The following is a 144,179-nucleotide window of genomic DNA, read 5'->3' on the forward strand; positions in this document are numbered from 1 at the left end:
AGGACTTTACACAAATCTGGGAGGGCAAAATATTATGTGTGAACATATTTACCAACAAATAATTTCTCTCAGTCTAAGGGTGCGCAGCACTTAGAACAGAGTGTCGAAAGGCAGCTCCTTCAGCTCGCCTTGAATCTATACGGTAGTGAGAGATAAAGGTGTTGTGGGAACTCCAAGAGGCGGCAGCGCAAATCTTGTCTAAAGGAATTAACTTCCTTTCAGCATACAATGTGGATACTGCCCTGGTCGAATGGGCAGATACAAATGACGGCGGTGACAGATTTTGTGATAGAAAGGTCAAATGGATAGTGTCCTTGATGCACCTACTCAAGGTAGGCTTGGAGGCTTTAAGCCCTCTGTTTTTCCCTGAGTAGGCTAGAAGGAGATTCTTAGATCTTCTGAAGTCCAGTGTTGTATGTAAATATATCTTTAGAACCCTTAGAATGTCCAAGGTAAGTAACTTTTCCTCCTCTGGAGACGTTGGAGCAGGGGAAAACTTCGGTAATGTTATCGTCTGGTTAAGATTTGCGAATGAAGGCACCTTCGGCAGAAAGGTTGGCAGGAACCTCAACAGGGTCTTGAACTGGTCCAGTATATCTCTGGCATCTCTAGAGCTTGAAGTTCCCCAATTCTTTTAGCCGAGGTAATGGCTAATAGAAAGGTGACCTTGAGAGATAGGAATCTCAAGTCTACCTCCTCTAATGGCTCAAAGGGGGAACACACAACCCTTTTAGCACTATTGCTAGATCCCACTCAGTGGTTGGTCTCAGGATGCTAGGTTTAAGTCTCTGAGCTCCTTTAAGGAACCTCCTGATTAGGTGGTCTTGAGAAATCGGCCTACCAATACATGCCGACAAAGCAGAGACGTGAGCTCTGAGCGTGGATGGGCTTAGACCCTTGTCTAGACCATCCTGAAGGAACTGTAGGATCGCAGAGAGAGGAGGATCTGAGGGAACTACCTCTCTCTCAGTACACCATAGAATGAAAATGTTATATATCCTGGAGTATTTCTTGTTTGTGGACTCCGCCCGGGAGTGCGAGATTGTTCTCAAGACCTCCGGAGATAACCCTCTAGCGTCTAGAAGGGACCTGTCAATCTCCAGGCTGTCAGACTGAGCCTCGTCAGATCTAGACAGGGACCTGTGTCCTGATACACTAGGTCCTGTATTAGGGGAAGTCTCCAATATGTGCCCTGGCTCATCTGCATGAGCTGGGTGAACCAAGACCTCTTTGGCCAGAATGGTATGATGGCTATCACTGAGGTCTGGTCTTGCTTGATCTTCATCAATACCCTTGGTATCATGGAAATTGGAGGGAACACATAAGCCAGCCTGAACCTCCAATTTATGGATAGAGCGTCTATCGCTACAGGGTTGTCCTCTTTGTAAAGGGAGCAGAACCTGTTCACCTTGGCGTTCAATCAAGTTGCTATCAGATCGATCTCTGGAGTACCCCAAAGCTGGACAATCCTGGAAAAAATGTTCTCGTTCAATGACCATTCCCCTGGAATGGGAAGGCCCCAACTTAGGCGATCTGCCACTACATTGAGGTCTCCTCTGATATGAACCACCATTAAGTGGGATAGGTTGGTCTCTGCTCAAGCGAGAATTAGTCCCACCTCCCTCAGGAGAGTCTGGGATCTCGTTCCTCTCTGTCTGCTTAGGTAAGCCACTACTGTTGTGTTGTCGGTCCGGACTCTCACCGCCTGACTGCGAATGAGAGGAGCAAAATGATTGAGGGCTAGTCTGACCGCTCTCAACTCCCTCAAATTGGAAGACAGGAGTCTCTCCTGAGGACTCCAGGTACCTTGTACTGGATAGTCCTCCAGATGGGCTCCCCAACCTAGAAGGGAGGCGTCTGTGGTCAACGTAATCCAACGCGGTTGGATCAAGGACCTCCCATCTGTTAGGTTCCTCCACCACCTGAGTCAAGAATGGGCTATTACAGACAGGGAGTGCATCCGGTCCAAGTCCTTTGGCTTGCGACTCCATACGGTTAACACTTCTACCTGAAGTGGGCGTAGATGCCATAAGGCCCACGGAACTGCCTCTGCAGATTCTGACATGTGGCCTAACATCCTCATGAGAACCCTGATAGACACCCATCTGGGTGGAAGTAGAAACTCAGCCGCTTTTACTACTCTGTCTTTCCTCTGTGGCGACAGGGGCAGGATCATCTGCTGTGAGTCGATCACAAACCCTAGGAATGTTCTCATGGTGGATGGGATCAACTGTGACTTGTCCCAGTTTATAAGCCAACCTAGAGTCTGCAGAGTGTGGAGAGCTTGCTGGAGGTGAGTCTGCAAGACGACTGCGGAGGCAGCTTTTAACAGCCAGTCGTCTAAATAGGGGACGACTTCTAACCCTAGAAGCCTTAAATGCGCGACAACAGGAGCTGCCACCTTTGTAAAGGTGTGCGGGGCAGAGGAGATGCCGAAGGGCAACACAGCAAATTGGTAGTGCTTCACTACACCGCCTATGGTCACCGCAACTCTGAGGTATTTTTTGTGCGCTGGATAGATGGGAACATGAAGTTAAGCATCCTTCAGATCTATCGTCACCATCATATCTCCTGGGTTCAGGATGTTTAGAATTTAACAAATGGTTTCCATCCGGAAACGCTTCTTTCTGATAAAATGGTTTAAATAGCGTAGGTCGATGGGCATACGCCAATCCTCTGATGGCTTTGGGACCAGAAATATGGGAGAATAAACTCCCCGACCTTGCTCGCGCGGAGGAAGTTTCTCCAATGTTCCCTTTTGTACGTACTGCCTTACCAATTCCTCCAGGACTAACTGCCTGGTGGGAGTCAAAACCGTCGTCATGATGAACCTCTCCTGAGGTAGAGAAATAAAGTCGATCTTGTTATGACTTCTAACACCCATGGGTCTGGAATTTTTTGATTGCAAAAAACTTGAAATAAACTTAAACGACCTCCAACTGGAGGAATTAACTGAGGGTTTGGGGCTGGAACAGCGGGTGGGGACGGGGAGCCGTCGGGCTGCTGAGAGCCATGGTTCAGCCCTGCGGTTTCCACAAATGCGGCCTCTACCTCTTTTATTTCCTTCAGGGCGCCTCTGGGTCCTGTCTCCCCTCTGGAACCTTGCTGGTCTACCTCTTCCTCGACCCCAAAAGGACTGTTGAGGAAGGGACTTCCTCTTTTTACCAGCGAGGTCCTCCATTAAGTGATCCAGCTCAGAACGGAATAGTCTACCCGGCTCATAGGGAAGGGAGCAGAGGTTGAATTTCGATGTGTTGTCTGCTGCCCATGGCTTCAGCCACAGGGGACGTCTACTGGCCGAAGAAAGTGCCATAGATTTAGCAGCTAACTTTAGCTGCTGCTAGGATGCATCAGCCAAAATATCTATCCCTAACAAATGGGTCTTGAACTGGTCCAGTATATCTCTGGCAACCCCAGAATCCTGCTCAGACTGAAATTTAAGTGTGCGGGCGCGGATGAAATTTGAAACTTCACTGCTGGCAATAGCCACAGAGGCAGAGGCGGCAGCAGCAGTGTAGTTACGTTTAAGCGAGAATTCAGCTCGTCTGTCTAGGGGGTCTTTTAAATTACTTCCATCGTCAGAGGAAACTAACGTTCTCCTAGAAAGCTTAGATATTGCCATATCCACTTTAGGAGGCGGAAACCAACCCTGCGAGTCTTCCTCCTGCAGGAGAAACATTAATTTAAATCTTTTTGTCAGGACGGGACATTTTTCCGGGTTTTTCAAAGAATCATCCACTTTGAAGGCCCTTGGCCCCCTAGAGGTGGATTGTGGAGCTTCCCCATGCTCAACATCCTGGTCCCTTGACCTGATGGAGCAAAGTAACCTCTGAGTTTTTCCGGTCGGGAAGAAAAATGGCGCGTCCTCATCTTCAGAGGAAGAATTATCTTCTAAGGAGACGACTTCTAACATGGGGACTGGCCCCGGAGAGGCCTCTCTAGGTCTCTTATTAGAAACCACGCCTTTTATCTGCGCGACGGAGGTGTCCATGAATTCTTTCATCCAGGAGAATATCTCCACCATAGTAGGTTCTGGATTCGCAGGTCTGGGTCGACAACCTGGACAGTGGTGGAACTCATATCCATCAGGTAAGGGGGTGCTACAGTTAGAACAAGCCAGATGTTTCTGCTTGTGCGTAGACTTCCCTAGGAATAATAATAATAATACAGTTAATATAGGTGCCATTCACCTCGCTTTAGGAAAAAATGACCTCCACCTTACCAAGAGAGGGCATAGAGGGATCTGGATTGGTCGACATGCTGGAGTAACAGAAGACACCACTCGATCCACAGGTCAGTTGCACACAAGACTGAGAGAAACTCTGACCTCTAGCACCTGGAGGTTTAAATAAGGTGGTAGGCCACACACCCCCACCGGCTCCGCCCCCCGCTCCCACCCCACCCTGCCCCAGCCCTCGGAGGTACTGATAACCTGTTTGATCTTCATCAAACTAAGGGTACCCCCATGTAATACCCTGTGCCGCTGAGGGTAAGAGCCCCAGTGGAGTCAGCCTTCTTGTCTTATTATTTTCGGAGCGCACGAACAGCGTCCGAGACCAGAAGTCCGGTATTACGAGAATGGCAGAGGGAGGCAGAGTACGCACGCTGCACTAGCCTGCGCCGCTGAGGGTGCCCGAAAGCGCAGGGTAAGGCTATAAGCATCGGAGGGGGAAGGGAAAAGGGGGAAGGGGAAAGAAAAGATATCTGAAGCGGAATCTCCTCATATCCTGGCCGGGATCCATCGTCTGCAACAGCAGGCAGTGGACCTGTAAAAACAAACAACAATGTAAAACACACTAATACACTCAACCCTACAAGGAGAGAACTCCTAAAGGGAGTTTAGCCTGTTCATTTCCAGTCCACAGGACAGAAAAAAAGCAACCCCGTCCAGGCAGGGGGCAGGTTATATAGGGGTGGCATCAATTAATTAATTAATGATCCTCCCAGATCTCCTCCTAACAGATCAGTAGACAAAAGGCATAAAATACAAAATGATCGTAACATTCCTGCCCGACCCGGGTTTCGCTGCAGGAATGTGACGATCATTTTGTATTTTATGCCTTTTGTCTACTGATCTGTTAGGAGGAGATCTGGGAGGATCGTATTCCTTGGCATTAAGGAGAGGGGTGGACACCCTTGCATCATCCACTTGTAACCGGAACACATAGTGTCCAGCAGCGCGGTTCCAAAACCTATTGATTTGACTTTGTCAGTGTGAAACCTTCCACACTATTCCGGGACCAGCAGCGCAAGTAATTGTCCGTGTTGGGACACAGGACTGACCTCTTTGTTATATCTGTATTTTACAATTAATTAATGATACTTGGCAGAGATTTTTGTTCAATAAAAATTCTGACTGTCCTGACCAGCTTCACAGGGGCAAATCCCCCACTTGTGCTGCTGGTTAGGATGAAAGGGAATCATATATGCTAAAAAAAGATACATCGGTGCACAGCAGGGCTCTAGAGTCAAACAGCAAAATATGGATTTTGCTCACCTGAATTGGCAGACATTGATTTTAGGTGCCATGTCGCATTTAAGATTCCCAAGGTCCCCAGAAATTAGAAACTCCAAGAAGTGACAACATTTTGTAAAAAGCACCCCGATACGAACATTTTAAGTGGTAGAAATGGTACATTTGTGGGGATTTTTTTTTTACTAGAAGACCCCAATTTTTTTTTCACATGGGGTTAAAGAAGAAAATGCACCCAGTATGTGTTCCCCATTTTCTCCCCATTCAGGAAACATCCCATGTGTGCTTGTAGCCTGCTGTATTGGCGCACAGCAGGCAAACATCTAAATATGGATTTTGCTGGCAGTCCTGAATTGGCAGGCATAGATTTTAGGTGCCATGTCGCATACATTTTTTTTACTGAGGTCCCCAGAAATTAAAAACCCCAAGAAGTGACCCCATTTTGGAAAGAGCACCCCTGTATGAACATTTTAAGTGGTGGAAAGGGCACTTTTGACCTAACAGTTGTCTCATAGAAAAGAATATGTAGTGGTTGTTGGAAAGTGGATATGCAAGCGAGGTGGACTAAATCAGAGCTATAAGGGCTCGTTCACATGAACGTTTTTTGCGCTCCGTATACGGCCCGTATTTGGCGTTCCTTATATGGTCCGTATACGGAACCATTTATTTCAATGGTTCCGCAAAAGATGCGGACAGCCCTCCGTGTGCTGTCCACATCCGTTGCTCTGTTCCATGGCACCGCAAAAAGGCACATTATGAGGCACGTTTTGCGGACAAGAATAGGCATTTATATAATGGGCCTCCTGTTCCGTTCCGCAAATTGCGGAAGGCACACGGGCGGTACGGTCGTGTGAACGAGCCCTAAAGTGGAAATATTACAGGAAGCATAAAGGATGAAATTAAATTAATACTCCATGGACGAGTGGTAGATTTTAAAACACTCCTGCATGCACAGGCCAGGTTTTGCAGTGGTAAATGGTGTCTTTCCTTATTACCATTTTGGAACACACCCTGCATTTATATTGCGTCCTTCCCTTCCTTGCTGTCTGGGGAACTTAACCTGGAAAATGTTGCCCTGGTACGACACGGGCACCATGACTTCCAGAAGTACTGGGACCCTCCCCGGCCTGGGTTTGAAAAATTACGGCCTCGATACCACCTCTTGGAACTGAAGAAAAGTTCCTGTGTGGCCTGCAGACTGAAATAGCACGTATGCATTGCACATTGCCATCTGTACAATGTGTACGGCCCGCTTTTTGTACCATGCTTTTGTTTTTCGTGTGGCACTGTAGGGCTTCAGAAGTTGATCTGAAAGATCCACCCCTCCTATGTGGCTGTTGTAGTCCAGGATACAAACTGGTTTGGGGGTAGTGGTTGTGGTCCCTCATACAGGAGCAGTGGAGCTGGCGTTAGTGTGAATGGTGGTCAGTACAAGGACATCCCTCTTGTCCTTGTACTTAACCACCAGCATGTTCTCATGAAGGAGAGCCCTACTTTCACCCATTCTCAGTGGTTGCCCTACCAGGGATCTAGGGAGGCCTCTCTGATTTTTGCGTACTGTGCCAAAAGCCACAGTACCTCTGGCAGTTAGAGACCTGAATAGGGGTATGCTGGTATAATAGTTATCCACATAGAGGTGGTAACCCTTATCCAGCAGTGGTTGCAATAAGTCCCACACAATCTTCCCACTAACTCCTAGGATGGGGGGCATTCTGGGTGTTCTATCCGGAAATCATTTCCTTTGTAAATACAGAACTTGTGGGTGTAACCGGGGCTACTCTCACAGAGTTTGTATATTTTTATGCCATACCTTGCCCGTTTGCTAGGCCGGTACTGGCGGAATCTAATCCTCCCTTCGAACAGTAATAGGGACTCATCTACACAGAAATTTTTATCTGGGTTGTATACCTCAGCAAACTTGGTGTTAAAGTGGTCAATGACAGGCCTTACTTTTAACAAATGGTCAAATGTTGGGTCGTTTTTGGGGTGGGCACTCTGAATTGTCATTGTAATATAGGAATTTCCTAATTGACTCAAATTGCTTCCGGGTCATGGTGTTACTGTAAAATGGAGTCTGGTAGAAAATGTCCGAACTCCAATATTGCAGCACAGCGTTGTTTTTTTTACAACGCCGGATATGCTGCACTAGTCCCCAAAACTGCATCTCTGCTGCACTTACTGGGGTCCAACCTAAGGGTCTAGTGTATGCCGATGTAGGGTTCTGAGCAATTAATTGTTGGGCGTATAAATTGGTTTGGGCCACATTATATTTACAAAGTCTTCAGAGAAGAAGTTAAAAAAAAAGATCAAGTTCAGTGAAGCCTGCACAGTCTATCTGTATTCCGGAGCTGCCCTCAAAATCCGGAATTTAGGGCAGATAAATGGTGGGGTCCATAAGGGGGTGAGGTCCATAAGGGTTCACTCTGGGGGGGCTGCCTCCACTGCTACCCTGGGGCGCCTTCTAGAGGGTCCCTCATCAGCGGATGATGATGAGGGTGTAGAGGAGTAGAGGAAAGTGGCATCCTCTTCTCCCTCACTGCCAGACTCAATATCGGAGCCAAGGATGGCGTATGCCTCTTCAGCTGAGTATACTTGTCGGGATAAATGGGACATTTTTATTTTATTGAGGTGTTACGTGTAAAATGTGGAAACTTTTATTTCATGAGAGGGGTGTGTATGTAGTGTTTTCACACGTGAAGGGGCTTGTAATAAATTTGAAATAAAATTTAGAAGAAAGAAAAATGGTAAAAAAAAGTATTTTCATCACAAAAAAAGTATTTTCTGCACAAATAAAACTTGCAGTGCAAACTAAGCAGACGCGATGAGTAATGGACACTACTGATCGGTGCTCAGTGGTTGCAAAATGCATATACGCAGATGGTGCATTCGTGCAAAAATCTAAACTGACACTAACTGAAATTTATATATATACAGTCGTGGGCAAAAGTTTTGAGAATGACCAATATTAGTTTTCACAAAGTTTGCTGCTAAACTGCTTTTAGATCTTTGTTTCAGTTGTTTCTGTGATGTAGTGAAATATAATTACACAAACTTCATACGTTTCAAAGGCTTTTATTGACAATTACATGACATTTATGCAAAGAGTCAGTATTTGCAGTGTTGGCCCTTCTTTTTCAGGACCTCTGCAATTCGACTGGGCATGCTCTCAATCAACTTCTGGGCCAATTCCTGACTGATAGCAACCCATTCTTTTATAATCACTTCTTGGAGTTTGTCAGAATTAGTGGGTTTTTGTTTGTCCACCCGCCTCTTGAGGATTGACCACAAGTTCTCAATGGGATTAAGATCTGGGGAGTTTCCAGGCCATGGACCCAAAATGTCAATGTTTTGGTCCCCGAGCCACTTAGTTATCACTTTTGCCTTATGGCACGGTGCTCCATCGTGCTGGAAAATGCATTGTTCTTCATCAAACTGTTGTTGGATTGTTGGAAGAAGTTGCTGTTGGAGGGTGTTTTGGTACCATTCTTTATTTATGGCTGTGTTTTGGGGCAAAATTGTGAGTGAGCCCACTCCCTTGGATGAGAAGCAACCCCACACATGAATGGTCTCCGGATGCTTTACTGTTGGCATGACACAGGATTGATGGTAGCAGTCACCCTTTCTTCTCTGAACAAGCCTTTTTCCTGATGCCCCAAACAATCGGAAAGAGGCTTCATCGGAGAATATGACTTTGCCCCAGTCCTCAGCAGTCCATTTACCATATTTTCTGCAGAAGATCAATCTGTCCCTGATGTTTTTTTTTTAGAGAAGTGGCTTCTTTGCTGCCCTTCTTGACACCAGGCCATCTTCCAAAAGTCTTCGCCTCACTGTGCATGCAGATGCGCTCACACCTGCCTGCTGCCATTCCTGAGCAAGCTCTGCACTGGTGGCACTCCGATCCCACAGCTGAATCATCTTTAGGAGACGATCCTGGCGCTTGCTGGACTTTCTTGGATGCCCTGAAGCCTTCTTAACAAAAATTGAACCTCTTTCCTTGAAGTTCTTGATGATCCTATAAATTGTTGATTGAGGTGCAATCTTAGTAGCCACAATATCCTTGCCTGTGAAGCCATTTTTATGCAACGCAATGATGGCTGCACGCGTTTCTTTGCAGGTCACCATGGTTAACAATAGAAGAACAATGATTTCAAGCATCACCCTCCTTTTAACAGGTCAAGTCTGCCATTTTAACCCAATCAGCCTGACATAATGATCTCCAGCCTTGTGCTCGTCAACATTCTCACCTGAGTTAACAAGATGATTACTGAAATGATTTCAGCAGGTCCTTTAATGACAGCAATGAAATGCAGTGGAAAGCTTTTTTGGGGATTAAGTTAATTTTCATGGCAAAGAAGGACAATGCAATTCATCGGATCACTCTTCAGAACATTCTGGAGTATATGCAAATTGCTATTATAAAAACTTGAGCAGCAACTTTTCCAATTTCCAATATTTATGTCATTCTCAAAACTTTTGGCCATGCGACTGTATATCTAACTACCACTACCTGCAGGTATTTTTTCGCAAAAAAAAGTTTTAAAAAATAAAATAAAAAAATGTGCAGATGTAAATGAGCACACTACTGATCGGTGCTCTGCAGCACGCAAGCACACAGATCATCAGTGCGTGCGTGCAAAAACTGTAGTATAAAGATTTACTATAGTGTTAAAAATGTGAACACTGGCTAAAAATTTACTTATATCTATATCTATATAGAACTCCATATATATTTATATAATGCCCTAACTACAATTTCTTCTTTTTGAACCAAAAAAAAGGAAAAATTTGAAAAAAATTTAATCAACACAGATGTGGAAAAAAAAGCACAAATGATAATCCCCAGGTGCTGATCAGGCAGGTATGCACTGAACAACACTTGGCGGTCACAGCTCGCACGCAGAAAAAGTGGTTCAGAGCTGAGATGCAAATTGCATTTGTAAAAAAAGGATAGGGCGGGGCTAAAGGAGGGGGGGCAGGAGGGGACAGGGATTGAGGTGATTTAGGGATATGGAACAGCAACAAAAAAAAAAATATCAATGCAGCAAATCCAGATATTCTTCTTCTGTCTTCTTCTTTGAGCAGGAAAGGGTTAAAAGCGCAGGTGTTGCACCACATGTCCCAGCAAGCCAACAGCAGCACAGAACCTCTCTGCATGCAGTCATCAGCTAGAATGGCTGCATGCAGGGAACTTCATCCCTTTTCTGTGCTACTATAGCGCTGCTATTAGCTGGAGTGTTATTCCAGCCAATGGTAGCGCTGGCAGGGGACCCCAAACAGCAGTGTCCCCTGCCTCACCTCGGAGGAGACCGGTGCTGACCAGTTCAGCAGCGGTCACCTCCCTCTGACCCCCACCCGACCTGCCCCGATGCTTCTTACAGCTTCCGCCGCTGCAATGTGCTGGTCTTCATTGACCGGCCAATCGCAGAGCTGCAGGGGGGCGGTGCAGCACCATGGTGCCCTTACCCGGCATGGCTGCCTGCCGGTAACAGCAGCCATGGTGCCCCGATCCCCCCCCCCCCCATCGTTCCCCAGAGCCCAGCGGACCTTGCGCCGTACATGTACGGCACGGGTCCTTAAGGGGTTAAACATTGAGTGATTCTTGCTATGATAAGTGAGATCACTTGCTCTATTGGGTTCATTATTTTTTTAATTTTGCCAATTTTCTCATAACATTTTGTTGCTGGGTGACTCCCTGAGGAAAAGGTGCACTCATGTTTGTAATTACAATTGCTTTCCCATCTGCATACTGACTCTTTGTAAGCTAAGCAAATTCCTTTTTGGGAATTTACAGACGAACAAAATTCGACCTCTGTGGTAACATAATGTTAATCCAGAGTCCGACGTCTTTTGCCCCCCAATTTAATTCCGGATATAACGCAAGTTTTTGACGGTAAGACTCGTCGGATTTATACCATGTGGTACCTCCGAAATTTTTGCAAGCTTCCAATATGCTATCTAAGGGTACTTTCACACTAGCGTTTCTCTTTTCAGGCATAGAGTTCCGTCACAGGGGCTCTATACCAGAAAGGAACTGATCAGTTTTATCCTAATGCATTCTGAGAGAGGAATCCGTTCAGGATGCATCAGGATGTCTTCAGTTCAGTCTTTTTGCCTTTTCAGGATGGAGATAATACTGCAGCATGCTGAGGTTTTATCTCCGTCCAAAATTTCGGAACACTTGCCGGAATGCCGCATCCGGCATTCATTTCCATTGAAATGTATTAAAAATACCGCATGCGCAGACCGGTAAAAAATGTGAAAAAATAATAATAAATAGAAACAGATTCGTTTGTCCTTATGACAGACGGATCCGCATCCGGATCCGTCTACAAATGCTGTCCGTTTGCATACAGATTGCTGGATCCGGGAAGCAGTTCAGGCAACGGAACTACTTGCCGGATCCCTCTGCCGCAAGTGTGAAAGTAGCCTAAATGATGAAGCAATTCACAACAATAGTCTGGATGTTTCTCACCTAGAAATGTTGAATATATGCAGAAGGTTTGCAACCAATTAAAGAAAGTTTTTTGTTCAATTATTTTCCCGCAATGCGCGGGCACGACCGTGGGGCAGCCGCATGCGGATCGCAGACCTATTCACTTGAATGGGGTCCGCGATCCGTCCGTTCTGCAAAAAGATAGAACAAGTTCTATCTTTTTGCGGAACGGAAGAACGGAACACCACAGCACTCCAGTGTTTCAGTTCTTCAGATTTCAAGGAAATGGGTCCACATCCGTGATGTGAAATGCACATGGCTGGTGACCTGCTACCTGTGTATTGTGGAACCGCCATATGCAACCCGCAGCCGGGGCACGGTGCCCTTACGTTTGTGTGAACAAGCCCTTATTGTCTGATTTTAACGTTTCCTATGCCGATGGGAGGAGAGAAAAAAAATCAATGAATTCTTTATTCCAAATTTTTTCTTTTATCTGGCAGAGGAGATATTTGGCAGGATATACCGTAATTTCTTTTACTGAAGTTTCTTTTATGCCGCTGCTCATTTCTAATAATGGGACAAAACATCTGTTTGGGTTGTTTTTGCTGAAGGATATGTCATAGAAGCGAAATATTCATTCTCTTTATGGCTATCAATATCCGATTGTCTGCCTGGGGAAGACCAGACAGGAATAGGATTTCTGATAAGATTTTCGTTGGACATTAATGAAAGGAATTCTTTAAATGAATGCGCCTTCCCAGCAGGCATCTGTAGTAAAAGAAGTGTCATTAATAAAAGTGTCAGTGCTCTGCAAATTGCAGTCTCTATGACCTGTGGGTGTAGTGAATAGAATCTCCCCTCCTGTGGATTGATGGCGGTCCTGTCACGGCTGGAAGCACGTGCTTTCCTGGCAGTTGAATTCCTGAAACTGTTCCTCGTGCTGGCTGATGCAGGGTCATTTTTGTATCCTGCGTTTTGCTGAATCCAGAGGACACAAGTTGCTCCTTTTTTCCTTCCTAGCTCTTTTTCATGGCAGGGAGAGAGCGGTGCACGCTGGGCTGAGACACAGTGATGATGTCATCCTCTGTGTCCGGCTCTGTGCTCCTGCCTAAGTCTGGTGCGCAGACCAGATTAGTTGATTGAAGAGCAGGCTCAGCACTGGATCGATCATCCTGAAGACATCTGCGGAGCCACTGTTCCCCTCTGTAAGTTTCTGCCTTTTTAATTAATTGTTTTAGCAAATCTTCCACTTTCTTTTAAGTGCAGGTTATGTTTCTTCCTCCAGGTTTCTTCACTGCCACTTACTTGAGTGCCCAGTAATGGTCTTTTCTCTTCTTTTATAGGTACCTTCACATGATCATCCGTTGCTGTCTCCTCCAATCAAGTTTCTCCAGTGGTGTCTTCTGCCAGTACCATCCCCCTCTGAATCCAGGTGAGTAATAAAAATAACTGCAATACTTGCGCATGTAAATAGTGGGTTCATGACACCATGTCCCCCCTATTTGCATCCACAAATATGGATTAGTCAGTCTGTCTGGAAAGCCGCAGCCAGCAGCCCACTGCACTATGACACAGGCTGGAGCCGGGAGGACTGGTAGAGGATGTTCTATCCAGACCACTCTGTCACCTCAGTGCAGACATCTGTAGGACCACCACTGCTGGATTGAAGGGTGGTCATAACCATGGAAACGAGCAGTGAATAATGTGATGGAAAAATGAATCCAACCAGCAAAGGAAGAAATATGTATAATAACGATACAATAGTAAGTGCCTTGTATTAACGTTTTCTACATAATAAATGCTACTTACTGAAGTGAGACAACCCCTTTAAGGCCTCTTTCAAACGACTATATGGCTTTTTCTGTGTTTTGCGGGCAGTTTTTTCCGGATTTGTGTTTCAGTTCAATTTTTCCATTCCGTTTTTCCATATGGCATATACAGTATACAGTAATTACATGTAAAAAATTGGGATGGGCATAACATTTTCAATAGATGGTTCCGCAAAAAACAGAACGGATACGGAAGACATACGGATGCATTTCTGTATGTGTTCTGTCTTTTTTGCAGACCCATTGACTTGAATGGAGCCACGGAACGTGATTTGCAGGCAATAGGGCATGTTCTATCTTTTAACGGAACGGAAATACAGAAATGGAATGCATAAAGAACACATTCCATTTTTTTTTTTTTTTTTTTGTGGAACCATTGAAATGAATAGAACCATTCGGTATACGGAACAGAAAAAAACCAGCCCGTAAACGGAAAAAAAAGGTCATGTAAAAGAGGCCTAATTGTTCAATGATGGCTATATAGCAATCAATGAACACAATAGGCAAAAAAATTAAAAAGTTTTTACAAATATTTAAAAAATAAAAGTTCAAATCACTCCCCTTTCCTTAAAATAAAAATACTTAACCAATAAAAAAAATAAAAAAATCTCATGGGCATCGCTGTCTGCGAAAATGCCCATACAATTAAAATTTAACAATATTAATGGCATATGGAAAATGGCATAATGGGAAAAAAAATAAAAACAGCCAATTTGCCATTTTTTTGTCACTTCAATTCGCCAATATTTTTTTTTATAAAAAGTGATCAAAAAGTCGGACACACACTTCAAATTGGTATCACTGAAAAGTGCAGCTCGCCCGTCAAAAATGAGCCCTCACACACCTCCGTACACATAACTACATAAAAGTTATAGGGGTCATAAAATGGTGATCATTATTTTTTTTCTCAAAGGTTTAAAAAAGAATTTCAGTATTAAAACGCAAGAAAAAATATACAAGTATGGTATAGTTGTAACTCTACTGACCTGGAGATTGAAGATAACGGGTAAATTTTACCGCATAGTGTATGGTATGATTAAAAAATAAATAAAACCTTTGTTAGAATTGTGTTTTTTTCCCCCCTATTCTACCCTATTTGGAATTTTTTGCCCGCTTCCCACTACATGGTATACACCTGTAAATGGTGCCATTAAAAAGTACAACTTGTCTAGTAAACAGTAAGCTCTTCTAAGGCTATGTGAACGGAAAAATAAAAAAGGACTATGGGAAGGTGGGGAGTGAAAAACGAAAACACAAAAATGGAAAATCTCAGGGTCCTCTAAGGGTTAAAGAGACTCATAACTGAACTACAGCTACACTTCAAAAGAAGGTTAATGTCCTTCTTTTGCACTTAGCTACAGTGCTGCCCATAATTATTCATACCCCTGGCAAATTTTGACTTAAAGTTACTTTTATTCAACCAGCAAGTCATTTTTCTGACGGGAAATGACATAGGTGTCTCCCAAAAGATAATAAGATGATATACAAGAGTCATTATTGTGGGAAAAAAACTTTTCTCAGCTTTTATTTACATTTAAAGGGAACCTGTCACCGAGATTTTGTGTATAGAGCTGAGGGCATGGGCTGATAGATGGCTGCTAGCAAATCCTCAATACCCAGTCCCCATAGCTCTGTGTGCTTTTATTGTGTAAGAAAACAGATTTGATACATATGCAAATTACCCTGAGAAGAGTCCTGTCCCTGACTCATCTCACGTACAGGACTCATCTCAGGTTAATTTGCATATGTATCAAATTGATTTTTTAAGCAATAAAAGCACACAGAGCTATGGGGACTGGGTATTGCGGATGTGCTAGCGGCCATCTAGCAAACCATGTCCTCAGCTCTATACACAAAATCCCGGTGACAGGTTCCCTTTAAGCAAAAAGTGTCCAGTTCAAAATTATGCATACCCTTCTCAATAATCAATAGAAAAGCCTTTATTGGCTATTACAGCAATAGAATGCCTCCTATAATTGCAGACCAGCTTTTTGCATGTCTCCACAGGTATTTTTGCCCATTCATCTTTAGCAATGAGCTCCGAATCTTTCAGGTTGGAGGGTCTTCTTGCCATCACCCTGATCTTTAGCTCCCTCCACAGATTCTCAATTGGATTCAAGTCTGGACTCTGGCTGGGCCACTCCAAAACGTTAATGTTGTTGTCTGCTAACCATTTCTTCACCACTTTTGCTGTGTTTTTTGGGTCATTGTCATGCTGAAATGTCCACTGGTGTCCAAGGCCAAGTTTCTCTGCAGACTGCCTGATGTTGCCGTTGAGAATCCTCATGTATTGCTCTTTTTTCACGGTGCAGTTTACCATGATTAGGTTCCCTGGTCCATTGGCTGAAAAACACCCCCAAAGCATTAGGTTCCCACCACCATGTTTGACAGTGGGGATGGTGTTCTTTGGGTGGAAGACTTCTCCTTTTATATGGCAAATGAAGGAAACATCATTGTGACCAAACAATAACATTTTTGTTTCATCTGACCATAACACAGAAGACCAGAAGTCTTCTTCTTTGTCCAGATAAGCTTTTGCAAAGGCCAAGCGAGCTTTTGTGTGCCTTATCTGGAGAAGTGGCGTCCTCCTTGGTCTGCATCCGTGGAACCCAGCAGTGTGCAGTGTCCGTTGGATTATCTGCCTTGAGACATTGCCACCAGCAGAGCCCAGATTCACCAGGATGGCCTTGGTGGTGATTCTTGGATTCTTTTTCACCTCTCTAACTATCCTCCTGGCCAGCACAGGTGTCACTTTTGGCTTCCGACCACGTCCAATGAGATTTTCCACTGTGCGGAGCATCTTGTATTTTTTAATAATACTTTGAACTGTAGTCACTGGAACTTGAAAACATTTAGAAATGGCCTTGTAGCCCTATCCTGACTTGTGAGCAGCCACAGTGTGCAGCCGCCGGTCCTCACTGAGCTCCTTTGTCTTAACCATGACAGTCCACAAGACAACTGCAGAGAGCTGCTGTTCCCAATTAATCAGGGTAATTAGGGTGCTTAGAACAGCTTGGACTATTTAGAATGGTATAGAACTTTTGATTTTCCCACAGACTGTGACAGTTTGTAAAGGGTATGAATAATTTAGTACTGGACACTTTTTGCTCAAATGTAAATAAAAGCTGAGAAATTGTTTTTTTCCACAATAATGCCTCTTGTACATCGACTTATCTTTTGGGAGACACCTATGTCATTTCCTGTCAAAAAAATAATTGCTGGTTGAATAAAAGTAACTTTAAAGGGACACTGACAGGGCCAATAAGCATATTGAGGTATATATATGGCAGTACAGGTCTTATAATGGGTATTACAATCATCTAAGTATCCCCCCTGTCCACCTTATACATACAGTAAACTTAAGTTTTATAACCTGCTCCAACGGTCTTCAATCTGCCCAAGGGGCGGCGTTTCACCTCTCTTGCGCCCAGCCAGCCTCCCCCAACTGCCGCTTTGAAGCGCCACCCAGCTCATAAATATTCAGTTTGCTGGGCGGCTTCTGCTGTCCCCGCTCTGAAGCTCTGCGCTGAACAGTGCCCGGAGCATGCGCCGGATCTTGTGAAGTCGGGGACAGTAAGCGCCGCCCAGCGAAGTGAATATTGATGAGCTGGGCGGCGCTTACTGTACCGGACTTCACAAGATCCGGCGCATGCGCTGGGCACTGTTAAGCGCAGCGCTTCAGAGCAGGGACCGCAGAAGCCGCCCAGCAAACTTAGATGATTGTAATACCCATTATAAGACCTGTACTGCCATATATATACCTCAATATGCTTATTGGCCCTGTCAGTGTCCCTTTAAGTCAAAATTTGCCAGGGGTATGAATAATTATGGGCAGCACTGTATAAACAAAGGATAAAGAACATAATACACAATGACTTGTATATCTACACTTCAACTGGAGTCCTGACTTCATCCAAAATTAAAGTACATACATCACCTATTGAGTTAACATCATCTGACAGCGACACATCAGCTGGGAAGCCCTTTCAGTGAAAGCACTCAAAGACTCGATCGGGCAAACGCCAATTAGTTCCCTACAGAGGCGTCCCCTCCCCGTCCCCTCCCCATCCCCTCCCCCGTAGGATGATCTTCTGGCTTCTTTCCTGAAGGGTTACAGCTTTATACAGATTAAACAAAAAGCTCAATTCCCTAGTGGAACATAGCCAGCGCATGCGCTCCATAATTGTCACTGTGTACGTGTTGTTCATCTGCTCTGACCCCAGACCTTGGCGGGGCCAGTTCCCAGGTCTGCAGTGAGTCAGAATCCCTAAACAACCTTGAGAAAATATGTAGACAAAGCCTTACTCCCTGCAACTGCATTCACAGGTCTTAAAATGGAATTCAAATGATCAGAAACTACATCTTTAACATTATAGAAAAAAAATCACCAGCCTATGTACGCTCCTATGGTCCCGACCACTAGAGAGACTGGCGCTTTCTCGTAGTGTGCAAGCACGTCCAGCACTGGAATGCAGGGTGGTCATAACCATGCAAACGAGCTGTGTATAATATGATGGGAAAAATTAATCCAGCCAGCAAAGAAAGCAATATGGGTAATCACAATACATTAGTAAGTGCCTTGTATTAACATTCCCCACATGATAATTTGATGAAAAGAGACAATCCCTTTAACTCCAAACTTCCTAGATGACAATATAGCAGGTATTTTTGTGGTGCTGTTATAGTGGAACCCATTAGTACTTATGTATTGTTGTCCTTTCCAGTATCACTGAGTCTTCTCTTCCATTGCAATGTGTTGTATAATTTAGGTCCTGTCTTGCTCTCCTGTCCGCTGGTACCCTGTAGTGTGCTGATGTTCTGTAGACATGTCCTTTGGCCACTGAATTGTTGCTGGCGGAATTTGGTGTGGATTCCTCACTAAACAGCAGCCGCATCGACACACGAGACTGATTTGTGGCCACAACATCCTTCTCTTGCTGTAGTCACAGCAGTAAACCAAGGCCACATGAACCACAGAGTGGCCCCCGACGAGAACTATAGGAGGCCGTTTCCATGCACCCAGAGGCTTTTTGGTGCAGAATCCGAACCTAATTCAGCCTGCAAAATGTGTGGACAGTGGACGGGGCCTAACAGTTCTGTCGGTTTTGTCTGTAGCTCTTAGCACTTATTATAATGGGGTGGGGGTGGTAAGGCAGCTGTTTCTGCTGTACTTAGCTCACCTAAGCTGTATATAGTACTGGCGAATTTCAATAAATATTATCGAAAAGTTAATTTGTTTTCGTTAATTCAATTCAAAAAGTGAAATTCATATATTCTAGATTCATTACACACAGAGTGATCTATTTCGAGTGTTTATTTCCTTTAATGTTGATGATTATGGCTTACAGCCAGGGTCTGTTTTAGACAAAATGTGGCCCTGGGCAAAATCAAAAGAGGGGGCCCACATCTTGTAATAATGTGCTAAAAACACAGTCCGATGTCCGACATCCCCGCCGATCAGCTGTTTGTTCACTGCTGCTGTCCCACATAGACATACAGCAGCAGAGCAGAAAGAGAAAAGGACACGTGCGCACAGCATTACTAGCGTAATGATTTCTCTTACATGTGAGGGAGGAGACCGTACACTGCATTGTAAAATGCAGCTGTTTAACTGTCCACCCATTTGCTTCTTCGGACGTTCAGCTGAACAGCATCACTGAAGCACGGGGCCCCCTTAGACAATGGACCCTGCATACAGCTAATGAAAACCCAAAATAGAATATTATATAAGACCAATTCAAAAAATGATTTTAATACAAAAATGTTGGCCTACTGAAAAGTATGTATAGTATATGTACTCAATACTTGGTCGGGACTTCTTTTGCATGAATTACTGCATCAATGGGGCGTGGCATGGAGGCAATCAGCCTGTGGCACTGCCGAGGTGTTATGGAACCCCAGATTGCTTTTAATTATGGCCTTCAGCTTGTCTGCATTGAAGGGTCTGGTGTCTCTCATCTTCCTCTTGACAATAACACAGTGGACCAACACCAGCAGATGACATGGTTCCACAAACCATTACTGACTGTGGAAACTTCATACTTGACCTCAAGCACCTTGAATTGTGTGCCTCTCCACTCTTCCTACAGACTCTGGAACCTTAATTTCCAAATGAAATGCAAAATTTACTTTAATCTGAAAACAGGACTTTTTCTCCTTAGTCCAGTTAAGACGCTTCTGACATTGTCTCTGGGTCGTGAGTGGCTTGACACAAGGAATGCGATAGCCCATGTCCTGGAAATGTCTGGGTGTGGTGGCTCTTGAAGCACTGACTCTGACCACAGTCCATTCCTTTACAATCTCCCACAAATTCTTGAATGGCCTTTTCTTGACAATCCTTTCAAGGCTGCAGTAATTCCTGCTGATTGTGCACCTTTTTCTACCACACTTTTTCACTTTCTATTAATCTGCTTGGATACGGCACTCTGTGAACAGCCAGCTTCTTTAGCAATTACCTCAATTGACTTGCCATCCTGGTGGAGGGTGTCTCTTGGATAAGGCTGCATTAACACCGTGGAACACCGTCCGTGTGATACCGGCCTGGATTTCTTCAGAGTGCACAGTGTCATTTGTTGCTATGACATTCACGCCGGTATTACACGGACCGCGTTCCACGGACGTGTGAATGCCGCCTAAGTCAGCAGTCTTCCCCATGATTGTGTAGCCTACTGAACCAGGCTGAGGGGCAATTTAAAGGCTTAGGAAACCTTTGCAGATGGCTTGTGTTGATTATCTGATTAGAGTGTGACACCATGATTCTACAATATTGAACTTTTTCACAATATTCAAATTTTCTGAGATAGTGACTTTTGGGTTTTCATTAGCTATAAGCTATAACCATCAACATTAAGAGAAATAAACACTTGAAATAGATCGCTCTGTGTGTAATGAATGTAATGAATTTTTCAACTGAATTATTTAAATAAATTAACTTTTCGATGATATTCTAATTTATTGAGATGCATCTGTATAGGTAACATATAGCACTTCATTGGCAGAGGGTTTATCATAAGGCTAGGTTCACATCTGCATCAGAGGCTGTTAGATTCTGCTGTCATAGAGCCTGTCATAGATACAGGACAGTGCAACATGCTGTGCCAGTAAAATGCCGGGTTTTCTATTGGAAACCTGACAATGCCATTACAGCTAACGCGGTCCATTGGGCGCTGTTCTTTGCAGTCATTTGATGGTTCCACCGCTTTTGTTATTTTAATTTTTCTGCTCCTGAAATGGTGCTCAACAACAGAAATTGAAATCCCAGCCTCAGGATGATGATCTGTAATTGTATGGTATTTATATGCTCCTGTATCAGTAGAGTTGTTTTTTTTTCCCAGCAATTTGTAACTTTGAAAAATTAAAACAAATAAAAAAATTATAGCAAAATTGTGTTTTTTTTTCTTAAAAAATTGGTCTTGAAAATAAATAATTCCTTTCTCCTTTGTTGCAACACTGTCTGTCTACCAAGTAAAGACAGCTGTTTGGATCTCTTGACTGCGGCCTTTTTTTGCAGTCAGGAGCTATACCAAGAGGCACGTGGAACAGGAGTAGTAACTACTCATACAATTAAAACTCCAGATGTAGAGTGTGGTGAGGTTTGGGTTGCTTGGTGCTATATACAGGGGCGTACACAGAAATCATTGGGCCCCATAGCAAGAATTTAGATTGGGCCCCCATGCCCGTTCCTAGTCCCTCCTACTATACGCCCGGGCTCCTCTTACTTCCCTCCCTAACTTCTCCCCTGCCCCACCTCATGCAGAAGTATTTTGTTCTACAAAATGGCAGTACTCATGCCGGATCCCAACAGACCCATTAGGCTACTTTCACACTTGCGGCAGGACGGATCCGACAGGCTGTTCACCATGTCGGATCCATCCTGTGGCTATTTCGCCGTGCCGCCTGACCGCCGCTCCATCCCCATTGACTATATGGTGCACGGCGAAAGTCGCCGGACTAAAAAGTCAGACATGCAGTACCTTTTAGTCCGGCGGCTTTCGCCGTGCACCGCCATGCTGCGCCAGAGCTCCGCCCCTGTTATAGTCAATGGGGACAGAGCGGCGGTCGCGCGAAATAGCCACAGGACGGATCCGACAGGGTGAACAGCCTGTTGGATCCGTCCTGCCGCAAGTGTGAAAGTCGCCTTATAGAGAATGGGATCTGATAGTTCCCGGCGGTGTTCAGCATATATTGACAAGAATCTGGGGCGTTACATGATGTAATACCACTAGAGATGAGCGAACCTCTGTTTTAAGTTCGGCGTCTAAAGTTCGGGTTTGGATTAGCGGAGAATCCCGATCTGGAACCGGATATGGATTCCGACTTCCGTTGTGGTCCGTGGTAGCGGAATCAATAATGGCCGATTATTGATTCCGCTACCACGGACCACAACGGAAGTCGGAATCCATATCCGGTTCCAGATCGGGATTCTCCGCTAATCCAAACCCGAACTTTAGACGCCGAACTTAAAACAGAAGTTCGCTCATCTCTAAATACCACCCAACTTTCCTGCTGTCCAGCATGGCACATGCGCAGAGACATGAGAAAAGTTTGAGGAAGTGAGTGCCCCCTTCCCCCATCCTCTGTGTCATGCAGGACAGCTGGGAGACAGTGACATTACTCGCTATCCTGCATGACACATGTGCAGAGACAGGAGTCTCTGGGAAAGCTGGGTGAACCCCTCCCCCCTGCCTTACCATGTTCTTATTATCTGCATTTATGCCTTGCAGGATAGCAGGAAATCTGAGGGACATTGCATGATGTAATAGCACCCAGCTTTTCTGCTGCCCTGCATGGCACATGTGGAGAGACATGAGAAAGTAACACAACTCCCACCTCCCCTCATATCTTCTCATGCCTCTGCACTTGTGCCATGCAGGACATCAGGAAAGCCGAGTCACATTACATAATAGCACCCAGCTTTCCTCCTGTTCTGAATGACATATGTGCAGAGGAATAGCCTGGGAAAGCTGAGTGACTCCCCCCTCATCTACAAGTGGTCACTTACTTCATTACTGGTGGGGTAGTGGCAATCCAGAGAGGAATCAGGCATAATGGAGCTAACAGGCGGGAGGCGGAGCTAGCTGACGGGAGGCGGGGCTAGGAGGCGGGGCTAGCAGACGGGAGACAGTTAGGAAGATAGAAGGGGCGGGGCCTCTCCTCCACTGCGGGCCCCTCTTCCTCACGGGCCCCATAGCAGCTGCGTGGTCTGCCTATATGGTAGGTACGCCACTGGCTATATACTTAACATTTCTATTGCAGCAAAGGCCAACTGGATCATTTCTGGAGGTGTTTGTCAGTACAATGCCTTGTCTCTGAGGACAGCTCTTTTTATAGTTTTGATATTCTAGTATCAAGACAGTCGATAGTTAGCAGACCACCCCCAATCCATCAAGTACATGTTACAGGGAGTCTGCCACATCATTTTCACCAATATAAGTAACAGCACTGCCCCACACAAGATGGCAAACACATTACAAACATACCTATCTGTACCTTGTGTCTTTATTACAGAATAAAACGTGCTTTTATTCTGCTGAAAAAATGGCTCCCAAATGCCTGGTTGGGTAAGCTTTGCTCTTCCATGTGCCCAAAGAAACTAGACTTTGAAGGGGGTGGTGGCTGTGAAGGCACCTGAAAGCGAAAGTAAATACAGGTTTAACTGCTTTCACTCCCAACTCTTTCTGACAGCTATATCTTCCGATGTAGTGGATATAATGCTGTAATTAACCCCTTCCTCTTCAGTATGGGTTGCTTTGGGCATTTGGAATGGAAAGACTGCCCACGCTGGACACATAGGCTAACTTTCACATTAGCGTTAATATTTTCTGGTATTGAGATTCGTCATAGGGTCTCAATACCGGAAAAAAATGCTTCAGTTTTGTCCCCATTCACTGTCAATGGGGACAAGATTGAACTGAACAGAACTGATCATACCGAAGAGCAAACCGCAGCATGCCGCCGTTTTCTCTGACACAATAAAAGATGGATCCATAGAAACATAGAATGGGTCTGCAGATAAGAACCATTTGGCCCATCTAGTGTGCCCAATATACTGAATACTATGAATAGCCCTTGGCCCTATCTTATATGAAGGATGGCCTTATGCCTATCCCATGCATGCTTAAACTCCTCCACTGTATTTGCAGCTACCACTTCTGCAGGAAGGCTATTCCATGCATCCACTGCTCTCTCAGTAAAGTAATACTTCCTGATATTACCTTTAAACCTTTGCCCCTCTAATTTAAAATGATGTCCTCTTGTAGCAGTTTTTCTTCTTTTAAATATTCTCTCCTCTTTTACCTTGTTGATTCCCTTTATGTTTTTAAAAGTTTCTATCATATCCCCTCTGTCTCGTCTTTCTTCCAAGCTATACATGTTAAGGTCCTTTATTCTTTCCTGGTAAGTTTTATCCTGCAATCAATGTACCAGTTTAGTAGCTCTTCTCTGAACTCTCTCCAAAGTATCGATATCCTTCTGGAGATATGGTCTCCAGTACTGCGCACAATACTCCAAATGAGGTCTCACTAGTGCTCTGTAGAGCGGCATGAGCACCTCCCTCTTTCTACTAGTAATTCCTCTCCCTATACACCCAAGCATTCTCCTAGCATTTCCTGCTGCTCTATGACATTGTCTGCCTACCTTTAAGTCTTCTGAAATAATGACCCCTAAATCCCTTTCCTCAGATACTGAGGTTAGGACTGTATCACTGAATTTATATTCTGCTCTTGGGTTTTTACGCCCCAGGTGCATTATCTTGCACTTATCAACATTACATTTTAGTTATAATAAATATATAACACGGCTCAACTGTTCAATTGAATGGTAGAGGTGCTGATCTGCTGGTTTGACTCACCTAGTCAAAGGAATAATGGAAATGATACAGAAGGTAGCAGGCACACTCGTATTTGGGATAAATAATGGTTTTATTTTAAATAACTAAAATTAGTTCAAATCTGGTATAGGATATGGTGTCTCTTGGAAGGGGAATGACGTGGAGTAAAAGAGGTGGTGGTGGTGGTGGGACCTCCGGACACTAGGTGTGTGTACCGGATAGGAAAAAGGTTGCGAGGTTTGTGAGTGGTACTAATATTAGGTGAGTACCTAATTAGGTCAAGTTCAAATGAGTCTGTATGGATTGTAAAAATATATTCAGAGAAAACATAAAAATTGGATGAAAATATAAAAAAATACAAAAGTAAGTGACTGCGTTCCGCGGCCCCGCTAAAAAAATATAACATGTCCTATTCTTGTCCACACTTTGCGGACAAGAATAGGCATTTATATTGACCGCCGCCCATTCCATTCAGCAAATTGCGGAAGGCACAGGGGCGGCTTCAGTTTTTTTGCGGATCTGCGGGTTGCGGACCACAAAAAACTGAACGGTTGTGTGCATGAGGCCTAATTCATTCAACAATATGGGAGTCCAAGCACAAAGACTGCAATTTATTGATAAGTCTTCTATGTGGGACAGTATCAAAAGCCTTGCTAAAGTCTAGATAAGCGATGTCTACTGCAACTCCGCCATCTATTATTTTAGTCACCCAATCAAAAAAATTAATAAGATTAGTTTGATATGAGCTCCCTGAAGTAAACCCATGCTTTTTTTCATCTTTCAATCCATGGGATTTTAGATGTTCCACAATCCTCTCCTTAAGTATTGTTCCCATTAATTTCCCCACTATTGATGTCAGGCTTACTGGCCTATAGTTGCCCGATTCCTCCCTACTACCTTTCTTGTGAATGGGCACAACATTTGCTAATATCCAATCTTTTATCCATCCTCCATTGACTTTTAATGGAGTTCATGACGGATCCGTCTTGGCTATGTTAAAGATAATACAACCGGATCCGTTAAACAGATGCAGATGGTTGTATTATCAGTAATGGAAGCATTTTTGCTGAACCCTGTTGGATCCAGCAAAACGCTAGTGTGACAGTAGCCTTAGGAGCCGTTATTAAGCAGAATAAAAGCACATTTTCTGCACTTGGACTAAAGACACTAGGTACACACAGGTATGTTTGAAATATTCTGTGGGGCAGTGCTGTTGGTTATATTGGTGAAAATCATGTGACAGGCTCCCTTTAACCTCCTAAGAGCTGTTTCACATGAGCGTATGCAGTGCATGTCATCCACTGCGTGAATGACAGCCAAACCCCGCACTGGACAGCAAAGACATGGAGCCTTACCATGAGTGATAATGCTCTGTGCCTCTCTGTGTTCTTTTTGCTACAAAATTACGGTGACAGCTTTATCTCACTGTGATTTTGTAGTAAAAAGATCACAGAGAGGCACAGATCATTATCAATCATGAATAATGCTCCATGTCTCTGCTTTCCGGAACGGGTCTTGGCTGTCATTCACGCAGTGGATGACACGTACGGCATCCACTCATGTGAAACAGCCTTAATAGTCATGTTAAAATTGGAAAAACCCTCCCAAAAATGTCACTTTTTTAAATTGTAGATTTGTAATGTGTGTCTGCAGTTAATCTTGTTGGCGCACAAATCAGGGCATTTTTTTATTTTATTTTAGCCTTAAAACCCAATACTATTTCCTCCCTTTGTGTTTTAGCAGTCATAACTTTTTAATTTTTTCTTCTAAATTTTTATTTTTTATTTTGCGGGATTAGTTGTAGGTTTTTTAGGAACCATTTTGGGGCATATATTGTGTATTAAATAACGTATTATTTTATTTGTAGGGGGAACGTTTGAAAAAGCAGCAATTTTTACATTATTTTGTGTCAATGATGATAGTGTCATATTTCTATATATATAATTTTATTTTATTTTTTTCTCTCTGCCTGCAGCCTGTCAGCTCTGCAGCTTCTCCATCATTCTTCTCCACACTGACAGGGAGGAGAGGCTGCTTTAGCTGCTCATATATCTGGTTTGGTGCCAGCTAGAGATGTGGGCCTTGTATTGTTTGAAAGCTGACATTCCAAGCTGTGGGATGCTGTGAATGCAGCTGAAAGTGAAAGTAAAAGCAGGTTTTGCCCGCAATTATTCCCGACTCGATTTCATACTTGGGGTTTCTTGCAGTTTCTGTCATTTTACCAGACAAAAAGAAAAGGATAAAATAGCGTAGCATGCCCTGCTTTTTTTGTCCATTTTACCAGACTGGAGACTCCACAGTAGTGGTGAATCTAGCTTTAGTGCATAATTATAGATGTACTAGCAGAAGGACCCGTCTTCGCACGGGTATATTTCATCTATTTCATTTTATGTTTCCCGTAAAAAGATATTGACAGTTTCCCCCATAACAGTGAACTCTAAAGTACCTGCCCCTTTAACAATGACCTTTCACAGTGCCCACCGCTTTAACATTGACCTCCACAGTGCCTGCCCCTTTAACAGCGACCACCCCTTTAATAGTGACTTCCACAGTGCCTGCCCTTTTAACAATGACTTCCACAGTGCCCGCCCCTTTAACAGTGATTTATATTTTTATTTTTTTAAACCGGACTCTCAAAAGGAACCCATTATGGTCAGTCGGTTCCATTTGGCTAAATTCGAGTGAGATATCTGCTGAATTCTACACTTCTGTTACTTTTCTTACCTTGCTCCTAAAAGTACTGAAAATCTCTAGTTTAACAAAAAGAACAAAGTACAGAAAATACTGACAAAAATATGTGTGAATGAGACCTTATGTCATATGGCAGTAGATTGAGAACATCAGAGCCCCAGGAGGACACCCCCCTAAAAGTGATAGAACGCATAAATGTCCTTCTCTTTTTGGCAATCACACTCATGGGCATATCCCTTAGGCCTCTTGCCACAAATGTGTGCGCCCTGTGGCTGTGCTGCGGGCCGCAATGCGCGAACACCCACCGCGAGGCAGCTGCAGCAGATCGCGGACCCATTCACTTTAATGGGTCCGCTATCTGGCCGTTCCACAAAAAGATAGGACATGTTCCATCTTTTTTCGGAACAGAAGTACAGCCCCAAACCGCACAGAAGCTCTCTGTAGTGCTTCCATAGGGTTCCGTTCTGCACCATTCCGCATCTCCGGATTTGCGGACCCATTGAAGTGTATGGGTCCGCATCCGTGATGCGGTCCGCAATACGGCCACGGAGTGCACACATTCGTATGCAATAAGCCTTAGGCTCTGTCCACATCTGCTATGGAGGCCTAGTTCATAGCCTCCATTGAAAATACTGCTGCATTATTTTCTGTTACAAAGATCGAAAACAACAGATGACATAATGCAGCGCTGGATCTGTGGCATGACGTACATGGGTAGCTCACAACAGACTCCATTGACTTATGGGGTCCGCTGTGTGCTACCCATGTCTGTCATACAACAGGTCCGGCCACGGCCGTCTTTAATTTTGATTGGATCCTGGGCAAAAATTTACTTGGGCCCCCTTGATCCTGCCTTCCCACACCCTAGCATGCAATCACACCCTCCACCACAACACACACACACACACAAAAATCCACACACCTGGTAGAGTAGTAAACTTCAATAATGATGAGTGGCCACTAGAGGTGTTCCTTGGCAGTAATGTAAATACTGCCTTTTATTCTGAAAAGGCAGTATTTACATTTAAAAAGCTTGCAGAGACATGCTATAGACACCAGAACTACTACGTTTAGCTGTTGTTTTTCTGGTGACTATAGTGTCCCTTTAATATAGAGAGAAAAAAAAGAATCAGCACAAAAGTAAAATGGCTATATCATTATTTTAAAAATTAAAGCACAACTTCTGACACAAATATATAGTATTTTTCAGATTACAATTTTTTTTACAATGTACAGATAGTACTGTACTACTAACCCCTACATACAGGCTAATACAGTGCCACATACCTCTTACATCCAGTGACGTCTCTTTGATGTAGATGTTCTTTTTCCTCATCTTCTTCTTTCAGACCTTCAGACCACCAGACCCCCATTTTTCAGCCTTTTTTTGTCTCTGCAGTTTAATAACCAAAATCTTAGTTCTCCCATCTTCTGGACAATTCATCCTACCACCCCCAATACTGTGCCGCTCTGCTCCCCAATACTATACTGCAGAAACAGATAAACCCCCTGATAATAGTAGTATCATGCAGATAGTGCCCTTCAATAATTATTGTCACACAGTGCCCTAAAATAACTGCCCCCAGCAAGTAGTGCCCCTGACACTAATAGTGTAAACATAACGTCCCCCAAAAATAATTGTGGTAAGCTGATACTATGCCAAGGTGCCCCCATAGTAATAGTGCTCCAAAAAGTCCCACCAATAGATATAATTCTCTGCTAGAGCACACATGGTAGTAATATTGCTCCTACAGTGCCCCCAACATGTCCCCACTGTGCCCCAGAAGTAATAATGCTCTCATAGTGTCCATACTAGTAATCATGTTCCCCATAGACCCCCCAGTAGTAATAATTCTCCTTAAAATGCCACCTTTTAATGCCCCAGTTGAGCTAATGTCCCCATAGTGCCCTCATAATGTGCCAATATAAAATACCCCTATATAGTGCCCCCAGTATATTCCCCCATAGTGCTCCTCTCACCCCTTCTTCCTGGTGCCCCCATAATGTATGTCATCGCAATTCATACAATTTCCTTCTTCTTTGTGTGGTGCCAAATCAATTAGAAGTACCGTATTTATCGGCGTATAACATGCACTTTTTCCCCCTGAAAATAGGGGGAAAATGATGTATGCGTGTTATACGCCGATATAATGTTAAGAAGCCATGTTTTTACATACCGGAGGTATAACATTAAGACGGCGCAGCGCCTGCCGCAGCTCCCTCCTCATGCGCCGCCTGTCCCAGCTCCCTCTGTCATGCGGCGCCTGCCCCAGCTCACTCTGTCATGCGCCGCCTGCCTGTTCATTCATAAAGTGAGATAAGCAGGCAGGCGGCGCATGAGGAGGGAGCTGGGGCAGGCGGCGCATGAGGAGGGAGCTGGGGCAGGCAGCGCATCAGGAGGGAGCTGAGACAGGCGGCGCATGACCGAGGGAGATGCCGGTCCGCGCCGTCTTAATGTTATACCTCCGGTACTACAGTAAGTACCGTACAGCGCGTCTTCAAGAGATCAGATTGAATGTTTAACAGTTGCGGGGCCCGGTGTATTAGAGTAGAGTCACTGCATCGGGCCCCGCCATGAGTGTCCCCGCCTCCTCTCTCCACACTGATCCATCTGATGGGGGATCTGTAGATGACACTTATGGGGATCTGTGGATGACATAAGTGTCATCCACAGAGCCCCATAAGTGTCATCCTTTTACATTATTTACCTTATAAGTGGTAATAATATTAATAAAAAAAAGTTCTGAGCTACCCTTTTTTTCCTGAAATTTCCCTCTTAAAATGAAGGTGCGTGTTATACGCCAATAAATACGGTATAAGTATGTGCATGCCATACAGCTTTCATAATGAGACCAGACACACTAGGTGGTTTCATGGGAAAGCACTTCCTCATCCCTTTGAGCAAGACCCTCGTTTATTTAAAAATAAATTCACATATATATGTAGCAGACATGACATCACAAAAGGCGTGTTCCTTAAGAAGAGACTATTGGCTCCTTAACCTGATAGGAGTGGTTTCAGCAACTTCAACTGAGTTCATAGGTATGTTTGAAAACTGTAATGTAATCCCCCCCCCCCCCCCCCCCCATTTACCTTAAACAAAAGAATGCACAAATGGCTCAAACATCTGGTTTGCGGCCATCTTGTGGACAAAAATGTGTACTACAGAATGTTCACACCACATACACATAGAGAAACAAAGTCCATCTCTCACAAATCCCTCCTTTTGCGGGAAATAGACCAAAGGTGCAAAGGCAAAGTGAGGTACTCTCCCAACGCCCTAAACAGCGAAGATCTGGACTTTCCTTATTGCTTCACCAGGTCCCCTCAATTCCCTTTTGGGTTTGCCTTCACCTTGTCCTATTTACCCTGCAACTATCAGCAAGGTTTTATTTACTTTAAGATGGAATAATCTTTGTCTTTGACAGGGGCACAGCACATATATATATAGTGTGGGCATAGATGTAGTAAAACATTTTAAAAACAATTTTCCTAAAATGGAGAACTATATAACAGCCTGTTAAAACCAAATGCTAAAAACATTGTAGTCGCTGAACCAGTTCCCAAAACATTATTATAGCCATGATATTATTAATTTCATAATTTTTCCCATCAGTTCATTTGATAAAGTCCATCAATTTCCTCAGATTCTTGGTGATCCTTCCATCAGGGGCACTGTTGTCTGGAATGTAGATGCAGCAGTTCCTGTAGACCCCTTCTTTTTTCTGCTGTCAAGGACCAGAGTCATCACTGAAAAGGAGCTCAGTTGTTCCACTATTCCCTTCACAGCATCACAGATATGATTCACAAATCTCTGTTGATGACAATAGAGATGTTAATCAAATCTACATTTTTTATTTATTTATTTATTTCACTACTAATCGTGGGAATTAATGACTCAAATCCTGCAACTATCTGACTTTTTGCTTTAAATTAGAAACTCTTCTACAGATTCCTATGGCATCCATGTATACATATGAGTCAAGGATGTAGGGAGTGACCTCCTTAGTCGTGACCGGACATTGTTTTTTCCTACTCATTTGATCTCACTCGGGAGGTGAGAATAGAACAAATGGCATTAGTACTTGATCAGGGTACATTGGCCACTTCATTCTACCTGCATCCCTGGTCGGAGTTTTAAATCTCCACACAATCACCAGATATGACCAGTAGGAACTATCAGAGTCACTACTTGTCTTCTTCAGCTGAATTAATTAAAAACAATATCCTGGGGGGAAAACACCAAAGGGCTTCCCTGTATAAATCCTGTCTCTAAGGCCAGTTTGTCATATTTTTAAATTGGCCAAATATTTAATGCCTACTATAGGTAAGGATGTAGGAGCCACAGATGCAACTGAACTTTGAGGTTTTTCCCTTACCAACATTCTAAATTTGCCTAGGGGATCTTTGTCACTTACACGTGCTCCTAACACATATACACTACGTGCAGAATTATTAGGCAAATGAGTATTTTGACCACATCATCCTCTTTATGCATGTTGTTTTACTCCAAGCTGTATAGGCTCGAAAGCCTACTACCAATTAAGCATATTAGGTGATGTGCATCTCTGTAATGAGAAGGGGTGTGGTCTAATGACATCAACACCCTATATCAGGTGTGCATAATTATTAGGCAACTTCCTTTCCTTTGGCAAAATGGGTCAAAAGAAGGACTTGACAGGCTCAGAAAAGTCAAAAATAGTGAGATATCTTGCAGAGGGATGCAGCACTCTTAAAATTGCAAAGCTTCTGAAGCGTGATCATCGAACAATCAAGCGTTTCATTCAAAATAGTCAACAGGGTCACAAGAAGCGTGTGGAAAAACCAAGGCGCAAAATAACTGCCCATGAACTGAGAAAAGTCAAGCGTGCAGCTGCCAAGATGCCACTTGCCACCAGTTTGGCCATATTTCAGAGCTGCAACATCACTGGAGTGCCCAAAAGCACAAGGTGTGCAATACTCAGAGACATGGCCAAGGTAAGAAAGGCTGAAAGACGACCACCACTGAACAAGACACACAAGCTGAAACGTCAAGACTGGGCCAAGAAATATCTCAAGACTGATTTTTCTAAGGTTTTATGGACTGATGAAATGAGAGTGAGTCTTGATGGGCCAGATGGCTGGATTGGTAAAGGGCAGAGAGCTCCAGTCCGACTCAGACGCCAGCAAGGTGGAGGTGGAGTACTGGTTTGGGCTGGTATCATCAAAGATGAGCTTGTGGGGCCTTTTTGGGTTGAGGATGGAGTCAAGCTCAACTCCCAGTCCTACTGCCAGTTTCTGGAAGACACCTTCTTCAAGCAGTGGTACAGGAAGAAGTCTGCAAGGCAAGAAAAACATGATTTTCATGCAGGACAATGCTCCATCACATGCGTCCAAGTACTCCACAACGTGGCTGGCAAGAAAGGGTATAAAAGAAGAAAATCTAATGACATGGCCTCCTTGTTCACCTGATCTGAACCCCATTGAGAACCTGTGGTCCATCATCAAATGTGAGATTTACAAGGAGGGAAAACAGTACACCTCTCTGAACAGTGTCTGGGAGGCTGTGGTTGCTGCTGCACGCAATGTTGATGGTGAACAGATCAAAACACGGACAGAATCCATGGATGGCAGGCTTTTGAGTGTCCTTGCAAAGAAAGGTGGCTATATTGGTCACTGATTTGTTTTTGTTTTGTTTTTGAATGTCAGAAATGTATATTTGTGAATGTTGAGATGTTATATTGGTTTCACTGGTAAAAATAAATAATTGAAATGGGTATATATTAGTTTTTTGTTAAGTTGCCTAATAATTATGTACAGTAATAGTCACCTGCACACACAGATATCCCCCTAAAATAGCTAAAACTAAAAACAAACTAAAAACTACTTCCAAAAATATTCAGCTTTGATATTAATGAGTTTTTTGGGTTCATTGAGAACATGGTTGTTGTTCAATAATAAAATTAATCCTCAAAAATACAACTTGCCTAATAATTCTGCACTCCCTGTATCACCGAATCCTGTTGGATAGGATTTCTAATGGACGCGAACAGAGGATTACACTCATGTTTACAACTGTTTGGTGGTGTTCCCTTCAGGAAAGTCATTCCTTTGCCATATTTCACCTTACTGACTCTAGAGGTAGTTTCCACGGGTTTATATTCCCAACACTTCAGACTAGTACTCCATTCTGTTAATCTCCCATATCCTCAGTTGGTGTGGTCATATCTAAACACAATTACCATAGACTGGGTCAGTTCCAGTCACACAGATGGACTTATCAGACCAAAACCAAGTGTTCTATCTGTCATCTGTCTTACAGTCAACTATAATGCAAAAGTCAACTTAGTTGTTCCTGACTCATCTTGATAATATAATACCGTTGGAATTTGATTTGACTGTGATTTCCCCCTTATACAATATGAAACAGACAATACGACATTAAACAAAACATTATGGCTCTTATAGTCCTGGCACTTGATTGCAATACGATCAGTTTCTCCTTCCAATTCGACAGCAGTGGCGGCGGTTATAAGGACTTGATGTAGATCTTCATACCGTAGCTCTAGGACTTTCCGCACGTCTCTCATTTCATCACTACCCAATATCCTGATTGTAAAGAATGAATTGCTTCTATACAGTCTGGATTCTAGGAAACAACTAAAATTTGGAAATACACATTAGACAATAATTTGTGCAACAGACAACATAATTTGAAAAACGACTATGCTGCATCTGGAACTATTGGAGAAATAGAGACCAAATCTAGGGGCATTCCCAAAGAGTACTTCAAAAGGACTTAGACCTATCTTCTGGTTAGATGTGTACCGGATGGAGGAAAAAACCCTAGGGGTAGGTTCTCTTACCTCAGTCAGTATCTTTTAGCTGTAGCTTTTGCTACAGGCCAAATCTCAGAATATCCTTAAAAGAGATCAATACAGACACAGACATATTCACACTGTTCCACCTTTGTTTTGAATGTAGTCAATCCCCAGTCTCTGAAATGGGTAAGATGAACTTGGCATATACCTTCCTGGAACTCCCATAGTTCTCCCATCATTATTATAGCATTCACCTTCAACTAATCTAGTGGCAGCATTGTTGAACCCAGGAGCAATTCACCACAGAACCCAATCACACCTTCTCTCTCCCCATTTGCCCATGTTCTAAATCCATCCTCTTTATGTAGAGTGCCCTCTAAAGGAAGAGTTTCTTACCAACGGTCCAGAGTCCAATCATCACTTCTACCTTTATCCTTTGATGTTTCCTTTCAGCCTCACACAGATTTCCACTTAGCATAGACTTCAGGTAATAGTTATCCTCTACCTTTTCAGGCAGCATCAGGGCATCAAACATCTTTCATACACTCAGCATTCATTATTGATGGGCTTACCCATGGATCAAACTAAATCTCTGCTTCACCAGATTAGACCATAATAATGAGTGATACCGAAGGCATACCTGGATTAACCCCTTCAGGACCTTGGACGAGTATACTCGTCCTGGAGCAACGGTACTTAGCACTCCAGGACGAGTATACTCGTCCTGGCATTAAACTGTCACCATGTCTGCAGACATGGTGACAGCGCTGAGTGCTGGCTGTTACACACAGCCAGGCACCCAGGCTCAATGTCGAGGGGGGTCCTGTGACCCCCCCATATCGGCGATTGCTGCAAACCGCAGGTCAAATCAGACCTGCGGTTTGCAGCGCTTTATGTAGTCAGGGACCGCAGGGATCAGAAACCTAAAAATGGCCAAAATCTAATTTTTTTAACCCCCCCCTGCACCCCTGAATTCATTTATGTTGCGGGGTGCAGGGGGGCGGTTTGTGGGCGGTGCGGCAGGCGAGATCGCGATCCCCCGCCCGCCTCCCGCTGAATTTTCATTGGTGGGTCAGTGGTATACCAGAGTGTCAGCACATTGCTGACACTCTGGTATAAACGACTGACATCGCTGCGATGTCAGCCGTTTAGCTGTTTCACCCTTTCCATTCTGCGGTCCGTACGGACCGCAGTATGGAAAGGGTTAAGTAAGGGAGCTCCCCCCTCTGCCATCGGGGGGCTGCTGTACCTTTGCAGCCCCCAGATGGATGGGGGTACAGAGGGAGGGAGCTCCCCTCCTTCCCCTTCCCCGTCTGCTCAGTTGTGGCAGACGGGGAAGGTTCCCATGGCAACAGGATGCCTTCTCAGGCGTCCTGCTGTCCATGGTGCTGAACAGATCTATGCTAAAAGCATAGATCTGTTCAGTGTAAGTAAAATACAGTACAGTACAATATATGTTGTACTGTACTGTATTATACAGACATCAGACCCACTGGATCTTCAAGAACCAAGTGGGTCTGGGTCCAAAAAATGTAAAAAAAAATATAATAAAAACACATTTATCACTGAATAAAAGTGTAAAAAATAAAATACACTACACATATTAGGTATCGCCGTGTCCGTAACGACCTGATCTATAAAACGGTCATGTTACTTTCTCCGCACAGTGAACGCTATAAAAATAAAAAAATAAAAACTATCAGGAAATAGAAATTTTGCCCACCTTACTTCCCAAAAAAGCTAATAAAAGTGATCAAAAGAGTCGCATGTACGCCAAAATAAAACCAATCAAACCGTCACCTCATCCCGCAAAAAATGAGCCCCTACATGAGACAATGGCCCAAAAAATAAAAAACTATGGGGACACTATAACATGATTTTTTTTTGTTTCAAAAATGATATTATTGTGTAAAACTTACATAAATAAAAAAAGTATACATATTAGGTATCGCCGCGTCACCTTACATAACAAAAAGTGTAATAGCAAGCGATCAAAAAGTCATATGCACCCCAAACAATCAAACTGTCATCTCATCCCACAAAAAAAATACCCTAGCCAAGATAATGGCCCAAAAACTGAAAAAACGATGGCTCTTAGACTATGGAAACACTAAAACATGATTTTTTTTTGTTTCAAAAATGAAATCATTGTGTAAAACTTACATAAAGAAAAAAAAGTATACATATTAGGTATCGCCGCATCGGTATCGACCGGCTCTATAAAAATATCGCATGACCTAACCCCTCAGGTGAACACCGTAAAAAAAATAAAAATAAAAACGGTGTAAAAAAAGCCATTTTTTGTCATCTTATGTCACAAAAAGTGTAATAGCAAGCGATCAAAAAGTCATATGCCCCCCAAATAAGTGCCAATAAAACCGTTATCTCATCCCACAAAAAATGAGACCCTACTTTAGATATTCGCCCAAAAACTGAAAAAACTATGGCTCTCAGACTATGGAGACACTAAAACATATTTTTTTGTTTCAAAAATGAAATCATTGTGTAAAACTTACATAAATAAAAAAATTGTATACATATTAGGTATCGCCGCGTCCGTGACAACCTGCTCTATAAAAATACCACATGATATAACCTGTCAGATGAATGTTGTAAATAACACAAAAAAAAGGTGCCAAAAAAGCTATTTCTTGTTACCTTGCCTCACAAAAAGTGTAATATAGAGCAACCAAAAATCATATGTACCCTAAACTAGTACCAACAAAACTTCCACCCTATCCCGTAGTTTCTAAAATGGGGTAAATTTTTTGGAGTTTTTACTCTAGGGGTGCATCAGGGGGGCTTCAAATGGGACATGGTGTCCAACAAAACTGTCTACCAAAATCTGCCTTCCAAAAACCGTATGGCATTCCTTTCCTTCTGCGCCCTGACGTGTGCCCGTACAGAGGTTTTCGAACACATATGGAGGTGTTTCTGTAAACTGACAGAATCGGGGCCATAAATAATGAGTTTTGTTTGGCTGTTAACCCTTGCTTTGTAACTGGAAAAAAAATAGTAAAATGGAAAATTTGCCCAAAAATTGAAATTCTGAAATTTCATCTCTATTTGCCAATAACTCTTGTGGAACACCTAAAGGGTTAACAACGTTTGTAAAATCAGTTTTGAATACATTGAGGGGTGTAGTTTCTTAGATGGAGTCATTTTTATGGAGTTTCTACTCTAGGGCTGCATCAGGGAGGCTTCAAATGGGACATGGTGTCCAAAAAAAACTGTCTAGCAAAATCTGTCTTTCCAAAACCGTATGGCATTCCTTTCCTTCTGTGTCCTACCGTGTGCCTGTACAGTGGTTTACGACCACATATGGGGCGTTTCTGTAAACTACAGAATCAGGGCCATAAGTAATGAGTTTTGTTTGGCTGTTAACCCTTGCTTTGTAACTGGAAAAAAATATTAAAATGGAAAATATGCCAAAAAAGTGAAATTTTGAAATTGTATCTGTATTTTCCATTAATTCTTGTGGAACACCTAAAGGGTCAAAAAAAGTTAGTAAAATCAGTTTTGAATACCTTGAGGGGTGTAGTTTCTAGAATGGTGTCATTTTTGGGTGGTTTCTATTATATAAGCCTCACAAAGTGACTTCAGACCGGAACTGGTCCCTAAAACTTGGGTTTTTGAAAAGTTCTGAACAATTTCAAGATTTGCTTCCAAACTTCTAAGACTTGTAACATCCCCAAAATATAAAATATCATTCCCAAAATGATGCAAACATGAAGTAGACATATGGGGAATGTAAAGTAATAAATATGTTTGGAGGTATTACTATGTATTATAGAAGTAGAGAAATTGAAACTTGGAAATTAGCAATTTTTTTTTACAAATTTTGGGTAAATTTGGTATTTTTTTTATAAATAAAAACTTTTTTTTTTACTTCATTTTACCAGTGTCATAAAGTACAATATGTGCCGAAAAAACAATCTCAGAATGGCCTGGATAAGTTAAAGCGTTTTAAAGTTATTACCACTTAAAGTGACACTGGTCAGATTTGAAAAAAATGGCCTGGTCATTAAGGTGAAAAGGTGAAAATGAGCCGGGTCCTTAAGGTGTTAATATTGATGTTAGCAGTCTTACCCTCAGCCATCTTACAAACCTCCGCGAGTGTCTTCCGCTCTGTCTCCTGCACTAACATTGCTGGAGGGAGATTAAGTAGGAACAGCATCTCCTGTCCGAGATGACCCATCTTCCAAGAATCTGAAATTATTTATCAGAAACTCAAAAATGTGGTTATTAATTGGAGACAGTAAATTTGAATTAGAATTTTTATTTACTACTCCCAGAAAGCACTTTTTTATTTTATTTAATTTTGCACACCCTTAAGACGGTAATTAATTGGTGAGAGGAGTAGGAAATGCATTACTATCTACTCCTAAACATATGATATTACCATTAGCCATGAGAGATCATGGAACATGTTTGCTATGAGGCAATGGAATTAGATCTTAAGGATTGTATCGATAATAGGGATCCAGAATTTGATTCTGGATTGTTAATTTCTTATGGGCGTTGCCCTTGAAAGGCTGAACATTTGTAGCTCGTCCCACGGGCGAGGAAGTGGGCAAGTACATACAAAGTCTTCCTTTCCCCCCTTTGTGGGGAGGACTGATAGGCAGCCATGCCCGCATTAGGCCTTTGTTTGATTTAACTTTAACTAAATGGAGAGACAAAATGAGTTTCTCTTAAGCCTAGCCAACACTAGACCTTTAACCACCTCCCGACCGCTGTACGCATATATGCGTCCGGGAGGTGGTTGCTTTATTCCTCCTGGACGCATATACGCGTCTTCTCGCGAGACGCGAGATTTCCTGTGAACGCGCGCACACAGGCGCGCGCGCTCACAGGAACGGAAGGTAAGCGAGTGGATCTCCAGCCTGCCAGCGGCGATCGCTCGCTGGCAGGCTGGAGATCCGAATTTTTTAACCCCTAACAGGTATATTAGACGCTGTTTTCATAACAGCGTCTAATATACCTCCTACCTGGTCCTCTGGTGGTCCCTTTTGTTAGGATCGACCACCAGAGGACTCAGGTAGGTCAGTACAGTCCCACCAAACACCACACTACACTACACTACACTACACCCTCCCCCCCCGTCACTTATTAACCCCTTATAAACCCCTGATCACCCCATATAAACTCCCTGATCACCCCCCTGTCATTGATCACCGCCCTGTCATTGATCACCCCCCTGTCAGGCTCCGTTCAGACGTCCGCATGATTTTTACGGATCCGATCCATGTATCCATGGATCCGTAAAAATCATGCGGACGTCTGAATGGAGCCTTACAGGGGGGTGATCAATGACAGGCGGGTGATCACCCATATACACTCCCTGATCACCCCCTGTCATTGATCACCCCCCTGTCATTGATCACCCCCCTGTAAGGCTCCATTCAGACGTCCGCATGATTTTTACGGATCCGATCCATGTATCCATGGATCCGTAAAAATCATGCGGACGTCTGAATGGCGCCTTACAGGGGGTTGATCAATGACAGGCGGGTGATCACCCATATACACTCCCTGATCACCCCCTGTCATTGATCACCGCCCTGTCAGGCTCCATTCAGACGTCCGCATGATTTTTACGGATCCGATCCATGTATCCATGGATCCGTAAAAATCATGCGGACGTCTGAATGGAGCCTTACGGGGGGGTGATCAATGACAGGCGGGTGATCACCCATATACACTCCCTGATCACCCCCTGTCATTGATCACCCCCCTGTCATTGATCACCCCCCTGTAAGGCTCCATTCAGACGTCCGCATGATTTTTACGGATCCGATCCATGTATCCATGTATCCGTAAATATCATGCGGACGTCTGAATGGAGCCTTACAGGGGGGGTGATCAGTGACAGGGGGGTGATCACCCTGATTACCCTGATCACCCCCTGTCATTGATAACCCCCCTGTAAGGCTCCATTCAGACGTCCGCATGCGTTCTGTGGATCCGATCCATGTATCCATGGATCCGTAAAAAAATCATGCGGATGTCTGAATGGAGCCTTACAGGGGGGGTGATCAGTGACAGGGGGGTGATCACCCTGATCACCCCCTGTCATTGATAACCCCCCTGTAAGGCTCCATTCAGACGTCCGCATGCGTTTTGTGGATCCGATCCATGTATCCATGGATCCGTAAAAAATCATGCGGACGTCTGAATGGAGCCTTACAGGGGGGGTGATCAGTGACAGGGGGGTGATCACCCTGATTACCCTGATCACCCCCTGTCATTGATAACCCCCCTGTAAGGCTCCATTCAGACGTCCGCATGCGTTCTGTGGATCCGATCCATGTATCCATGGATCCGTAAAGAATCATGCGGATGGCTGCTTGGAGCCTTACAGGGGGGGTGATCACCCTGATTACCCTGATCACCCCCTGTCATTGATAACCCCCCTGTAAGGCTCCATTCAGACGTCCGCATGCGTTCTGTGGATCCGATCCATGTATCCATGGATCCGTAAAAAATCATGCGGATGTCTGAATGGAGCCTTACAGGGGGGGTGATCAGTGACAGGGGGGTGATCACCCTGATTACCCTGATCACCCCCTGTCATTGATAACCCCCCTGTAAGGCTCCATTCAGACGTCCGCATGCGTTTTGTGGATCCGATCCATGTATCCATGGATCCGTAAAAAATCATTCGGATGTCTGAATGCAGCCTTACAGGGGGGGTGATCAGTGACAGGGGGGTGATCAGGGAGTCTATATGGGTGATCACACCCATGTCATTGATCACCCCCCTGTCATTGATCACTCCCCCCCGGTAAGGCTCCATTCAGCCATTTGTTTTGGCACAAGTTAGCGGACATTTTTTGTTTGTTTTTGTTTTTTCTTACAAAGTCTCATATTCCACTAACTTGTGTCAAAAAATAAAATCTCACATGGACGCACCATACCCCTCACGGAATCCAAATGCGTAAACATTTTTAGACATTTATATTCCAGACTTCTTCTCACGCTTTAGGGCCCCTAAAAAGCCAGGGCAGTATAAATACCCCACATGTGACCCCATTTCGGAAAGAAGACACCCCAAGGTATTCTGTGAGGGGCATATTGAGTCCATGAAAGATTGAAATTTTTGTCCTAAGTTAGCGGAAAGTGAGACTTTGTGAGAAAAAAAACAAAAAAAAATCAATATCCGCTAACTTATGCAAAAAAAAAAAAAATTCTAGGAACTCGCCATGCCCCTCATTGAATACCTTGGGGTGTCTTCTTTCCAAAGTGGGGTCACATGTGGGGTATTTATACTGCCCTGGCTTTTTAGGGGCCCGAAAGTGTGAGAAGAAGTCTGGGATCCAAATGTCTAAAAATGCCCTCCTAAAAGGAATTTGGGCCCCTTTGCGCATCTAGGCTGCAAAAAAGTGTCACACATGTGGTATCGCCGTACTCAGGAGAAGTTGGGGAATGTGTTTTGGGGTGTCATTTTACATATACCCATGCTGGGTGAGAGAAATATCTTGGTCAAATGCCAACTTTGTATAAAAAAATGGGAAAAGTTGTCTTTTGCCAAGATATTTCTCTCACCCAGCATGGGTATATGTAAAATGACCCCCCAAAACACATTGCCCAACTTCTCCTGAGTACGGCGATACCAGATGTGTCACACTTTTTTGCAGCCAAGGTGGGCAAAGGGGCACCTTTCGGATTTCGCAGGCCATTTTTTACACATTTTGATTTCAAGGTACTTCTTACACATTTGGGCCCCTAAATTGCCAGGGCAGTATAACTACGCCACAAGTGACCCCATTTTGGAAAGAAGACACCCCAAGGTATTCCGTGGGGGGCACGGCGAGTTCCTAGAATTTTTTATTTTTTGTCACAATTTAGCGGAAAATGATGATTTTTCTTTTTTTTTCTTTTTTCCTTACAAAGTCTCATATTCCACTAACTTGCGACAAAAAATAAAAAATTCTAGGAACTCGCCATGCCCCTCACGGAATACCTTGGGGTGTCTTCTTTCCAAAATGGGGTCACTTGTGGGGTAGTTATACTGCCCTGGCAATTTAGGGGCCCAAATGTGTGAGAAGAACTTTGCAATCAAAATGTGTAAAAAATGCCCTGCAAAATCCGAAAGGTGCACTTTGGAATATGTGCCCCTTTGCCCACCTTGGCAGCAAAAAAGTGTGACACATCTGGTATCGCCGTACTCAGGAGAAGTTGGGGAATGTGTTTTGGGGTGTCATTTTACATATACCCATGCTGGGTGAGAAAAATATCTTGGTCAAATGCCAACTTTGTATAAGAAAATGGGAAAAGTTGTCTTTTGCCAAGATATTTCTCTCACCCAGCATGGGTATATGTAAAATGACACCCCAAAACACATTCCCCAACTTCTCCTGAGTACGGCGATACCACATGTGTGACACTTTTTTGCTGCCAAGGTGGGCAAAGGGGCACATATTCCAAAGTGCACCTTTCGGATTTCACCGGTCATTTCTTACACATTTTGATTGCAAAGTTCTTCTCACACATTTGGGCCCCTAAATTGCCAGGGCAGTATAACTACCCCACAAGTGACCCCATTTTGGAAAGAAGACACCCCAAGGTATTCTGTGAGGGGCATGGTGAGTTCCTAGAATTTTTTATTTTTTGTCGCAAGTTAGTGGAATATGAGACTTTGTAAGAAAAAAAAATAAAAAAAAAATCATCATCATTTTCCGCTAACTTGTGACAAAAAATACCTTAGGGTGTCTACTTTCCGAAATGGGGTCATTTGTGGGGTTTTTCTACTGTTTGGGCATTGTAGAACCTCAGGAAACATGACAGGTGCTCAGAAAATCAGAGCCGTTTCAAAAAGCGGAAATTCACATTTTTGTACCATAGTTTGTAAATGCTATAACTTTTACCCAAACCATTTTTTTTTTGCCCAAACATTTTTTTTTTATCAAAGACATGTCGAACTATAAATTTAGAGAATTTTTTTTATATGGATGTCGTTTTTTTTGCAAAATTTCACAGCTGAAAGTGAAAAATTTCATTTTTTTGCAAAAAAATCGTTACATTTTGATTAATAACAAAAAAAGTAAAAATGTCAGCAACAATAAAATACCACCAAATGAAAGCTCCATTAGTGAGAAGAAAAGGAGGTAAAATTCATTTGGGTGGTAAGTTGCATGACCGAGCGATAAACGGTGAAAGGAGTGTAGTGCCGAAGTGTAAAAAGTGGCCTGGTCATGAAGGGGGTTTCACCTAGCGGGGCTGAAGTGGTTAAAGATGATAGTTAAGACCATCCACAAAGGCAGCACTTAGGATTTTCTCATGCATATATAAGGTAAGCTCAAAAATCTAAATCCACCCAGCTTTCCTGGAGTCTAGTGAAAACTTTCTCCACACTCTCTATGTCCTGCCCTGTTGTATATTCAGACAATGTGACTGACTGATGACCTAAATGCTTCCTCCCAGACTCAATGATCTTCACTATGCATTAAATCCCCAGCTCTACATTGGACTAAATTTTCCAAATCTCACCAATAATATGAGAAAACTCACCTTATTTTAACTAATTTTCTATAAAGCAGCATACATAAGTAATTTCTCTGAATTGGGAATTCTATTCATCATGGCAAAATTGATGTTACTACTGGGTGTGGTAGATGTCATACATCATACAATGATGCAGATATCCTTACACTTTCACTCATATCTGAATAAGGACTAAGAATGGGTGCAACCTTAGATTGATAGGATTGGACACTTACAATTGGCATCATGGGGCAATCACCACGGGCACATTTTAAACCCATGGAACATACAATTTGGAAAGGTTATTTGCAAACATCATTGGATCTAATCCAATGCTGGAGCCCTGTCTGGAAGATCTATAGATAACACATGTTAGTATTTTCACAGTCTGCAGATGTATTACCAATTACCCGCCCCCCCCCCCCCCCAACCCATATGGAGAGGGTTTGAATTCCTGAGGGGGGGTTCAGTGAGAGCACAGGAGGGGGATGTGAAGAAAAGAGCAAAATACAGATGGGAGGGGTTCTTTTTGAGAGCACATTTTTGAGAGAAAACAGGAAAAGTTCTTGTGGAACTACAAGTCACATAATTACTTTTGGAAGTTACAGCAGATGTGATGGGGAAGGGATTCCACATGTTTTTTTTTCTTTTGTTCCTCATAGGATTCAAAATCCTCCATCTTGTAATAAGAAATGCTCATCATTTCTTCAATTTCTCTCAATTTCTTTCATAGACAATTTCCACCATAACTCAGCTTGCACCAACCTATTATTATCCTTCAACCAACTTCTCTTTTCCTTCAATACACTTTCCACAACCTTTTATTTAATCTTCCAGTTTCAGGCATACCAATTGCATGCATGAACAATTTTAACTTAGTTACTGAAACTTTTCCTTCTCTTTCTCTCATCAACTGAGCTGCTGTTAACATCTCCTCACTTTGTTCTGCAACATTAGAATTTCCCATGATTGTGGTTACACAAATATCAAACGATCTTTAATTATTATCGAGCCTGCTAACTTAAGTGCAGTTCCACAAAGATCAAACAATATCTAATTACTATAAGTAATTGCTATCGAATGCGCTAACTTAAGCGCAGTTACACATAGATCAAACAATATATAATAGTATCGAGCCCACAATATCTCTTGGTGAAGACCCCTGGTCCATTCACCGGGATACAATAGCTTAATAACATCCAATCGCCTATGATAATTGGTGTTAACACTTTCCTCAAGACTCTTTTCAGAACTTGGCTGGGATTCAATTCTATGTCACAGGATATCCAACTCGGCTGTCTAACAACTTCTGCTGAGTTCCAACATGTCCTACCACACAAAGGAATATTTCAACACGTTCTTTCGTTCTAACGGACAGATCAGCTATAATTTGAACCCTTCTATCGCGATAACACCAATTCAACTCTTGAGAATCCACTTGGGCAAAAGACTCAGAGGAGGTTGCAAGAATTAAAGCTTCTTACCTTTGCTGCAGCTTGTGACCTCGTCTGATGGTTTTGCACAAGTCCTCTCCTGGCGTTTGAATCGGAAATCACGCAAGCTGTCTGACCAACCAGGAGACGCAATTTCCTTCTTCTTTGTGTGGTGCCAAATCAATTAGAAGTATAAGTATGTGCATGCCATACAGCTTTCATAATGAGACCAGACACACTAGGTGGTTTCATGGGAAAGCACTTCCTCATCCCCTTGAGCAAGACCCTCGTTTATTTAAAAATACATTCACATATATAGCAGACATGACATCACAAAAGGGGTGTTCCTTAAGAAGAGACTATTGGCTCCTTAACCTGATAGGTTCATAGGTATATTTGAAAACTGTAATGTAATCCCAGTTTTTCCCCCTCCCCTATTTACCTTAAACAAAAGAATGCACACATGGGTCAAACATCTGGTTTGCGGCCATCTTGTGGACAAAAATGTGTACTACAGAATGTTCACACCACATACACATAGAGAAACAAAGTCCATCTCTCACATGTGCCAGTATAAAATGCCCCATATATTGTGCCCTAGTAGATGCCCTCAGTGTATAAAATACCCCTTCTTAGTGCCCCTATAAATGAGCCCATAGTACTCCTCTCTCCCTTTCCCCATAATGCCCACAATAATGTGCCCCAGTATAAAATTCCCCTATACAGAACCCCCCATATAAATTACCCCTTCTTTGTGGCCTGAGTAGAAGCCCCCATAGTGTTCCTCTCCCTTCTTCCCCCATATAAAATATCCCTTCTTTGTGGCCTCAGTAGATGCCCCCAATAATGTGCCAGTAAGAAGTGCCCCATAGATGCCCCCATAGTGCCACCCAAAAATGTGCCAGTAAAAAGTGCCACCAATAATGTGCCAGTAAGAAGTGCCCCCATAGTTGCCCCCCAATAATGTGTCAGTAACAAGTGCCCCATAGATGCCCCCAATCATGTGCCAGTAACAAGTACCCCCATTGACGCACCCCAATCATGTGCCAGCAACAAGTACCCCCCATAGATGCCCCCCAATCATGTGCCAGTAACAAGTGCCCCATAGATGCCCCCAATCATGTGCCAGTAACAAGTGCCCCATAGATGCCCCCCATTCATGTGCTAGTAACAAGTACCCCCATAGATGCCCCCAATCCTGTGCCAGTAACAAGTTCCTCCTATAGATGCCCTGCCAATTATGTGCCAGTAACAAGTGCCCCATATATGCCCCCCAATCATGTGCCAGTAACAAGTACCCCCATAGATACCCCCCAATGATGTGCCAGTAACAAGTACCCTCATATATGCCCCCCAATCATGTGCCAGTAACAAGTACCCCCATAGATGCCCCCCAATCATGTGCCAGTAAGTAGTACCATATAAAAAAAAGAAACACTTATACTTACCTCCATCAGGCTGGCAGCGATGCAGGCCTCTTCCAGCCTGTGTCCCGTGCTGTACGGCTCATCGCGCCCCCTGCACCAGCCTCTGATAGGCTGCAGGCATCAGACTGTATCAGACTGCAGGAAGAAAATAATCATTAGAAACACACTGCTGGCTACTTTATAGTACTGCTTGACGTTTTAGGTGGTTTTTGCCGCTGACAGGTTCCCTTTAAGTATAGGGCAGCTCTCCTGACATGTCTGTTGTAGCATCTACTTGTATTCTCCATGTAATCATTCTAGCAATAACAATTTTGGAGTATCGATCCTTTTGTTGTGCCATTCCTGTGAGAAGCTATGAATAAATTGCCAGCAGTTTGCAATAAAGCTCAAACTGGGTGTTATCAGTTGGGGGGGTCCCTTCCACATAGTCTGACACTATCCAGTCAGTTCTGTCAGTGGCAGACTATGCAGGGACACACCTAACTAGTAACACCCAGCTGGACCCTCATTGCAGACTGCCGCCAGTTCTTTTTATAAACTACCAGGAGTAAAGGCGGTACCCCTAATGTCTTTTTGTGGCAGATTTTGATGCAGTTTATGAGTCAAATTCAGATATGGATGAAAGGGAGTCAGAAATATAAAGGAAGGACTTATACTCCTTTCTGCTGGATCCACTTCTGGCTTTGGCTCAAAAAAAGGTACAAAAATCTGTATGTGATACCACCCTAATAAAAGATTGGCACAAGATAAAAAGTAAAGTCCCCATACAGACTAGTGTATTGTAGGCTGGACCCTCCAAGAATGGCGTTTTCGACTGACAGTCTAATGTGTGTGGGGAGCCTCTGACTCTTTCCCAACAGATGATGTCAAGGAGAGAAGGGTTTGGCGTGGTGAGTATTTCTCCACAAATCTTCTGTTCTCCCAGGAGATAAGCTGTCACTGGTGGTGTCTGGCAGCGGCTTTCTCCCCTCTCCCATAGAATACACAAACACATTTGGCCGAGCCGTATATGTATGGGGGAGTCGGGAGATAGAGCTTTTGGCTGAACTTTGCCGCCTTTATGTGGAAAGATGCTCCAGAATTGTTATGACATAGGAGACGTCAGGAGAGGGGACAGGGCCTCATTAAGTGTGAATTCATCTAATGGGCGTCTTTGTCCTGTACTTGACTTTCCTCCTTAGTTCAGCCTGGTGAATGCTAACACAGGTATCACCATTGTTTCACAGATGTTCTTCACAGATGACAGTGGCTGATGTGTTTGATCTGCCTGGCGTTCATTTTCGCTAGGGACTAAAAGCCAACAAGTAGAGGAACAACTATTAAAAGGTATGTGCTCAAGACGTTCTACTAAGTATGTGAACATTAAAAAACAAATTCGACCATGGGTGTCCCTGCCGAAACAATGACCAATAAAGTATTGCGTCTACATATGGGGATTACCCAATACACATGTAACATGGAAGAGCTCACTAAATATTAAGCAAAAAACTGGAAAAATGGAGCTCATAAACAACCAATTTATGGAAAAATACTTTATTGTTACATAATAAATATTGTGTGTAATGCCATTAAAAAAGGAGAGTAGGGAACAGAGAAAAACACTATCCTGGCATACTACAGATTACTAAACACAAGTAAAGTGCATATACTGTAGTCAAAGATTCATCAATCAAATACATTGCATATAATAGATCATAAAGGTGAGCCCTCAGTAACAAATGGCATGAAAAGGACAGCAAGTGGCAGCTCCGCCAGAGATGCAGGAGTCCTCATGTAAAACGCCTTGTGGCTAGGGTATATACCATCCAAATCGCAGTTAGATATAGTCTGGTGTCATACAGACAGACTAAAAGTCTGAGCAACATACGGATGCAAAAGACTCCCCTAACAGTAGTGGGATCTGAGTCCCGGGATGGTGTTTTTCTCTGTTTCCTACTCTCCTTTTTTAATGGCATTCCACACAATATTTATTATGTAACAATACAGTATTTTTCCATAAATTGGTTGTTTATGAGCTCCAGTTTTTCCAGTTTTTTGCTTCATAAGTATGTTAACATAGGGCGTAATTTACTAACTGGTATATGCCTATTTTCTGGCGTATATCAGGTTATTTGTGCTGCGATCTGCAACTTTTCCCCGCTCACACCTGGTCTAAAATAGTGGATGGGGAACAGGGCGGGAACATTTATCATTTTCTTTGCCTGCTTTCTACGTAGAAAATGTTCTAAATCTACGCCAGCAAGGAAGCTGGCGTAGATGTATACCGCCGGTGGATGCGCAGCCACCACCAGCGCATTGGTTATTAAGACCGTGTCTAAAATACTGGTTTTAAATAAAAGACCCCCGAAAAGGTGTTAAAGGGATTGTATAATTAAAACACTGGCAACCGCTCCCCCCCAACTTATCTATTATACTGCCTTCCCTTTCAGCATAGCAGTTCCCGGAGGTCCCCACTGGACTGGGAGTGACGGAAACCAGTTCTTAATCATGAAATTTAAAATAATAGGAGACAGACATCACTCACTCACCAGTGAAATTTTGGAGCGGTGGCCATGCTAAAATTCCACTAGCAAATTCCGCTACTGTGAATGATTCCTAACATTTACTCCCACTCTTCAGTTCACTTTGCGATTCCATGTAAATCAATGGGGTCCTTCTGGCATTGGTGGACGCAGCTGTAAAGCGAGTGTAAACTTGCTTCAAGCCTGCTTTGTATCATTCACGTCATCCAGTACAGAACTATATCTATTCTTTTCCGGTATTGAAATCCGGTCTCAATACCGGAACAAAAACACATCAGTTTTGTCCTAATGCATTCTGAATGGAAAGCAATCTGTTCAGTATGCATCAGGATGTCTTCCGTTCCGTCCCTTGTACAGTAATTGACCGGGCAAAATACTGTAGCTTGCTGCAGTATTTTTTTCTGGCCAAAATCCCGGAACAATACCGCACTTGTCGCACTTAATTTCCATAGAGATGTATTAATGCCGGATCTGATAATAAGTGTTCCAGAAATTGCAGGATCGCCAGATACGGTTTTTCTGTATACGCCTGCGCCGGGATATAGGAAGAGCGGGTTTTGATTTTGATCTTTGAAAAAAAAAATTATACCGGATCCATTATTTCGGATGAGATGGATCCGGCTTTTTAACAGATCCAGAAAAAAAGGATATCAGTTTGCATCCTGTTTTCCGGATCCTGACGGATTCTAATAACACTAGTGTAAAAGTACCCTTATTCAAGCTTGGTAGAGGGAAGGCTTTACATACACAACTCCATTGTTGGAGTTGGATAAGCAACACTTTTATTGTTTTATTGCTTATTAGCAATGTATTTTGTAAGAGGAAGTGTATACAGTTCACATGGCACTTACATCCTGCTTTATTATACAGATGTATGATGAGAGACGGCCATCTGAAGATGATTCATCTGCTTCAGTACAAGGTACTGTCACTTGGAAAGGTTTAGATTCTGTTGGATTCATAGTACAGCTTGCTATTGTTCCATGCTGTACTTCCTAATCCTTTTAGTTTTCATGTGGCAATGAGGGACTCTGCGTTCCAGTGCCTGGGTCCTTGAGCATAAACCTTGAGTGGGTTATCGATAACATAGTTTCCTTTGAGACACACACAATATCCTTATAGACTGTATTTTGAATATAAAACAAAAATATTTCTTAATATATCCGCTTCAATTAGCTTTAGGCCTCCTGCACACGACAGTTTTTTTTCACGGTCCGCAAAAACGGGGTCCGTGGGTCCGTGATCCGTGACCGTTTTTTCGTCCGTGGGTCTTCCTTGATTTTTGGAGGATCCACGGACATGAAAAAAAAGTCGTTTTGGTGTCCGCCTGGCCGTGCGGAGCCAAACGGATCCATCCTGAATTACAATGCAAGTCAATGGGGACGGATCCGTTTGATGTTGACACAATATGGTGCCATTTCAAACGGATCCGTCCCCATTGACTTTCAATGTAAAGTCTGGAGTTCTTTTATACCATCGGATTGACGTTTTCTCCAATCCGATGGTATATTTTAACTTGAAGCGTCCCCATCACCATGGTAACGCCTCTATGTTAGAATATACTGTCGGATATGAGCTACTTTGTGAACCTCAGATCCGACAGTATATTCTAACACAGAGGCGTTCCCATGGTGATGGGGACGCTTCAGGTTAGAATACACTACAAACTTTGTCCAAGACTGCGCCCTGCTGCCTGGCAGCACCCGATCTCTTACAGGGGGATATGATAGCACAATTAACCCCTTCAGGTGCGGCACCTAAAGGGGTTAATTGTACTATCATATTCCCCTGTAAGAGATCAGGGCTGCCAGGCAGCAGGGGGGCCCCCCTTCCTCCCTCTAATGTTAGAAATCGTTGGTGGCACAGTATGGAGGAGCTCCCGGCCGTTCAGACATCGCAGCAGCAAACAGGTAAGTATGAATCTTATACTGTTGTACTATTGCTAAGTAACCATGGCAACCAGGGCTGCAGTAGCTTCCTGGTTGCCATGGTTACCGATCGGAGCCCCAGCGATTAAACTGGGACTCCGATCGGAACTCCGCTGCCACCAATGATGGGGGGGGGGGGGAATGGGAGGCCGCACACTGCCACCAATGTTGTTACTGCTATAGAGCTATAGAGGGAGGAAGGGGGGGCCGATGGTGTTGGCACACTGTGCCACCAACGATTTATTACAATAGAGGGAGGGAGGGGGGGCGATGGTGGGGGCACACTGTGCCACCAACGATTTATTACAATAGAGGGAGGGAGGGGGGGGGCGATGGTGGGTGCACACTGTGCCACCAACGATATTCAAACTGGGGAGGGGGGGGGTCTGCCCCCTGCTGCCTGGCAGCCCTGATCTCTTAAAGGGGAATATGATAGTACAATTAACCCCTTTAGGTGCCGCACCTGAAGGGGTTAATTGTGCTATCATATCCCCCTGTAAGAGATCGGGTGCTGCCAGGCAGCAGGGGGCAGTCTTGTACAAAGTTTGTAGTGTATTCTAACTAGAAGCGTCCCCATCACCATGGGAACGCTTCTGTGTTAGAATATACTGTCGGAAATGAGTTTTCACGAAGTGAAAACTTAGATCAGAAAAAGCTTTTATGCAGACGGATCTTCGGATCCGTCTGTATGAAAGCAACCTACGGCCACGGATCACGGACACGGATGCCAATCTTGTGTGCATCCGTGTTCTTTCACGGACCCATTGACTTGAATGGGTCTGTGAACCGTTGTCCGTCAAAAAAATAGGACGGGTCATATTCTTTTGACGGACAGGATACACGGATCACGGCCTCGGCTGCAAAACGGTGCATTTTCCGATTTTTCCACGGACCCATTGAAAGTCAATGGGTCCGCGAAAAAAAAACGGAAAACGGGACAACGGCCACGGGTGCACACAACGGTCGTGTGCAGGAGGCCTTACTGAGCAGTTGAACACAATTGTTTGGCTGACGGCTATATCTCCCGAGTCCCTCCCAGCTTCTCCTTAGTATTCTATGAGGAAAGCATGAGTCATGACATGTCGTGTGTTGCATTGTGACGCCATTGACAGTGATTAGCTATGATGTCCTGTGATCTTCAGGTCGCTGTCTAGCCCCAGCCTTATCAACTGTGCAGTCTTATTGTAGTAGGGGTAAAAACTAAAGCCACATCTAGAGACAAAAGTATTGCGTTTAAAGATGTGCCAAATTTATGAAACCGTGTGAGACGTTTGATAAATTGTATGCAAATTACAGCAATGCGCTCTTCAAATATTCCCTTCATGATAAATTTCCCTACTAACATATACCTATAGTCTCAGATAGGGCTACTTTCACACTGGCGTTTTGAATTCCGTTTGTGAGTTCCGTTCAGGGCTCTCACAAACGGTTCAAAGCGGATCAGTTCAGCTCCAATGCATTCTGAATGGATAAGGATCCGTTGAGAATGCATCAGTTTGGCTCCGTTCTGCCTCCATTCCGTTCTGGATGCGGACACCAAAACGCTGCTTGCACCTGGCAAAGTGGAGCCGAACGGATCCGTCCTGACTTACAATGTAAGTCAATGGGGACGGATCCGTTTTCACTGACACAATATGGTGCAGTTGAAAACGGATCCGTCCCCCATTGACTTTCATTGTAAGTCAGAACGGATCTGTTTTGACTTAGACTTTTTTTTTAAAAGAATAATGCAAACGGGTCTGTTCTGAACAGATACAAGCGTTTGCATTATAGGTGCAGATCTGTCTGTGCAGATACCAAACAGATCCGCACCTAACGCAGGTGTGAAAGTAGCCTAATATTTCCAAATATGCTCTGTGTGTGTACATAAGGAGTAGTACTATTTCTGGCCATTATATGACTTGTATGCTACATTTATTGTTTTACAATTGGGACAGGAGCTCTCTGGATTTGGCATTGCCAGACGTTACCAGAATGCCCACTGGTCCCATTGAATATGATGGGGTCCAGCAGAGATCCAGCAAATATGCCAGGATTTGGCTGGAGAAATAGCCACGCAGCGTAATTTGAACAGCATGCTGAAACTCCTGCCAGCAGTGTGAAAAAGCCTCAGCAGTGTTCTTATTCTACTATCTTCATCTCTAATTGTGAGTTTTCCTGAGCTCAGCTCCATCAGCAGTGGAAACTACCTGCGGTTATTTCCCCATACACTTTAGGGTGCATTCACACGACCATTGTTGTTTTGTGGTCTGCAATCACGGATCCGAGTGCCCTATTTTAATTCCGTATGGTTTCCGTTATCTTTCTGTTCCGTAAGTCTGTATAAAACGGACGTAATGGTTCCGTGTGTCTTCCGTTTTTTATGGTCCGCAAAGAAAAATGGAAGGATGTGACAAAGCGGCTTTTAATTAAAGCCTTTAAGATACACTCTGGTGCTCCGAATCAAGGTACCCCCCAGGGGTTAATATCCACGCGTGGCTGAGAGACTAGACGCTGACACATAGATGGTCAATGCAATCTCTACTTTATTACAGAAAGTAAGCGGTATATACATCTTCAGAAAAAGGGCAGTACTTTCTGAGGCCCAGGCATCATTTCATTGGCTCAAAAGGAAGAAGAGATAAGATGCTAAACCTGCCTCCTCACCGCCTCATCACTGAAACACCAACAAGATGGGGGTCTCAGGTCCTGAAAGCAGACCGGAAAACCAGGCACCTGGTAGCAACTTGGCAGGACATTGATGTGTTAGAATCTATGAACAAGACCCTCAATCCCCTGTTGGAGTTCAGATGCTCTGTCTGGAGAAGAGTATGTGTGTGTGTCGAATGTCAAACCTGTGCTCCACCTTCTAAACACCACAGTTCTTCCTCTAGCTGCTGATGACATTGACACAGACATGACAAAGGACATGAAGAGAGCCATCCTCAAGTATTTAATTGAGAAGTACTCAGATGCTGAAACTGATGACCTCCTGGATATGGCCTCCTTGGTCGACCCACCCTTGAGATCATCATATATAGCAGATGACCAAAGAGACTTCATCTTCACAAAAGCAGCAGCAGAAATTCAGGCACTGCTAGAGAGGCAAGCTGTGTCTGCCACAGAGTCACCACTATCACACACAAGCACAGGAGCTGATGGAGAAGCCCAGAGAGAACCCAAGAGGTGTAAACGAAGTCTGGGCAGCTTTTTCAAAAAGGCATCTGCTCAGCCTAGCCCAGCTGCCCTCACTAACAGAGAAGTGATTGAAATTGAGCTTAAGAGTTACCTGCAGGGACTGGATGTAGAAGGAGAAGCTGACCCACTGGAGTGGTGGAGCGTGCACGAGGCTAATTTTCCCAGGGTGGCAAGCCTAGCCAAGAAATACTTTTGCATTCCTGCCACAAGCGCCCCCTCAGAAAGGGCATTTAGCACTAGTGGCAACATATTAACATGCCACCGATTTGCACTGAAGCCCAAGACTGTGGACAAACTTGTGTTCCTGGCAAAAAACCTTGTCTGATGTGCAAGAAGTTTAATCACTGCACGCAAGTAGCGTAAACACTGGTGTTCGTTCAGTCATGTTTGTATTTGCACTACATATTGATTTGCAAGTTTGCAATTTTGTTGTCTATTTAAAGGGAACCTGTCATCAGCTTTATGCAGACCTCACTGAGGTCACTGAGTGCGGCATAAAATAGTGACAGAAATTCTGATATCAGCGGTGTGTCACTCATGCGCTAAAAGTAAGTGGTTGCCGAGAACCAGCATCATAATCATTGCAGCCCAGGCCTTGAAAAGAGTCAAATGTACTTGAGAAGAGTCCTGGTTATTCATAATCTCCTACTCTCCACGCCCATCTGTTGATGATTGGCAGTTCTCTCCTAGAAAGAAAGGGAGAAAACTAGGTAGAAGACTGTAATCATCAGCAGGTGGGCAGGGAGAGCAGGAATTCATGAATAACCATGACTCTTCTCAGTTGGCCGTGACTCTTTTCCAGGCCCAGTCTGCAATGATTGTGAAGTTACTTTTAGGCTAGGTTCACACCTGAGCATTTTACAGCGCGTACAAACGCGCTGTAAAACGCCCCACACCCCAAGAAGTTAAGGAGCTTCTTTGGGGCGTATTGTCGCGTGTATTGTGGCAGTTTTTCATTGAGTGCCTCTGTGGTTAATCACACAAACGCGCGTACTACGCGCGTTTCCAAAATACAAAAACGCCCAAAATACGCCTCAAAAACGCCCGATAAAAACGCCTGTAAAAAGCGCTTATCGTATACGCTCAGGTGTGAACCCAGCCTTAAACTACACAGACCAATGAAATCAACTGACCTGTCTCTACTTCATGCTGCCGTTAGTATGGGCAGCATAAAGCTGATGACAAGTTCCCTTTAATGGAAAATATACATGTTGAACTTGAAGGGTTTTTAGTTCAAATATGTGCAGCTTTTTATTTTTATGGGAGAGGCTAAAGCAAATGACTTGTGCTGGATGAGTTGTGCTGGGAGCCAGGAGCGAGGGTAAGCCTAGCAGTGGGCATACCTTAAAGGGAGTTTGAAGAAAAAAAGGAGGGGGGGTGAGTGTGAACGGAAGCGCCCAGAGGAGACGGGAGCCGGCGCTTAAAAGGGTCAGACGCCCCTCCCACAAATTCAGGCTGACTTTTCAGCCTTCCAACTTATGGGAGAGGCTAAAGCAAATGATGAGGAGAAGCACCTACCCCTACCCTAAGCTGGCTGAGTTGTGCCGGGAGCCAGGAGCGAGGGTAAGCCTAGCAGTGGGCAAAAAGAATCGAGGAGACTGGTGCAGAGAAAATAAAACATTAAATTCTTTTCAGAGCACAAGGTTACAAAAAGCCTGGGAAATTTCGACATTTCGGTTTGGAATGTACCTCGGCAGTATACATTCTCGACTCCTGGGATGTGACTACAACACACATGAAAGTTATGGGTAAGGGAGAGCAATTGGCCCACTGATGTCCCCACACTTGAGCAGCCGCCACAATAGGGTAAAGTTCTAGGAGGGAAGAAGAGCTCAGACTTTCGGGGTCCGACTGGACTTCTACGGGCCACTGACCAGCCATCCAATGGGACCTAGAGATTGCTGCGAACCCGCAGGACGCAGCTCCATCCCAAAAAAATGGTGGGGTATGACAGTCCCCATGAAGGCACAAAAAGGGAAATGCTGTTCCATGAGGATAAGAACAGTGACCACATGGCCAAATCCGCCGTGACATGGCTGTCCACATGGACGATGCTGTCCTGGTCAGGAGCCGAAGGCAACAGCTGGAGCAGCCTGTAGGTGAATGCCCTGCCCAGTGGCATGATCCTGGAGGCAAAATTGAACTACCCCAACAAGGATTGAAGCTCAACCCTGGAAAGAAGGCCCGAGGACACAGCGTGGGAAATCACCACCCGGCAGCTAGCGAGTTTCTCCTCCGGGAGGCTGTCCTCCATCCGGATGGAATCCAGAATGATGCCTAAAAAAGTCACCCTATCGGCAGGGCCCTCTGTTTTGGGCTGGGCTACCGGGACCTGCAGGCTGGAAATTTTTTTGAGTAGAGTAGCCAGATTGCCCAATCCGCCATGTGGATCCTCGATGATCAGGAAATCATCGAGGTAGTGGATGACCGTAGGCAAACCGCCATGATGGAGGAGGATCCAATGCAAAGCCTTGGCAAATTGATCGAACAACCATGGACTACTCTTTGAACCAAATGTACGTCTGTTCGCAAAATAGTAGCGACCAGCCCATCTAAGGCCGTAGTATCCCCATAAATGCGGTTGAATGGGAAGGAGCTTGAAGGCGTCTATAGAGGAATATTGCATCAATAGAGGAATATTGCATGGCGAATTCTTCTGATGGGATGAGTGAGTTGAGGCTGGGCGTGGCAGAGGCATGAGGAGCGGACAGGTCATAAATTAACCGTTTTTTATTCAATGATTTTTTAGATACTAGGCAAGAAAAAGGAATAACCTCAAGCGGGCCAATGAGAAAACCCTTATCAACCTCAGACTGGAGCAACTCTTCAACGGCCGCCGGGTTCCCAGAGGCAGACCTCAAGTTACCACCTTCCCAAGACGTCTGAGGGAGAGCAATAAGGCCCGTATGGAAGCCTTCCGCGAAACCAGACGGCAGGAATTTCACGAACCCTCTGTCATGATGATCCCGCAGAAGGACACCAAGCAGATCAAGATTAATGTCGGCTAGTCAGGACTGCTTAGCGGACCTTTTGGGACAGGCGGGACGAGGGTGAGCCCTGAAGCACAATGAGCAAATGTGGAGAGCTCTGCAACCATTGAAGACACAACCACTCACGTTAAAGTTGTTACAGACCTGGCTCCTACCCAGGTACACTATGGGGCAACCGTGCTTGTCAACCCCGGGGGCGCCCAGTTGGGGACCCGAGGGGCCGGGCAGGGACCTATCCTGAATGGGGTTGACAGAGTTAGGACACCAGTCTGAGGAGTGAAATATTGACTGGCACACTGTACATGAAGGGGCCCTAAGACCCGCAAAGTGGCGGCAAAAAAGCTCCATATCAGTGTTGGCCCAGTTGGTGATAAACTGGAACTGAACCAGGGCAGCAGCAGCCTTAGCCGAAAAGGAGCGGTGGTAGTCGTAAAACGACGAGCCACCATACTTGTGCCCCAGATCGGTGACAAGGTAGAGGTAAGAGTCTAATTCCTCTCTCCTTCCAAGCTGAGCTGAACAAACAATGTCCCTAAAAAGACTGAATGCCAAAACAAATTCAGGGATGGAGAGTAGTGATGAGCGGCAGGGGTCATATTCGAATTTGCGATATTTCGCGAATATTTTGTAGAATATTCGTCGAATATTTGCAAATTCGAATATTTGTTATATTCAACGATTTTTTTTTTACTCGAAAAATCTGCAAGTTAATGATTGTGTAATATGCAAATGTTTGTTATGCAAATTTTTTATTGCTAATTTTTCAACTTACAACTATTAGACAAAGACGATTATAGCACTATATTAGCAAAATTGCTCTATATTAGTTTTTTTTCGAATATTCACTATATTGCTATAACTTTGTTTTTTCAAATATTCTTAATATTCTAAAACAAGAATATATAGCAATATATCGAATATTCGAAAAAATAATAATTTAGAGCAATTTTGATAATATAGTGCTACAATCTTCCTTTTCTAATAGTTGTAATTTTTTTTCTCATCTGAAGTTCAGATTGGAAAAAAATTACAACTATAAAAAAAAAGATTATAGCACTATATTAGCTAAATTACTCTATATTCGTTTTTTTTACGAATATTCGCTATATTGCTATAACTTCGTTTTTTCAAATTTTCGTAATATTCTAAAACAAGAATATATAGCAATATAGCAAATATTCGGGAAAAAAACAAATATAGAGCAATTATAATATTGTGCTATAATCTTTTTTTATAGTTGTAATTTTTTTCAGATGAGAAAAAAATGACAACTATTAGACAAAGAAGATTATAGCACTATATTAGCTAAATTGCTCTATATTCTTTTTTTTCCCGAATATTCGCTATATTGCTATAAATTCTTGTTTTAGAGTATTATGAATATTCAATTTTTTTTTTTATATAGAGCAATTTAGCTAATATAGTGCTATAATCTTATTTGTCTAATAGTTGTAAGTTGTAATGTTTCAATTCGCAATTAAAAAATCGTATTACGAATATTTGCAAACACTACTCCTAAAGTCAAATATACTGCAGCCTTCTCATTGGCCCACAAGCTAGATGCAGGGAGGGATATGTGTACTGATAAAAAAAAAATATATATATTCGAAATTACGAATATATATCACTATATTCAAAATATTTGCGAATTTTCAAAGTACCTATATTCGCGATAAAAATTCGAATATTCGTGATCAACACTAATGGAGAGCTTCCTGTTAAGCCTTGCATCCTTGGCCTTCAGAATGAGAGAGACATCGCCACCGTTAATGACCCTGTTTTCAGGAAGGTCTTGTGAGGCGATAAGGATGCATGCCAAGTTCACATCCTTCCCAGCCAAAATATCTTTTTTGATACCATCCAGAATGAAATGGGCAGGAGCCACCTGAGGGGTGAGACTGGTAATACCTGGCGAAGACACCTGAGAAGCACTGCCAGAGGGTCTGACGCTTGGGTGGGCTCAGGGGCCCGAGACTCCAGCACCGTCACCCTGGACTGAACGTCTGCCACCGAGCAGACCAGGGAGTCAATAGTGGACTGTAATTGTGACAGCGACTGCTGAATGGACGTGATCCCTGACTGGACACCTGACGCTCTCGGGCTGGTCATCAGCAGTTTATACAATTCTGTCTTATGAGCAGAGGCTGGGTGAGGGATCTTTCGTCTGTTAAGTTCTGCGATGAGCTTGGGAATCGTCCAACTTCTCAGGAACATGGTGCCGGACTGACCTGAAACAGAAGTTTCAGGGACTGACATGGAGTCATCCATGTCTGAGGCTCGTGACATGCTTAACCTGCAGAGAAAGAAACAGTTCTGGGTGACTATACAGGACCGTAAGAACGACCGGTGCCACGAAGAGAGAGGCTTGTGAAAGTCCGAGTAACGTACCTGAGGTTGCTGGATAAGACCTCTGAAGATGTCTTACTTAACCTGATCTAAGCAAAATGTCGGATGAATGGAACTGGCAAGAACCTGGAAGAGAAAGTAGGACATACAGACCAACCAAAGCCCTACCACTACTCAACCGATAGGAAGAAAACTGAGCGAAACCGAGCGAACCGGGATGTGAGGAGTGCAGAGCATGGACGAGCGTGAGGTGGAGGGAAGAAACGGGCCCGTAAATGGGGAACCTCGAACCAGGTGACAGGAATAAGTGAACCTAAGTGGAGACACGAGGAGTGACCCAGAAATACTGCACCACGTAGCCCGGTGATGGACCGACCTGGCAGTGCCAGGAAAAGTGAACCAGGAAGGGACAGGCTTGGGTGCAACAAGTGTGAAAGAGTAAGTGGGCCTGTGGGCGGATCATGGGGAAGTATTGTAATGGATAGAAGGCTAAAGCCTGGATGGATCCGGCCGACAGCGAGAGACCCTGGAAAAACCCGGAGTAGTAGACATGCAGGAAGACCAGACCTGAATGTGCCAGGCAGAGAAGGAAGAACAGAGCCTGGGCAAACCAGGATTAACTGACAATGATACATAATAAATAAACTGAAACGTACCCGTTCACAGAAGAACAAAATCTGGTCGAGTCAGAAGGAGGAATAACTGAGGAGATGACAGCCTAGGCGATCCAGGAGACAGAGGTATATATGAGCCTGGGCGATCCAGGAGACAGAGGTAGGTACGAACCTGGGCGATCCAGGAGGCAGCGGTAGGTACGAACCTGGGCGATCCAGGAGGCAGAGGTAGGTATGAGCCTGGGCGATCCAGGAGACAGAGGTAGGTATGAGCCTGGGTGGACCAGCAGATAGAGGTAGGTACGAACCTGGGCGATCCAGGAGACAGAGGTAGGTATGAGCCTGGGTGGACCAGCAGACAGAGGTAGGTACAAGCCTGGGAGATCCAGTGGGAAACAGGAAAAAACATAGCATACGAATAAATGAACATACACATACAGAACGGGCCTGCTACCACTACATATCAGTACAGATGATGGCAGGCAAATGGTCAGCGTGCAGTGACTGTGCATAGTGTCTAGGCTGAAGCTGTGTATTTCCATCCCAGGTGAGTCGTATCCATGGCAGTCGTATCTCCTCACAGTCGTATCCATGGCATGCGCTCCATCGTGAGGATTTTGCACTGTATGACCAGCACCTAGCAACCACAACAAGGAATAGAGGAGCTGGTTTAGCTGCAAGCCCCTAACACGAGCGATGTTGGTGTGTGTGAGCCTGATCTGCAAAATGCAGCTGTAGGAAGCATAGAGGAACCAGGAGGAGTAAGCACCGATAAGATTGGGCAGCAATGACACAGTACTAACCAGGACACCACCTGTAATGCAAAACACACAAGTCCGGCAGAGGTTCTGAACATGCGTCCCACGCTGAAACGTACGCCGACCCCGCGACCGGAAGCGGGGAAACTCATGAGCGCTGATCGGAGGAGCCCTGTGGAGGGAATGGACTGAGGGAAGGAGCTTACCTGTCCTGGAGACGCGTATAGGTGGTGAACACACAAATCCGGCAGCGATTCTCCACGTGTGTTCCACGCTGGAACGCACGCCGACCCTGCGACCAGAAGCAGGGAAACACATAAGCGCTGATCGGAGGAGCCCTGTGGAGGGGACGGGACTGATGGAAGGAACTTACCTGTCCTGGAGACGCGGACAGGCGGTGTACAAGCGGCGGATGAATCGGACTGCAGTAGTGAAAGCGAGGCGGCTCCTTATCCAGCGAGTGTGAACAGAAGCGCCCAGAGGAGACGGGAGACGGCACTTAAAAGGGTGAGACGCACCTCCCACAAATTCAGGCTGACTTTTCAGCCTTCCAACTTGTGCAATATAAATAAGTAATCAGGACAGGATGAAGAAATGTAATGTTTATTTTTTTTTACATTTTGTACTTTATTTTCAACAAATTAGTGTTTTACTAACACTTAGTCTTCATCTTTACATTGTTTGGAAAAAGATCTGTTACTGTGTTACACAATACACATTAAAAATTTCTTTAAAGGTTTTGTAATTTGTATTTTTTGTATACATACAGAAGAAAATAATATATCGCAATATATATTGCATATCGCACATGCTTCAAATTATCTTGCAATATAGATTTTAGGCCATATCACCCACCCTTAACTGCACACGTTATATATGACACTTCAAAGAGGTGTTCTTCTATAGGCAGTGAGTTATATGTGTGTATTATATTCATCCAGCCAAGGGATTGGCTTTAGCATCCTCTCACAGTGCACACATCTTCTTCAAAGCATCTGTGGGGAGATAGAAGACAAAAACTGCCCACAGCACAGTTCTCTGTCTCCCCCCCCCTTTGTCTCCTCATAGCGTTGCATAGACAGAGCTCGACTCACAGCAGAATGGGGAGGGGGGAGGCTCCTAAGATAAGAAGAGGAAGTTTGTAACAACTTAAGATTAACCAGTTACAGTCCTAGAGATACAAAAAAACTGAATAAAATTCACACATCCCTAACAATTGTCAAATTGAAATAAAATTTAACAAGTAACTACATTTACTGTGTATTTCATATACACTGTGTAAGTACATAGAACTTAATAATATACTTCATTAACTGTTTTTATTCTTTACACCAGCATAAATTCTGCCCAAAAATCTCTACACTTGTCATCCACTGCCTTTTGTCAAATGAATTTAGCTCTAGCGCTCAGCGCTTTTCCCCACTACCGTCACATGTTCATGGTTTACCTGCACTGATTCTACTGAAACAGCTTAGCTGTGAAAGAGTTCTGTACTGTGTGCGCGCCAATCAAAAATGTGAAGATACATCATGTGACCGTAGCAGGGGTGAGCACTTAACCCTAAAAGCTCTTTCACACGAGCGGCTGCCGTGTGGGTAATCCGCTGCGTGAAAGAGTGTCAAGCCCCGTTCCGGACAGCAGAGACACGGAGCATTAACATGATTAATAATGATCTGTGCCTCTCTGTGACCTTTTTACTACATAATCACAGTGAGATAAAGTTGTCACCGTGATTTTGTAGCAAAAAGAGCATTATCAATCATGTTAATGCTCCGTGTCTCTGCTGTCCAGAGTGGGGCTCGGCACTCCTTCACGCAGCGGATTGGGCTACTTTCACACCTGCGTTTAGGTGCGGATCCGTCTGGTATCTGCACAGACGGATCCGCACCTATAATGCAAATGCTGGTATCCATTCAGAATGGACCTGTTTGCATTACTCTGTAAAAAAAATCTAAGTGTAAGTCAAACGAAAGTCAATAGTGGACGGATCCGTTTACAATTGCACCATATTGTGTCAGTGTAAATGGATCCGTCCCCCAGCGTTTTGGTGTCTGCCTCCAGAGCAGAATGGAGGCGGAACACAGCCAAACTGATGCATTCTGAACGGATCCTTATCCATTCAGAATGCATTGGGGCTAAACAGATCCTTTTTGGGCCCCTTGTGAGAGCCCTGAAACGGGTCTCACAAGCGGACCCAGAAATGCCAGTGTAAAAGTAGCCTTACCCGCACGGCATCCGCTCGTCTGAAAGAGCCGTAAGCCGCTCACACTAGTTTAAATATTGTCTTTAAGAGGTAATTCATTTGACAACGGGCGTTGGATGACAAGTTTGGGAACTCATGTCACATACCTATTGCTGCAGGTGGAACATATACTTTTTAGGGTGCACTGGGGGGATATAACATACTTTGGGGTGCACTGGGGACTGTCACATACTTTGGGGTGCACGTGTCACATACTTTGTGGTGCACATGGGTTGCATACTTTAGGGTGCACTGGGGGGTCACATACTTTGGGGTGCACATGGGTTGCATACTTTAGGGTGCACTGGGGGGGTGTCACATACTTTGGGGTGCATTGGGGGTCACATAATGGAAGCAGCATGGTTATATCACATTATATGAGGTCCACACATACCCATGCTCTTGCACGGGTCTTGCTGGCTTTCTCTCACTCCTCTGGATGCAGCTCTCTAGTGTTTTCTACCCATGCCGCATCTTTCTTGATGCGGTCATGGTAAATTTCTGAGCGGGTGTCCCATAATTGGGTCCATTCCTGCACCAGGATGATTAGTTTTTCAATGTTGATGACCATGTTGCTCTGGTCCTGTCTCCTCTTCATTCTTCCTGAGCCTGTGTTGCTGCAACATGTGACTGAAAGCGGGTTTCCCTGAATATTTTCAGTCAAGGGGTCTGTAAAAAACGGATGACATACGGATGCATTTCCGTGTGCTATCCGTGTTTTTTGCAGACCCTTTGACTTCAATGGGGCCACGGACCTCAATTTGCGGCCAAGAATAGGGCAGGTCCCCCCCCCCCCAAAAAAGGAACGCACATACGGAACGGACAGGACACGGATGACATACAAAGGCATTCCAAAATGTTTGCGGACCCATAGAAATGAATGGATCCGTGCATTATCCGGAAAAATTGTGGCTCGGACGCAGAAGAAAATCATGGTTGTGTGAATGCACCCTTACACATGGAGATACTGGAGCAGGATCTTCTTTTCTCCATCTCTCACATACAGAGAAACAGCAAGGATGACATCATAGTAGTGCAGCTGTGAATCTAGCATTGGGGTGGGCAAGTGAAACACTTCATGGAACCAGCAGCATCTTTGTCCGCAGCTTCTGACTCCCCCATAGATTTCTGTGGGCAGCAGCTATAATCTGATCTCTCAGTGAAACTGAGTATCTGTCTCATTTCTGCTTTTATCAAGCTGTAGTTGATCAGAGAATTAATAGTGAGTGATCAGTGCAGAAGGGAGGAGACAGGGGGGTAAATACCATAGCGGGGGACCATGCAACTGCTATGGGGCCCAGGGCAAGAGGAGGCCCAGTTGGGATCAGCCCCTCTTCTACTGGGGGTGAAAACTTGTTCAGGACTCTACCCTCTAAAAGGAACAACTTTTAGCAAATGAGGCAGTGGATAAAATTGCCCAAGGGTCATTGAAAGGGGTTTAGGTGCAAACCCTTCTATCCTGTATGGGGGGACTGATTTGATCCTTGCTATGGGGCCCTTACGTCTCTATGCCACTGGGAGGAGAAGTGGTTGAAGTGCAGATAATGCATCATTTTTCTCTACAAAGTGTCTTATGTTTGCTTGTACTAATGTATGCAGAGTTTGTTGAAACTGCCAGACCCATTTAATGCTAGCATTTGCCAGACAAAAATGTCTCAGCTCCCAAAAAGCTGCCAAAGAGGCATTTGGTATACAGTTGCAAGAAAAAGTATGTGAACCCTTTGGAATGATTGGTCATAAAATGTGATCTGATCTTCATCTAAAAAGTCACAACAATAGACAATCACAATCTGCTTAAATTAATAAAACACAAAGAATTAAATGTTACCATGTGTTTTTATTGAACACACCATGTAAACATTCACAGTGCAGGTGGAAAAAGTATGTGAACCCTTGGATTTAATAACTGGTTGAACCTCCTTTGGCAGCAATAACTTCAACCAAACGTTCCTGTAGTTGCAGATCAGACGTGCACAACGGTCAGGAGTAATTCTTGACCATTCCTCTTTACAGAACTGTTTCAGTTCAGCAATATTCTTGGGATGTCTGGTGTGAATCGCTTTCTTGAGGTCATGCCACAGCATCTCAATCGGGTTGAGGTCAGGACTCTGACTGGGCCACTCCAGAAGGCGTATTTTCTTCTGTTTAAGCAGTTGATTTACTTCTATGCTTACGGTTGTTGTCCTGTTGCAACACCCAAGTACTCCTGCAAAATGTCTTAATAAACTTGTGAATTAATTTTTCTTTCTATGATAGCAATCCGTCCAGGCCCTGATGCAGCAAAGCAGCCCAAAACCATGATGCCCCACCACCATACTTCACAGTTAGGATAAGGTTTCGATGTTGGAGTGCTGTGCCTCTTATTCTCCACACATGGTGTTGTGTGTTTCTTCCAAACAACTCGACTTTGGTTTCATCTGTCCACAGAATATTTTGCCAGTACTGCTGTGGAATATCCAGGTGCTCTTGTGCAAACTGTAAACGTGCAGCAATGTTTTTTTGGACAGCAGTGGCTTCCTCTGTGGTATCCTCCCATGAAATCCATTCTTGTCTAGTGTTTTACGTATCGTAGATTCACTAACAGGGATGTTAGCAGGGGTCGAGTCGAGGGGGAACAGGTGGGAACGGCCTTCCTGCACTTTTTTCACAGCAGGAACGCCGTTCCCGTTCTGGGCCGGCGCTTCCATAAGGCAGACCAGGCGGCTGCCTTAGAGCACACTCAGCACAGAGAAAGGGGTGGGCGGAAAAACTAGCTTTTTTTTTTTTTAATCACTTACTTGCCAGCAGCGTTGCCGGGCGCCCTCCCCTCCCCAGCCAGTGGTCACTCTGTCTAAGCCGCAGATAGGAGCAGGAGGCTGCTGATTGGCCAGTATCAGCTAGCTGCCCTGCTATTGGTCCATCCTTTCACACCCCCTTCTCTCTGGAGCTGAACACAGCAGGAGGCAGGCGTTCTCACAGTGGATCATGTGACCATGAAAGAGCATGTGACCAGTGACGTCACAGACCTCCTTCTAACAAATCCATTCAGGCATCTACCCAGCATGTATGGCAGGACTCTGCTGAGCAAAGACCATGTGCCCAGGTGAGGTGACCACAGAAGTGAACTGTTGAACTGTTGAACAGCAATGCTTTTGGAGATACTTTTATAACCCTTTCCAGCTTTATTCAAGTCAACAATTCTTAATCGTAAGTCTTCTGAGAGCTCTTTTGTGCGAGGCATCATTCACATCAGGCAATGCTTCTTGTTAAAAGCAAACCCAGAACTGGTGTGTGTTTTTTTTAGGGCAGGGCAGCTGTAACCAACACCTCCAATCTCCTCTCATTGATTGGACTCCAGTTGGCTGACACCTCACTCCAATTAGCTCTTGGAGATGTTATTAGTCTAGGGGTTCACATACTTTTTCCACCTACACTGTGAATGTTTACATGGTGTGTTCAATAAAAGCATGGTAACATTTAATTCTTTGTGTGTTATTAGTTTAAGCAGACTGTGATTGTCTATTGTTGTGACTTAGATGAAGATCAGATCACATTTTACGACCAATTTGTGCAGAAATCCATATCATTCCAAAGGGTTCACATACTTTTTCTTGCAACTGTATGTCGTTTTGTATTGTAGCATTGGCAATAATGTTTGTTCGGTCCTCCTTATCTGTGAAGGTACATAGCTTGACAGACAGCTAAACCTGTCCCAGCAATGAATTGACAATGGAGTAACGTCCAACTTCGTCTTTATTGCAAGGCTATATAACAGTAAGGTAAAACAGCGATGCTACCGTAAGCTTAGATGTAGAAGATAGATCAGGACACTACCAGACCGTGTGGATACCTCTGTAATTGTGGCTGTGAATGAGAAAAATGGCTGCTATGTGTAGGGCTCATGATGTCACTAGAGTTCATAGGCTACCAGTTATGGAAGCTGAAGTGGTCAAATTTTAGTGTGAAAAGCAGCAGTGTATGTAAACGGCCACTAGATGGTGCAGTTACATAATAGACAGAGAAATATACATTATATAGCATACTGTGAATAAAATAATAATAACAAACTGCTGAAGGCATGACACCAAATCAGGGCCCAAATTTGTTTTATTTTATTTCTTTTTTGTATTGTGCTCCTTAATATAACATCTTTCAATGCCTTTGTATGGGTTTTATGCAGATGATGAGAGCAAAAGGGAAGCAAATTATATTAAGGTGGAGAACAGCAGCAGGTAAGACGCTTAATATTCATATACCTTTTTCTATTTTATAGATAGATTACCCAGTAATTTTGTAATTTTCATTCTTTTCATAGCAATGTATCTAACCACTGTTAGGGTAGAATTCTATTGCAGTCTGTGGGACAAGCAACCTTAAGGGGACTAAAAATTAAGGTGTAAAAATAAAAAAAGGAAAAAATAAAAAAACACAGCCTCCCCTTTCCCAATTTTACATAAAATAAATAAATAGCGGTAATTAATTACAAAAAAATAACCATAACAGGCATAGCTGTGTCCTGTAATGTCTGAACTGTTAAAATCCACTCCCATTTTTTGGTCACTGTGTCCCCCCCCCCAAAAATGTAATAAAAAGTTGTTCATACCCTAAAATGGTACCAATAAAATTTACAGTTCACCTCACTAATAACAAGCCCTCATGTAGACGAGGACCTGTACTTTTTATTGATAGCATTCTGGGGTGTGAATGACTTGTATTTAATTTTTTGTGGGAAATGAAGGAACCAAAAATAGCGCATTGACCATTTTTTTTCCATTTGACGTATGGGGAAGATATTTTCTTTTAATGTGGGCGTTTTCGCATTTGGCGATAACCATTATGTGTATTTTCCATATCATCACCATGACGGCCACAAGGGCCCTACAGCGGCCAGGGCAGAGAAAGGTCTCCCTGTTGGTCAGAGAGATGAAGAAAAAAGATGAGCGTTTATTAGTTTGTGTGAATCTCCCAGTGGGGAGAAGGGTGCTGTGGTACTTATCTTTAAACCGCAGGAAAGAATGCATGGGTGAAGATGCATGCGGTGCTTCCCTGCTGGCCGTCGGTCTGGTACAAAAGCTGGGCAGGGGAGAGAAGGGAGGGCTCACTCTGGTTGATCCGGAGTCTGCTCCCGGGGTAGCGTCCTCCTTCTGGCCCTGGTGGTTTAAGCTGGAGACAGCGCCCAGCGCATTTGCGTCTTGAATGGCGTCACTTCTGGTGCATCCAGGAAGTGACGTAGGAGGCGGGCGACACGCAGCGGGCTCAGCGTTCCAATACTGGCCAGGCGAAGCGAGGAGCCACGTGCTGGACTGATCTGAGGTCGGTGGTTCAGACATGTCAGGCCCGGAACCACAATCGCCCAGAGAGCTTGATGCTCCTTCTCAGCTTCCTGTAAGTTCCCTGTGTGGATTGTCTTTTTCTTATGATGCCAGACACATATTGGGGTTGGGGATCACCCTTTATAAGGATTCAGGGTTCCTCTGTAACTATTGCGGACGGTGGTGTTTGCACCTAATCTCAATCCTTAAGTCCCATCTGTCTAATTTTTGGTTTGTTCTCACCTCATAGGTTTCTAAAGAGACTCAGAAGAAACCAAAAAAAACTGCAGATTGCATTTCACGTTTCAAAAGGTTACCGGACGGGTACCCCAAAAAGATCTGCAAAGAGTGCATTTCAAATATAGTCTGGGAGGAACGCGTCTCAAGACATGGTTCGTTCTATGATTCAGGAGGAGGTCAAGGCTTCCATCCCAGATGTCGGAGTCTGACCAGGGACCCCTTACCTCCAAAGAGGCAAAAAATAATTCCACCCTCCTCTTCTGATTCAGAATGCATGGGTGGCGATGCTTTCTCTTTTAGGAAGTGGGAGGAGGAAGACCGTAAGGAGATATCCTTGAGGGCAGTTAAAAAATTCTACTTTGCCGCTGATGAGATGTCAGACCTCCTTAAAGCTGTAAGAGCTACCATGGCGGTGGAGGATGTTCAAAAATCTCACTCCATTCAGAAGGAGATGTTTGGGGGTCTGAGGACAAAAAGAGCCACAGTGTTCCCAATTAACTAAAACATTCAGGATATGATCTTAGAGGAATGGTTAGACCCTGAGAGGAGGCTAGGGGTGTTCAGAGAGTACAAGAAGTTGTTTGATCCGGCAGAATCAAAACTATTTGACGAGATCCCCAAGATAGATTTACAATTGGCTAAGGTCAATAAAAAAAACTTTGTTGCCCTTTGAGGATGCATCACAATTGAGAGACCACATGGAGAGAAAAACTGATAGCATATTATTTAAATATTGGGAGGCGTTTATGTTTAATTTCAAATCTAACATCGCTGAGACCTCGGTAGCGAGGTATATGTACCTTTTGGTTGAACAAGTTAGAATCCCATTTGAGGAATAAGACCCCCAGGGAAGAAATAATAAACTTTATCCCTCTCCTTAAATCAGCAATGGCCTTTTTAGTGAATGCTTCCTCTGAGTCCATCAGATTTTCTGCCATGGATGCAGGTCTTTCTAACGTGGCACGTCATTCCCTTTGGATAAAATCCTGGTCTGTGGACAAAACTTCGAAAATGAAGTTATGTTCTATCCCTTTTTCAGGTGAATATGTCTTCGGGCCAGTCTTAGACAAGATCCTGGAAAAAGCTTCAGATCAAAAGAAGGGATTTCCAGTGTATAGACCAGTGATGGGGAACCTTTTAGAGACCGAGTGCCCAAACTGCAACCCAAAACCCACTTATTTATCGCAAAGTGCAGACATGGCAATTTACCCTGAATACCACAGTCCAATATAGTATATCTTTAATGTACTTTATCATTTAGCAATAACAACCTGCCTACATTCAGTGCGCTGCCTGCGCTGATGAATGCCAGGAAAAGTCTAAGGCTTATTGGTACACCATAGACTTTTTTCAGGGTTCGGATGCCCACAGAGAGGGCTCTGAGTGCCGCCTCTGGCACCCGTGCCATAGGTTCGCCATCACTGGTATAGACCTTATAGGAGGAAAATTTCCTTTTGTTCCTTTCAGGGCCAAGAGATCCTACAGAGGGAAAGAGAAGTCAGGCAGCTGGAGTTACCCCAAAGGAGGTAAAGGGAAAGGGTTTCTCCTTAACTCCCAGAGTAAACCCAGCGATAAACAATGACGCTAGAGTGGGGGGGGGAGACTAAATAATTTTCTATCTGCCTGGAAAAAGAGATAGGGAAGTAGTGAGAGCAGGCTGGAAGATATAATTTTCTTCAGGCCCCAAGGAGATTTTTTATATCAAATCTAGGGTCAGGGAAAGCTCAGAGCGGTATTTGGCAAAGTATCAAAAATCTCATAGATCTAGGAGTCGTAATTTAGGTCCCAGTCTCAGAACCCATAGGGCAAAGGATTTATTCCAGTCTCTTTCTGGTAAAAAAAGAAGGAAGGGTCATTTCGGATGATTATAAATCTGAGATTCCTCAACAAGTACATTGCCTACAGTAAATTCAGGATGGAATCCCTGGGATCCCTAATTCCCCTAAATAAAAATAATGCATGGATGTGTTCTGTGTACTTAAAATTCACTAACCCAAGTGACCAAAGGGAATATGAAATCGGACAATTCATTAACTGTAAAACCCAGAGGGTGGTCTATATAGCTACATGTCCTTGCCCTAAATTATATGTTGGAAAGACGACACAAGAACTAGGCTACTTTCAAACTAGCGGCACAGACTTTCAAACTAGCGGCATGGACCATCCGTCTTGCCGCTAGTGACCGTGTGCCCCCGGACTGCCGCTCCATCCCCATTGACTATAATGGGGGCGGGGGTGGAGTTCTGGCGGAGGCACGGGGAGAGGCTGCCGGAATAAAACTACGACATGTCCTACATTTATTCAGGCAGCCTCTCACCATACACTGCCGTGCCTCCTCCGGAACTCCACACCGCCCCCATTATAGTCAATAGGGATGGAGCGGCAGTCCGGGGGCACACGGTCACTAGCGGCAGGACGGATCTGACAGGCTGTTCACCTGACGGAACAGCCTGCTGGAGGTCAGTGCCACTAGTGTGAAAGTAGCCTAAGGCGATATCTCAGGCCATCTAAGTACAGTAGAGACGGAGAAGGATACACCTATCTCAAGACACATTAGATATGCCCATGACAAAAATGCAAATGTATTGCATTTCTGGGGATTAGAACATTTTTGGGATAGGACCAGAGTACAGTTCCTGGGAGTCTTCCTGGACTCGCAGTCACAGACCACCTTCCTGCCCACAGACAAGATTCAGTCTTTGAGGGAGAAAATCAAGACCTTCCAGAGGAAGAGGATCTTCTCTGTGAGAGAAGCTATGAGTTTGCTGGGAACATTGACAGCCTGTATCCCACCAGTAATGTGGAGTCGGCTTCAGTCCCGTCCCATGCAGTCCTGGATTCTGAACATCTGGGACAAACAACATAGGTCTCTAGATCGAGGTTTACATTCCAGGATACGTAAAGACCTCCTGAAACTGGTGGAAGGTGAACAACAATCTCTCACAGGGAGTGGCCTGGAGGAAGTCTCCGTATGTCCAGATCAAGACCAATGCCAGCCATTCAGGCTGGGGTGCAAAAATTGGGGACTCCTATTACCAGGGTTTCTGGACCCTTTCGGTAAGAAGCTAATCCTTGAACTTCAGGGAGTTTAGTGCTGTGTGGGAAGCTTTAAAGGTGGCGGAAGAGACTCTTCAGGATCACCACCTGAGGATCCTGTAAGACAATACAATGACGGTGGCTTACCTCTCACATCAGGGAGGAACAAAAGCAAAGAAACTTCAATACCTTTCAAACAAGATATTCTACTGGGTGGAAAGGAAAGTGAAGTCTATCTCGGCGGCTTATATCAAAGGGACTCTCAATCAGGAAGCGGACAACCTCAGCTGTCACGCATTGGACTAAACAGAATGGTTCCTAAATCTGGAAGTCTTCAGGATGATAGTAGACAGATGAGGGACACCAGACGTAGACTTGTTGGCGTCAAAAGATAACAAAAAAGTGAACAGATTCTGTTCCCTGGCTCCCAGGGGCAATCCTTGGATGATAGACGCATTCGCCAAAACATGGTATTGGAACCTATGTTATGCATTTCCCCCGATACCGTTTATTCCAAGAGTAATTCAGAAAATCCTACAGGGTAATTCGACTGTCATCATGGTAACCCCCTTCTGGCCAAAGAGGAATTGGTTCTCCTCCCTCAAAAGACTCTGAATCTCCAACCCATGGTCTCTTCCACTCAGGAAAGACCTTCTACGTGATGGCCTGGATCCTGAGGTCGAAATACTGAGGCCCGACGCCCCAAGAAGTACATGAGCTTCTTTGGGGCGTCTTGTCACGCATTCCCGTACATAGACTTCCAGGAACGCGCGAAAATGGGCGTTCGCTTGTCTCTGTATGCGTGATTGCAAACGCCGGTACAATCGCGCATACAGAGCTCAGGTCTGAACCCAGCGTCAGGGCCAGTAGGAAGAAGGTGACATCGGCCATATACCTAAAAATCTGGAAGAGGTTCTGCTTTTGGTCAAGGGAATCTTCTCCTAACCTGGTTAGACCAAAGATTCAACAAATCTTAGATTTTATTCAACAAGGTCTAGGATTAGGTCTTACTCTAAAAGTACAAGTATCGGCACTCAGCTGTTTCTTTAATGCGGACTTAGCAAGCCACAGGTGGTTTTGAAGATTCATGAGAGTGGCAGCGAGACTGAGGCCCGCATTAAAATCACGAGTTCCTTCCTGGAACCTCAATAACATTTTTTAAATGGCCAAATTATGAGTCCATTTAAACCCCTGGAAGACTGTCCACTCAAATTCCTATCTTTCAAGACAGCATTTCGTCTGCAAGGAGGCTGGGTGAGATACAGGCGATTTCAATTAGGGAGCCCTATCTTAGAATCCTGGAAGATAGGATAGTACTCAGACTAGATCCAGGGTTCCTACCCAAGGTGTTATCTGACTTCCACAGGGATCAAGAGATCATTCTCCCGTAATTTTGTAATAATCCAAAAAATAGCGGGGAGAGTTCTTTTTACACCTTAGATGTTAGACGTACAGTTTTAAAATACTTGGTCACAAAAAACTTCAGGAAGTCTGATAGTCTTCTGGTTCAGTTCTCAGGAAAGAACAAAGGGAAGAGGTTGTCTAAATCTTCCATTGCTAGGTGGATTAAGTGCACAATTTCCCATTGTTATACCGCTCAGGGGGTTTCTTGTCCAGCTAACTTTAAAAGCGCATTCAACTAGAGCTATGTCCTCTTCACAGGCTGAAAGAGCAGGTGCCTCCTTGGAAGACATTTGTAGGGTGGCAACCTGATCCAGTGTGCATACCTTTATAAAGCATTACCACTTAGATTTTTCAAATACTGCCAATCTGTCTTTTGGACATAAAGTTCCTTCAGGCAGTAGCCCCCTCACCCTTAATATTATAATTTTGGATATCTCCCTGTGGCCGTCATGGTGATATGGAAAATCGGAATTGGACTTACCAGTAATTCTGTTTCCATGAGATCACCATGATGGCCCATTATTCCCTCCCCAATTTATTTTTCATTTATTGTTGCGTGCGGGTATGAGTCAATACCTTCAAGTTATATAATAAGATTACTATGGATTTGTCTCCTCTTTCACTCTGATAATTTTGGAAAGCACTGATGCATGGTGGAGGGGAAGGGGGGTGTTTTAACCTTTCTCTGTTCCTGTCCCTACAGAGGTCAGGGTTCAATCTCCTTGTAGCTGTCATGGTGATCTCATGGAAACCGAATTACCGTTAAGTCTAATTATTATTATTATTTTTTTTTGGGGGGGGGGGGGTGATTTGAACTTTTATCTTTTTTTATTTTTAAAAACTTTATTATTTTTTGTTGACTTTTTTTTAATAGTTCTCATAGGGAACTATAACAAGTAATCATTAAAGTCTATGAAAAATGTACTAGTTTCCTAAGGAGCCCTGCTACTGACAGGGGTTTCGTAGAAACACTATGCAGCAGCCTCCTGTCACTCTCTATGACAGGGGCTGCTGTATACAAGCTCCGGCTCCTCCAATCACTTCCCAAGGGAGCTGGAGCATACCTGGAGGCGTGCTCTTCCGGGTTTTCACACGCTCCGATGCCGTGGTTAGGATTGTCCTCTGGATAGGTCATCAGTATCTGATTTGTTGGGGTCCGACACCTGGGACCCCAGCCAATCAGCTGTTTGAGAAGGCACCTTGCAGTAGCACTGCGGCCTTCTCGAAGCTAATGAGATGCAGCCAATGAGACGTTATGTTCATCTGTCACATGGCCTAGGTGCAGCTCAGCCCCATTGAAGTGAATGGGGCTGAGCTGCGATACCAATCACAGCTGCTGTAGGTGCTCTGCTTGGTGAGCTGTGAGAAGCTTTAGTTGATGGCAGCTAAACCACAAACAATGCTTTTCAGCAGTAGAGAGTAAATCAGTGGGAGTGTGTGCAGTCCTCCATATGGCCACAGATTGTCTGTGTGCGGATTTCCAGACCGCTTTAGGAAGGGACATGTCTGTTAGCGCGGTTTACATGGCAGGTGTCTACATATAGATTAGCCCCAGGGAATTGGACTGCAAAATGCAAAACCGTGGCAGAAGCCTGAGGGTCAGCCTCCGGTGGAAGTGTGCGTAAATGTACCCTAACCTGGGTTGTTATTCTAAAACTCAAATGTGATATTAGACAAGGTGTAATACAGACACATTGTAACTACCATAGGCATATGACGATCTGGCTTCATAGAAATCATAATAATCTGTTTTGGATTATTTGTCAGCATTTGCATCCTGTGTGGACCACCCTTATCACTTATTCTGATGTGCAAATCAGGAATATTTAAAAAAAAATTAAATAAAAGCAGCAACCGGATGTCAGTTTTTCATTAATTCTTTGCACTTTTATGAATCTTCCTTATTGCATTACAACATTAGATTGTATTGTGACAAAAAAGAAATATTAACAAGTATTTGTGAAGAAGATTGTTACTTGAGTGCTTCATTTTGATATGCCTTCAGGGTGGAGTATGCCCTTACGTTGGATAACATTTTTCTTCCGGGTGGACTGTCTTCACGTTTCTTACCATGTGTTTTGTTGGATCATTTTTCATCCTGCTTTACATGATTGCTCATCTCTTTTTCTCATATACAACTTGGAACCATAATGATGAAATATCATGCCTGTAAGAAAGACATAAAGGAGACTGGATAACCAGCTAATTATGGTTGATGAATTAACCAGGCTGAAGGAATTGTTTCATATTTTGATTGTATTGACGCTGCAGTTTAAAGTAATCTGTTACAATGAAGGAGTCAATTATCAATCATTTTAACATTGAAAGCCTGCATGATATAAACGGAGGGGTGCAGGATACTCACTGGAGGATTTCAGTGTTGGAGCTTGCTGACCCAATCATAAAGTATAGTATTACTATTACTTTATTTTGTCATTATTTTGTTCCCAAAAGTCATATGGATTTTTGTCATCAGTCATCATTGCTAATTACATAATTTTAAAAATATATATTCATATGTTTCTTGATCCTATTAAGAAAACGACAACATTGTCACCTAAATCACTGTTTCTGGCTAGCAGATTGTGCTGTCCAAACAGTGATGTACTGCCCAAAACTACAGGGGTCATTTATTTTCCAGAAATACGCCTATATTAGGCGTACTTCTGGCGCAGATTGTGGCGCAAGGGTTAGTTGCTCCGTAATCTGTGACTTTTCCCTGCTCTCGACTGGTCTGAAAAGTGGTCGTGCCGGGAAAGTGCCTGTTTTAGAAAATAGTTTAAATGTAAGACAGCTAGGAAGCTGTCCTAAATTTAGATTGGCGCTGGATGCACCAAAGTTATGTAGCACCTCTACATAACTTCGGCGGATCCACCACCAGATATAGGGGTTATTAAGATCAGCGTCCAAAACTCCAGTCTTAAATGACCCCCCTATGAATTTGTATGGGAACGAGCGACCACGCTAGCATGCAAATGCAGCTCTCCCCTCTTGTAATGAGAAAACATTTATTGGGAGTTTGTTCCTGATAATTGCCTGCTGTGGCAGCCTGTGTAAAGGGCCTTTAGGTTGTTGTCTCAGTTTAAATGCAGCAGATCCTTTTGAAGCTTTAACCCCTTTCAGTGGGGCTAATCTGTGAGCAGACACCATGCCAAGAGAGGACATGTCCTTTCTTGGCGTGTGCTGAAAAACCATCTGGACATACACCACTGCTGCATAAAATAGGAGATGGTTTCTGCACAGATTCCATGCAACTTTCAGAACGGAATCCACCCCAGAATCCAAAAGCACAAGGCATGTCTAAGAAAACAAGTGTAGTTTGACCCTCTCCAGATACACAGCGCTTAATTTCTTTCCTATGATACAATTTATATACAGTTGCAAGAAAAAGGTATGTGAACCCTTTGGAATGATATGGATTTCTGCACAAATTGGTCATAAAATGCGATCTGATCTTCATCTAAGTCACAACAATAGACAATCACAGTCTGCTTAAACTAATAACACACAAATAATTAAATGTTACCATGTTTTTATTGAACACACCATGTAAACATTCACAGTGCAGGTGGAAAAAGTATGTGAACCCTTGGATTTAATAACTGGTTGAACCTCCTTTGGCAGCAATAACTTCAACCAAACGTTTCCTGTAGTTGAAGATCAGACGTGCACAACGGTCAGGAGCAATTCTTGACCATTCCGATTTACAGAACTGTTTCCGTTGCGCAATATTCTTGGGATGTCTGGTGTGAATCGTTTTCTTGAGGTCATGCCACAGCATCTCAATAGAGTTGAGGTCAGGACTCTGACTGGGCCACTCCAGAAGGCGTATTTTCTTCTGTTTAAGCCATTCTGTTGTTCATTTACGTCTATGCTTTGGGTTGTTGTCCTGTTGCAACATCCATCTTCTGTTGAGCTTCAGCTGGTGGACAGATGGCCTTAATTTCTCCTGCAAAATGTCTTTATAAAATTGGGAATTCATTTTTACTTCGATGATAGCAATCCGTCCAGGCCCTGACACAGCAAAGCAGCCCCAAACCATGATGCCCCCACCACCATACTTCACAGTTGGGATGAGGTTTGATATTGGTGTGCTGTGCCTATTTAGTGTTGTGGGTTTCTTCCAAACAACTCAACTTTGGTTTCATCTGTCCACAGAATATTTTGCCAGTACTGCTGTGGAACACCCAGGTGCTCTTGTGCAAACTGTAAACGTGCAGAATTTGTTTTTGGGGACAGCAGTGGCTTCCTCTGTGGTATCCTCACATGAAATCCATTCTTGTTTAGTGTTTTACGTATCGTAGATTCGCTAACAGGGATGTTAGCATATGCCAGAGACTTTTGTAAGTCTTAAACTGACACTCTAGGATTCTTCTGCACCTCATTGAGCAGTCTGCGCTGTGCTCTTGAAGTCATATTTACAGGATGGCCACTCCTAGGGAGAGTAGAGGCAGTGCTGAACGTTCTCCATTTATAGACAATTTGTCTTACCGTGAACTGATGAACAGCAAGGCTTTTGGAGATACTTTTATAACCCTTTCCAGCTTTATGCAAGTCAACAATTCTTAATCGTAGGTCTTCTGAGAGCTGTTTTGTGCGAGGCATCATTCACATCAGGCAATGCTTCTTGTGAAAAGCAAACCCAGAACTGGTGTGTGTTTCTATAGGTCAGGGCAGCTGTAACCAACACCTCCAATCTCATCTCATTGATTGGACTCCAGTTGGCTGACACCTCACTCCAATTAGCACTTGGAGATGTCATTAGTCTAGAGGTTCACATACTTTTTCCACCTGCACTGTGAATGTTTACATGCTGTTTTCAATAAAAACATGGTAACATTAAATTTTTTGTGTGTTATTAGTTTAAGCAGACTGTGATTGTCTATTGTTGTGACTTAGATGAAGATCAGATCACATTTTATGACCAATTTGTGCAGAAATCCATATCATTCCAAAGGGTTCACATACTTTTTCTTGCAACTGTAACTCCTATAGCAGTGAAAATAGATTTTATGAATAACTGATGAACTTGCAAATAAAATGATACTATAGGACATATTATTGTGAAATTGAATGTATCTCCTTTCTTATATACAAATTGTTTTTTTAAGTGAAAATGCTCACATCGCAGAGCAGTCAGGGAACCGTGTACCTCCAGGGCATTACAGACAAGGATACTGCAGCTGCTGCCAAGTACATTACATTAACCTAGAAAAGGTAAGATAATGTAACATTTTTATCTTGTCATACAAGCATTCACTATACACATGTGTACTGCATTTAGTGTGACATGGTCCAACTATTGTTATATTATTGTATATTGTACATGTGGGATGGCAAGGTATTAGCCAGTAATAGGGTCATAAGCATTTTATTTAGTTTCAAAGAAAAATCATCACCTCATTAATATTCACTTCACATCATTGTAGTCATATTGGTTTCTAGTAGTTTAATACAAATTAACATAGTCTTCCGTTATTTCAGTTTCATACAGTGGATGCACCTATATGTCATCTTTCTCCAGAAAGTAGAAAAGCCGCCAGTTCATCGACTAGGGATTGTCTCACTTCAGCAAGTGGCATTTAGCATGTACAGTAGAGAAAGTTAATACAAGCCACTTACTAACGTATTGTGTAGAATTGAGCGAATCGACTTTGGATGAAACATCCGAAGTCAATTGTACACAGTGAGTGCTCTGTACAGTATTAGAATGTATTGGCACAGATGAGCCAAAGTTGCTACTTTGCGAAGTCTCACGAGACTTCGGGTAATAACTTCAGAAATACATTTTTACTGTTAAAAACGTTTTCCCGAACTCGGATTCGGGTCCAAGGTACCACTCATTCAAACGAAGTTTTATGTGAATCGACTTCGGATGTTTAATCTGAAGAGGATTCGCTCATCTCTAGTATTGTGATTGTCCATATTGCTTCCTTTGCTGGCTGGATTTATTTTTCCATCATATAAACTGCTCGTTTCCATGGTTACAACCACCCTGCAGTCCGTCAGCGGTGGTCATGCTTGCACACCATAGGAATAGGAAAAAGCGTTGGCCTCTCTGGTGGCCATGAACGTAGAAGCGCACAAAGGCTGGTGCTTTTCCCTATAGTGTGCCAGCATGGCCAATGCTGATGGATTGCAGTGTAGTTGTAGCGGTCAGAGGAGGGAGAGACCGCAAGGCAGGATTCAAGTACAGTACAGCGGACAAGGAGACTGAAGCAAAAGCCGGCTTTATTAAGGAGCAAAATGAAACTGCCGGAAAACCTGAGTAACAGGCACAATGGGTCAATGACAGGAATGGTATGAATAGGTGAACATAACACAACAGTGGTAATGAGATTTTGCATAGACACAGAATAAGCTAAACAGCAAAACAGTCAGCTTGCAGGCTACTCTCACTACCAATTTCCTATCTAGCCCTGCTACCCAGGGGACGCTTCTACAGCGCAGTGACTAAGTTCCTGACTATAACCTATCACAGGAAAGCACCGGTGCCACTCACAGTTCTGCAGATTCTCTTGGATCCAATAAGATGCAGTCTGGATCCAGGTCCGGTCGCTTGCTTGTCTGTCTTTCTCTCTCTGGTCACAACAGATGCAGCTCTCCACCTCTGGCAGGAAGGATCCGGCTGGACTCTACACACGGTCCCACTCCTCTGGAACACACTGTGCAGTCTCTTTCTCTGGGGCACAGCTGCAGCACTTCAGTTCAGAGTCTATCTTGGCCTGTCTCCAGCACAGCCAGCTTCTCAGGACTCCATCAGTCAGGCTCCATGTCCCATCACTAGCCTTTACTTGGCTCCTAACATGGCAGCCATCCTCTCCCAGCTCTCAGGGCACCCCCACCTCTAGCCAGGACTCAAACCCCGGGAACTTCTGGCTCCTCCTACCTCTTGTGCATCTCAGAAACAGTTCAGCTTCCTCTTTCTCAGAGACACAGTGGCCTCTAGTGGCTGAAATAAGTCATTACAGTCTATGTAACACCATATTGTAGATATCTGTGCAAAGAACAGTATTCTAGGGGCTGACCCTTACATAATCATAACCATGGATACGAGCAGTGTACAATGTGATGGAAAAATTAATCCAGCCAGCAAAGGAGGCAATATGGACAATCACAATACATTAGTAAGTGCCTTGTATTAACTTTCTCTACATAATAAATGCTATTTACCGAAGTGATGCAACCCCTTTCACATTGCTTTCAAGTAAAGCCGTTCTAGACAGTTCTTCATGTCTCCATATAATAACCAGTGGAGCGCAATTCAGGTTTCCACACATCACTGCAAGTTTTCACAGAGTTTGTCTTATAAATTTGTATTTACTTTATTAGAGGCTTGCTTATTCTACTTTTGTTATTTTATAAGGTAACAAGGTCTTACCCACTAAACAAGTACAAGGGAACAAGGAGTGGAGCAGTGAAGTTAGTGATATCGATGGGAGATGGGAATAACCTTTTAAGAATCTTTGCCTTTCCATCTGCATGTCAAAGAAAATCCATTGGTATCATTTTAACAAGGCACTTACAGTATATGCTTTAATATTTCCCTAGCATCTTGCAAGTGACAATCACAGACAGCTGTCTACATGCCACAGGAACCGTCTGGCAACCAGCATGTTGATGGAGCGTTTCCTGCAGGATGTGCATCGGTATCACCCAGAGAATTATCATGATATAAGGTGAAATCTGTGCATCATGTCTATTCTATTCTATCAACCAGGGGCGTTTTGATGGAAGATGATAAAAAGTGATCGCCTCAATTTGCAACTCTTTCTTGTGTCTATTCTTTTTATGCATAAATATTTCATTGAGATTTTCTGAAAAAAAAAAAAAAAACAACAAGGAAAGGCAAATAATAATGAAATCTACAATCAGAATTGGAAGCCAAAAACTGTTGGCGGATAACACGTACATAATACACATCAAAGTCCAAATGAAGGTGCTTTCATATATTTTAATCCATCTGCAAAAACTCATATCACTGTAGAAATAAGTAACAGGCAGTAGAATAAGGGAAGGAAAGGAAAGTTAAAGAAAAAGGGCAGGATGAATAAGAAAACAAGCGGAGTGTAGGACACATTCCCAGGACTCAAGAGAGTAACTTAAAGAGGAATAATACCTTAGTATGTAGTCCGCCTCCGACAGATGCCATTGTTTTGTTTTTTTGAGAAGGGGGGGGGGGGAGTCAGATTTTCTATATGATTAACTGAGTGCACCTTCATGAGAAATAATAATACGTAACTTTTATTTTTATCGTTAAAATAAATGAGACAAAGTTAGTAAAAATTCTTCTGAACGCATTGCTTTTGGAAGGAGGAGGGGGGATTTAAATGGTCTAGTGCCCTACTCAGATGTTGATGGTTTACGGTGGGGGTAGCTTCTCCAGGTAAGTATTGCGTAGAGTGCGCCCTACTCTCTTCTCAGCTAAGCCTAATTGTTTCTGACCCTCATCGTCTAGTCTAGAATGGGGGATTGGCTAACTGGCTGTAGTCGGAGCACTCGCCCTGAAAAGAGCGACCCCCCCCCAACCGCAGGAACCTCGGGCCTCACCTAGTCGTCCCTCTCCTTCAGCTGCCTACAAGCACCCTCCAATGCATTTCGCCATAGTAAAATGGCTCATCAGGGAGCGATCTGTGCCTTGCAGTGCGTCTATGCAGTGGCAGAGTTTCTATGTTAGTAACGGCAGTGGCAACTTATTATTAATGCTTGTCTCTTTTTATTATCAGAACACCACCCACCTAATACGGCGCTCACCAATACCTAGGGAGCGGAGGAGGGCCAGTAGGCAGCGCTCTGCTGCCTCGGCCCGCCCAGCCCTGCCTTCTGGGTGTGACACACGCTGGGGGACAACCTCTTTCCCTGAATCTGGTTCTTAAGTCATTCGCCTGCGTTTTGAATTTATTCATGCTGGAACAATTGCGCAAATTTACTCCTGGGCTGTTGGGAGGCCAATTACATCTGGTCAAACATTTAAATCAGTGGCATGAAAGTATAGTTCTATGGTATAGATTCATAGATGATGTTTTCTTACTGAGGAAGGGAATAGAACAGTCTTTCACAGAGTTTGTGAAAATTATTATTATTAATCATATAGGACTGAGATTCACGTCCGTATGTGACTCTAGCTTCCTTTCCTTTTTGGATGTACTAATTGAGAGGGGCCCTGATAATAACATCATGACATCAGTCTTTCACAAAACAACTGCGAAGAATAGCCTACTTCGCTGGGAGAGTGCACACCCCTATTCCCTGCGTAAAGGCATACCGAAAGTCCTGTATCTGAGGCTACATCGCAATTGTTCCAGCATGAATAAATTCAAAATGCAGGCGAATGACTTAAGAACCAGATTCAGGGACATAGGTTATCCCGATGGTATCCTCAGATCCACGTTCGAAGCATATATTTCTCATGAAGAAACTCTTCTGGTCCGTGAGATCCGTGACTTCATAAACTGTATAACTGCGGGTGTAGTGTACCTGGCCCAATGTAGCTGCCTTCTAGACTACGTAGGAAAAACAAAGAGGGAGTTTAGACGTCGCATGAGAGACCATTTTAATGACATTGCCAATGAAAAAGATACTTTAGTGGCAAAGCATGTAATCCAAGTGCATAGGGGTGATGCAACTTGCCTGAAATTTGTAGGCATTTAACACATCCCTCAACCAAAAAGAGTGGGTGACTGGGATAACAAGATCCTGAGAGCTGAGGCAAAATGGTTATTTAAGCTGAAAATGGTTACGCCAAATGGCCTGAATGAATACCTTTCATTCAAGCCATTCCTACAATAGAAGATTTATCTTCAGGTGACGAATCTCCGGTCCAGAGGTGAAGCCTATGGTGCATACCAATCGTCTCTACCTAGGATTAGGGATCCTCCCCCGGCGTTGGGAGGTACACTTTTGAGCCAGTGTACCTTTAATTGACCTCCAATCCCATATCATAAATAATATAAATAAAGAATTGTGGAATTTCATTGTTTTTAGTGATGATTGAGCATGCTTGGCCAATCCCCTGTTCGGCTCGAGCATCTCGATGCTCGGCACATGGCGGTACTCGGCCGAGTACCGCGTGTGCTCGAGCGCCATGCTCAAGTCTCCACCCCGCACATTTCTTGCCTGCTACACAGCCAATAAACATGCAGTTAAGTGCTGCCCTCACTGTAATGCCAGTAGCCATGTTGGCTACTGGCATTACAGTGATTGGCTGGTCGGAAAGCGTCATCGGGTGCTATATAGCACCCGATGACGCATGTTCCGCACATTCGTAGTCAGGGAGAGCTGAGTATAGGAAGAGACAGAGAGTGTAGGGAGTTTAATAGGAAGATTTTTATACAAAAAACTTTTCAGAGACCCAAAAGTCCTTTTATGGACTATTGTGTGTGACAGCAGCAATATATATTTAGCGCATCCTGCGCTAAATACCGTGTAATAGGCCGCCGTGGACAGTTGAATTATCCGTGCCACATCTCCTGTGTAAAGTGTGCGCATCCCAAAAATATCTGTGACATCCAGTGTACTTTTTCAATAGACAATGTCCACTGCGGACAGTGAGATTAGCTGCGCCACATCTCCAGTGTAAAGTGTGCGCATCCCTAAAATATCAGTGACATCCAGTGAATTTTTTCCATATCCTGTGAACTTTCTCCATAGACGGTGTCAGCTGCGGACAGTTAAATTATCCGTACCACATCTCCTGTGTAAAGTGTGTGCATCCCAAAAATATCTGTCACATCCAGTGTACTTTGTCAATAGACAGTGTCCGCTGTAGACCGTGAGATTAGCTGCGCCACATCTCCAGTGTGAAGTGTGCGCATCCCTAAAATATCAGTGACATCCAGTGAACTTTTTCCATAGACTGTGTCCGCTGTGGACAGTTAAATTATCCGTGCCACATCTCCAGTGTAAAGTGTGCGCATCGAAAAAATATCAGTGACATCCAGTGTACTTTTTCCGTAGACGTTGTCTGCTTCTGACAGTGACCTTACCAGGCCCACATGTGCAGTGTAATGTGTGCGCTTCAAAAAAAATTCTGTGACATACAGTGTACTTTGTCAGCTTTGAAACCATACTCCCCCTGGAACCCAAAGACTTTGGTTTCCCGGAAGCAGCTCAGCGGGTCATGGGAATAGCGCCGCCGAATCTCCGGTCATCATCGTTTATGGTCGGAACTACAACTGTATCGTATCATCTTCGAACCTCCGACTTTCGTTTTAGATTAATGAAAGAATCCTTGGCAAATGCTTTCGATTTGGTTCGTCTTGCGTTGGTCCAAAAATTTCAGCTCTAGCGGCGCAATACTGGAGTCCAATCAATGAGATGAGATTGGAGGTGTTGGTTACAGCTGCCCTGCACTATAAAAAACACACACCAGTTCTGGGTTTGCTTTTCACAAGAAGCATTGCCTGATGTGAATAATGCCTCGCACAAAAGAGCTCTCAGAAGACCTGCGATTAAGGATTGTTGACTTGCATAAAGCTGGGAAGGGTTATAAAAGTATCTCCAAAAGCCTTGCTGTTCATCAGTCGACTGTAAGAGCACAGCGCAGACTGCTCAATGAGGTGAAGAAGAATCCTAGAGTGTCAGCTAAAGACTTACAAAAGTCTTCAGCATAGCCTAACATCCCTGTTAGCGAATCTAAGATATGTAAAACACTAAACAAGAATGGATTTCATGGGAGGATACCACAGAGGAAGCCACTGCTGTCCAAAAAAAACATTGCTGCACGTTTACAGTTGGCGCAAGAGCACCTGGATGTTCCACAGCAGTACTGGCAAAATATTCTGTGGACAGATGAAACCAAAGTTGAGTTGTTTGGAAGTTGTGTGGAGAAAAAGAGGCACAGCACACCAACATCAAAACCTCATCCCAACTGTGAAGTATGGTGGTGGGGGCATCATAGTTTTAGGCTGCTTTGCTGCGTCATGGCCTGGATGGATTGCTATTATCGAAGGAAAAATGAATTCCCAAGTTTATCAAGACATTTTGCAGGAGAACTTAAGGCCATCTGTTCACCAGCTGAAACTCAACAGAAGATGGATGTCGCAACAGGACAACAACCCAAAGCATAGAAGTAAATCAACAACAGAATGGCTTAAAGAGAAGAAAATATGCCTTCTGGAGTGGCACAGTCAGAGTCCTGAACTCAACCCGATTGACATGCTGTGGCATGACCTCAAGAAAGCGATTCACACCAGACATCCCAAGACTATTGCTGAACTGAAACAGTTTTATAAAGAGCAATGGTCAATAATTACTCCTGATCGTTGTGCACATCTGATATTCAACTACAGGAAACGTTTGGTTAAAGTTATTGTTGCCAAAGGAGGTTCAACAGTTATTAAATCCAAGGGTTCATATACTTTTTCCACCTGCACTGTGAATGTTTACATGGAGTGTTCAATAAAAACATGGTAACATTTAATTCTTTGTGTGTTATTAGTTTAATCAAGACTGTGATTGTCTATTGTTGTGACTTAGATGAAGATCAGATCATATTTTATGACCAAATTGTGCAGAAATCCATATTATTCCAAAGGGTTCACATACTTTTTCTTGCAACTGTAAATGGTCAGCTCAGCAGCAGGCCCTCAACCATAATGTTTTAGAGGGTCAGCTCAGCAGCAGGCCCTTGCATATAATTTTTTAGAGGGTCACCTCAGCAGCAGGCCCTCACATATAATTTATTATAGGGTCAGCTCACCTGCAGGCCCTCATCTACAATCTTTTACAGGGTCATCTCACCTGCAGGCCCTCATCTAATTATACCTAATAGGTAATTTCGCGCGCATGCTGCCTTTGTTTGGATGTGGTAGCCGTAGCCATTTCTCAGGCTCCCTCTGCGGAATCGAATACTGATTTCCCCTTTACCCGTGGTCACCGTGGTTGGCACTGAAAATAACATTGAAAATTGATAGGGCAGACATCCGAATGGATCGTAGCCATCACTGTGAAATGCGATCGGCCCCAGGTTATCTAAAGTCACAGAAGCGGCATCAGGCCCTTGCCCATAATGTTTTAGATGGTCAGATCAGCAGGCGCTTGCTCCAAATGTTTTTGAGGTTCACCAGCAGGCCATAAATCATAATTTTTCAAGGCTGTGTATGATGCATTCCTTTGTGTGTAACAAAGGGTGTATTGTAGTGCCACTTCCATGTAATTTTTGGCAGCCCTTTCACTTAGTGCATAGACTTTATTAGTTACCTGAACAATTGTACCACAATGTGAATAAGGCCCTCCTTTATGTGATATACAGGTTGTATCGGAGTGCCTCTTCCTTGTAATTTTTGGCAGCACTTGCACTTTATATACAAGTAAATATACAGGAAAGAATGTTTCCTAACAATGTTTCCTCTAAAATCGATTTTATCTTCTGTTTTGTGCGTATTATTGTCAGTCTGTAAAAGTGGCGTACTACTCGGACAACATCGTTCCCAGCAGCGACCTGGGAGACCAAGATGCATCCAGACATCTTCCCCATGCTGTTTCCAAACCATTCCGGTGGTGTTTCCTTAAATTTCTGACCTTTTCCTATGAACCAAGCACCGTCCCCTCTTCACAGGGAGTGCCTGGTTTAATGCTCGGGTTCTACCATTCAATTCCATTGTGCTGGGGTGCTCGGTAGAGCACCCGAGCATCCCAATGTGTTTGGTCCAAGCCCCCGAGCACTATGGTGCTTGATCCACACTAATTGTTTTCTTTTAGACCATCTTCTTTACATTTTTTAAATAGAACGGCACTAGACAAAGGTGCCAGCATCATCTTTTTGGCGAATGGACATTAGTGTTTGATCACTAAATATCACTTTCATCCAATCACACTCCATGATTGCTTCTCTTCTGTCCACTGTAACCCTGTTTTCTTCTGCATGTAAATCTAATTTCAATCAGCCAGTTTTATATACTTCTGGCTCAAACATTGGATCTGTTTCTAAGTATTATTTTTTTATTTTATTTTGATGTTCATTTTCTATTTGTAAGGCATATTTGTTTTTAGTTTTCTATCCTAATACATTGATATCCTCCTTAGTCAAGTTGTATTCTACCCTTTTACATCGGCCCCATTTTGTTTACATGTGCACCAAATTGTCCACACAGCTGACTGGGGCAGCTAACAGATTCTGGAAGGAGTTTTATAATCCTTTTTGTTGTTCAAGTGGAAAACTCTCTTACTAAGGCCATGTTTTATTTCTAAAGGGCCTTTTACATGGGTTGAGAATTGCATCGATTATCGCTAACGAGCATTTATAGTAACGTTCTTCAGCAATGATCGGGCAGTGTAACTGTACTGCCGATTATACAATCAACCAGCAAAACAATCCTCCATCATGTAGCCTGATCGTTTGTGCGCATGAGTAAGTATGGGACTACACCTACCCTTACTCTAGAGGAGATCGGTGCATGTAAATACAGCGGTCTCCTCCACCAGCGAGCAGCAGATTGTCATGAAGGAACGCTTCCTTCCCGACTACCTGCTGTAATATTGTACCATGTAAAGAGACATTAAGACCTCTTTCACACTAGTGAGTTTTCCGTCCGAGTGCGATGCATAGAGCAAACACATAGCATCCAGATTGAATCCTGATCCATTCATTTTAATGGGTCTGTGTACATGAGCGTTGTTTTTCACTCATCATTTCTGCGTTCAGGAAAAATCGCAGCATGTTTTATGTTCTGCGTTTTTCAAACAGCTCTGGTTCCATAGAAGTGAATGGGGCTTGAGTGAAAAACGGATTGCATCCGAATGCAAAGAGTTTTTCACTGTTGGTTGTTAGGAGATGCAGATTGTTATTCTTCAAGGTTTTTTTTCACAGACATGAAAAACGCATCAAAAACTGATTGCACCCGCACGGAAATAACTGAAACACTGAACAAAATCGCAGACAAAACTTATTGAACCTGCTTGCAAAACCATCAGTTTTTTACTGAACAGATCCATACACAATCCGAATTGCTTGTGTGAGGCCCAATGGCTCATAAGAAGTGTTGGTGTAAGTTTTAGGTATGCAAATTACAATGTGATGCCATAATTGTTTCCTCTATTTGATGAAAACATTAATTGAAATTGTTTACTTTCATTTAAGCTATATTTCACAAATCTAAACTGTTCACATATTAAACATTGTTTTGTGTCATGTTTGTGATTTGTGCCCTAAGAAGGCTGGATGAACATCCTCTAATTATGGTGCTTCACTTTTTTTTTATCAGGGGTTGTAGTACTTGATACCAGTCTGCTTTATCATAAGCTAACAAGATATTGGGTGAGATCTATAAAACTGTCTTTGTTGGCCATAGCAAGAGAAATCACAGCCTTCATTTCTAATAATGCGCTTGAAAAATAAAAACTCTGCATTGGTTGTCAGACAGTTTCTCTTTCATACAGTTTTCATAAATCTGCCCCATTATCTTGTATTAAAAATGTCATGGCTTCTAGGGGGAAAATGCATTATTTTACTGCTTTATAAAGTGCTGATGCACTTGCATAATGAGTATAGAGACAGCTTTGACCGCCAGTTCACAAAAAAACATATAAGAGAGCTATAGAAAGTTCAAAGAAAGGCAACCAAATTAAAAAGTAGTCTAGAAGATCTCTGTTTTAAAGAAAGCTTGTCAAAACTATATTTACTCTAGAGAAAGAAAAGGGTGATATTTAATTTACATAGTAGCCTCTATAAAAACCAGAGCAGTATGATAACCTTACACAGACCGGACAAAGAACACTGATTGCTGAGAGCTGTGCTTCACAAAATGTACTGTATGAACTGTTAAAGGGAACCTGTCACATTGAACATGGTGTCTGAGCTGAAGGCAGCAAGCCTACATCCATAGATGAAACCAATAATCCTGACCTAATCCTCAACTCCATAAGATGAATTGCAAGTGCACCTCGAAGAATTGATGCTAGTTTTAAGGCATTAGGTGATCGCACCAGAATTTGATTTGATATAGAATTCTCTTTGGTTTAATAAGGGTGTCCTTGTTGCACCCAAGCTCCACTCCTTTCTGTGGTCATGCCATTCCTTGCTGCTCTGATTGACAATGCCAGGCAGTGGCTGACCACAAAAAAGAATTGGAGCTTGGGTACATGAGGAGCAAAGCTGAGTGCACTAAGGCCTAATTTGCATATTAAGAAAAAGAATCATAACTTGGGAATAGAGCCTCGGATCAATAAAAGAAAAACTGCTCATTAATCAGGTTATCAACAACTATCTACCTATGCAAAGAGTTGACTATTGAGGTCGCTGGTGACAGATTCCCTTTAAGCTTTCCATGTCAAAGGTCTCCTTGACGGGAACCTGTCATCAACTTTATGCTGACCTCACTGAGGGCAGCATAATATAGTGACAGAAATACTGATTTCAGAGGTGCGTCACTCATGAGCTAAAAATAAGTGGTTGCTGAGAGCCAGCATCCATAATCATTACTGCCCAGGCCTTAAAATTAGTCAAATCTACCTGAGAAGAGTCATGGTTATTCATAATCTCCTGCTTTCTCACCCATCTGCTGATGATTGACAGTTCTCTCCTAGAGAGAAAGGGAGAAAACTAGGTAGAAGACTGTCAATCATCAGCAGGTGGGCAGGAGAGCAGGATTTTTTGAACAACCATGACTCTTCTCAGTTGGCCATGACTCTTTTCCAGGCCCAGTTTGCAATGATTATGATGCAATAAAATAAGATAAAATGATTCGCTAGGTTTCAATGGTACTTGCGCTGCAGATATGCCGAGTTCCAATCTGCGTAGAAGTACACTGTGATTCATTTGAAGGGTGTCTGTCCTAGGCCAGATAAAGTGAATACCTGCATTCGTGGAAAAACACCCTGTGTGAATGAGGAGCAGCACGGTCCCACTATATTAACATTTGCAATGATTATGATGTTGGTTCTTGGCAACCACTTACTACTAACTTTTAAATGACAGACTGGTGAAATCATCTCAACTGTCTCTACTTTATGCTAAGTTGATGACAGGTTCCCTTTAACCTCTAAAGTAGTTTTTCTGCTTTTGTTTTTCAGACCAACATATGATGATATACCAGAAACAAACATAGTTTCTTCTACTAAAGAAGACCAGCTTTGTAATCCACATTTCCAAACACAAAAAAATGAGCCTTCTTCTATGGTACTAAGTCAAAGCTTGGGCATGAACAACTTATCTACAGGTGGTTCACAGTGCAACTACAGGAAAATTACATTTACTCAAACTCATGGTCGAAATCTTGAACAGCGACACAGTTCCAAAAGTGGTGGACCTCATGAAAGTATTCTAAATGTTAACAATAAATTAACTTGTTGCCAAGAAACAGAAGGTAAAGTAGGAAATGTTGCAACTGTGCAGTTCTCCATTTAAGTGTTTGCCTTTGAATTCATCTAGCCAGCAGAAAAACAATAGTTGTGAAACACCTCATTCTATATTATGTGTAGAATCAAGCAAAAATAAAGGGGCGCTTTATGGAGAGAGGCATCATGGGCTTAATGTAACCACATGTTCTACAACTGGTTTGGAAAACAGGCCATTTCATTCCCAAAGCAGCTGTTACAACGTGACCTCAGGATCATTATGTGGCATCAAAAACATATTTAAATCTCAGGAGGGGAAAGACAATATTCTCAGGGATTTTCTGGTGGACAAAAGGCAAAGAGATGCTATTGATGAAAGTAATAGATTAAGAGGCAATAAAACAACGGTGGATGACATAATTGATGAAGTCATATGGAAATACTGCCAAAATTCCTCATCAAAGATGCTTCAAGAAAAAGATAACGAGAGTGTTTTATCTTTAAATGTTCAGTCCATTATTGGTAAAACTGAGGCCTCGAGCTTAAGTTTTGACTGGAACGTACCAATTCAGTCTGAAGAAGATCATTCCAAGATGATAAATTTAGATTTCCTCAAGGAGTCCAATGTAAATGTTGATGAAGACTACAAGTCAAAACTTAAGTGTGTTCTAAGTACAAGTCCCATTAAAGAAAAAGATATAAAGTCTGACCCAGAAGAAGAAATTCTTCCAGCACTGCCTCACGTGCCTCCATCTTTTGTTGGTAAAACCTGGTCTCAAGTCATGTATGAAGATGACTTAAAAGTAGAATCTCTTGTTAAACAGTTTAGAAAAGGAAAATTTCATTGCTACTTCGAAGAGGGACATTTAATAAATGGTGGCAGCAAAAGACATCGTAAGAATAAAGAGGCTGAAAAGAAATGTGAAGTAAAAATTGAAGGCTTGAAAGAATTTGAAAGCTTTGATGTGCTACCGCTATTAGATCATCACTCTGATATTGATAGCACTAAATCAGAAAAACTGGTGCAGCCCAAGCTTCCTAAACCCTGTAGAAGAACATGCAGACAAGCTTCAAGATGCCAGATTGTTAAAGTAAGTCATGGTACTCAGACAAGTTTGGTAAATTTTCCTGTAATAAAGAAAAAAGTACTTAAAAATGAACAACAAGGGGTTTTTGATGTTGTGGAAGAAAAGACACCAGACATGAAAACGCGGACTTGTGCTTTTAAACTTCCAGAGTACTACACCAAAATATTAACTCCTTTACAACCCAAGACAATGGTGTATGTTCTTTCTCATCCAGACTTAAAACCAAGTACTAGTAAAGCGGCTTCAGTCTATAGCAGAGGTCGTAACCGATACTCTACTGATAGTAGAGACTCTATATTTTACAAATATAAGCAATCCACTCTGAAGTATTATGACCCTTTGACTAATCGCATTCTTAAAACCCCTCCAAGAAACTCTTTGCGTGGTATGGGTATTAATGCACCCTGTGTTCGGAAGCTGTTTCGTACACTGAGTAGTGATGTGAATGTTGATAACCTAGAATTTGAGCAAAAGGAGTCTAGTAATTCTAAAAAGTCTTTGTCTTTAAGTAGTTGTTCTGTTGGCTCTCTACATTTTGAATCTAGCACAGGAAAAGATCTAAATTCAAACATTAAAGGATGTGGATCATCAGCGAACACAGCCTGTGTAAAGTCTGGACATACTGATAAGCCATATGCAAATTTTCGCCTTTCCCCCTTTAATACCAGTTTTACCCAAAATAAGGAGGACACCCAGCATAGTCCCATTATTACAAAATCTATTACAAAAGCATTAAAACCAAAGAAAGTTATAAGAAGAGAATCTTCTAAACCCTCAACAAGAATAACCAGGGCAAGAATAGAACCTAGGGTTGTCACAAAGTCCAAGAACACTAGAATGGGTAAAAAACTAACACAAGGTAAAGCTGCACGCAATAAGCAGCCAAGAAGAAAAATTTCTACAGAAGTTGCAAAACCAACCAGGGGAATAGTTCAGACTCTTCAGCCCAGTAAGAAAGTTAGAGGCCGAAGGAGTCAACAGTCTGCTGAGGAGCATGGAAAGGCACTTGAAAAGTCACAATTTGCTTCACAAAGGCCTGCAAAAAGAAAGCCAAATGTATCTAAAGCAGTATCAAAGAAGAATACTCGCACAAACTACCAAGACAAAATTGTTAAAAGAACTCGTAGCAGAGTCTCTGAGGGTCTTGTCCATAGCACCATACGCCAACTGAGGAGTAGGCACAAAGCTTCCATGGATTCTAGTTCAAGAACGATCACTAACACAATGACAAGTAAAAAAGTTAGATGATGGACAGAACAAATTTACTTCCAAGCTTAAACACTAAAACACTGCTGAAAAACGGGTTTTATAATACAAAGTTTTTTTATGTTTCGTATACATTTGCAGTTTAAACCATTAAGCTGATTTCAAAGTTGTTTTACACATTTCCATTTTTATAGATACCTAATGCAAAATTCTAGATTTGTTTATTTTTATAGATACCTAATGTAAAATTCTAGATTTGTTTATTTTATAAAATTGTGCTAACTAAAATAATTTTATGGTTTCTGTGTCATTGGATTGCATATTACAAATCTGGTCAATATCAAGAAAAAATTGTGTAGCATATCCCCTTAGCGAAAAGTCACGGATATATAATTTTACAATGCAAATTGCACACTTTGTGTGGTTTCCTCTCCTCTCCTCTCTGATTCCTCTTAATACTAATTAGTTGGCTGGAGACTGTTTAAGTCAGGAATATGGTTTACAGGCTGTGGAAACCTAGGGAGTCATTTATTTTCCAGAAATACACCTATATTTGGTATATTTCTGGTGCAGAGTGTGACTTTTCCCCTCTCACAAACTGAAAAAAGTGCTCATGGCCGGCAAGCCCATCTCATTCATCATTTTCTATGCCTTTTCTATGCGTGTCTAAAACCCTGGCCTTAATAAATGACCCTCTTAGACTTTAATTTGTGTCTGGTAGAGGTGGTATAAGTAATCCTAAAGCAAGTATTTGCTTGTCATTCCATATTTGCAAGTATAGGGGGTCCTTTATTAAGCTGAAATATGCCTATATTAGGTGTATTTCAGGTTCTAGTTCCGCCTTATTCTGCAACTATTCCCTGCTTACGCCAGGTCTAAAAAAGCAGGTGGGGAAGGGGGCAGGCCATCAGGCCTTTCTCATTTACCATTTTCTACGCCTGTTTAAGGTGTATAAAAAGGTCTAAATATAAGACAGCTAGGAAGCTGTCTTACACTTAGAAGTGACGGAGGATCCGCTGAAGTTATGGAAACCCACCTCCAGGTAAAGGGTCTAAAATGCTGGTCTTAAAATATGTGCACCATAGTTTTTACTGTATTGTTCACTGGGCTGAAGCACATGTATTTAGATATATTTAACAAAAATCATGCTCATTTGCACTGAAAATTATTTTTTTACATGAATACAGTCACCATATATCTGCAGTGGCTATGAAAAAAAAGTTTTTTCTATACAACAAAATTCAACAAAGTACAACACTTCAACATGTTCACTCAGCTAGGAGATCTGCTGAGCTGTATGTTGAATGGATGAAGAGTAGTTGCAATTCCTTTTGATCCATTTTTATACCTTATACGATTGTTATGTGGACTGCAGCATCTTCACACCTCATGGTTCAGTAGTTGTAATGGGCTAATTCTGAAAAAATGAAACCATATTTATCCTGCAGTGATATAAAGATACATGAACAAGATACATTTTGTACTATCATAAGTAGTAATGTTTTATCAGAACCAAAAATCTAATTTCATACAATTCCTCCTGAGTGTTTTTCTTGGAATAATGTTTATCCGCTTGTGGATATCAGCTAAAACCAGGAAAATAACCATTGTAAAATATAAAGAATATTCAAAATATAAACATAACTTTAATGAAGGAAAATAGTAAATAGTACATGAACTTTTCACTAAATGGCTGTTATCAGTATATTTTTACAAGTGTAGCCTGCCATAGAAATCCAGTATGTTAGAAGGTCATATCAGTGGACATTCAGGAGCTGGTATTCTAATGTCAGGAACAAATGGGTGCTAAGATTTTTTTTTTCTTGGAGGGATCTACATTATCTTGCTTCCTCTCCATTGAGATCAAATAATCTAACGGCCACCTAAACATAAGCTGCTGTGTTTCTGTAACGCTCATTCATTTCAATAAAGAAAACTGTATGACCAATTCACTACGGAAAACTAGTAATGGAGCCCACCTGCATGGAGGTGCCATCTCCTGTATGCCCGCTAATGGTAACCTCTGACACATCTGCTTCCTGTCAGATGACTTCTACTGCCGTATGTGCAAGTACATAGCATATGATAGAGAGAAGTTTAACTTTGTGCTATATAGGTTTATAACATTTGGAGCAGAATTTCTTAGTTAAAGGGGTTTCTAGGATTTTAGTATTGATAGGTCATGAATATCAGATCGGCAGGGATCCGACACCCAGCATCACCGCGATCAGCTGGTTGAAGTGAAGGCTGTGCTCCATGCGAGAGCTGACCTGTCTCTTACTTGCTCACCGTCGACATCGGTGTAATTACAAGCCGTCCTATTCACTTCGATGGGACAGATCCTTCCTATTCAAGTGTATAAGAACAAGTCTTCCAATAGAAGTGAATGGGACGGCTTGTAATTACACCTGATCACCTCTGCGATGTCAACGGCGAGCAGGTAAACAGTGAAGGGAAGCCTGCTCTTGCACGGAGCATGGCCTTCTCTTCAACCGACTATCCTGAGAATAGGTCATCAATATTAAAATCCCAGAAAACCCCTTTAACAACATAGTAAATCCTGACATGACACTTAGGAGAGACAGTGAGAGTCCTGATGAACCCACCCACACGGGATGACTGACAGCTTTCCCTGTATCAATGTGTACACAGGCAGTCATTCTGTGTGGGCAGGGTCACCAGGACACCCATGGTCTCTCCTAAGAGTCCTGGCAGGACTTATTCAGCTTTTTACTCAGAAATCCTTCCCAACTCATATAAACATATATCACAGAGCTCAGCTTCTCTCCCTCTTTCATATGCTGTTCTCACATAGAACATCAGAAGCGATTCATTTTACACAAGTATTACTATAATGGGCTCTGTCAGAGAGGCTGCTACCCGGCAAATATGCTGAGAATCAGAGGGACAAAAAACACTGCATGTCCGTCTGATTCCCGGCATTCTCTGCCGCAGATGTGAAGGTAGCCTAATAATTAAGTCTTGTACCTTTACAGGTCACTTTTGAGAAATTTTGGAGAAGAAATTAGATTCTTTCATACCTTTGACCCAGTGAATTGTCATGCTGCTTGGAGACTGCATAAAAGATGTGATGATTGTGATCAGTGAAAAACCCAATGGAAAAGGCTCTTAGTACTGTTTTCTGAAAAATTATAACCCTTTAAATTACAGAATCAGGAAAACTGAGCTAAAGTCAGTTAAATCAATTTGAATAGATAATGAAGTTGATAATTTGGTCATTGTGGTTATAGCCTAGAATTTGCTGACATGCTCATCTGTACACAGATTTGTTTTTTTTTTTTTGTACTGTATACAGACGTGGACAAAATTGTTGGTACCCTTTGGTCAATGAAAGAAAAAGTCACAATGGTCACAGAAATAACTTTAATCTGACAAAAGTAATAATAAATTAAAATTCTATAAATGTTAACCAATGAAAGTCAGACATTGTTTTTCAACCATGCTTCAACAGAATTATGTAAAAAAATAAACTCATGAAACAGGCATGGACAAAAATGATGGTACCCCTAACTTAATATTTTGTTGCGCAACCTTTTGAGGCAATCACTGCAATCAAACGCTTCCTGTAACTGTCAATGAGACATCTGCACCTCTCAGCAGGTATTTTGGCCCACTCCTCATGAGCAAACTGCTCCAGTTGTGTCCGGTTTGAAGGGTGCCTTTTCCAGACTGCATGTTTCAGCTCCTTCCAAAGATGCTCAATAGGATTGAGGTCAGGGCTCATAGAAGGCCACTTTAGAATAGTCCAATTTTTTCCTCTTAGCCATTCTTGGGTGTTTTTAGCGGTGTGTTTTGGGTCATTGTCCTGTTGCAAGACCCATGACCTGCGACTGAGACCAAGCTTTCTGACACTGGCTAGTACATTTCTCTCTAGAATTCCTTGATAGTCTTGAGATTTCATTGTACCCTGCACAGATTCAAGACACCCTGTGCCAGACGCAGCAAAGCAGCCCCAGAACATAACAGAGCCTCCTCCATGTTTCACAGTAGGGACAGTGTTCTTTTCTTGATATGCTTCATTTTTTCGTCTGTGAACATACAGCTGATGTGCCTTGGCAAAAACTTCGATTTTTGTCTCATCTGTCCACAGGACATTCTCCCAGAAGCTTTGTGGCTTGTCAACATGTAGTTTGGCATATTCCAGTCTTGCTTTTTTATGATTCGTTTTCAACAATGGTGTCCTCCTTGGTCGTCTCCCATGTAGTCCACTTTGGCTCAAACAACGACGGATGGTGCGATCTGACACTGATGTTCCTTGAGCATGAAGTTCACCTTGAATCTCTTTAGAAGTCTTTCTAGGCTCTTTTGTTACCATTCGGATTATCCGTCTCTTAGATTTGTCATCAATTTTCCTCCTGCGGCCACGTCCAGGGAGGTTGGCTACAGTCCCATGGATCTTAAACTTATGAATAATATGTGCAACTGTACTCACAGGAACATCTAGTTGCTTGGAGATGGTCTTATAGCCTTTACCTTTAACATGCTTGTCTATAATTTTCTTTCTGATCTCTTGAGACAGCTCTTTCCTTTGCTTCCTCTGGTCCATGTCGAGTGTGGTACACACCATATCACCAAACAACACAGTGATTACCTGGAGCCATATATATAGGCCCAATGGCTGATTACAAGGTTGTAGACACCTGTGATGCTAATTAGTGGACACACCTTGAATTAACATGTCCCTTTGGTCACATTATGTTCTGTGTTTTCTAGGGGTACCATCATTTTTGTCCATGCCTGTTTCATGAGTTTATTTTTTTACATAATTCTGTTGAAGCATGGTTGAAAAACAATGTCTGACTTTCATTGGTTAACATTTATAGAATTTTAATTTATTATTACTTTTGTCAGATTAAAGTTATTTCTGTGACCATTGTGACTTTTTCTTTCATTGACCAAAGGGTACCAACAATTTTGTCCACGTCTGTATATGGTCTGTGATTTTTGCCTGAAGTGTGTTGCTATGTTATACCACTGGGTGGCAGTGTTTTTTCTATTTATCCTTGTTTTTGTTTTTTGTACCTTGGACATGGATATGGAGATGAATAGGCAATGTACGAAATAATCAATTGTCTAGTTAACAATATGGAAAATTATATTTATGAATATAGTATATTTTTAGTTGTATTTGACCAATTCTGAGGTATTGATATTACAAATGCTATGCAAATGTTTGGTATATATAAAAATGACATGTTTTGCTCTTATTTTTTTAACATGAATGGAAAAATAAAAAGTGGACAAAATCCTGTATGATGGTATATTGTAGTAGTTTTTTCATAGTTTTTTTCTGTGTACAAAAAAGGACTCATAAATATAACAATTGTCATGAAAACAGTAATAAGAGACAGAATGTCAAAAGATCACACTTGTCTGCCCTGATTGGCTAGTTTTTTGGCAAGTGTCCAGCTGTCATAGGGCTCACCCAGCTCCAATGTGCCAGACATAACATTGACAGGTATGTTTTTGGAAGAAAGCAGACATTTTTTCTAATCCTGTATGACCTCTTTGATAGGTTCCTGTCTGATTTCATTCTATTGATATTACAATTAACAACCTCGACCTCCCAACCACCTGTTTTTTAATACCAATAACCTGATTTTAAAGTACTGTACTAAATGTGAACACTTGGAGGATATTAACTTCTATACTCCCTGCAAGATTTCTACAAAAGACTGTTTCAGGAACTTACAGAGCATTATGCATTTCTGGTGGTCTAGGACAGAGAAGGGTCAATGACAGTATCCCTGGTGATCTACAGTGGCAAATTTGTAAATGTCAGTATACCAAAGGGATCTCAGACAAACAAATAGTTACAATTAAGATTTCTGGCGGAGGGCAGTGGAAGGTTTAAAGGGGTTGTCCGCTTTTTACTATTGATGACCTATCCTTAGGATATGTAGAGAAAATGGAAGGCCACAGCATCGTCTCACCAATATTCTTCTTTATTTAGAACAACACCTCACAACAAGGCATAAAAAATCTTTGCAGCAACGTTTCGGCTAGGAATAGCCTTTGTCAAGCATGTTTACAATTAAAATCACAGCCTATAAATCACAAATGATAAGACCGCCCACACCGCTAAGCAACCAATCGAGATTAGTATGTGTGTAACACACCTGTATAATCGACCCATGAGTACTGACATAATGAGACATATCAGCCAGCTGTAACAAATAGCAATCGTACCTGTGTGGGGCCACCATGCACAGACATCCTCCTTCAATCCAGCGTCTCATAATCAGCAATTTCAGTGACGGAGGATGTCTGTGCATGGTGGCCCCACACAGGTACGATTGCTATTTGTTACAGCTGGCTGATATGTCTCATTATGTCAGTACTCATGGGTCGATTATACAGGTGTGTTACACACATACTAATCTCGATTGGTTGCTTAGCGGTGTGGGCGGTCTTATCATTTGTGATTTATAGGCTGTGATTTTAATTGTAAACATGCTGATTTTAAGACTTACAATGTAAGTCAATGGGGACGGATCCGTTTGAAGATGACACAATATGGCTCAATCTTCAAACGGATCCGTCCCCCATTGACTTTCAATGTAAAAGTCTGGACGGATCCGTCTGAGGCTACTTTCACACGTAGAATTTTTTTTACAATATAATGCAGACGGATCCTTTCTGAACGGATCCACCGTCTGCATTATATGAGCGGATCCGTCTCAGACGGATCCGCTCTGAACGCAAGTGTGAAAGTAGCCTAATTTGTGGTCTTGCTTGACACACAGGAAAAGACGACTCAGTAACTGTAGCCAATGATTAGCTGAGCAGTTGTTTCCTGAGTGTTGGAATCAATGGAATCAGAAAGTAGAGACCAATGGGGACATAAAGCAGAATGTATTGGTAAAGGTGAGTATAACATTTTATTATTTTATATCTTTGTGCCTTTAAAAAAATCCCCTTTAAGGGAGGTCGCAGGAAGTCTGTGTTGAAACAGACTTTTCCTGAGCGGGGACAGCTTTCCAGCTGTGTGGCTATGCTGCTGCACAATATAAAAATGAACAGTGCTGGCCATAGAGTGGTGATCCCTCCTTTGGTACGACCTTCTCTATGAGCCAGAATGAAGAGCCACTCTTGCTTATCTGAATGGTTGCCAATACCTTTTCAGAAATTCCCTTGCATTTTGTGATGCAGGAAAAATGTCAGGAAACTGCTGCTGATTTTGCTTCAGATGCAAGGAACTCAGAGGCTCCTATCTAACAAGGTTGTTTCGGATGAGATAACCACTTTAAAATGTTAGAAATGCAGAAGATACATTTAAAGGGACTCCGTCACCAGCAACCTCTTTTCAGCTGTTTGCATAGACATATAGTTGTCGTTCATTTGATTAAAACACTGGTTTTCTTTTGTTGAAACGGGCTTTCGCTTTCCTAATGTGCAAATTAGGTATTTGGTGCAAGGCATCATGGTTGCTTTTGGGGCACCCAAACTCTATTCATTTCTGTGGCCAGACCCTCCTTCGTTGCTCCTTCTCGGATTGACATGGCCAGGCAGTGTCAAAGCAGCAAGGGATGGGCTGGAAAAAGAAATTCTTGTGTACCACGTTTTGAAGGGGGGACCCCTTCGAAATGTGTTATACAAGGATTTTAATGTATATGCTTTTAAAAATAAAACTATTGTGTTTCAACTCCTGAGAAACAGCGTCCAGATCCATCCTGCTTTTTTTCTTCTGGTATATCACTGTATGTGGGGATCTCATCCGGATCACCAGCAGGAAGAGAGCAGCGTTCCACCAATGTTTTGAGATGAATGTCCTAATACATGTCCATATTTTTTTTTATATCTGTAAGGGGCTATTTGTCTTGTTGCAGGGTCCTTCCACAATTTTTCAGTATGAAACACATTCTGGTTTTCTTCTAATTTCAGAGACATTTAATGACAGGGTTCACATATAATGCATTCTTCGAATATAAATGCATTTTGTTTGCATATGGAGAGTTCTGTTTTCATTGTCTGAAAACTGTAGAATTATATATATATATATATATATATATATATATAGGCCACCTTTTTTATATATATTTTTGAGTTGATAGTTTATTCTCTTGCACTCCCGCCCATCTACCTGGTGCTTTTAATCAAAGTATCTTAAAGCTGGATCCTACTTTGTTAGGCCAAAAGCCCAGGAGAGACATGACTGTTAGAGTAGGTCCCGTCTGTTAGAAGCCACCTTGTCACTGGTGAATGGGACCAATATATTCTTGATCAAAAATATGCACAAAGTGCTTCTACTTTTGATATACAAGTATCTCACAAAAGTGAGTACACCCTCACATTTTTGTAAACATTTTATTATATCTTTTCATGTGACAACACTGAAGATCTGACACTTTGTCAGTGTACAGCTTGTATAACAGTGTCAATTTAGTGTGCCCTCAAAATAACTCAACACACAGCCATTAATGTTTAAACCACTGGCAAAAAAACAGAGTACACCCAATTAGCCATTTTATCACCCCAGTGTCATGTGACTCATCAGTGTTACAAGTTCTCAGGTGTGAATGAAGAGCAGGTGTGTTATCCCTCTCACATTCTCTCATACTGGTCACTGGAAGTTCAACATGGCAGTTTATGGCAAAGAACGCTCTAAGGATCAGAAAAAAAGAATTGTTGCTCCACATAAAGATGGCCTAGGCTATAAGAAGATTGCCCACACCCTGAAACTGAGCTGCAGCACAGTGGCCAAGACCATATAGCAGATCGACTCAGAACAGGCCTCGCCATGGTCGACTAAAGAAGTGTGCACGTGCTCAAAGAAGAGTGCACGTGCTCAGCATCATATGTTATTTCAAAATAGACATATGAGTGCTGACAGCATGCTGTACTGGCCAAACATGGAAGGTGCTGGACTGGCCAAGCATGCCTCCAGACACAAGGTCTCTAACATGCACCAGCTCTGTGATATCGTCATGGAGGAGTGGAAGAGGATTCAAGTGGAAACCTGTGACACTCTAGTGTCCAAGAGAGTTAAGGCAGTGCTGGAAAATAATGGTGGCCACACAAAATATTGACACTTTGGGCACAATTTGGCCATTTCCACTTAGGGGTGTATTCACTTTTGTTGCCAGCGGTTTAGACATTAATGGCTGTGTGACTACTATACATTGTATCAAAGTATCAGATCTTCAGTGTTTTCCCATGAAAAGATATAATAAAATGTGTACAAAAATTTGAGGGATGTACTCACTTTTGTGAAATACTGTAGTAAGTATAGCAGTTTACACTTTCATGTATTCACCGTTCACCTGTCTCTTTGTGCCTTACGCAGTGCGCTGCTACCTGTAGTCCTGCACATTGTGTTGCAGCCAAGGTAGTGTGCACCTGTGCCCCTTTTTTATATATATATTTTGGAGGTGCTCGTTTATTCTCTTTCGTTTCGCTGCGAACTTTGCTCATTCGCTGTTTGCCGAACAGGCGAACATATGGCGATGTCCGCCGGCTCCATATTCTTTGCATTGTGCACAACTTTGACCCATGACACATCCATCAGGTAGGACAGGACAGCCAAATGAGATGTTTCAGCACATGGACACACCCCCTACCCTATAAATAAACCCGATGGGGCCGCCATTTTACATTCTGTTTTTTGCCATTGTAGGGAGAGGTTGCTGTGTGGAGCAGGGACAGACTGTTAGAGAGTATACAGACACCAAACAGTAGGCAATAGGGCCACAAAAGTCATTTTAAGGACTGGTATAGGTGTGCTATCGATAGGTGTGATATAGTAAGGGGTGTGTATACTTATAATATACTTTCAAACATAGAAAGTATATCATAGTGCATTTGTATTGTGAAGCAGTTGTGTGTGGTTCTACTGAGATACTGCAGCTATACAGAGGGACAAATGCCATTAGACCAAGTAATTGCAACTGGTGTGATATAACAGTTGCCCCCAAAAAAATCTGATTGAGGCAGGGGTGTGATGTACCTAGAATATAATTTCTATATAGTGCATTTGTATTGTGCAGCATTTGTGTGTGGTTCTGCTGAGATACCGCAGCTATACAGAGGGACAAACGCCATTGGAACAACTAATTGCAAATGGTGTGCCCCCCCAAAAAAACTGATTAAGGGGTTCTATATACCTGCTTCCACAAATACTGCTCTTCTCTAGGGACTTTGGCACAGGGTCATTTTTAAAATGACAGGCTGAGGAAGAGGCAGGCCGTTCTGCAGGGGTGGTAGGGGTCGAGCAGGTGCACTAGGCTGGAGCCTAAGTGTAAAGTTGGAGGAGGTGATGCGATTATGTCCACCAGAGTTGGTTGAGTGGCTCACTCAGCCTTCCACTTCTGCACCCTCCTCATCCTCTGTATCATCACCCTCCTAACTCTCTGCCGTGTGCACCCCCAAAGACACCACCACCACCACAGCCCCTACACTCGAGTCAGAGGAATTAGTTTCCCATCAATGTCCAGACCTTACCGATGTTCAGCCATTCTTGGCATCGGATGAGGAAGAGGAGGTAGCAACGGCCGCCACCCAGCGGTCTGACGACAGTACCCAGATCAGCCTAAGGAGGGTGGTCCCCGCTGTTGCTGTCTACTCAGAGATCTCTAATGTCAGTGTTGGTGAAGGTGACGATGATGACTTGTTGATGGACTTCACGTGGGTGCCCACAAGAGAGGAAGAGGAGGGGAGTTCAGAGGGAGAGACGGAGCAGCAGATAGGGAGGAGAAGCAGGCAGAACTCGCAGTGCACAGGAGTCAAAAAGCAGGCTGCAAATGTATCTGGAGCGAGCCATCCACCATGCACGGCCACATCTTGTGCTCCCAGGACGCCGACACATGGCTCCGCAGTGTGGGCTTTTTTTAACGTGTAATAGTGATAATAATGTTGCCATCTGCAGCCTGTGCTGTCAACGCATAAGTCGTGGTAAGCCCAACACTAACCTAGGGATGACCGCCTTAAGAAGGCACCTGGCCTCCCATCACTGAGCCCAGTGGGAGCAACGTCGTCAGAACCCACAAAGCCACGCTCCTGGTGCTCCACGTCCTGACTCTTCTCCTCTCTCCTCCCATTTGTCCTCCACTCCACCTTCCACCGTGCGGTCATCGCGTTCATCTGGCACAAGGCAGGCTTCCGTGGCCCAAATGTTTGAGCATAGAAAAATGATGGCGCTGGATAATCCTCTTGCCCATTGGCTGACCGCTGGCTTGTCGGAACTGCTAGCCTGCCAACTACTGCCATATAAATTGGTCGACATGGAGGCCTTTAGACAATTTGTGGCCATTGGAACACCGCAATGGAAGGTCCCCAGAAGGAAATATTTCTCCCAGAAGGGCATCCCTGAACTACATGGCCACGTTCAGCGTCAAGTTAATATATCCCTGGCACACAGTGTCGGTGCCAAGATGCATCTGACCACAGACACGTGATCTAACAAACACGGGCACGGAAGGTACATAACTTTTACTGCCCACTGGGTGAACCTTCTGAAGGCCGTCAAGCATGTAACCCGTGGCACCCATGTGGATTTGGTGTTACCACCACGGATTGCATGCAGGCCTGCTTTTTCTTCTCCTCCTCCTCCTACTCCATCCTCCGTCTCCTCCTTGGCTGACTGCTCCTTTTCCACTGCTACCATCTTTTCCTTTGCACCCCCCAAGCTCCCCAGAACCTATTCGACGTGCCAGGTGAGACGTTGCCATGCTGTGCTGCGGCTGTGCCTGGAAGCCAAGAGCCACACCGCCCCTGCACTCATTTCAGCTCTGCGGTCACAGGCCGATCAGTGGCTATCCCCGCTCAATTTGACAGCTGGTAAAGTGGTGTGCGACAATAGTGCCAATCTGCTAAGCGCGCTGAAACAGGGCAAAATGACACACATACCGTGCATGGCACACGTCCTGAACTTAGTTGTGCAGCAATTCGTTGCCAAATACCCTGGGGTCCAGGATGTCTTACGGCAGTCCAGGAAAATCTCTGGCCATTTTAGAAGTTCTTACATGGCCATGGCTCGCCTTGCTGACGTTCAGCAGCGACACCACTTGCCTGTCAGACGTCTAATTTGTGACTGCCCGACGCCCTGGAAGTCCACCTTGTATATACTTGATAGGTTTCTCCAGCAGAAACGTGCAGTTAACGACTACCTGTACGAACTCTGCGGCAGGACAGGTTCTAGGGAGCTTGTTTTTATTTCACCGCGCCAGTGGCTGCTCATGCTCGACCGATGCAGACTTCTGCGGCCATTTGATGAGATCACCAAACTAGTCAGTCGCAGCCAGGGCGCCATCAGTGACATCGTACCTTATGCCTTCTTTCTGGAGAATGCATTACGTTGTGTCATTGATCAAGGTGTCGAGATGCAGGAGCAGGAAGATGATGAAGTGCCTGTGGGGAGGAGGAGGAGAATCAAGAAGAGCGGGTTTTAAACTTTTCTGGGATTCCTGGTGTTATCCGTGGATGGGAGAAGGAGACCAAGGACGACATTCTCCTGGGCGATGAGCAGGACCCAGGCCGCTCCACCACTTCCAATTTAGTGCAAATGGGGGCCTTCATGCTCCAGTGTTTGAAGAGGGACCCCCCGTATAAAAAGGCAAGAACCAGTACTGGGTGGCAACGTACTTAGACCCCCGGTACAAACACAAAATAGCGGACATGTTACCAGAATCACAGAGGGTTGTCAGAATGCAGCATTTCCAGGCCTTGCTGTGAGAGATGCTGCATTCTGCTGTTGCGGGTGCTGGCAGAGGAATTTCCACCCACAGAGAAACTGTTGCGAGTACCAATTCTACAGCGCATGCAAGAAGAGGGTGGTTTGAAGATGTGTTGGTCACTTCGGATATGAGACCATTCTTGCAGCCAACCCATCGACATCCACCCTCCGGATCCAGCCTCAAGGAATGCCTAGACCGACAGGTGTCCGACTACATCGGGTTAATGGCCGATGTGGGCACTCTGAAAACTGGTGGCACCAATTGCCATGGAACTCTTGGCTTTCCTCTCGAGTGTCCTGTCCAAAAGGACTTTCAGCGCAGAAGGGGGGATGATGACCAATAAGCGCACTCGCCTAGCTCACAACAGTGTGGACTACCTCACGTTTCTAAAAATAAATGAGACATGGATCTCAGAGGAATTCAACACCTGTGACGACCACGTTTAATTGAATTTCCTCATGACAGCCCACAAATATCCGCCACCACCCAGAACAAATAATGGACCCTGTCTTGGGTAAATACAGCGGCATAAAAGGCCTTTTCTGTCCGGTGAATGCCTAATGTTTGGGACCTTGGAGGTCTTCAACACCTGTGACAACCACATGTTATCGAATTTCAACTATAATCATTAGTGGTTTTTTCAAGAGGGGGGATTTCGTTAGCCATGTTTTTAATCCAATTTTATATTTTTTGTTCTTTTAAACATATGTATTTGACATCTATTTGTACTGGTCTGCGGTAATATTGATATCCAATAACCGTCTACTATACCGTACCTCCAGCCACATAATTGTTCTTTTCTGTCCAGTGAATGCCTAATGTTTGGGGCCTGTACTACACTGGCCTGCAGTAAAATTGATATTGAATGGCCGTCTAATATACCTACAGCCACATAATCACTTAATCATTTATGCACGGTAAATACATAATCTTTTGTGACTGTAATTTAACTGGCCAACAGTAAAATTGCTATACGGTGACTGCCAAATTTACCTCCAGCCACATTATCAATTGTGCTTTACTGTATGGTGAATGAATAATTTTTGGGGCCTGTAGTCCACTGGCCTGCAGTAAAATTTATATCCAATTACCATCTAATACCTCCAGCCACAACATAATTACTGTATTTTTCGCCCATAAGACATACATAGGTTTTTGAGGAGGAAAATAAAAAAAAAACTTTTTTGAACCAAAAGGTGTGCTTTTGGTCGGTTTTGAACTAATGATTGTCTGTTGATGACACTATTATGGGGGATCTGTGAATAACGCACTGTTATGGGTGCATCTGTGGATTGGATGACACTGTTATGGGGGGAGAATCTGTGGATGGCACTGTTATGGGGAGAGGATCTGTGGATGGCACTGTTATGGGGGCATCTGTGGATGGCATGACACTGCTATGGGGGGGGGGGAATAAATAGCATCCACAGATTCCCCCATAACAATGTCCCTGGGCAGTGTAAATGACCCCCAATACAGGGGGTGGGGGCCGGCATCTAGTTTTGTAATGGCGGGGGGGCCCGGTGCAGTCTCTGTATTCTATTGCACTGGGCCCCGCTCACTGTAGTAATTCTATCTAAGTGTAGGCATTGTTAAACAACAGAATTAATCTTCATTCCAGCAGCCTGTACTACCGTACTTACTAACTTCCGCATCAGGGAGGAGGCCGGGCGGGAGGGCGGGCGACTGTAGAGTAACTCACTACGTCGCACACCTGCACCTCCCACTTTATGAATAAAGCAGGCGGCCGGGCGCGTGACGTAGCGAGTTACGCTACAGCCGCCTGGCCTCCTGCCTGCTACGGAAGTTAGAATTAATTCTATTGTTAAACAATGCCTACAACTAGATAGGATTACTACAGTGAGTAGGGCCCAGTGCAATAGAATACAGTGACTGCATTGGGCCCCGCTGCCATTCCTAAACCAGATACCGGCCCCCAGCCTCTTCTCCCTCCCCACTGATACTCCCTCCAGCCGCACTCTGCAGCATGGTTGGTGGTGTATCGGTGTAAACTGCAGCATTCGCCCCATAAGACGCACAGCACAGTGTGTCTTATAGGGCGAAAAATACGGTACTTGTTCATTTCTGTCCAGTGAATGCCTAATGTTTGGGGCCTGTACTCCACTGGCCTGCAGTAAAATTGATATCGAATGACCGTCTAATGTACCTCCAGCCACATAATTACTTGTTCTTTTCTGTCTAGTGAATGCCTAATGTTTGGGGCCTGTACTCCAGTGGTCTACATAAAAAAATGTATCCATTGACCACATAATCACAATTTCTTTTATGTCAGGCGAATGCCTAATTTTTAAGGACCGTACTCCTGTGGCCTAAAATAAAAAAATTCTAGGCTCCAGCAGGGCACATTTCTGAGATTTTCCCTTTAAGACGCATAAAAATGGCCCCTGATTAAAATACATTTAAGTATTTGGTGGCTCCAATAATGACCTGAAGGTTTTTCAGGTTCGCCTGTCATTAAAGTGAATGGGGCCCCCCGCAAACTTACGGTTCGCCAACATTTGATCGTGTTCGTGAATCGTCCCGGCCGATGTTCGTCCATCACTATTTCCATATATTGCAAATAATAATGGATATCCTAAAATAGCAGAGTTGTCTGGTGACAGATGATTTTCAATAATAATCTAGGGATAAACAGTTAATGAACCTTTTCTCACATGAATAACTCAAGTCACTTTTAATTATTATCAAATGCTGTCCTTGTAATTCTTTGCATACTGCTGGGAATATGCATTTATTCATTTTATGGTTTCAGAAACTGATCGATTGAATGAGCAAGAAAAACATGTACCTTTAAATAATGGATGAAGTTTCAGCTTATAAATGTAGCATGATCAGCAGATTTGGTCACATCTATTCATTATTGCTCTGTGTTTCACCTGTCATCTTATTGTGACAGTGCTCTCTGCACAATTATAGCCTGGTTTAGAACTAATCATAACTTGACTAGATACAGTTACATGGTTAAATTGTTAATTTCTTCTCCATAGTAGGTCTCACGGCACTGTTTTCAATCTTCTCTCTTACAGGACTGTTGATTGGGTGTTGTGAAAGTGTTCACTATGCCTGCTAGATAAAGGCATGCACCATTTGTGCCATGAATTAACTTTAAAAAGGGCTGAATAGTCGGACTTCGAAAAGATAAACAGTCCATCAAATCTCAGAAATAGTTGGAACGAGAAGTTTCTGTAGTGCATTGGTGGGGTCGACAATGGTCAGCAGTGGGCATACACACACGTAGAGAGGTTTTGGATGGTCAAGACAGACATATGCATGTCAAGATTACCATATAAAAAGAGCTGCTGTAAAGCAAAGTATAGCCGTGGCATCACAAATTGGTTTTGCATTGACCTCCTTGACCATAAGAAAGTCTACCTGAAGCAGGACTGTATTCATGCACTCCACTGCTCGTTTGCCGCTAGCGTCACATTACCAAGATCAACTGCACTGGTGCTGCGAGAGAGCCCATTGGAAGCATAAATAGCAAACAATAGTGTTCAGTAATGAAAGCAGGTTCTGCTTTGATACCAATGATGGGTATATAATAGGGGGGCTGGAGAACATCTACCATCAAGCATATTACGGAGACACCACTACCATAGTCTTTTCCATCTAGTATTTATAGAGGGAATATTAACCAGCCTTCGGCATGTCCAGTCTACTCTCTTTATTGACTCAAGACGTGATGTTCCAACAAGATACTATCCACCCACATACTGTACATGCTGCACAACATGCTCTTTGGGGTATCCAGCAGCTCTCTGGCCAGCTTGATTGCCAGATCTCTATACCATTGAGAATGTCTGGGACTGTGTGGTGCGACGGATCTTCAGATCACAACAGCCGACCACCTTGGCTGAACGATGGTTCCAAGTTGAAAGCACTTGCCACTGTCATCCAGCGGTCGTGTTTTGACCAACAATCCAGCTGTACTGAAATGGTTGACTCGCTCTTCAACATCATCTCAAGTGACAACAGATACAGCCAGGAATCAGTGGGTTCCTCTGGCAGCAGGCTTAGTTGGCATGGCCCAGGAACTGCCTCTGTGCCCTCCCTTTCCTGAACCTGCCTCTTGCTTTTGCTGCTCCTTCTGCTAGCCAAGCAATGTATGCCACCAGCTCTGCTCTGCTTTTCAGCAAGTATGAGCCTTGTGAGGACAGTCAGTAGTTACAGGCCAGCCCTGACCTGAAGGAGAAGTCTGCTGCATACTACCGATAATGACAGTCAGGTGGGAGCACATGTTAAGAGAGGTACGGGATGTGCACAAGAGACAGGTGAGGGTGACACAAGTGATGACCAAACAGATGTAGATGATGATGTAGCCGATCGCACATGATAGTTGGGTGAAGAGGGGGCATTGTCATCATCAGGAGGCGAGGGTGGCAGTGTGCCTGTAAGATAGCAGGGTAGAAGCAGTGGGAGATCTGCAGCCAAAAGTGGGAGGGGTACACAGTCTGCTACTCGGGAGACTACCTGTGAGGAACACACTGGCAGTGCACGGGTTCATAAAAGCAGCAGCTAGCAGGATCATGCAATGTTGGAGTGGAAATGCCATACTTGCTAATGTGGCAATTTTTTCACTAAGTAGCTGGGGGATAGCGGGGTGTGTGGGCAAAAGGTGAAGTGCATCCAGGGTGTGATTTCACTGCAGGGGGTCCAATCGGAAGGCAGAGGGAGCTGTATCCCTCTGCCTTACCTCACAAATGCTGTGTTTTTTGTTGATCGCTCGAGGGGTTAAATGACAGGATTTGGAGGGATCACCATTTCCCTCATTGTGGCCAGGTGTCTACTGTATGAGACAGCTGGCACCTACTGCGTATGGAGTGGGCTCACTGCAGCAGCCCGATCCGTACATTTACTCAGCCACCATGACATACTGGTATACCTGATTTATGACGATTCTTGATTAATTAGTTTCGAATGAATCAAATTTCTTGTCGAAGTTCAGCGAATCAGCCGATTCTAATTTTTCAAAACTTTGCTATCTCTACTCCTAATGTCTCTTCTCCATGCAGAGCCGATCTTCTCAGCTGTAAAGTATCTCAACTTCACTGGTGTAGTAACACTGCTTGCTGCTGCAGGGATTAGATTTACCCTGAAAACTCAAGGAGGATGACAGAATAGTGTACACTATAGGAGATTCCAACATTAAAAAGAATATATTCCATGGCACTCACCCCAGTACTCATCCCTCGTCCTCATACAGTGAAGAAGATAGCTCTGTGTAAATACAGTGGTCTCCTTCAATGAACGCAGGGCAAAGTCTATTTTATTTACAATAACATACTGCCGGGCAGAGGCTTCCATTTAGCTGTGTGTGCTCTGATGGGTGGACTTTAGTGCTTCCCTAGCCATTTTAGAGGCTAGGGTAGCACTAAAGCCCGCCCATCAGTGCCGGTGACATCACCGGGCTCACTGCTGGGCGGAAGCCTCCACCTGGCAGCCCTAAGGAATACCCGGCTCATCACCAGAACTCCAGAAAATGCCTTTGCCCTGCATGATTTAGAGCAAGGCAAAGGAGAGCATCAGAGCATGAACTGCTCCGATGCTCAAGTCAGGGGGGCTGCCTGGGTAAAAATGGGTATATATCTGGGTTCAGCTCTGAACCAAGACAACCCCTTTAAGCTGTAAAATAAAATTCCTATGTTCACAAGTGACCTTTTCATCCTAACTTATTCTTTTTTTCAATGGCCTATATACCTGCATTATCTGGTATGCAAGTATACAACGAGGTTACATCACATTTACATAAAATAATAGGGCCCAGAGGTAATGGTAACCCTTTTAGACATTCAAGATGCTGAGAGTGTCTAAGGAAAGAGTTCATAGTCCGAACATATCGTTGTAGATAGAAATCAATGTATTCAGATATTCTACTCAAGTGTATGCCAGACATACTAGGCTTTCCAGGGGGGTTGATGGTGTCCTTGGGAATCACAGGAAGATAGTAGATGTTTGGTATTCTAGGCTGCCTCACATTCATATAGGCAAGTTATTTTTCATTTATAATACCCCTCTTTTCTAGCCTTTTCTAATATCGTCTGTAGTTCTCTTTTATACTTAGACGTAATTTATAGGAATGAGCGAACTCGAACTGTAAAGTTCGGGTTCGTACCGAATTTTGGGGTGTCCGTGACACGGACCCGAACCCGAACATTTTCGTAAAAGTCCGGGTTCGGGTTCGGTGTTTGTCGCTTTCTTGGCGCTTTTGTGACGCTTTCTTGGCGCTTTTTGAAAGGCTGCAAAGCAGCCAATCAACAAGCGTCATACTACTTGCCCCAAGAGGCCGTCCCAGCCATGCCTACTATTGGCATGGCTGTGATTGGCCAGAGCACCATGTGACCCAGCCTCTATTTAAGCTGGAGTCACATAGCGCCGCCCGTCACTCTGCTCTGATTAGCGTAGGGAGAGGTTGCGGCTGCGACAGTAGGGCGAGATTAGGCAGATTAACTCCTCCAAAGGACTTGATTAATCGATCGATCTGCAGCTGTGCATCATTGAGCTGCTGAAATTCAATTGCTCACTGTTTTTAGGCTGCCCAGACCGTTTGTCAGTCACATTTTTCTGGGGTGATCGGCGGCCATTTTGTATCTTGTGGTGCGCCAGCACAAGCTGCGAGCAAGTGCATTTAACCCTCAATGGTGTGGTTGTTTTTTGGCTAAAGCCTACATCAGGGTGAAGCTGTCACACCAAGTGCATTTAACCAGCAATAGTCTGTTTATTTTTTGGCCATATACTACATCAGGGGCAAGCTGCGCCCGTCACCAAGTGCATTTAACCCTCAATGGTGTGGTTGTTTTTTGGCTAAAGCCTACATCAGGGTGAAGCTGTCACACCAAGTGCATTTAACCAGCAATAGTCTGTTTATTTTTTGGCCATATACTACATCAGGGGCAAGCTGCGCCTGTCACCAAGTGCATTTAACCCTCAATGGTGTGGTTGTTTTTTGGCTAAAGCCTACATCAGGGTGAAGCTGTCACACCAAGTGCATTTAACCAGCAATAGTCTGTTTATTTTTTGGCCATATACTACATCAGGGGCAAGCTGCGCCCGTCACCAAGTGCATTTAACCCTCAGTAGTGTGGTTGGTCAAGCTGTCACACCAAGTGCATTTAACCAGCAATAGTCTGTTCATTTTTTGGCCATATACTACATCAGGGGCAAGCTGCGCCCATCACCAAGTGCATTTAACCCTCAGTAGTGTGGTTGGTCAAGCTGTCACACCAAGTGCATTTAACCAGCAATAGTCTGTTCATTTTTTGGCCATATACTACATCAGGGGCAAGCTGCGCCTGTCACCAAGTGCATTTAACCCTCAATGGTGTGGTTGTTTTTTGGCTAAAGCCTACATCAGGGTGAAGCTGTCACACCAAGTGCATTTAACCAGCAATAGTCTGTTTATTTTTTGGCCATATACTACAGTCATGTGAAAAAATTAGGACACCCTTTGAAAGCATGTGGTTTTTTGTAACATTTTTAATAAAAGGTTATTTCATCTCCGTTTCAACAATACAGAGAGATTAAAGTAATCCAACTAAACAAAGAAAACTGAAGAAAAGTCTTTTCAAGATCTTCTGTAAATGTCATTCTACAAAAATGCCTATTCTAACTGAGGAAAAAGATAGGACACCCTTGCCCCTAATAGCGAGTGTTACCTCCTTTGGCTGAAATAACTGCAGTGAGACGGTTCTTGTAGCCATCTACCAGTCTTCGACATCGGTCTGAGGAAATTTTACCCCACTCCTCAATGCAGAACTTTTTCAGCTGTGAGATGTTTGAGGGGTTTCTTGCACGTACAGCCCTTTTCAAGTCACCCCACAGCATCTCAATGGGATTCAAATCTGGACTTTGACTTGGCCATTCCAGGACTCTCCATTTCTTCTTTTTCAGCCAATCTTTGGTTGATTTACTAGTATGTTTTGGGTCATTGTCATGTTGCATGGTCCAGTTCCGCTTCAGCTTTAATTTTCTAACTGATGGTCTCACATGTTCTTCAAGCACCTTCTGATACACAGTAGAATTCATCATGGATTCTATGATGGTGAGCTGACCAGGTCCTGCTGCAGCAAAGCAGCCCCAAACCATGACACTTCCACCTCCATGCTTCACAGTTGGTATGAGGTTCTTTTCTTGGAATGCTGTGTTTGGTTTACGCCAAACATGTCCTCTGCTGTTGTGTCCAAATAATTCAATTTTGGACTCATCTGTCCAAAGAACATTATTCCAGAAGTCCTGGTCTTTGTCAACTTTATCTCTGGCAAATGTCAGTCTGGCCTCGATGTTTCTCTTGGAAAGCAAAGGTTTCCTCCTTGCACACCTCCCATGCAAGTTAAACTTGTACAGTCTCTTTCTGATTGTAGAGGCATGTACTTCTACATCAACAGTAGCCAGAGCCTGCTGTAGTTCTCGAGATGACACTTTAGGGTTTTTGGAGACCTCTTTTAGCATCTTGCGGTCTGCTCTTGGGGTGAACTTGCTGGGGCGACCAGTCCTGGGCATGTTGGCATGTTGTTTTGAAAGCCCTCCACTTGTAGACTATCTTCCGGACAGTGGAATGGCTGATTTCAAAATCTTTTGAGATCTTTTTAAATCCCTTCCCAGACTCATAGGCTGCTACAATCTTTTTTCTGAAGTCCTCTGACAGCTCTTTTGCTCTCACCATGGTGCTCACTCTCACTTCAACAGTCAGGAGCACACCAAACTAAATGTCTGAGGTTTAAATAGGGCAAGCCTCATTCAACATGCAGAGTAACGATCTACTAATTATGTGCACCTGGTGTGATATACCTGTGTGAGATCTGAGCCAATTTAAGAGGGAATACATGTGAGGGTGTCCTATCTTTTTCCTCAGTTAGAATAGGCATTTTTGTAGAATGACATTTACAGAAGATCTTGAAAAGACTTTTCTTCAGTTTTCTTTGTTTAGTTGGATTACTTTAATCTCTCTGTATTGTTGAAACGGAGATGAAATAACCTTTTATTAAAAATGTTACAAAAAACCACATGCTTTCAAAGGGTGTCCTAATTTTTTCACATGACTGTACATCAGGGGCAAGCTGCGCCCGTCATCAAGTGCATTTAACCCTCAGTAGTGTGGTTGGTCAAGCTGTCACACCAAGTGCATTTAACCAGCAATAGTCTGTTCATTTTTTGGCCATATAGTACATCAGGGGCAAGCTGCGCCCGTCACCAAGTGCATTTAACCCTCAGTAGTGTGGTTGGTCAAGCTGTCACACCAAGTGCATTTAACCAGCAATAGTGTGGTTATTTTTTGGCCATATCCCAGTCTAATTCTGTCAGTAAATCCATACCGGTCACCCAGCGCCTAAATACTAGGCCTCAAATTTATATCCCGCTAAATCTGTCGTTACCGCTGTACTGTTCTGGCTGGGCAAGTTATTTAGTGTCCGTCAAAGCACATTTTTTGTTCTGGGTTGAAAAACAATTCCCAATTTAGCAATTTCCTAATTTAGTGGTTTCTGCTGTATCAGAGCTATTTGAAATCTATCCCTAAAAGGGTATATAATATTCAAGGTGCACATAGGGTCATTCAGAATAACTTCACACACACGCTACTGTGCATTTCCAAGTCTAATTCTGTCAGTAAATCCATACCGGTCACCCAGCGCCTAAATACTAGGCCTCAAATTTATATCCCGCTAAATCTGTCGTTACCGCTGTACTGTTCTGGCTGGGCAAGTTATTTAGTGTCCGTCAAAGCACATTTTTTGTTCTGGGTTGAAATACAATTCCCAATTTAGCAATTTCATAATTTAGTGGTTTCTGCTGTATCAGAGCTATTTGAAATCTATCCCTAAAAGGGTATATAATATTCAAGGTGCACATAGGGTCATTCAGAATAACTTCACACACACGCTACTGTGCATTTCCAAGTCTAATTCTGTCAGTAAATCCATACCGGTCACCCAGCGCCTAAATACTAGGCCTCAAATTTAAATTCAGCTGAATTTGAATACAATACATTGGGCCAAATAATATTTTTGTTGTTGTGGTGAACGATAACAATGAGGAAAACATCTAGTAAGGGACGCGGACGTGGACATGGTCGTGGTGGTGTTAGTGGACCCTCTGGTGCTGGGAGAGGACGTGGCCGTTCTGCCACATCCACACGTCCTAGTGTACCAACTACCTCAGGTCCCAGTAGCCGCCAGAATTTACAGCGATATATGGTGGGGCCCAATGCCGTTCTAAGGATGGTAAGGCCTGAGCAGGTACAGGCATTAGTCAATTGGGTGGCCGACAGTGGATCCAGCACGTTCACATTATCTCCCACCCAGTCTTCTGCAGAAAGTGCACAGATGGCGCCTGAAAACCAACCCCATCAGTCTGTCACATCACCCCCATGCATACCAGGGAAACTGTCTCAGCCTCAAGTTATGCAGAAGTCTCTTATGCTGTTTGAAGACTCCGCTGGCAGGGTTTCCCAAGGGCATCCACCTAGCCCTTCCCCAGCGGTGAAAGACATAGAATGCACTGACGCACAACCACTTATGTTTCCTGATGATGAGGACATGGGAATACCACCTCAGCATGTCTCATGATGATGACGAAACACAGGTGCCAACTGCTGCGTCTTTCTGCAGTGTGCAGACTGAACAGGAGGTCAGGGATCAAGACTGGGTGGAAGACGATGCAGGGGACGATGAGGTCCTAGACCCCACATGGAATGAAGGTCGTGCCACTGACTTTCACAGTTCGGAGGAAGAGGCAGTGGTGAGACCGAGCCAACAGCGTAGCAAAAGAGGGAGCAGTGGGCAAAAGCAGAACACCCGCCGCCAAGAGACTCCGCCTGCTACTGACCGCCGCCATCTGGGACCGAGCACCCCAAAGGCAGCTTCAAGGAGTTCCCTGGCATGGCACTTCTTCAAACAATGTGCTGACGACAAGACCCGAGTGGTTTGCACGCTGTGCCATCAGAGCCTGAAGCGAGGCATTAACGTTCTGAACCTTAGCACAACCTGCATGACCAGGCACCTGCATGCAAAGCATGAACTGCAGTGGAGTAAACACCTTAAAAACAAGGAAGTCGCTCAGGCTCCCCCTGCTACCTCTTCTGCTGCTGCCGCCTCGGCCTCTTCTGCTGCTGCCGCCTCGGCCTCTTCCTCCGCCTCTAGAGGAACGTTGGCACCTGCCGCCCAGCAAACAGGGGATGTACCACCAACACCACCACCACCTCCGTCACCAAGCATCTCAACCATGTCACACGGCAGCGTTCAGCTCTCCATCTCACAAACATTTGAGAGAAAGCGTAAATTCCCACCTAGCCACCCTCGATCCCTGGCCCTGAATGCCAGCATTTCTAAACTACTGGCCTATGAAATGCTGTCATTTAGGCTGGTGGACACAGACAGCTTCAAACAGCTCATGTCGCTTGCTGTCCCACAGTATGTTGTTCCCAGCCGGCACTACTTCTCCAAGAGAGCCGTGCCTTCCCTGCACAACCAAGTATCCGATAAAATCAAGTGTGCACTGCGCAACGCCATCTGTGGCAAGGTCCACCTAACCACAGATACGTGGACCAGTAAGCACGGCCAGGGACGCTATATCTCCCTAACTGCACACTGGGTAAATGTAGTGGCAGCTGGGCCCCAGGCGGAGAACTGTTTGGCGCACGTCCTTCTGCCGCCAAGGATCGCAGGGCAACATTTTTTGCCTCCTGTTGCCACCTACTCGACTTCCTCCTCCTCTTCTTCCACCTGCTCATCTAGTCAGCCACACACCTTCACCACCAACTTCAGCACAGCCCGGGGTAAACGTCAGCAGGCCATTCTGAAACTCATATGTTTGGGGGACAGGCCCCACACCGCACAGGAGTTGTGGCAGGGTATAGAACAACAGACCGACGAGTGGTTGCTGCCGGTGAGCCTCAAGCCCGGCCTGGTGGTATGTGATAATGGGCGAAATCTCGTTGCAGCTCTGGGACTAGCCAGTTTGACGCACATCCCTTGCTTGGCGCATGTGCTGAATTTGATGGTGCAGAAGTTCATTCACAACTACCCTGACATGTCAGAGCTGCTGCATAAAGTGCGGGCCGTCTGTTCGCGCTTCCGGCGTTCACATCCTGCTGCTGCTCGCCTGTCTGCGCTACAGCGTAACTTCGGCCTTCCCGCTCACCGCCTCATATGCGACGTGCCCACCAGGTGGAACTCCACCTTGCACATGCTGGACAGACTGTGCGAGCAGCAGCAGGCCATAGTGGAGTTTCAGCTGCAGCACGCACGGGTCAGTCGCACTACAGAACAGCACCACTTCACCACCAATGACTGGGCCTCCATGCGAGACCTGTGTGCCCTGTTGCGCTGTTTCGAGTACTCCACCAACATGGCCAGTGGCGATGACGCCGTTATCAGCGTTACAATACCACTTCTATGTCTCCTTGAGAAAACACTTAGGGCGATGATGGAAGAGGAGGTGGCCCAGGAGGAGGAGGAGGAGGAGGAGGAGGAAGAGGGGTCATTTTTAGCACTTTCAGGCCAGTCTCTTCGAAGTGACTCAGAGTTAGGTTTTTGGCAACAGCAGAGGCCAGGTACAAATGTGGCCAGCCAGGGCCCACTACTGGAGGACGAGGAGGACGAGGATGAGGAGGAGGTGGAGGAGGATGAGGATGAAGCATGGTCACAGCGGGGTGGCACCCAACGCAGCTCGGGTCCATCACTGGTGCGTGGCTGGGGGGAAAGGCAGGACGATGACGATACGCCTCCCACAGAGGACAGCTTGTCCTTACCCCTGGGCAGCCTGGCACACATGAGCGACTACATGCTGCAGTGCCTGCGCAACGACAGCAGAGTTGCCCACATTTTAACATGTGCGGACTACTGGGTTGCCACCCTGCTGGATCCACGCTACAAAGACAATGTGCCCACCTTACTTACTGCACTGGAGCGTGATAGGAAGATGCGCGAGTACAAGCGCACGTTGGTAGACGCGCTACTGAGAGAATTCCCAAATGTCACAGGGGAACAAGTGGAAGCCCAAGGCCAAGGCAGAGGAGGAGCAAGAGGTCGCCAAGGCAGCTGTGTCACGGCCAGCTCCTCTGAGGGCAGGGTTAGCATGGCAGAGATGTGGAAAAGTTTTGTCAACACGCCACAGCTAACTGCACCACCACCTGATACGCAACGTGTTAGCAGGAGGCAACATTTCACTAACATGGTGGAACAGTACGTGTGCACACCCCTCCACGTACTGACTGATGGTTCGGCCTCATTCAACTTCTGGGTCTCTAAATTGTCCACATGGCCAAAGCTAGCCTTTTATGCCTTGGAGGTGCTGGCCTGCCCGGCGGCCAGCGTTTTGTCTGAACGTGTATTCAGCACGGCAGGGGGTGTCATTACAGACAAACGCAGCCGCCTGTCTACAGCCAATGTGGACAAGCTGACGTTCATAAAAATGAACCAGGCATGGATCCCACAGGACCTGTCCGTCCCTTGTCCAGATTAGACATTAACTACCTCCCCTTAACCATATATTATTGTACTCCAGGGCACTTCCTCATTCAATCCTATTTTTATTTTCATTTTACCATTATATTGCGAGGCTACCCAAATTTGAATGAACCTCTCCTCTGTCTGGGTGCCGGGGCCTAAATATATGCCAATGGACTGTTCCAATGTTGGGTGACGTGAAGCCTGATTCTCTGCTATGACATGCAGACTAATTCTCTGCTGACATGAAGCCAGATTCTCTGTTACGGGACCTCTCTCCTCTGCCTGGGTGCTGGGCCTAAATATATGCCATCGGACTGTTGCACTGGTGGCTGACATGAAGCCTGATTGTCTGTTACGGGACCTCTCTCCTCTGCCTGGGTGCTGGGCCTAAATATCTGACAATGGACTGTTGCATTGGTGGCTGACGTGAAGCCTGATTCTCTGCTATGATATGAAGACTGATTCTCTGCTGACATGAAACCAGATTGTCTGTTACGGGACCTCTCTCCTCTGCCTGGGTGCTGGGCCTAAATTTATGAAAATGGACTCTTACAGTGGTGGGTGACGTGAAGCCTGATTCTCTGCTATGATATGAAGACTGATTCTCTGCTGACATGAAACCAGATTGTCTGTTACGGGACCTCTCTCCTCTGCCTGGGTGCTGGGCCTAAATTTATGACAATGGACTGTTGCAGTGGTGGCTGACGTGAAGCCTGATTCTCTGCTATGACATGAAGACTGATTCTCTGCTGACATGAAGCCAGATTCTCTGTTACGGGACCTCTCTCCTCTGCCTGGGTGCTGGGCCTAAATTTATGATAATGGACTGTTGCAGTGGTGGTTGACGTGAAGCCTGATTCTCTGCTATGACATGAAGACTGATTCTCTAATGTAACGGATCACCTGGCACCCCGACTGAGTACCTCCGTTTACGGATGCGCCTAGCGTTTCCTGAGGCTTCCAAGCACTCTGGCAGACACCACAATCACCAAACCGAAGAAGCAGATAAATCCTCTTGATGCATATGAATGCTGTAGGCAGTTGAATAGGAAACCATACGAATAGGTTTTCACTCCTAGCAGTCAAACTGGGACAGCATGCAATAAATCCTCCCCCAAGAATGAGACGACACTTCACCTTGAGGTTTAAAACAGGAACTCCCTTTATTTTAACACAAGCATTGATTTATACACATCTTCCAACAAGGTACCACCCACAGGCTCTGCAAAAACAGCCAATCATATGTATCTACAGTATTTAAACCTTCCCAGCAATTGTACACAAAATCCCCTTCCCTCTATCTGTAACGCAATAAACAAAACACAATGAGCATTGTCTGAGATGTAATTAACCAACACAATAAGCATTGTCTCAGACGCAATCCACAAAATACAATTACCAAACGTAATGGACTAACTTGAACCCTGGCATGCACATATACAATTTAACCGAACACATAACATACATAGTATTTAAGACAGCCTGAATGCAATCTGCTACACAGTCTTAAAGGGGCATTGTTCCTAAAAGTCATAACATGGCCATTAAAGGGCCAGTAGCAGCAATATAAAATACCACATGCCCAAATATTGCATTCAAACGTACCAAATCACCAGGGGCCATAGTCAGCAGGTAGGAGACGGGCAGCCAGGCCTCTCCAATGCCCAGTGGCGAGGCGGGTTCCGCCACATTTCTCCCCTTTCCCATTGAGACTATCCAGACTCCAGACCTCCAGGCGGTCTGGGGCTCTGATAGTCAGCCGGCCTTTCTCCAAGGGTGTAGTTGTCCCTATGGCTCCCTGCCACTTGTGCCCAGTTGTAGATCCATGACTTGGGGGGAAGGTAACCAGGGTGCCCTCTCCCCTGGTTGAACAAAGCTGTTGCTGGGGGGAAGGGGTAACAGGCTCCTCTCTCTGCGACACCCTCCCTTGTTGTAGGGGAAAACAGACTGCCTCTCCTTCCAATACATTGTCCTGTTGTTGTGGACCAGGACAGACTGTCCATATCTCCAGTGGTGCAGGTACAGAGACTACGGTCCCATCTGCACTGTTGTGGGGCTTACTGTCTCCCCTTGGTGTGCTAGGCAAACCGCTAGGGCTACTTGGGGAACAGCGGCCAGCGGTGTTCTGCACTGATGCCAGCAATTCTGCTGGGGCGAGGGGGGTACAAGCCAGCCCTGTAACAAGGGGGTCGGTGGAGCAGAGGCTAGCGGCTCTCTGCCCTGATGCCAGCTCTTCTGCTGGAGGGACTGGAGTACAGTCCTGCTGGGTAGTAAGGGGACAAGTAGGGCAGAGGCCAGCGGCGCTCTGCCCAGATGCCAACTCTTCTGCTGGGAGGGGGCCAGAGGGGGCTAACGACTCCTCTACTGACCCCAGTACCTGGTTTGGAGTTGGCTGTGGAGGGGAGGGGTTGCTTACCTCCTCCTCCTGGTACTGCTGCTGGAGTTGGAGATGTGGGCCGGCTGCCCAGCATCTCTGTAGGGCCGGTAGAGAGATCTCGGTCCCATCTCCACCTGCCATCTGTGGGTCTTCCCAGGACCAGTCGATAAGGTCCCTCCTTTCTGGGGCTGGTTGGGGAGTAGGAGGTACCGAATGCAGGTCTCCTGATGACGGGCTTAGTTGCTGGGGAGGGGGAACGAAACTCAACGCTCCCAATGGTGTACAGTCCATAAGCCCCATCAGGTTAGAGACAGGCGATGTCACTTGATCATATAAGTCCGCATAATTCTGTTTGATCTCCCACTGCTCTGGTGGTACTTGCAGGGTATAGGGTGACTGACTGGAGCTGACCAGGTGCTGGTAATCCTGCTCCAGTTCCCATTCCTGGACAGCCAGTTCAATCAGGTCTGGCCTTAGGTCTTCGGCCATAGGGAGATCCAGCACGGCCTCTCTATAGTCAAAAATGTCCCAAAGCCGTGACTCTGCCGCACTCCCAAATTCCGGTTCTGCAAAGGCCCCCCATAATAAGCCAGGGCCATTATAATCCATGCCCTCAGGTTTGTCAAATTTGGCCATTCCGGGAACCCGCTGAACCGCGTACCAACGTAGCGCTTGGTATGCATCATCGAGACCCAGTTCCCTCCATGCCAGTGAATTAAGTTGCCTCACCAATTCCTCCTGGGCCTGTTCTCCCAGCATAGGTATCCGTAGGGCCACTCTGGCTTGTAACCGCTGCTCCTTGCTGGGAAGACGCTCACCTCGCCAACGCTGGACACCTTCTAGGGTTTCTTCCCACATCTCTTGTCGGGCGCTCTCTCTGCAGTCCAACCTGGTTGCCTCTCCTATTGGCTTGACCAGTGGTGCCAAGAGGTTCTGTAACCTCCGGTTCCATTCCTTTTCTACCTCGAGCATCGTCCAGGGACTCACTGGTTCTATGCCGCTCCATAATAATTCCTGTGTCTCCAGGGTGTTGTTCCTCTCACACCAGGACGCCATCCCACTGCTTGCCACCAATGTAACGGATCACCTGGCACCCCGACTGAGTACCTCCGTTTACGGATGCGCCTAGCGTTTCCTGAGGCTTCCAAGCACTCTGGCAGACACCACAATCACCAAACCGAAGAAGCAGATAAATCCTCTTGATGCATATGAATGCTGTAGGCAGTTGAATAGGAAACCATACGAATAGGTTTTCACTCCTAGCAGTCAAACTGGGACAGCATGCAATAAATCCTCCCCCAAGAATGAGACGACACTTCACCTTGAGGTTTAAAACAGGAACTCCCTTTATTTTAACACAAGCATTGATTTATACACATCTTCCAACAAGGTACCACCCACAGGCTCTGCAAAAACAGCCAATCATATGTATCTACAGTATTTAAACCTTCCCAGCAATTGTACACAAAATCCCCTTCCCTCTATCTGTAACGCAATAAACAAAACACAATGAGCATTGTCTGAGATGTAATTAACCAACACAATAAGCATTGTCTCAGACGCAATCCACAAAATACAATTACCAAACGTAATGGACTAACTTGAACCCTGGCATGCACATATACAATTTAACCAAACACATAACATACATAGTATTTAAGACAGCCTGAATGCAATCTGCTACACAGTCTTAAAGGGGCATTGTTCCTAAAAGTCATAACATGGCCATTAAAGGGCCAGTAGCAGCAATATAAAATACCACATACCCAAATATTGCATTCAAACGTACCAAATCACCAGGGGCCATAGTCAGCAGGTAGGAGGCGGGCAGCCAGGCCTCTCCAATGCCCAGTGGCGAGGCGGGTTCCGCCACACTCTGCTGACATGAAGCCAGATTCTCTGTTACGGGACCTCTCTCCTCTGCCTGGGTGCTGGGCCTAAATTTATGAAAATGGACTCTTACAGTGGTGGGTGACGTGAAGCCTGATTCTCTGCTATGATATGAAGACTGATTCTCTGCTGACATGAAGCCAGATTGTCTGTTACGGGACCTCTCTCCTCTGCCTGGGTGCTTGGCCTAAATTTATGACAATGGACTGTTGCAGTGGTGGCTGACGTGAAGCCTGATTCTCTGCTATGACATGAAGACTGATTCTCTGCTGACATGAAGCCAGATTGTCTGTTACGGGACCTCTCTCCTCTGCCTGGGTGCTGGGCCTAAATTTATGAAAATAGACTCTTACAGTGGTGGCTGACGTGAAGCCTGATTCTCTGCTATGACATGCAGACTGATTCTCTGCTGACATGAAGCCAGATTCTCTGTTACGGGACCTCTCTCCTCTGCCTGGGTGCTGGGCCTAAATTTATGAAAATGGACTGTTACAGTGGTGGGTGACGTGAAGCCTGATTCTCTGCTATGACATGAAGACTGATTCTCTGCTGACATGAAGCCAGATTGTCTGTTACGGGACCTCTCTCCTCTGCCTGGGTGCTGGGCCTAAATTTATGACAATGGACTGTTGCAGTGGTGGCTGACGTGAAGCCTGATTCTCTGCTATGACATGAAGACTGATTCTCTGCTGACATGAAGCCTGATTGTCTGTTACGGGACCTCTCTCCTCTGCCTGGGTGCTGGGCCTAAATATCTGACAATGGACTGTTGCATTGGTGGCTGACGTGAAGCCTGATTCTCTGCTATGATATGAAGACTGATTCTCTGCTGACATGAAGCCAGATTGTCTGTTACGGGACCTCTCTCCTCTGCCTGGGTGCTTGGCCTAAATTTATGAAAATGGACTGTTGCAGTGGTGGCTGACGTGAAGCCTGATTGCTATGACATGCAGACTGATTCTCTGCTGACATGAAGCCAGATTCTCTGTTACGGGACCTCTCTCCTCTGCCTGGGCCTAAATTTATGAAAATGGACTCTTACAGTGGTGGGTGACGTGAAGCCTGATTCTCTGCTATGACATGAAGACTGATTCTCTGCTGACATGAAGCCAGATTGTCTGTTACGGGACCTCTCTCCTCTGCCTGGGTGCTGGGCCTAAATTTATGACAATGGACTGTTGCAGTGGTGGCTGACGTGAAGCCTGATTCTCTGCTATGACATGCAGACTGATTCTCTGTTGACATGAAGACAGATTCTCTGTTACGGGACCTCTCTCCTCTGCCTGGGTGCCGGGGCCTAAATATCTGAGAATGGACTGTTCCAGTGGTGGGTGACGTGAAGCCAGATTCTCTGCTATAGGACCTCTCTCCAATTGATTTTGGTTAATTTTTATTTATTTAATTTTTATTTTAATTCATTTCCCTATCCACATTTGTTTGCAGGGGATTTACCTACATGTTGCTGCCTTTTGCAGCCCTCTAGCCCTTTTTAGTACCGAAAAGTTCGGGTCCCCATTGACTTCAATGGGGTTCGGGTTCGGGACGAAGTTCGGATCGGGTTCAGATCCCGAACCCGAACATTTCCGGGAAGTTCGGCCGAACTTCTCGAACCCGAACATCCAGGTGTTCGCTCAACTCTAGTAATTTACTATATGTACCACAGTCATTTAATTGCAGATACATCTCCCCATAATAATCATCTGGAATCCCCCCCCCCCCCTCTTTATCAGCTGGCTTGATCACCAGATTTTTATCCTTTTTCAATTCTTGCAACACCGTTTTTTTTTTCCGGGTCAATTAATTTTTTAATACAAGGGGTTTAACATTCTCAAATTCTTTTAAAATAACATTTCTGAAAGCTTCAATACAATTATTATTTATCAGTTGGGGAATTAAATCCAATTTTGCAACTTGAGTGGTACCGCTCCCTAAAGGCATATAGGAACCCGTTTTTGAATGAAAATACTTTTTAAATGAACAGTTTTAACAAATTTATTTAGATCAATATAAGTCTGGAAACGGTTTAGTTTGGCAGTAGGGGCAAATTTAAAACCTTTCACTGAGGACTGTATTTAGCGATTACTGTTCTTCGGTCAGTAACTGTGAACTCAAATAAATATACCTGGTTTCTTCTAAAAAATCTCTTGTTTTTTCTACAACCTTATCTAATTTTTATTTTTGTGGGGTGGATTTGGTTCTCAAATCCACTCTTTGGTAATGACCCTCCCTTATATTCTGGTGAGGACAGTTTTTTTGGATAATTACTGGGATTCAAAACTCATATCTGAAAGGACAGAGAAACGATTGGACAAACTGATGTCCTGTGTTTCTCTCCTCTCCTGCAACCTGGGAGAAAAAAGGTGTTTTGTGGGATTTATTAAGGTATTGTCTATATGGGCGATAGTTATTATAATTATATCTCCTATATATCTCCTTATATTATTTACTCTATATATACCTCCTTGATTGTATCTAGTAGGATAATGATCCACATTACTTGGCAAATATCTTCTGGCATTTGGATTCTTGTGATTGTTCTAGCGATCATAATTATTGCCAGTAACAGGTGAATAACTATTCTGTGTAACCTTATCACTCATATTCCCATACTCATTCAAATTTTGTTCGATATTAATCAACTGAATGACCCCTAAAAAAGTCCATTATTATACAATATAGACAGGTCATAGCATGAATAAGACGTAATTCAAGATGATATACAATTACAGCATGAGTAGGTATAAACTGACAACACACAATAGATAGAGTTCAGAATAATGATCATATAAAACATGATTGTAAAAGATAGGTTGATAACATCCGGTACATGGGAGAAAGTGTTATTGACAGCGTCAGAATAGGTATATACTGAAATTCAGGTTAATGAATAGGTTAATGGCTGCATTTATGACCAGAACTAAAAATTACAAACATGTCGTGATTGAGGGTACGGGAGACATGATTGTATATGAGAATGGAGTAAGATCATGATTGGAGTCAGTATCAACTCATGATCGTATGGAGGTAAGTAGGTATATAGGTATCAATAAACATGGTTATATTTGTACAGGTATTGAAAGGAGTCAAACCAAGAGGCAGGCTAGGGCTATGGTGCATAGGAAAGTATATTGAAAGGAAGAAGTAGAATCAGGCCACACAATGTTAGTAAAGAGTCCATTAGTGAGTATATGGAGGCAGTGGAAGAGCTATAAAACTTACCCTATATGTGTATGCACCTTGCTTGGAGTTGACTGCCGCATTTGACTATGTCTAGATTGCACTCTAAATGGGGCTTGGAAGCAGTGGAAGCCAATTGGCACTCACAGAGAGCATGGTCATAAGCATGCAGTGTCCTAGGGGTGTGATTGGGCATAAGCCGCGTCTCAACATCACGCCAATTTGCGTGAGCCCAAAGTAGGCGCATGCACTTTGTCCTTAGTCTGTGATAGAATACTTCTTAGAAAAGAGTGTATGCAATAGTATTGATTGCGAATATTCTAATCGCAAATTTTTATTGCGAATATTGGCACTTCAAGAATTCGCGAATATCTAGAATATAGTGCTATATCTTTGTAATCATGAATATTCTAGATTTTCTTTTTCATCAGTACCCATGATCCCTCACTGCTTCTTGCTTGTGGGCCAATGAGAAGGCTGCAATATCTTTGACTTTAGGAGTAGTGTTGATCGCGAATTGTTTATTGCGAATTTTCCAATTGCCGATTTCTGCAATCAAGAAAATAATGACTGGAGATCACGAATTCTTGAATTCGCTAATGTATGATGAATATTCGCCCTGATATTCCCGAAATATCGCGAATTCGAATATTATCCCTGCAGCTCATCACTGATATGCAATTATCAGCAGTGCATGCACATCAATGCAGAAGGGAGTTTCGTCCATCTTGGATATGGGCAATACAGGATATAGCCTATTCTAATCATTATATGGGTATGGAAGATTGCTATAAGGACATGAAAAAAGTAATTATGAGGGGATTTAGAGATCAATGCGTCCATATGGAGTATTAAGGACACAGTGGCGTCCAAATCCCTCTGGGAAAGGCAGACTGTGTTCCATGGTGTAAATAGTTGCCTTAGATATGCAAAGAGAGCCCTGTAGGCATGGGCTATATAGGTGGATATGATGTAGGGGGATCTACAGTAACACGGGATCATACCTAGGGTGACAAGGTTTAAGTGAATTCCTCAAATTATTAGTAATATCGTTCTAGTCTAACAAATTTTTGATTATAATTGCATTTTACAAATTATGGGCTAAAAATCATATTTACAATTGGCCTTCATTAAAAATATTGAGCTGTTCTGTCACAATGGGTTAACAGTTTTTCTAACTGTATGACTGGCATTTTCACTTTGTGCTGTCATCTAATAAACCTTATCTTTAAACTACTAAGAGGTCATAAACACTTATTTAACCCTTTCTGTTACTGTACGTCCAAATTGCAAGTGACTTACTGCATTTGGACTTACAGTGACGTCCAAACTGCTTACCGGGGCTGTGACACTATAAAGTGTGACAGCCCTGGAGTCTCCACTCCAAGAGCAGAGACACCAGGGAAGCTGGTAAGGGACCAATCAGAGTGATCCCTTGCTGGCAAGAGCTCCGATTGGTTAGTCTCTGCAGACTAATCAATCGGTGCGCTTCAGTGACAAAATGCTGGTTTCAGGCTGTGATCTCCATGCTGGAGATCACAGCCTGAAATTAGGCATGACCCCCTGTGTGCCACCAGTGCCCCAGGTAATCTAATGACCCTTACTGTGACCCTGATCATTCCCCCAGATTGTGCCATTGCCCCCATGATGCCCCCTGCAGTGAGTGTGATGGCAGTTGCTCTGTTCCTGAGCTGCTGACATCAGCAGAGTGTCAGCTGTAACTTACAGCTAACACTCTGCTGCAATGGCTAAAATCGGTGCTTGCACCGATCTCGGCCGTTTAACCCCATAGATGCCGTGGTCAGTAGCTGCCAGTGGCATCCATAAGATTGACAGGGAGCTCCCGCTCTCTTCCATCGGGCCGCCGATGCAGTGATGGCAGCGGCCCGATGGATGCCATGGCAACCGTACGCCTTACAAAGGCGTCCGGGCTGCCATTGGCATCCTGAGGGTCTGATCCACCTTAGTGTAAATGTAGCGCTGACTATACAGTGCATTGCAATAGATGACTATTGAAATGCACTGTATATGCACCAGGCCCACTGGATCTTCAAAATCCAAATGGGTCTTGCTAAAAAAAAAAGTGTTAAAGTGTAAAAATAAAAAGGGAAAAAAGGGAAAAAAATAAATCGATAAAAAAAAATACAAATTGAAATAAAAAAAATATATATTCTTTTCTCGTATCCGTTCATTTATGTCATTAAAAAAATGAAAAAATGACACGATTGCTGCGTCCGTAACAACATTATCTATAAAAGTATCATGTTACTAATCCCACACGGTGAACGCCATAAAAAACTGAATTGACGGAATTGCTGTTTTTGACACCTCACCGCTACAAAAAAATACCAAGTGATCAAAAAGACATATGTACCCAAAAATGATACCAATAAAAACTACAGCCCTTCCCGCAAAAAGCAACCCCCCACAGCTATATTGGTGAAAAAATAAAAATAGTATATGGCAATGCAAAATATCATTTATTTTTAACACAAAAGGGATTTTATGCTGAAAAAGTATCAAAACATAAAAAAACTATAAAAAATTTGGTATCGCCACAACCGTATTAACCCACGGAATAAAATAATCATATAATATTTACCACAAGAGGAACCACATAAAAAATAAAAATAAAAAACAGACAAAAATTTTATTTTTGCCCACTTCACCTTCACAAAAAATGCTATAAAAAGTGATATAAAAAGACATATGTACTAACAAATGATGCCAATAAAAACTACAGTCCATCCCACAAAAAACAAACCCACATACAGCAACATTGGTGAAAAAATAAAAATGTTATGGGCCATAAACTCATTTCAGCAAATTACATGTTAGAAAATCCTGATGCTGCTCCTTCCCTTCTGAATGCTGCCGTGCCCCCAAACAGCGGTTTACGACCACATATATGGTGTTGCCGTATTAAGGGAAAAAATGCATAACAAACTGCATTAATTTTTCATTTTTACAGCCATGTGTTTCTAAATTCTATGAAACGCTTGTTGCGTCAAAGTATTCACTTCACCCCTAGATTTATTTCTTGAGTGTAGTTTCCAAAATGGGGTCACTTTTTGGGGGTTTTCTTTCTATGTGGCATGGCACCTGAAATCCATTCCAGCAACATCTGCCCTCCATTAACAATATGGCGTTCCTTTCCCTCTGTACCCTGCCGTGTGCCCATAAAGCAGTTTACAACAACATCTGGGGGGTTTCTGTAAACTGCATAATCAGGGCATTAAATATTGAGGTTTCTTTGGCTGTTAAATCTTGCTGTGTTTAAATGGAAAATCTGAACAAAAAAATGAAATTTTTAAATTTCTCCTCTATGGACACTACTACTAAATGAGATAGATGAGGCGGCAAATCATAATGAGGTGGTTATTATGGGGGACTTCAACTACCCAGATATAGACTGGGAAACTGAAACTTGTATATCTCATAAGGGAAACAGGTTCTTGGCAATAACCAAAGACAATTACCTCTCCCAACTGGTTCAGGACCCGACTAGAGGGACGGCCATACTGGACTTAGTATTAACCAATAGGCCTGACAGAACAACAGACGTGCAGGTTGGGGGACACCTGGGAAATAGTGACCATAAAGTAATAACCTTTCAATTATCATTCAAAAGAGCGTTTCTACAGGGAGGAACAAAAATACCAAACTTCAAAAAAGCTAAATTTAGCTAACTAAGAGAGGCCATAGGCCGAACTAACTGGGACAAAGTCCTCAAAAAATAAATAAATACAGCCACAAAATGGGATATCTTTAAAAACATCCTAAAATCTCATTGTGAGAGGTACATACCATATGGGAATAAAAGGTTAAGGAAAAAAATAGAACATGCAAAAAACTAATAAAAGCGGCCAAACTAGAGACTGAGAGATTAATTGCCAAAGAGAGTAAAACTAACCCTAAAATGTTCTTCAATTATATAAATGTTAAAAAGTATAAATCTGAAGGTGTCGGCCCTTTAAAGAGTAATTAGGGGGGAGTCGCAGAGAGCGACGAGGAGAAAGCAAAGCTGTAAAATATATTTTTCTTTAATGTATTCACTGAGGAAAATAAACTGTCAGATGACATGCAAAATGTAAAAAAAAATTCCCCATTAAAAGTGTCCTGTCTGACCCAGGAAGAAGTACATCAGTGACTTAAAAAGATTAAAATAGACAAATCGCCAGGACCAGATGGAATACACCCCCGTATCCTAAGGGAATTAAGTCATGTCAAAGCCAGACCCTTATTTCTGATATTTGCAGACTCTATACTGACAGGGAATGTCCCACAGGATTGGTGCATGGCAAATGTGGTGCCAATATTCAAAAAGGGTCCAAAAACAGAGCTCGGAAACTTCAGGCCGGTAAATTTAACATCTGTTGTGGGTAAACTGTTTGAAGGTTTTCTGAGAGATGCTATCTTAGAGCATCTCAACGGAAATAAGCAAATAACACCATATCAGCATGGCTTCGTGAGGGATCGGTCATGCCAAACTAATTTAATCAGTTTCTATGAGGAGGTAAGTTCTAGACTTGACAGCGGCGAATCAATGGATATCTTATATCTGGACTTCTCCAAAGCATTTGACACTGTACCACATAAAAGGTTAGTATATAAAATGAGAATGCTCGGACTGGGAGAAAACGTCTGTAAGTGGGTAAGTAACTGGCTCAAAGATAGAAAACAGAGGGTGGTTATTAACGGTACAGACAGATTGGGTCACTGTCACTAGTGGGGTACCTCAGGGGTCAGTATTTGGCTCTATTCTCTTCAATATATTTATTAATGATCTTGTAGAAGTCTTGCATAGTAAGGTATCAATTTTCGCAGATGACACTAAACTGTGTAAAGTAATTTACACTGATGAGGACAGTATACTACTACAGAGGGATCTGGATAGATTGGAGGCTTGGGCAGATAAGTGGCAGATGAGGTTTAACACTGACAAATGTAAAGTTATGCACATGGGAAGGAATAATTCAAGCCGTACATACTAAATGGTAAAACACTCGGTAACACTGACATGGAAAAGGATCTAGGAATTTTGATAAACGGCAAACTAAGCTGCAAAAACCAGTGTCAGGCAGCTGCTGCCAAGGCCAATAAGATGATGGGTTGCATCAAAAGGGGGATAGATAAGAACATAGTCCTACCACTTTACAAATCGCTAGTCAGACCACACATGGAGTACTGTGTACAGTTCTGGGCTCCTGTAAACAAGGCAGACATAGCAGAGCTGGAGAAGGTCCAGAGGAGGGCAACTAAAGTAATAACTGTAAAAGAATAAGGCGGCTCATTATGACCAAAAAGATGGAATAAGGTGCTCAATCCAGACAGAGCGTACCCAACGCTTGTGGTGGAGATAAAGTTAAAGAGAGTAGAGGGATGGCACTCAAAACATATGGGTTGTATGTACGAATGTATTTATTAAAGGGTGGCTAAATACGCCTGATGTAGTAAAAACTGGTAATCAGAAAATTGTACCAAAGTTGTAAAAATACAATTATAAAAATACAATTATAAAAATACACTTATAAAAATACATGTGTGTAATAACAATGAAAAAAGCAAATTGTAATAGCAGTAGATCGATATAAAAACCTGTTAGGAAAAAGAAGGGGGATACATTCCCACTGATGAAGGAGCAGCACGCTCCGAAACGCGTATGGGGCATTGAGGCAGCCTATTGGAACTAGCTAGCACCAAACAAAAGGATCCTATAACTAACTAAAGAGAAGCTCCGGAGCCCATTTTCCCTCCTGTGAAGCTACAATGTCTCTTCCCGCTACTGATCTCCACGTGTTAGCCGACATTGAATCGAGCGGGAGATTTTTCACACGCATGTGACGTCACCGGAAGTGACGACAGCAACAGCAACCAACGGCCGGATCGTACAGCGGGCGCGAGCCGCACATGTGGACGCCGACTTGCAGGCAGGAGCCGCTCCTCGATTCATTGACGGCCACCAGGAGGGTAATGTACCTGCTTTCATAGCAGAAGTCGATTATTCTATAGTGCACTAATAACTCCATATACCAAATCGGATGCGAATATTTCCAATATTAAAGGAGATATCAATTTTTTATATATTGCTTCTCAAAGGAAGCTCTATTTCAGCTCACATCAGGATAGTACACTGCAATATACAGGTCCTTCTAAAAAAATTAGCATATTGTGATAAAGTTCATTATTTTCTGTAATGTACTGATAAACATTAGACTTTCATATATTTTAGATTCATTACACACCAACTGAAGTAGTTCAAGCCTTTTATTGTTTTAATATTGATGATTTTGGCATACAGCTCATGAAAACCCAAATTTCCTATCTCAAAAAATTAGAATATTTCATCCGACCAATAAAAGAAAAGTGTTTTTAATACAAAAAAAGTCAACCTTCAAATAATTATGTTCAGTTATGCACTCAATACTTGGTCGGGAATCCTTTTGCAGAAATCACTGCTTCAATGCGGCGTGGCATGGAGGCAATCAGCCTGTGGCACTGCTGAGGTGTTATGGAGGCCCAGGATGCTTCGATAGCGGCCTTAAGCTCATCCAGAGTGTTGGGTCTTGCGTCTCTCAACTTTCTCTTCCCAATATCCCACAGATTCTCTATGGGGTTCAGGTCAGGAGAGTTGGCAGGCCAATTGAGCACAGTAATACCATGGTCAGTAAACCATTTACCAGTGGTTTTGGCACTGTGAGCAGGTGCCAGGTCGTGCTGAAAAATGAAATCTTCATCTCCATAAAGCTCTTCATCAGATGGAAGCATGAAGTGCTCCAAAATCTCCTGATAGCTAGCTGCATTGACCCTGCCCTTGATAAAACACAGTGGACCAACACCAGCAGCTGACATGGCACCCCAGACCATCACTGACTGTGGGTACTTGACACTGGACTTCAGGCATTTTGGCATTTCCCTCTCCCCAGTCTTCCTCCAGACTCTGGCACCTTGATTTCCAAATGACATGCAACAGTCCAGTGCTTCTTCTCTATAGCCCAGGTCAGGCGCTTCTGCCGCTGTTTCTGGTTCAAAAGTGGCTTGACCTGGGGAATGCGGCACCTGTAGCTTATTTCCTGCACACGCCTGTACACGGTCGCTCTGGATGTTTCTACTCCAGACTCAGTCCACTGCTTCCGCAGGTCCCCCAAGGTCTGGAATCGGTCCTTCTCCACAATCTTCCTCAGGGTCCGGTCACCTCTTCTCGTTGTGCAGCGTTTTCTGCCAAACTTTTTCCTTCCCACAGACTTCCCACTGAGGTGCCTTGATACAGCACTCTGGGAACAGCCTATTCGTTCAGAAATTTCTTTCTGTGTCTTACCCTCTTGCTTGAGGGTGTCAATGATGGCCTTCTGGACAGCAGTCAGGTTGGCAGTCTTACCCATGATTGCGGTTTTGAGTAATGAACCAGGCTGGGAGTTTTTAAAAGCCTCAGGAATCTTTTGCAGGTGTTTAGAGTTAATTAGTTGATTCAGATGATTAGGTTAATAGCTCGTTTAGAGAACCTTTTCACGATATGCTAATTTTTTTAGATAGGAATTTTGGGTTTTCATGAGCTGTATGCCAAAATCATCAATATTAAAACAATAAAAGGCTTGAACTACTTCAGTTGGTGTGTAATGAATCTAAAATATATGAAAGTCTAATGTTTATCAGTACATTACAGAAAATAATGAACTTTATCACAATATGCTAATTTTTTGAGAAGGACCTGTATTTCCGGATACCACAGTGTGAGACTGGACTTTCTCCCTACAGGTTTATAAAGACACTTTTTTCTCCTTTTTTTCAGCAGGATTTTTTCACAAATCGATATTGTATGATATATCAGGATAATTGACATTAATTTTATGGTATACTAGGACACTGTTTACCAGGATACGTTATCAACTTTTTTCCACCAGAAATCGTAACCTGAGACTGAACTTTTCCCTTTTTTAGACAGGTTCTCCTACAGATTTTTAGGACTTGTATCCCCCTTCTTTTTCCCAACAGGTTTTTATATCGATCTACTGCTATTACAATTTGCTTTTTTCATTGTTATTACACACATGTATTTTTATAAGTGTATTTTTATAATTGTATTTTTACAACTTTGGTACAATTTTCTGATTACCAGTTTTTACTACATCAGGCATATTTAGCCGCCCTTTAATAAATACATTCGTACATACAACCCATATGTTTTGAGTGCCATCCCTCTAAAGTAATAACTGAAAGATTATCAAAATTAGGGTTATTCACTTTAGAAAAAAGACGACTGAGGGGAGATCTAATTAATATGTATAAATATATCAGGGGTCAGTACAGAGATCTATCCCATCATCTATTTATCCCCAGGACTGTGACTGTGACGAGGGGACATTCTCTGCGTCTGGAGGAAAGAAGGTTTGTACACAAACATAGAAAAGGATTCTTTATGGTAAGAGCAGTTAGACTATGGAATTCTCTGCCTGAGGAGGTGGTGATGGTGAGTACAATAAAAGAATTCAAGAGGGGCCTGGATGTATTTCTGGAGCTTAATAATATTACAGGCTATAGCTTCTAGAGAGGGGTCGTTGATCCAGGGAGTTATTCTGATTGCCTGATTGGAGTCCGGAAGGAATTTTTTATTCCCCTAAAGTCGGGAAAATTGGCTTCTACCTCACAGGTTTTTTTTGCCTTCCTCTGGATCAACTTGCAGGATAACAGGCCAAACTGTATGGACAAATGTCTTTTTTCGGCCTTATGTACTATGTTACTATGTAATTTGCTTTAATTCTTGTGTAAAACTTAAAGGCTAAATAAAATCTGTTTTGAATAACTTGAGAGGTGTAGTTGCTAAAATAGGGTAAATTATGGATGTTTCTACTATGCAAGTCCCACAAAGTGACTCCATAACTGAACTGGTCCTCAAAAAAGTGGGTTTTGGAAATTCTCTTAAGAATCTTAAAATTTGCTTATTAAATTCTAAGCCTTCTAACTTCCTAAAAAAATAAAATTACATTTACAAAATGATGCCAACATAAAGTAGACATATGGGGAATGTAAAGTAATAACTATTTTATAAAGTATCACTATCTGTATTAAAAGCAGAGACATTTTAATTTAGAAAATAGCAAATTTTTCTAAATTTTTCTAAATTTGGGATTTTTTTATACATAAATGTAAAATGCATCAACTCAAATTCACCACTAACATGAAGTATGATGTGTCATGAGAAAAACATTCCAAAGTTATTACCAGATAAACTGACATATGTAAGATTTTAAAAAAATGGGCATTTGGTCTAAACTGGCTGTCACTTGAAGGGTTAAGCCACATTCTTATCAGTAAGTTAATAAATGAGCTATAATGAGTGTTAATAATGTCAGAGAGAGGAGATAAGGAGCCCATATGCTCCCCAACTAACAGAAAAGAGATAAAATCCAGAGGCTGCCACTAGAGCATCTCAGCTATGTACAGAAAAAAGGGCTCCATATTTTTAATAAAGACCAATTAAAAAACAAAATGTTTTACTCAAAATGAGTACAATGAAATAATAATAAAAAATGCCCCACAAAGGTGTACATAGCCTTTAAGTCTGGTTCCTGCTTAATAAAAAAATAAGTTCTATGCACAGCCAAGTACAAATTAATATCTAGGATTCCTAATTGACATGGTTCTCACATATTAGGCTGAGTTCACATCAGCATTCAGCCTTTCTGTTCTTCTGCCCGTTATAAGAGCAGAAGAATGGAAGGGACGGATTCAGCACATACTGTAACTGAGACAAACGGAGCCTAAGGGTCCCATAGACTATAATGGGGGTCCGTTAGGTTTCCACTCAGAGGAACATTTTTGAAGCAGAGACAAAAATCCTGCGGGCGCTGCTGCCTTCTCAAACAACTGATTGGTGGGGTTCACAGTTGCCGGATCCCCACCGATCAAATACTGATGACCTATCCAGTGTATGGGTCATCAGTATTTAAATCCCTTGGTTTTTCTGAAAATATTTCAGGGGAGCTTCTCTGTAAAATATACCAATGCTTGGTAATAATCTTCCTGATTTCACTCACTACTCTCACTTGTGTAGGTGGTTACACATGGGATGCGGTTTCTATTCCTCTTTTGTTTGCTAGGATATGAGATCCGTAGCCTATCTCTTGGAATTATTTTGGTATTCGCTAATTGCTCATTCAGTATGTTCTAAGGAATTCCCTGGTTTTGGAATTTTTGGGACATCTCTTAAAGTATACTTTCCAGAACCTATGTACCTGAGAGACTTTTATTAACTCTCAATAATTGTTACTAATAATAAAGTGGGAGGGACTTGTTCAACCCAGGGAGGTGACAACTATTATAATGAAGTAGGCCGTTCTAATCAGTTGGTCTGGTGTAAGTATCGCATTGAAGTTCATAATTTGTTACCTGGAGGAGGACATCCAGAAAGAGATTTCGTTCTTGTAAAATTCCAGGAAGAGAATGCTGCATCTGATGCTCTTGTTCACGCACTGGTGAAACCTGTGTAAGTTATCCAGAGAGATTTGCCAGATACAGAAAACATTGTTAATAAACCTTACCCACAATAAAGCATGTTACTGAAATAAAGTATTGGTATATACAAACTTATATTCAAATGAATTAATGTACATTACAGCAAAAGTCAGGACCACATTACATGCCATGGTTGTCCCCGAGATCTGGAGATAAAATTGATCTTCAAAGAAAAAGTAATTACCCATAAGGACAATATTATTAGTTGCAGGATAAAGTCATTTTCCTGCAGAGTAAAATCATAATATTTCTCAAGGGCATCCTTTAAAATGCCCTTTTCCTTTCTGATATTAGTGCAAAGACTTGACACGTCCATAGCAACCAAAAAGTAATCCTCTCAGGGCATACATTTCTAATTTTGTTCAGGAAATCTGTAGTATTCTGAGTAAAAGATTTACCTGACTGGGCATAGGGTCATAGTAAATAGTCCAGTATTTTAGATATTGGTTGGAACATGGAGTCACAGCCAGAAACAGTGGGTCTACCAAGGGGGCACTTGAGGTTTTAGTGTATTTTTGGCAGGATATACAGCATCTCACAAAAGTGAGTACACCCCTAACCCTTTTGTAAATATTTTATTATATATTTTCATGGGACAACACTGAAGATATGACACTTAGATACAATGTAAAGTAGTCAGTGTACAGCTTGTAAAACAGTGTAAATTTGGTGTGCCCTCAAAATAACCCAACACACAGCCATTAATGTCTAAACCACTGGCAACACAAGTGAGTACACCCCTAAGTGAAAATGTCTAAATTGTGCAAAATTAGCCTTTTTCCCTCCCCTGTGTCATGTGACTTCTTAGGCCTCTTTCACACGGGCGTCATGTTTTTGGGCCGGATAAGATGCGGGTGCGTAGCGGGAAAATGTGCTAGTGCAAAAGAAGTTCAGGTTTGGGTTAGGTGTTGTGTAGATTGTATTATTTTCCCTTATAACATGGTTATAAGGGAAAATAATAGTATTCTTAATACAGAATTCTTAGTAAAATAGGGCTGGAGGGGTTAAAAATTAAATAAAAACTAATTAAACTCACCTTAATCCACTTGTTCACGCAGCCTGGCTTCTCTTCTGTCTTCTTTCTTCAGTACCTGGGTAAAGGACCTGTGGTGACATCACTGCACTCATCACATGGTCCATCACATGATCCATCACCATGGTGATGGATCATGTGATGAGCGCAGTGACGTCACCACAGGTCCTTTTCCTACTGCGCAGCAAAGATGAAGACAGAAGAGAAGCTGCGCTGTGCAAACAAGTGGATTAAGGTGAGTTAAATTATATTTAAAAAAAATTAACCCCTCCAGCCCTATTTTACAAAGCATTCTGTATTAAGAATGCTATTATTTTCCCTTATAACCATGTTATAAGGGAAAATAATAATGATCGGGTCCCCATCCCGATCGTCTCCTAGCAACCGTGCGTGAAAATCGCACTGCATCCGCACTTGCTTGCGGATGCTTGCGACTTTCACGCCGCCCCCCATTTTTATGGGGCCTGCGTTGTGTGAAAAACGCACAAAGTAGAGAGTGCTGCGATTTTCACGCAACGCACAAGTGATGCGTGAAAATCACCACTCATGTGCACATCCCCATAGAAAGGAATGGGTCCGGATTCAGTGCGGGTGCAATGCATTTAACTCACACATTGTACGCGCGCGGAAATCTCGCTCGTGTAAAAGAGGCCTTAGTATTACAAGGTCTCAGGTGTGAATGGGGAGCAGGTGTGTTAAATTTGATGTTATTGCTCTCACACTCTCTCACTGGTCACTGAAAGTTCAACATGGCACCTCATGGCAAAGAACTCTCTGAGGATCTAAAAAATGAATTGTTGCTTTACATAAAGATGGCCTAGGCTATAAGAAGATTGCCAACACCCTGAGACTAAGCTGCAGCACAGTGGCCAAGACCATACGATGGTTTAACAAGTCAGTTTCCACTCGGAATAGGCCTCGCCATGGTCGACTAAAGAAGTTGAGTACAAATGCTCAGTGTCATATGCAGAGGTTGACTTCAAAATTGATGTATGAGTGCTGCCAGCATTGCTGCAGAGGTTAAAGGGGTGGGGGTCAGCCAGTCAGTTCTCAGAACATATGCCACACACTACATAAAATTGGTCTGCATGGCTGTCATCTCAGAAGGAAGCCTCTTCTATGTTGCACAAGAAAGCCTGCAAACAGTTTTATGAAACAAGCAGACTAGTGGCTCTTTGACACTTGCGTTGTCCAGATCCGTTATGTACTCCATTTGCCGGAAGTGCCCGCCGGATCCGTAACATCGCAAGTGAACTGAAAGCATTTGAAGACTGATCCGTCTTCAAAATGCGTTCAGTGTTACTATGGCAGCCAGGACGCTATTAAAGTCCTGGTTGCCATAGTAGTAGTGGGGAGCGGGGAAGCAGTATACTTACCGCCCGTGCGGCTCCCGGGGCGCTCCAGAATGACGTCAGAGCGCCCCATGCGCATGGATGACGTGATCCATGCCATCACGTCATCCATGCGTGTGGGGCGCTCTGACATCATTCTGAAGCGCCCCGGGAGCCGAACGGACGGTAAGTATACTGCTCCCCATTACCGTTTACCATGGCAATCCGGTAATGCGTTGTTTCGGATCCGGTAATGAGCCGAAACAACGTTTAGCTTAAGGCCGGATCCGGATTAATGCCTTTCAATGGGCATTAATTCCGGATCTGGCCTTGCGGCAAGTGTTCAGGATTTTTGGCCGGAGCAAAAAGCGCAGCATGCTGCGGCATTTTCTCCGGCCAAAAAACGTTCCGGTCCTGAACTGAAGACATCCTGATGCATCCTGAACTGATTTCTCTCCTTTCAGAATGCATGGGGATAATCCTGATAAGGATTCTTCCGGCATAGAGCCCCGACGATGGAACTCTATGCCGGAAAAGAACAATGCAAGTGTGAAAGAGCCCTTAAGGACATGGATTACTGGATCCATGTTCTGTGGTCTGATGAGACCAAGATAAACTTATTTGGTTCAGATGGTGTCAAGCGTGTGAGACGGCAACCAGGTGAGGAGTACAAAGACAAATTATGTTACCTATAGTCAAGCATGGTGGTTGAAGTATCATGGTTTGGGCCTGCATGAGTGCTGCCGGCTGTGGGGAGCTACAGTTCATTGAGGGAACCATGAATGCTAACATGTCCTGTTACATACTGAAGCAGAAAATGATCCCCTCCCTTCAGAAACTGGGCACAGGGCAGTATTTCAACATGATAATGACCCCAAACACAAATCTAAGAGGACCACTGCCATGCTAAAGAAACTGAGGGTAAAGGTGCTGAACTGGCCAAGCAACTGTCTCCAGACCTAAACCCTATTCAGCATCTGTGTGGCATCCTCAAATGGAAGGTGGAGGAGTGAAAGGTCTCTAACATCCTACAGCTCTGTGATGTCATTATGGAGGATGGAAGAGGATTCCAATGGCAACTTGTGAAGCTCTAGTGAACCCCATGCCCAAGAGAGTTAAGGCAGTGCTGGAAAATAATGGTAGCCACACAAAATATTGACATTTTGGGAACAATTTGGCAATTTTCACTTAGGGTTGTACTCACTTTTGTTTCTAGTGGTTTAGACATTAATGGCTGTTTGATTAATTATTTTGAGGGCCAAAAGTTTTGAGAATTACATAAATATTGGAAATTGGAAAAGTTGCTGCTTAAGTTTTTATAATAGCAATTTGCATATACTCCAGAATGTTATGAAGAGTGATCAGATGAATTGCATAGTCCTTCTTTGCCATGGAAATTAACTTAATCCCCCAAAAAACTTTCCACTGCATTTCATTGCTGTCATTAAAGGACCTGCTGAGATTATTTCAGTAATCGTCTTGTTAACTCAGGTGAGAATGTTGACGAGCACAAGGCTGGAGATCATTATGTCTGGCTGATTGGGTTAAAATGGCAGACTTGACCTGTTAAAAGGAGGGTGATGCTTGAAATCATTGTTCTTCCATTGTTAACCATGGTGACCTGCAAAGAAACACGTGTAGCCATCATTGCGTTGCATAAAAATGGCAGAGCTTGCTCAGTAATGGCAGCAGGCAGCTGTGAGCGCATCTGCACGCACAGTGAGGCGAAGACTTTTGGAAGCTGGCCTGGTGTCAAGATGGGCAGCAAAGAAGCCACTTCTCTCCAGAAAAAACATCAGGGACAGATTGATCTTCTGCAGAAAATATGGTGAATGGACTGCTGAGGACTGGGGCAAAGTCATATTCTCTGATGAAGCCTCTTTCCGATTGTTTGGGGCATCAGGAAAAAGGCTTGTCCGGAGAAGAAAAGGTGAGCGCTACCATCAGTCCCGTGTCATGCCAGCAGTAAAGCATCCTGAGACCATTCATGTGTGGGGTTGCTTCTCATCCAAGGGAGTGGGCTCACTCACAATTTTGCCCAAAACACAGCCATGAATAAAGAATGGTACCAAAACACCCTCCAACAGCAACTACTTCTTCCAACAATCCAACAACAGTTTGGTGAAGATCAATGCATTTTCCAGCACGATGGAGCACCGTGCCATAAGCCAATAGTGATAACTAAGTGGCTCGGGGACCAAAACGTTGACATTTTGGGTCCATGGCCTGGAAATGTGGTCAATCCTCAAGAGGTGGGTGGACAAACAAAAACCCACTAATTCTGACAAACTCCAAGAAGTGATTATGAAAGAATGGGTTGCTATCAGTCAGGAATTGGCCCAGAAGTTGACTGAGAGCATGCCTTGTCGAATTGCAGAGGTCCTGAAAAAGAAGGGCCAACACTGCAAATACTGGCTCTTTGCATAAATGTCATGTAATTGTCGATAAAAGCCTTTGAAACGTATGAAGTGCATGTAATTACATTTCACTACATCACAGAAACAACTGAAACAAAGATCCAAAAGCAGTTTAGCAGCAAACTTTGTGAAAACTAATTGTAACGGATCTCCTGGCACCCCGACCGGGTACCTCCGTTGATAGATGCTCCTAGTGCTTTCCGAGGACTCCAAGCACTCCACTTGACACCGTACGCACTGCAGACCCCACGAACCGCCAAAGCTTGGTTGAGGTTTCACCGTCTCCTACCCACCCTGGACCTACGACAAGGCTTCAGGCTCCAGTGGATGAACCTCTCCTAAATCCTGAGAGCAGGAACAGCTCTTACAAGAGCTAGTAGTTATGCCAGGGGAGTATAGCAAATCTTCAGCGTTTAGCAATCCCCCAGTGTCGATCAGTTACCCAAACACCAGCCTCAACATGGTAAAGGTTAAAACAGGAACTCTTTATTTGAACACACAGCATTGATTTATACACATCTTCCAACAAGGTTACCACCCACAGGGTTTTGTAAAAGCAGCCAATCACATGCATTTACAGTATTGACACCTTCCCAGCAATTGTACACAAAACCCCCTTCCCTCTGTCTGTAACACAATCAACAAAATACAATGAGCATTGTCTTTGACGCAATTAACTAACACACTGGCATTGTCTGAGACGCAATTAACTAACACACTGGCATTGTCTGAGACGCAATCAACAAAATACAATTACCAAACGTAATGGGCTAACTTAATCACTCACAGACAGAAACCACACATTTTTCCCAAAACACAGAAAACACCTCAAAACCCCACATATCCCCATAATGTATACATCCATGGATAGCTCTGATCTGGGTGAACAACATATCCAAAAATCACCCAGATCTGAGCAGGGGTTCCCGAATTCCATGGAAGTCACATTTGGCCGGCCGCAAGCATGGCTTTCCTGCCCAAAACAGTTTCACAGATTTAAGGTGTGCGGCCGGTCTGTCTTCTCCTTCAAAGCTAGTATGGGCCATAATCCTGGGGCAAGAGGCTGGCAAACGTGCCCCTCCAAAACCCAGTGGCGAGGTTGGTTTCGCCACACTAATATTTGTGTCATTCTCAAAACTTTTGGCCACGACTGTACACTGACTTTCTACATTGTATCAAAGTGTCAGATCTTCAGTGTTGTCCCATTAAAAGATATAACAAAATATTTACAAAAATGTGAGGGGTGTACTCACTTTTGTAAAGTCCTATACGTTTAATCCGTAGTTTACTCGTAGGGTCATGGTACAAGATTCGATAAGTCTTGTTATGACTCTGTTAGCGCTGTGTCTCCTTGCTATAGTCTGTCCCATTCATCACTACTATCCCAGACTCTTTGTCAGTCGGTTTAGTGACTTTATCTCTTTTCTTGCTCATACTATTACTGGCTAGAGACTCTGATTTAGTTAAAGGTGTTTTCCAATCTCAGACAATGGGGGCATATCGCTAGGATATGTCCCCATTGTCTGATAGGTGTGGGTCCCACCGCTGAGACCCACACCTACAATGAGAAAACGGAGCTGGGAAATGAATGGATGGCGCACTGTGCATGCGCAGCCACTCTTTATTCATTTCTATGGGGCTGCCGAAAATAGCTGAGCGCTGGCTCGGCTATTGCCGTCTGCCCCATAGAAATGAATGGGAGCATGGGCCACCCATGCGCGGTGCCCTCCCATTCACTTCTATGGGAGCAGCGCTTGGTGGTGGACGGACCCTGGGAAATCTCGCGTCCTCCAGCCACAGCACTCCTCGCTTCGTTCTCGTTGTAGGTGCGTGTCCCGGTGGTGGGACCCGCACCTATCAGACAATGGGGGCATATCCTTAAAACAAACTAATGAAACTGGCCTGGACAAAAATGATGGTACCTTTAACTTAATAGGACACCTTTCTTCATGACTTCTTTTCCAATTTCATTAAGTTATTCTTAACAAATGATATGTACATTTCTATTGCTTTGTGTGGTGGCTGGAATATACTTGGGGGTTTACACATCATAGTGCATTCTTGAAAGGGAGATAAAGTGGTCCTGATCTCTGAGTCCATGGAGGTTTCTGTTTCGATATAGGTACCTATTAAGTTAAAGGTACCATCATTTTTGTCCAGGCCAGTTTCATTAGTTTGTTTTATAAATTATTCTGTTGAACCACAATTCAAAAGCAATGTCCGATTTTCAATAGCTGATGTTCAGTAAATTTTTATTTATTATTTATTATTACTTTTTTCAGTTTAATGTTATATCAGTGACTATTGTGGGTTTTTCTTTCTTTAACAGAAGAGTACCAACAATTTTGTCCACGTGTATATATACACTGACTTTTGTCATTAAAGTGAACCTGTCACAACAAAATTCAGTGCAATCTGCAGGCCTCCCCTGTTTACTAAGAGCTGTTCATGGAGGTGGTCTTAAGATGGAAAAAGCAGAGATATAAATGTATAAATTATTGTTTTACTGAGTCTTTTCCCACAAAACTATATATCAATGTGCTCAGCTCCTCCTGCTCTATAACATCCTGCCTGCAGATCGCATTGCATTTTGTGGTGACAGGTCCTTCTCTTTAAGAGGTTAATAATCTCCTTTCTAACAGTAGGGCTTGTCCAGCACCATAAATCTATTACCTCTGTCTATTCCACTCTAGTGTCTCAGATACAGTGAGGTCCATAAATATTGGGACATCGACACAATTCTAACATTTTTGGCTCTATACACCACCACA

At 43.5% G+C, this 144,179-nt stretch overlaps 2 protein-coding genes across 3 annotated transcripts; both read left to right on the forward strand.

Moving 5' to 3' along the window:
* The first annotated feature begins 13,045 nt into the window (after nucleotides 1-13,045).
* LOC122945346 lies at nucleotides 13,046-95,831 on the forward strand. 2 transcript variants are annotated; one of them, XM_044304417.1, is made up of 9 exons: nucleotides 13,046-13,111; nucleotides 13,250-13,338; nucleotides 47,627-47,726; nucleotides 49,793-49,844; nucleotides 67,137-67,188; nucleotides 78,060-78,165; nucleotides 80,500-80,627; nucleotides 89,959-90,251; nucleotides 95,513-95,831. In XM_044304417.1, the coding sequence occupies exons 4-9, from the start codon at nucleotides 49,793-49,795 to the stop codon at nucleotides 95,521-95,523; spliced, it is 642 nt and encodes a 213-aa protein (XP_044160352.1). In that variant the 5' UTR covers nucleotides 13,046-13,111; nucleotides 13,250-13,338; nucleotides 47,627-47,726; the 3' UTR covers nucleotides 95,524-95,831. The 2 variants fall into 2 exon arrangements, with proteins under 2 accessions (XP_044160352.1, XP_044160351.1); XM_044304416.1 differs by lacking the exon at nucleotides 95,513-95,831 and having other exon boundaries at nucleotides 89,959-90,292.
* Nucleotides 90,264-95,524, forward strand: ZDBF2 (zinc finger DBF-type containing 2). Its single transcript, XM_044304415.1, has one exon. The coding sequence runs from the start codon at nucleotides 90,264-90,266 to the stop codon at nucleotides 92,556-92,558; it is 2,295 nt and encodes a 764-aa protein (XP_044160350.1). The 3' UTR covers nucleotides 92,559-95,524.
* Nucleotides 95,832-144,179: the final 48,348 nt, after the last annotated feature.

Source organism: Bufo gargarizans, chromosome 8 (assembly GCF_014858855.1).
Source record: "Bufo gargarizans isolate SCDJY-AF-19 chromosome 8, ASM1485885v1, whole genome shotgun sequence".
Taxonomy (NCBI): Eukaryota; Metazoa; Chordata; class Amphibia; order Anura; family Bufonidae; genus Bufo; species Bufo gargarizans.

Bases quoted from the DNA above. Each gene is read 5' to 3' on its own strand.
- LOC122945346 (XM_044304416.1), top strand. From the start codon at position 49,793: ATGTATGATGAGAGACGGCCATCTGAAGATGATTCATCTGCTTCAGTA. The intron at 49,845-67,136 runs GTACTGTCACTT...GGTTTTATGCAG, and splicing joins TTCATCTGCTTCAGTACAAG to ATGATGAGAGCAAAAGGGAA. The intron at 67,189-78,059 runs GTAAGACGCTTA...TGTTTTTTTAAG, and splicing joins AAGGTGGAGAACAGCAGCAG to TGAAAATGCTCACATCGCAG.
- ZDBF2 (XM_044304415.1), top strand. From the start codon at position 90,264: ATGTTGCAACTGTGCAGTTCTCCATTTAAGTGTTTGCCTTTGAATTCA.